Source organism: Rhipicephalus microplus, chromosome 6 (assembly GCF_043290135.1).
Source record: "Rhipicephalus microplus isolate Deutch F79 chromosome 6, USDA_Rmic, whole genome shotgun sequence".
NCBI lineage: Eukaryota > Metazoa > Arthropoda > Arachnida > Ixodida > Ixodidae > Rhipicephalus > Rhipicephalus microplus.
Window position 1 is genome coordinate 136838567 of NC_134705.1, and position 144179 is coordinate 136982745.

The window sequence follows — 144179 nt, forward strand, 5'->3', positions numbered from 1 at the left end:
GGTTAAACCACAACGTTTCCATGAAACGTTAGCCCATTAAATCATTAGAAAGATGTAAGACTCTGTGTATACTAAACAAATCAGTTTTATTTTGTTCTTGTTCGGTTGTTAATTTGTTTCCTCGTTTGATCTGGATTGTGAGGTCCTCTCGTTATACGGCTTTATCGTCCATGAAATGAAGCGAGAGAGGCACTAAAACTGTGCATGTCCATCGGATTGGGGTAGGTTGCACATGGAAACATCAGTTATCGCGTATTTGGAAAGCATGTGTTGCACGATGCAGTCATTGGCAATGAGGCCCATCCATCCTTGCATCCGTCCATGCATTCATCTGTTCGTGCATTCGTGCGTACGCCAGTTCATTCATGCGTTTGTGCACCCGTCTGTCTATGCGTCTATATATCTGTCTGTCTGCCTATCTCACTGCCTGTGTGTGCTTGTCTGTCTGTCTGTTAGTCCATTTGTCTGTTTGTCTGTCTGTCTATTGGTCCGTTCGTCTGTCGATCAATCACACTACCGCCACCTGCTGAGTGAGTCATACAACTAAGGGTTACGAACCAGTCGCAAGGAGACTTTTATGGACAGACCCACGGCTTTAAGAGCTTCACTCCTAATACTTTGGTTATAACTTATTGGGCATGAACTTTAGCATATCGTTCGTTTTTAAATATTGTCTATTACTAAATGAAAATTCAGCTAAATAAAAGAATGAGGTATTTGAACCATAAAAGTTCTGCCTTTATACAGTAGCAATATTGTCAACGCCACTTTTAACTGAGAAAATTCTGTCTCTGTCACGGTTTACGTATATACAGAGAATTCCAGCTGACAGTTGGACGGTCCATAAATATTACACTGAGTTTGAATTACCTTCCGCCGAGCTTGTCGCTATATCATAAAGCCTTCTATCAAATGTGTTGGTCGGTCATATTTACAGTTATAAAAGCACACCGGGAACTCATTTATTCAAACGCTAAATACATTTAGCTCATTCACCACTTCATTCCTAATAGTTTGACATAACCTTCTTTGTATATCATCTCCTGTGTTTTAACAGCAAAGCCTAAACAAACCGTTTCTTCAGAGTAGATTGCCGAAAGGTATGATTTTAAGAAGGAAGTGAAATAGGAAGGGGCTTAGCTCCGCTACTCACCACTGCTTCACTAAAATTGAAAACGGAAGACAACAGTTCCGTTAGCCCACCAAACTGCTGCGAAGCGATGGTGGTGAGCCGAAGACGACAAGTACGTAAAACGTGAGAATACTAAAAGAACCGGAAAGTCAAACAAATGGCAGCGTTGAGAAGACCCCGAAGAGAAAAAAAGCCTTTTCTTTTTTAAACAGAAATATGAGATTTGGTCTCTATTTAGGTGATTGTCTTTATTGCTCTCAGGCTAATATTAAAAATATTTCAATTTAGTTTTCTTATGATTGGGAGCGTTGCGCATGGGTGTCAATTTATAGAAGCGTACGTAGGAAAATAACTGAGTTTATTTCTTGGCAGAAAAATAATGTTGCGAATACAAAAACTATTGTGATAAGAACTCATTTAGCAAGTAATCTTAAGCAGAAATGGCTGCCTTGAGAAGGATCCTCTTGGCTGACTTTGTAGTTGTTTTTTAGTGTGAAGTGAGTCGAGGTAACAGCGAAAACATTGCCCTGGTCCTCATTCTCAATATTGATGAACTTTTTCTGAAAGGAAGGTTCTATTGCTAGGGGAACCACTGTGAAGTCAGGTTCTGTAAAAAACACATAGTTGAAAACACGATTTGTGCTTGCTGAAGACGCCCTACGACAATTTCGAGAATTCAGAGCATCGCGCGCGCATAAAATAAAGCAAAACATCTTGATCACAGTAACTTAGCAGCAGAAAACTCGTATTATGATGTCTTGAGGGTGTTACGTTTCACTTTGATGTGGGAGCTATTTTGAGTATCAATCACAAAACATCGCAAATAGCATAACATACCTGTGGTTCGGGAAATGATTGTGGTGAGAAAATATACTCAGAATAATAAAACTCTGTGTGATCAAACGTGACCACCTCAGACTAGTGACCACAATAGTCTTATTGTGCTGCATATCGACTGCGGGTTAGTTGAAACATTTTTTCTCCGCAAATTCACGAATAATATGTCAAGAAATGCGAAGCTGCTAAGTAACAGTGATTCAAAGACTAGAAAAAAACGCTAGAGCTGGTGGTTTTCCACACCCCCTCCTCTTTTCGCCACCTTCGCCTCTCATTCTCACCTGTTTTTCTACCATTATGGTTGAAAATATTGTGACCTCGCATGAAATTGATTGATTGATTGATTGATTGATTGATTGATTTGTGGGGTTTAACGTCCTAAGACCACCACTCAATTATGAGAGACGCCGTAGTGAAGGACTCCGGAAATTTTGACCACCTGGGGTTCGTTAACGTGCACCCAAATCTGAGTACACGGGCCTACAACATTTCCGCCTCCATCGGAAATGCAGCCGCCGCAGCCGGGAATCGAACCCGCGACCTGCGGGTCAGCAGCCAAATACCTTAGCCACTAGACCACCGCGGCGGGGCACCTCACATGAAATGCCACATAAAAGTTTCTTTTGAGGTAAACATAAAGCCTGAGCACTTGGGTCAAAAAAAGAAGTAGGAGTATCAATCAAAAGTAGAACTGCATTTCTCATGCCAGAACAATGGCGTCAGGTCACTGCAGCCAGTTTTACGCAGCTTTACGAGAAGGGCAGTGAAATGTAAGCAGGCTTTTTGATAGCCCCGCTTTCAGTCTTGGCACCACTTCTGCCTCATCAAAAATACTTTCTCAAAACACTGCCTGCTACAATGCAACTTAATCCAATTCGATTTTTATTTAGAGGCGTAAAGTACAGGAACCCCTCTCCAGGCTATAAGTTTGTTGATGTGGAACACCCGTTCCTTCTTGTCTCATCCTTTATGGTAAATAAATAAATAAACAAATTAATTATAAATATATAAACTTTTTCGCAAGTCCTGTGAAGTTTCCTGCTCTTCTATTTATTTCTTTTAATTTGATTCTTCTACGTAAATGTCACGCTATGTACGTTTAACAACGTGAAAGTATTTATAGCAGAAAGACAGTATAGGAGCGACTAAAGTGAGCTGGATGCATTTGGAGCATCGTAACCTCCTAGAAAGAAAAACATCATCGTTCGTTTGCTTAGTTATACTCAAGAAGTTCGATTTTCATAGGCGTTTTAAAACGTGTTGCAAAGGACTCTTTAAGAATAGATTCGAAGTTTGACACTCTTGATAATACAGAGCCTTCATTAACTAATTCGAATAAAACTATGCATGCGAAGGCCACTAAGCTTATATCAGACATTTAAAAATACCATATGAAAGCTTACGGCTCAATAACGAGAAATAAACATCTTACCTGGAGGGTGGACGATCATTGCGTCAAAGGTACCTCTAGCGAAAACGCTCACTGATATAAAAGTTCCTTCCAAGGTCTTGTTAACCCTAGGAGTGTTTTAATAGTGTCAGCGCAGCATGATGAGTGCTTGATTGCACACGACAATGTCTTACCATTTCTCCCCTTTGCAGTAACTTCTCTTGAAGAAAACGGAACTGTCAGTTTGATTAGCAACCTCGTCGACTTTGCATGTCAAAGTCCGTTTTGTTGTCCGCAAGGTATATATTGTCGCATTTTCAGTGTAGAACTGTAATACACAGAACATTCATGTTCAAATCATAATAATTTATCTGCGTTATCATTCGAAGAGCAGGTACGATAGTTACTTAGCATAAAAAATTAAAAGAACCGGATTGATCATGAAACAGTGTTCTGCCATCTGTGTCTTGACTTCTCAAAAAAGTGCACATTTCACCTTTTACTTGCAGTTTCTCTTTTCACCTTGCTGGGTACACATGTATTTTATGTTTCAATGTGAGTAAATATGTTTTCATCGCCATATTACTAAGGAAGCAGAAGAACACTATTTGCTTACTAATAAAATATAATCGTATTAGCTGGGCTGTCCTGAGGGTCTTTTCTTATTCGCGTTCTGTTTCATCGGGCCCAAATAAGATGTTATACTACTGCAGTCATACATCCCTGCGAGATCGCTTATAAATCATTCGAAACATGCAATAAATAAACAGAATATGGTTTATACCATTCCCGATTCACATTCTTCTTCTACCTATGGTGGTTAGCATAGTGGTATCCCTGCCATGATAGCGTTGTGGGGAAAGTTAACGATGCAAATAAAGCTTTACTGTAGCAATGAACATCCAACCCATCAACAGGCTATTTCAAACGTTATTGCTGTTTTGTTCTAATGTGAGCCCCACTGCAGTGGTGTAAGGGCTAAGGTATTAGGCTGATGACCCGCAGGTCGCGGGATCAAATTCCGGCTGCAGCGGCTGCATGTTCAACGGAGGCAAGACTGCTGTGAACCCAAGTGCTCAGATTTGGGTGCACGTTAAAGAAACCTAGGTGGCCGAATTTCCGCATCCATCTACTTGGTGTCTCTTATAATCATATGGTGGTTTTGGGATGTTAAACTCCACATATCTATCTATCTTTGTTTTCATGTGAATGCAGAAGTCAAGACCACAACCATTTGCCATCATACTGGCAGATTAGGCAGCTTCAACACTTTGTTAAAATTGCCCTTTTACCAATTTATTACAGGACACATCACAGTTACAATGTTTCATTAAGTAGCACCATATTTCTGGTATACACACGCTATAAATTTTACTTACGGTGTGCCAAATCAGTATTGCTATTGTGATTATAGAGTTAAAGCAGGTAGTCCTGTGACTGAGTTACGCATAATCCACAGCAGGAAAAAACTTGCGTAGCAGGCAATAAAAACAATTCGGCGGATCCCACGCACTTGGCAATCGACGTTATGTGAAGCATGCGGAAGCGTGTTGCATTTTTTTATTGAGCGACACGTCATGAAATGATGCTAAATGCATTTACAAGCTTTGCACGCAGTGACATACGTTGAAGATTTGCAGATGTTTATAAAACCAGTTGTTTGCACTTGCGCAAAGATGCCTACTGAAACAATTCGTATAGGCTACACCAAAAACTGATATGAAGCGCTGATGCTCTCGAGGATGCTGGCCCAGGACGCTGCTACATAAATCAACTTCCGCGCATAACAACTAACCACAATTGATGTTAACCCGGCGTGACGGCTGTGTCAAAGAAGTGCAAATGTAATGTTTATAAAATTGAGCCGGCAGCACTAGAACAACTTTTGACGTTTCCCGAACATTAGCGCCTATTTGAAAAGAAGTAACGAGACCTCGCATTACTCTTTGGTAAAGTGCTTCATTGCCACGCGCAATGCTTTTGTTCAATTCCAGCTGGGACCATGACATCTATTTTTCGAAATCGTCTGGCTGACGCTGGCGATGTCGGATATCTCTTAATGTTTCTGCGTTTACATTGCCCATGTGTGTTCTCATCGTTCCTGGGTAGACACAAAGTCCCAATCACCTGTGACAGATACCCGCGTACAAGTGGCACATACCTACCCGTAGAAGGTCCCCGTCTGGATTTTAATACTTATATGCATGCCTGGCGGGAAGTGTTTAACGACGTACGCGATGAGATTGTGACGTTATTCATTTCTTCACCAGCGCGTCATATTTGTCAAATCATCTTACGTTCCATGCAAAGTTTGGTTCACGCCAAGTTAAGGGGTTGACCACGAGAACACCCAAACGTAAGCTGTTAGATAGATAGATACGCTCAAACTCGTCGAAGTTCGCTAGGAAAAACTTCGCTTCAAGAAGTTGAACGCAATAGGGGGATCGTGTTCCTAGTGCGTACTTCCAACACTTAATGCACTAAACCTTTTCGAATTTGCTATGCACCCACTACGTTGCCTTAAGGAAATAGGCGCAGTAGCGTGTGGGCCTTTTTTAGTATGGTAGTGGCTTTTAACCACGGAGCCATTAGGATAAACAAATATTCTGACGCCTATTGGCAATGGACGCTTCTACCACGCATAATTGGTGCAATATTTCATGTTGCAATGTGAAGCTTGTGCACAAGACGCGTGTGTTTGGAAAGCATAGAAACTACTTTCGCTGCATTTCCTAGCAGAGGAAGGTGTTTTTACTGTTTTCACAAGCAGAGGCGTGGCCGTGTGGTACAACATCCGCTGGCCACGCAAACGACGGGGGTTCTATCCGCACTTGGACCGAAACAACCCTAGTTCGGTTCCTACTCTGCCAACACCGGATTTTTTGAAAACGAACTTTTTGACGCTATCACGTTTATACATTAATATAGTCTGCAGTGCGGAAACACATGAAGAAATGTTGTTTAGAGAATACGGACGAAGGCTGAGTTGCTACTGACATTTATTCACCCCGAGATCTTTGAATCGCTTTCACTCTCTTGTGACGTTCAATGCGGAACCGGTGAGCTGCTCTTCACCCTCTTTTCTGCTGCGAGTGGCTGCTTGACGCTAACAGTCTTTCCTGCTAGATTTATTAAATAGTCAGTGGAAAAGCCAATAACTACATTTTTTTGACAATGTTGATGCAATATTCCCCACGAAAATTTCAAGATTTTGCATTCAAAGCACGTGCAGTGCCCATGTCTCCTGGTGTCGTCTGATAACATGAATGTTTACGTTTGAATGTAGGGCGAGGACGTTTTTTATGACTGTAATCTTGCCTTTCTGTGACTCAAAATGACTAGATGGTCTGTTTGGTTTCCATGTGTGCGCTGCAGAGCCATAGATGAATACAAGTGGCTGCGTGCATTCGTTTGTGAAGCCTGGTTGCTTGGTTGAATAACGTTGATCAGACCTTAAAGCGTGTCACATATGGCGTGTCACGTCATACAAATAATTTCATTTATCATTCCAGACAAGAACCTTCATTATATCGAAGTTTTAAGCAGAGACTCTGTATGCGCGTGATCAATGCCTAAATCTTAAACGGGAAAAGCCTGAGACTACCAGGAGAAAGTGAGCGCACGATGGTGATTTGACATATTATGGTAGGCAGTGCCAAGCTCTTTTATGCAACTTACTTTTGCAACTTTAAAAATTCGGCACATCCCACGCAGCCTGAGCACCGATGTCATTTGAAGCATGCGAATTCAAGGTCAATGTGTTTTAACGTTTATTAAGCAAGACTTTAAGTGGCGCTTATTATATGTACAACTCCACGCCCCGACATACGTTAAACAGCCACGTATGTTTCATATTAGCAGTTGTTTAGAGTTGCATAACGATGTCAACAGCAACATGAATATTAGCAACACTAGAAGCGGTAATCCAATAAGAAACGGTGGTGTTTGTGCTGGGGATCACAAGCATGGTAGGCCTCACCACTGCTACACAAATCAACATTAGCGGATGACATCTAACTACAGTTCACGTTAACTTAACATGACAGCTGTATCATAGGAGTATATCTGTAATGTTTATAAAATTTGATAGCCAGATTTGACCACATTTGAAATTTCACAACATTAGCGTCTATTTGCAAAGTATGTTCATGACCTTGCGTTCCTCTGTCATCGATTACTTGGTTGCCATGCAGGATGCTGGGGTTCAATTTCTGCTGTGACACTGACATTTATTATTTTCATTCATCTGGCCAATGCGATGTCAGCTTTTTACTGACGCCATTTTTGTGCCACATAGCCGCCTGTGCCACATAGAAGCATACCAGTCGCAGATACCCACCCCCGTCTATGTGCCACTGTTTCTTGGAAATTCCTTAATGACCTACGCGAAGAGATTGTGACAGCATTCATGTTATGACCAATGCGTCATATTCGTCAAGCCATGTTACGCTTCCACAGTAATTTAGGTGTATTCCATGTTAAGGGTGTGATCATAAGAGCACGCAGACATAAGCGGACGGATGGACGGCTGGGCAGACAGACATATGGACGGACGGACGGGTGGACAGACAGACAGACAGACAGACAGACAGAATATAGATAGATAGATAGATAGATAGATAGATAGATAGATAGATAGATAGATAGATAGATAGATAGATAGATAGATAGATAGATAGATAGATAGATAGATAGATAGATAGATAGATAGATAGATAGATGCCGAAAATGCTCGCAGTACACAAAAACATTCTTCGCAATAATAAATAGCCATTTTTCTTGTTCATGGTTCTCTAATACCGGCGTCAACCGGGCACTTTTAATCGCGATCAGGGCAATTCGGATTTGTTTTCTTGATCGTGATGAAGTTTATGACCGCTGCTATACGGTCAAAGGTAATCCTGTTCGAGCTTGGGTCAGATGAAATACAGCAGGTGGCGCTTGCGAGTCGCAAAACAAGGTTATCCAAGATAAGGCAAGATATAAGTGCTCAGTTAGAGCGAGTGAGTGCATCCCAATAGGAAGCAAACTTGCAAGGAGAATAAACAAAAGGAGGTACGCGAATGAGTACAAGTACGCGGGTATTATGGGCCATCGGTCAGCACAAGACCGTGTATGTTGACGGATTATGAGAGAGGCTTTCGGCCAGCTCTGGGTGTAAGCAGGCTGATAATGCTGACTACCAGATTCAAATGACAAACGCAAAGTGGAGCTCGTTGCGCAAGTGTTCGGAACTACACAGAGTGCGCCAACCTGCCATCATCACTGACAAGCTCGAACTCCCTATCCGGCAGCTCTGCGCCATAAAAAGCACAAATGTTACTCAGGAGCGACGAAACGCATGATCTTATTTATCTTTACTCATGGCCTAATCACGCATTCCCCTAACAACTATTTATATAATTAGATGTATAACGAAACTAAATAGAAGTATTGTAAACTCGACGCGTCACTTTTCAAAGCGTGTAACGTTCGAAGTAACCTATTTACAATGCATTGTTCTTTTTATTTAGCAAATTATTAGGTAAGTTTATTCTGTGATCCCAGTTTCATTACGATTATATTAGCTGCTCTTGATTCATTATAATGAGTGAACATTTCCTAGGGAGAGAGAAGAAATGTAGAAAACGTAAGGAGGTAAACTAGTCTATGCGCCCAGCTTGCTACCCTACACATGGGGAGGGCGACAGGGGAGGAAAAAAAGAGAGAAGGGTAGACACATGCATGCAACATCACACACAAAATGCCGAGTTTCACAGGCGGTTCCTCAATGAAGTTGCTGTGAAGTATCTCAGGAGGTCTCGTGTGGCTTTCTGGGCTGATGTGCTGCGCTACCAGGCTCCTAAGATCTTTGCTTCATTATATGGCCGGTCATCGAGTCTATTCAAGGCACACTGGAGAGTCCGGCGATCTTCATCAAATTGGGCACCATGGCAGAAGAGACGTTCAATAGTCTTTATACAGTTGCAGTTTTCAACATGGATGAATCTGCCGTGCCAATGCGGTGGTTGAATGACTTAGTAAACGCTACCCCAGTCCACAGCTGGCACAGTATTGTAGCGTCACGTCAAGAAATCTTGAATGGCAGTTGTTTCTGGAGTAATGACTAAATGTTCTTAAGGCGATGATTGGAGTTAAGTACAGAATTCCAGTGCGCAAGTGTGGCATTATGCGCGATGTGACGAAGTTCTCTAGTTGCGTCTACTCTTGACAAGGGTATTAACAGTGTGGGCGCTCCATCGTGGGCACATCGGGCAGCGTCGTCGGCGAGGTGGTTACCACTGATGCCACAGTGGCCCGCCAACCATTGTAAAACAATATCGTGTCCTTGATCAGCGGCGCGATGACAAATTTCATTCATACGATACAACATCTGGTAGTAGTTTCCACGTCGTAGACTTCGCACGCATTGAAGGACTGCCTTGGAGTCGCAGAATATGGCCCGTCTACTAGGGGATTCTTGCGTAACAATCTCCACAGCGGCTCGAAAAGTGGCAAGCTCGGATTCCGTAGATGTCGTGACGTGTGATGTCTCAAGTTTGACGGTGATTGATCGCGATGGTATGACAGAGGCACCTGTCGAACTTCCCGAGACCGAACCGTCCGTGTAAACATGAATTCGGTCAGCATACGACAAATGCAAAAGGTACAGTGAGATCTGCTTGAGGGCTGAATATGACAGGCTTGCCTTTTTAGATATCCCCGGCACTGCAGTGTGTGTTTTTATGCACCACTCTGGAGGTAGTGGTATGGTTGTGGGCGAGAATCTCCACGAGATGGAGTTCTGGTTAGCCGCAATAACTTTGGAAAACGCTGCCTTTGGTCTTTCTAGGGCAATCTAGCAAGGTAGTGGTTAGGCACTCTGGATATGTGACGGATATGTGTCCGGAGTGTGCCGACAGTTATATATGTCGTTATCGGATGGTCTTTTAAAATACCAATTGTTGCTAACGAATTAGCGCACCGAGGTAGCCCCAAGCATGTGTGGAGGACTTGGCCTTGAATGCTTTGCAGGAACCTGATGTTATTTTTGCCGGCGTTGGAAAGCACGGGCGTGCTATACCGCAAATATCCCAAGGAGAGCGCTCTGTACAGCTGAAGCATAGATGACACTGATGTGCCCCACGTTTTACCAGCGAGAAGTTTTACCACGTGTGTGATAGAGCTAAGCCTCTTCTTCAAGTGCGAGATGTAAGTACTCCACGAGAGATCTCTGTCGATAATGACGCCCAGGAATTGGCGACGTCTCGTATACGAAAGGTTCACGTTGTCGATAGAAACAGGATAATAGATCATGGGCTTTCGAGTAAAAGGGACGAAGGTGCACTTCTCGGTGGAAATTGTGAGGCCTCGAGCATGGAGGTACGTCGACGTTATTCTCGCTGCTTTTTGTAGCCGTGTCCGTACCTGGGGTTGTGTCACTGCTGAAGCCCAGATACATATATCATCAGCGTATGTAGATAGATTGACTGATCGAGGTAGACTTTGTACAAGGCCAATGATCATGAGGTTATATAGCGTAGACCTGAGAACACCGTCTTGTGGAACGCCACGAGCAGTGTAATGATCAACGGTACGGCCTTCCGCAGTAAACACGAAGAAGGATCTCCTCTGTAGGTAGCTCCGAATCCATCGAAACATTTCTCCACCGATTCCAATGTTCGCCAAGGCATCTACGATGGCATCGTGCGTTACGTTGTCGTATGCACCTTTCACATCTAGGAACATTGCAACCGAGATGCGCTTTAGGTATTTCTGTTGGTACACAGAGGTTAATTTTGACATAACAGCGTGGTGCTACTACAAACGTTATCTATAAAATGACTACGACCCATACTTGTCGAGAACAGAATGACAGGCTCAGACGTGCTTCATACAGCCACTATATAAGTCATGGCTTAATATATAACGCTTCCATATGTGAACTTTCCTTCTCTGAATAATATGCGGGGCTGTGACGCTGACATCAGTATACAACATGACTATATATGAGTTAAGACAGGAGGACACTGCAAATGTGCAAATGGTTATTTTCGCATGTTTACGTATTGCCATCTTCAGGAATTTGATGTCCAGTGAATGCGCCGACAGAATCCCAATGTGCGAGACCGCGAGGCAGAAGCGCTCTGTGAAGCTGCGCGACGCCGCCGCCAAGATCCCAGCGTTCGAGAACGAGAGGCCCAAGCGTCACGGCAATGGCGCGAGGACCCTGCCGTACATATACAGACACAGTGTTTCTCACGTCTTTCTTGATGATGTCATGGGCGAACGTTCACTGAACAGTCACGGTTTTACTGATTATTTCCCCTCAGGAGCTTCTTCCATTCATCATCATTCACCCCGTGGATATGCTGTGAATTTTTTTGTACAACGAATGTATGCCTCATCGATAATGAAATACCAATTTATACATTTTTCATGTAGTAATATCGATTTATTCAAACTACATAAAAATTTTTGCAAACATGAAAAGAAAGATTTCTTATCGTTCTTATATTCGTGCGAGCCTGGTGGCACACATGTCAACACCCAGTTATAAAAGGGGGGCTCACAGCATACCATATGTTGTTCTACATACCACTTAAGTTAAGGAATACGAGCTCATTTACTTGAGTAGATGTATTTGTTTTGGTAGAGATAGGTGACAAAAGTGTTCATGCAGTCCCGGTAAAAAAACCTAACACGCCGTAAAGAGGCATCAGCATACATTCTACGTGAATGCCTCTGCTAAATTCGGCACAGGTTGCTTCACGTATTCTATATAAAGATATCAGTACAGAATTCCCTGCTGAAGATCAAGGCGCGTCGCGTTGATGAGAAATGACAGCTCACCTTTGTGATATCAGGCACCATCTTAGGAAAATCAGGAAAATAACTAGATCCGGCGCATTTTACCGATACAGTAAAGGCAACAATAGTCAAGACAGCTAAAATGCATTGATTTAACATGTCTAAGACATCAAACTTAACGTGTTGCTTGCTTCGCGAGTTCTTCAGTAAAATTTCTCCGCGCTCATAGCGCTGTTCATATATCTTCATGTTATATTTATCCCTATAACAACAGTATATCATGACGATAGACCACCTGGACAATGTGTGGCCGAGTCTCTTTCTTGGATTTTTATGCATGAATTTAAGAACAATGAATACAAAAATGGTGCTAGGATACTTTATAGAAGAATACTTGTAACAATGCCCACGCAATCGGAATTACGCTGTGACGGTTTCATAACAATAAAATAACACAGAAAACATGTAAAACGTGCGTTGTGAATGCATACAAGGGCGCGTGAGTGTATTTGTTTTCGTCCACGTTTTCCGTGCACTTCCACCTGCCTTCTACATATATTGAATACAAGCTCAACTTCTGAACTGTTTGAGAAACGTTGCGTTTCGTTTTGCTTCATGAAGTTAAGCGTTTTCCATTGACTCATGCTATAAAGGGCACGTAGTGCACGTATCCTCAGAACTTCTGACACGTCAGAATACCTGACGCGAGCCTATAATCCACATAACACAGGTTATAAGTATCTTTCACTCGACTAAAAGTTACGTTCCGTTGGATGAACACTGCAAATGACCGTGTGTGGTGCATTATGAACTTGCGTTAAAGATTTCGTTGTGGCAAAAAAGCTAAAATTATGTTGAATTGCTGTTTTATTGAATGTGGCTATAACCACTTGAGGCACCGCGCCTACCATATGCAATGTTTTGTCATGAAATTAAAAATAAAGACAAAAACAAAAATAGCCATGCCTAACAGGGTTCATGTGTCGCTTTCTGTTGGCGTTGTGCTGAAGTTATTGGATTGTGGCATCGAATTGCGTTGCTTCATCGAGGGCAAAAGTTTGCTGGCTGCCGCTCAACTCAATCTCATCGGCATAATTGATTTTACTGGTTAAACAGCGCAAATAGCTGCGTTGTGTGGGCAAACATAGAGCCTTCGCGGCGGACCGCATTAGGTTTACTTCATGTTGGAGAAACTGTCCAGCTAGCCCCAGGTTGAAGAAAGTAACTACACATGTTTAGCAGTCCTTTCTAAAAGCAGCCAGCTTTTGTGCAGTGCGTGGCTTCAATGCTACAGGCAAGACCTCAATAGTTTTCAAGGTAGCTTTGCGCTGCGAGTCTGCGACTTTTGTCGCCGGTTGCATGTATCCCATGGAGTTCCACTGGCCCGTCAAAAGGTTAATGCGCACGCCTTTCACTTGAATACAGAACGGAGCTATGGGGGGGGGGGGGTCAGTATATCGTTGAGATAAGGTGAATCTTAGTTCGGCATGTAATAGGATGGCTTCTCTCTTTTTTTCGCATATCCGTGTTATTAAAATTTAATAAATATGTTTTTGTAATTCCGAATATTTCCTTTAGGATTGACAATATTTTGTTTGAAACATACAGGCACACTACGGGCGCTATGCACGCGCCAACAGGTAGAGTGTGGTTGAACTCCTTCCTACCCCTAAGGAAATGTCAGCCTTGTGACCCTGGTGAAATTATAAATATTAAACTCTTACAAATATACAACAAATTAATTTTTAACTACTCAGGTAGCTTGTTGGATGTAAACGATCAATTATACAGTGAAATGTTTATAAATGTATTACTCGAAAGCAAGCCTGTTCGAACATAAGATGCGCAGCACTGTGTCGGAAAAGAACTGAAAAGAACTATGCCATGGACCCGCAAGTCGAACGCTCCGAAAATTGGAACAAGGCTTTTTCCAGCTCCTCCTAAATTTCTGGTAAGTCGAAGAACGTTATATGTCTGCGAGAACACAGCACCCTTTGTAGGCATCGCAGAGCATGTTGTGACAAGGACTGTGCACTTGCTCATTTTAAATAAATTTCAGGTTTCACTACTACCGTTCACACCAAAAAACTCATTCCCAGTTATATGCAACAGATACCCACCGGAGCATCCTGGTTAAATTCCAGTATAGCACTACAAACCACATGGATTCCAAGTGTGTATAATATTTTTCAATAAAGCCCATCAGGTTTTCGATAGGCGGTCTTTGAATTGTGCTGCGAAGCCAGACGTGCTGTAGTGCAATGCGGCGACCTTACAACGATCTTCCGCTGTGTCTCTGCTGCATATAAGAGGGAATAGCTTTTGATGAAGTGTGTTATTGTGTGTGTGCACAACGCTGCTGCTTCGCACTTCAATATGATTCATTTAAGGAAGAAGTTATTATTTGTTGCACAGCTATCACAGTGAAACACACAATTTCTTACCAGCATGTTCGCCATGTTCTGCTGATCTTAAAACAGCGAAGCTGTGAATTATGCCACAAAATGGCACGCGTTAGGTTTACTTGAAGCTTCCCCAAAGGTTGACATGAATCAACAGGGTTTGTTGCCGATCTAGTTGCTTCATACTTAAGGAAGAAATGGAGCCGGCACGGTGCACACAAGGACTATATGAAGCCTGAACTGAAACACAACAGTGCTGTTGTCTCTCTCTTTGTTTCTTCACTTCATTCGCGTAATCTTTGCGCCCTGTCACTTTTTTTCTTTCGGTTGACAGGACACTGAGCAAGCTTCTAAGCTATTTATCAAAACACAAGAAGAGTGTACATAAGATATACATTTTCAAAAGATGCTACAAGTATAATAAAAACTTTTTCAGGCGTGCATGTTCATGTGAGCAAGATAGTGTTACAAAAATATTTCCATTCATTATCATTTCGCCCAATGGACACTCTAATGCATGTAAATCTTCGTGATTGCGGGAATTCATCCTGGTAAGGTCACGCACATGTCGCAATCCCTTCGGGTTTTGAGAAGCTTACAGAAGTAAATACGATAATGCTGAAACAGTGAAACATTGAAAATGTTGGATGTCAATGATCCCGTTATTAGGGAGAAGATTGCCGGGTCAGTCCCAAGGGCTGACGTATTGGCTCCCCTTAACGCCCCATAAAAGCGCGAACAATTTAAAGAAGGTCCCTTTGGTGCATCAGCGGATGCCGGTCGTGGTTCGTAGACCGAGTCAGAGCCATGACTTGATAACAAATCCCAAATATATTGTCAAATTAGACGGTACAGACAACGCACAAACTCCACACCTGGCAGCTACCAAGTACATTACAACACATAAAATGTGATCAAAATAACGGGCGCAAACAGCAACTCGCGCTACAATGTAGTATCATGCAAAAACTCGAAAGTTCCTCCAAAGTAATGATTCCAAAATTCTTGGAAATAATATTGAATGCTGCTCTTCCAGGAAACGTCCACACAAAATCCAGCATAGAAAACTCATCGCCCCCTTGAAAAACAGTAGACCTGCGTTTCAACTATATCTCTTCGTTTTATGTAAAACAGTAAGAAAATACCGCAGGATATTTGTATAGTAAGCAGCTCTTCGGTAATAAATGGCACAAAATTTACGCCTAATATGTTGATTACAACTTACTGAACAACTAAGTCATGAAGAGTGGCAGTACTGTCATCTGTAAGAGTTTTTTTTATATGCTGAAAATCAGTCGTGTAAAGGAACACGTCGCTCATAGGATAACAGTAAATGTGTCCTAAGTTCACGCCAGGATGATTGAGTAACCGCTCGCACGTACTCGCCGTTGTTTCGCTTGGACCGTTTCTTAGTAGCTCTCATTGATCTCCAGGATATTATTCACATACAAATGTTTCAGGTGATGCCCAGTATTTCCGAGCTGAAAATATAGGCTTGGTAACTTACAAATGTGAGCAGCTTACCTTGAGGAGCAACTCTAATAGCAGCATACGTGGCGTTAGTGAAAATGCTGATAGTTACGAAAATACCCTGCAAAGTTGTATTGAACCTACAGGTGTTCGTAGAGTGTCAGCGTAGAAGAATCAATTCCTTATGATAGATAGTAATGTCTTACCATTCATGCCCAAAGCGATATTCCCTCTCACGGAAAACCGAACTATATGTTGCTTTTCAAGAGATCAACTTTGCAGGGTACTTTTTCTTTACGTTATTCGCATAGTCCATATAGTCCTATTTGGTGTGTAGAACTGCAAAACGAAAAAAAAACGTTATTGTTAAGAACGAAACAGTAAGTAGAAACATTCAGCGTTAACAAAAATACATTTTGAACCATGCAAAACGTGCAGAGACGAGTTTATGTCGTTATACATAATCACTTTCTTATTGCTGTCCAATATAAAATATTTGGGGGAACGCTTGATTTCATAGCAAGAAAAAGCGTCATAACCGCATAATGATGTAAAACAGCTGATTTATTGGTCGACTGAGGAGATAAAAGACATATAGATAAGACAATATAGTTGAAATAAGTTTCTTCCTGGACCTAAAAAACTTGCTATTCACACAGCGCTCTTGCAGTTGAACTAAGGATATACAGAGCCGAGTTCACCTTGATGGATCTTTCAATTTAGCAACAATGTGACTCTCGAAACGCAGTCATTTCGTGCCGAATTCCTAGTTCTTTTTTTTGCTAGGAATATGCATGCATATAGGTTGCAATTGTGAAACAGAAAAAAAGACACTTTGTCGATAATAGGCAAAGGTTTGTTCACTCACGTACCCGTTTTTCACATGATATACTGCTGGTGCAGGTGAGAAATATAATTTTTAGTCTTACATACGGCCAGGTTGACCACAACATTGAGGTATTTATCGCTTTTACGGAATTAAATCTACGAAATTAGTTCAGCCTATCAGACGCAGAAGAGCACATTCCCAATGATTTCGAACACACGCTTTGGCCGATCTCCCAGCGTCGATGTGTGCCAAAGTTTCCAGGCTCTTCCTTCCTTCCTTCCTTGTAAGACAAGGGTAGTTCAACCTCCATCCATGTTGCACAGTGCATGAGCTACCAGCTTTTCGCCTCCGTCTAGGCAAACTGCTAGAAGTCTTCCATCAATATGAACAAATGCACTGACACTTTGTCATTCATTGTAGTCATGATTGTGTGCTTTTTGGTATTTCTAAGGTCAGTGTAGCATGAAAACTTCACGACAAAAAGTAGCACACAACACTAGACAGGCCTTAATAGCAAGTCACGATTTGAAACTAGGTACGTATTGAAAGCATCAATATGTTGCTTGTGTCACCTCATATGATTAGGATTCCAAAGTGCCCAGCATTGCCAGACAAGTATAAATGCAGTACTTCAAAGGTAAACAGTTTATCGTAACCTGTTCACAGGCTTGCTAGATGTACTGCTCTGGACCTGCAGAAGGGACTCGGTAATACTACCATGGTCATTGAAAAAGAGTGCGAATTGAATTCGCTTTTCATGTGTTAGTTCAAGGCTCTTTCAACAATGCTCTTATCTGGCATCTGAATGCAGTGCTAAAATATCTGCCGCGTGCGCTTCGTTCTGAGAAGGCACTGCGTGTGTGAATGTGTTAAAGCTATTCAAAAATATTCTGAAAAGAATTGGCGACTTTAGGGACAATTGTAAAAGCGGAGATTGCACTAACTTTCGCATAGCTTGGGCACAACAGAGAGAGTGGGCTACTAGCCTATTTTGGATTGGATATACTTCTACGTTCAGACCTACGTCTTGCCCATTACTACCTGTATTATAGAATAAATGGCTAGGCTTCTACTATTTTTAAATCGTTTTTGGGTCTCTTTCTTTCTGCCTGTTTTTCTGTACCGTTGTGTATCTGCATTTGCGTCTCTTTGGAAAAGCGGGGGAGATTATTTTCACTGTTTATTGTTATGAATGCTGGCTATAAAGGTTAACAATAACTGCACAGCCGTAGATGCAGGGGCATTGTGTAAATGCCCTTTATGCTGAAACGTCTAGAGTCGACAAAAGAGTGTCTAATAAACTATGATCAGCATGAGATTTACGAAAAGTTTATTTGTGAAACAGTTTCTTTTTCGCACCTCAGCTTTGTTCCGTAGGCAATAACGAATAACAGCCTTTAATACTTAAGTAATCATGCTTATAGTTACTAAAAATCTTGAAGGCTCAGGTTGCTACTGCGTTTGAGAAACATTTCCGCTATTTGTACCTGTTACAAGGAACGGTAATGTTACTTCGTTGAAGTGATTGATTATCGCATTCAAATGAATCGCTAAGCTGACGAACGGATGTTTTGGAAAGGTATTTCTCAATATTGAAAATCAATTTGAAGTATACTCGAGATTTACGGGTGTTCGATTCGGTTTAGAAATCCACTGTTCGCACAGCCATAGGTTTTTTTATATACACTAATCAGTCGCAACGTTGTCAGTGCCGTAAAAGGTGCACATATCGCGCAACTGAACCAATAAGACTGACTGTGCTGAAAGTGTGGTTCAACCAGCAATTTCGTCAGTTGATGTAGAGTGGACCATGACACCTGTACAGTCACTAATTTCTTTTAAATATTGTTGAAGGTATGAAAGATATGAGCAGAATAAAAAGTATGAGAGGTACGGCAGACACATCGTAAGATTGTACTAATGCTTGTTCCTAAACGTTTCGTTGTCCTAGTACCAGTTTCGGCAAGCTGGGGCCCAAAGATTACGTCGCTTTCACAAAGGTCGCTAACTCCGTCAGTGTTATGAAAGTGCCGATGCGTGGAAGATATTTGGCTAACACTGACAAAAGACCACAAGCGTGCGCACTGGCCGGGGGGGGGGGGGGGGGAGGGATTGGGAGGAGCGAAAAGGGAGCGCAAAGCCTGCTAAATACTTTTACATTAATAAAATGGGGTGCTGCGATGAACCTTCATCCCCTTTGAAAGGAAACTGTGCGCACGGCTAGGCCAAAGACAATCTCAGCAATGCCTTGGTGTGCTACCACTTAATGAACTGGCACAATTGAGTAAACAAGCTGTTGTCGTTGCAACGCACCACCACGTTTTGAAGTCCCTTTAGTTAAGAAGTGAAAGAACGAGTAATTAACCTAGCGCGGAGAATTGATGATGATGATGATGATGATGATGATGAGGGTGATGGTGATGATGGTAGATTTTAGTGGCGCAAGGGCAAGAATTGAAAAAGCCTATGAAAAAAAAAAAACACGGTCCTCAGCTATTGAATAGGCCGTTTGCGCTAAAACCTCGAGACAACCACATAATGTGTGCGGTGTTCGAGCTCCGGTGATATGTCGATATTGACTAATGTCAATAAGATTTTCATCTTATGTTTTCTGCGGTACCCTAATGCCATGTGCCAAATGATAGGACCCTGAATATTTTAGTTTTTTTTTGCGAGGCAAATTCATAATATGATATCTAACTGCGGAATCATGCCTTTTAATTCGAGCAAGCGTGTTGGCGTCAAACACCGTTTCCATTTCTTTTTCAACCCACCTTTCTTCTTTTTGTCGCGGTGCAATGGTGCGAGGCCATCGATGCGGAGCGCGTCAGCTGCTTCACGCGCCGGTGCATTGAAACCAAAGGGCGACACTACCATGCTCAGATAGCACTGACAGTTAAGCTAAGCGAATCGGTGTGAGGTCATAGCTCCGAACGACGAGCCAATTTGTGTGAGAGTTCTTTCAGGGCCTCGCAAACTGCAACGAATATGCGCGCGCAAAAGCAAAAAAGTAAAAGAAAAAAATGACAAGAGATGGCAGGATGCGGCGTCAGCAGCTATTCCAAAGCTGTTGACTGCGCCACGGGGTTATGTCAATGCCGCCTAGAATAATATTTTCAGGCCTGCTCACTGCCGCCGTGACGTCACTCGTATTGCCCGAGCGTGCGCGCTTACGGAAGGCTGTGAATTCAATGCCACTATCGTTTCGCGTCATAGGAGACGGGGTTCTTGTCAAGTTTTATAAGCTTAACAGCTTTATTCTGCCTTTCGCGTAAAAAAAGGTGCTCATTTATGTAATGTACTGCTCTTGAAAGTGTTTGCAGAGTCACCTGTGAGCCATTTCCACAAAAAGGTGAAAGACTGCGCGCCATTAAACGTATGGTCGGTCTGTAGGAGCCAAATTTTATGGAGCAACAGAGTAACAAAATAAATGAGCAACGTTTTATTCATTGTTCACTTAGTTACACGCATACACGCACGCCCTATCTAGAGCATGCAGAGAAACTTCCTACTCACTTGCAAAGTTTCTGCAGTTTTATTTGTACTCTTTCACACAGCTCTCTTCAAAAAGACGTAGTTATTGAGGAGAGTGTGTTCCGAGGCCACAAGTGTGTTATTCAGTACAATATCAGTGTGATTATCATCGCGAGAGAAAACGAACTCTTTCGTTTCACAAAAATTTCTCACAAAGAGCGGCATATTCTCTTTTGCTCTGGCCCCTCTCACACTGGTGCGTAGTCGGTCATATAACTTAGGGACTGGGAAAAATGTTAGTACTGGGTCTCTATTGACCCAAGATGATTATACTGCACTGCGTGTTCTTGCATCGGTATATTTTTTGGTAGTGGTTCTTAAAAAATCTTGCTTGTTGTAGAGCTCATATACTTAAAAAAGAATTAAAGTGCTTTATTGCAAGTGCCTACACGCAGCTAAATTTCAAGGAAACATATAATACAAACGCGCTGACGAGACTGGCGTGAAATTATATTACCGCAAGAAAGTAGTAAGAACACCGACAAGAAAATATTATCCACAAAACCGATGCTCTAAGCAATGCAACAACATTTATTCCATTTTTATCAACCAAGTGAACAGGCGTAACAAGTCCACGGCGGTGATTGCCAACAGCAAAATATTTATTGACTCTGAAGAAAACATGCATGTTTTGAAAATGCACTGCCGTGCGCGCTTATTATTTTAATGCCACGGCTTAAGCCACGGAGTCGGAAGCACACAGGGTGGCTTTATTTTAGAGCGAAAACGGAACATGGGGAAGATGGGGCCATCAGAACGATTTAGAAGTATGTAGTATGGGCACACGTACGTACCTTCGTGTCACGAAGAAAACGCATGGCGACATCAGCTTGACGAACGACATGCTCGCATTTCGTTCTTCGGTTCTTAGAAGATCTTAAAAAACGAAAACACTCGAAACTTAGGTCACTTTGCCTTCACAATTTGCCACGCAGCATCGCCCAGCCGTTCGGATTTACAGCCGTATAGATTACGAATATGCAGTGCACAAAGCGCATCACATATCCACGCTGCAGTTTACGAACACAGAAATACACGGTCTCCTCGAGTCGCCTCTCAATACACCAGCACGCCACGAAATTGTTCCTCGGCTTAGCAAGACATGTCTGTCGAGCGACGAAGGCAAGAGTAGGCAGGTCTGTGGAGCGAAACACGCCAATCTAAGCGGAGTGACGTCAGATCCCGTGGCAGAAGCAGTGAACAGGCCTCACATTATCTAGGTTGCATTGGTTGTGTTCAGGCTTCCTTTTTCTTGTGACGCTATATACATTGGACAAAACCGGTACTTGCATCAATCTGAGATTGAGGGAACACGGTGCCAATTGTAGCACCGACACTTTTTCAAATATAGGTGCGCATTGCAGAAAGTATGGGCGCGTCCTTCGATTTGCGTAAACTAGCATCATGTTCAGGGTTAACAATCAGGCACCTCAGGAGATAATGAATACTTTGCACATCTTAACACTAACTTATGTATCAGCGTTTCGTCTATCGCCCTGCAGCAAAAAGAGATATCTTATTAGAATAGAAATCTGTTGGTCCCTACGTGAGAGGCCCGCTACGAGTTAAGCGCGTCCTGCAGCACTAAAATAATGTTTTTCATTCCATGCCATTCGTGACAAATTTTTGCATGTTGTTTCACCTAGGTTTTGTGGCCATGTGCCGCTATACATGTGTGCCTTGACGTGAATAACCATTTGTTGCGTGTCCAGCGTCCGTCCTTGTGTTCTCATTATTTTGTGTTTCATGTTTTTTGCTCATATAGACGCTGTCATGGCTGAACTTATCGCTGGTAACATTGGACGAGCTGGTACGGCTTGTTTCAGCGTCGAAAAATATCGTCTGTATAGCTTTCGTGTGATAAAATGATCAGTTTTTGCTATGATGGCGTGAAATTTACTTGATGACCTCAATTTCTTCACTAAATGAAGCAAGTCGCTGTTGTGGAATTGGTTTCTACACTTCATTTATTGTGTATTGGAAATTAATCACCAGTCCCTCGGCTAAATGAACCGCCCTTGCTGTTGCAGGACTGTTCATACTATTCGAAAATTGCATTGTTTCAATTTGGTCAAGTATACCCCCCCCTTCTCATTGGGGGGTAGAAACGTGGCACCTGCACCAATGTGGATGACTTCTTAAAAGAAGTAATATATGCAAGGCAGACACGTTGTGCCAAAATTAGTGCTAAAACTCACGAAAGACAACTAACAACAACAAAGACGGTTTTCGGTAAGCATGTGCATCATAAGTAAAATTGTCAGCCAGTGATAATGGAAGACTGAATAGGCTCGAGAAAGCGAGGAGGCACAAATACTGCTCAACACATATATTGAAGTTAACCATGCACGTTATGCTTGGAATAATCATGAATCCCTTATGATAATTACCTTTGTGATATCTGGTGCCTGAAGTCCAGGAAGGCGAAGAACGCCATGGCATTTTACAAAAATAGATAAAGCTGTAACTGTAAAAGACGCTAGAATATTGTGCCTTAGCATACCCGTGGTGCATTGAATCATAAATTTTTACACGCTTCCGCAGCTGATTCGCAAGGTGAAACCCGTTGTAAGAGTTTTTTTTTTTTACATATCGTAATATAATAATTTTTTCCGTAGCACATACTCAGGGCACAGAATGCGCATTCAGTATACAAAGCTCAACTTATTCGTTTGCCTTCTGGTCGATTTATTAATTCGGTGAAATGAGATGATAAATTCATGCTAGGCGAAATGTTAACTGCGCGTATTTGCAATGCACACAGAATGTTGTGCCGCTTAGCGGAATTCAGGAGTGTCGTCTCGGAAAGGATCAGTAGGCAGACGCTCCCTTTTTCCGCTGTGTAGCCTCAGTATTGAAGCGTTAGCAAGAATCGAACACAAACCACTTTGTATGTTTCGCGAATCTGTGAATATACCGGCCCGTCCGTGGTGCGATATATCGGATTGGTTCTTGCGAGACGCGAAACTTTCGCGAAAACACCCGTCAACTCGCACACTAGATTATAACCCGTTGAATACACAGATTAGCTTGGCGAGATTTTCCGCAGCCACGTTGGATAGTTCAGTTTCATCTCCCGACTTTTCAGTTGCAACTCAATTGTTTTATGCGCGTATAGCCTTCGCCAGTGTTTTTGTAGTGCATGAATCCTAAAACACTCATTGTACGCGGAGAGTAGTGCAAGCTCGCGATTTGCTCTTTCAAACATTGATCAACGGTGCGCCGCTTGATTTTTAGATTCAATGATAGATGGCAGCACACTGCTAGTGATTCACTTTTTTTGGGTGTCAAAGCGAATTATTCTCCGCGCCCAGATAAAACTGGTGATTGTTGCCATGTTGGTGTTGTGCGTTGTGAGTGACGCATTGTTGGTGTTATCGAAGTAGTTCGGAAGAGAGAACTCCTCAGATTACCTTCAGCAGTCGAACAAGTCATCTTGACAGCGAGGATTTTTCACTGGACGTAAACGCAACGCGCGTGACAGCGACGATCAATAATCAGCAGCTAACTCATGAGCAGCGTGTGGCAATTCACGTTTCCTCATGCGTTAATGCTTTTTCAAGATTGTAAGTCACTTTGATTGTATTTATTGCATATTATTCTTCTGCGATCCTAAAATAAAAGCATCGTTTTTTTTTGTGCAATGCATGTAGCACAATCGCAGTGGAATCACGGCGTGATGCACGCTGCCAAGACACTCGAACTCAACCAGCGAAGCAAAATGATTACAGCAGTGAAACGCGCTGTTTTGACTACAGTCCGCACCTCTCTGCTAACTTCTCCTGCACTCCACCGGTACCGGCTGAAAAACATTGTTCTTCGACGAATTTTTCACTATTTACACGTTGCGGAAAGCGCACGCGTGTATTCGTTTCGATATGCTTGTTGCCATCGCACTGATGGAACGAGCAACATGCGAGTGCAGTGAATTACGAACTGTTAGTGTCTGAATCACGGCTGTGACGCAAGCGCTCCTCAATGCGAAGTCATATTCTTGTAATCCGTTGACTAAGCAACTCTATGGCGCTCACTGTGCAAGTAATCACGATGAAGTAATATGTTTCCAAACCATCGCTATATACGTTAAACATTTGGTTCCTGTGCAGCCGTGACAGCATGCTACTCGCTAGTGGCCCACTACTGCGGCAGAACTTTGAGGCAGGCTCGGCACGAATTATCTCTGGGTGCCGTTCAGTTCTTACGTTAGCGCATTGTTTTCTCCTCTATCTGATGCTCTGTCTCTCAGCACTGAATATGTCGTCCACTTACGTCAAGGTCGCGCAGATTTCTCTGGCACGTGCACGATTACGGCATCTTTGATACACGGTATGATACCACCACCCTGCGCACTGAGGCAAGAAATGAGGAAGCGAACACTTAGCGCACTAACATTTGGGAAAGTACTTTAGTTCGATATACATTTATTCGACGATCAAGAATTCATCTGGTGAAAGCGACATGGGGCGTACGTTCGTGCGTCCTATCTTTTCCAATGCGCGTTCACCGGTTGATCATCCTCCCGCAGCACTCTTGGATTACACGGCCTACCACCTATGTCCCGTGGACATTCCAAATACTACTTCAAATATTGTAGTGGTGATGGTGATGACGTTACATAGAGGTTTGGCTTAGTTGGGTAAATGTCGCTAATCCCCTGGAAGTTGATCTGGCTATACGAGATGCAGTAGTGGAACGCTTCGAATATTTTCGAAGACCAGCTTTCTTGAAAATATGCCGGATGGTGAACATGACCGTACTGACAACTCATCATAATGTAATACTGTGCTCCTTTCAGGAGGATTACTATAAAGTGAGTGATGGTGAGATAATGTTTCAATATTGGCCAACGAGCATCACGAGCTGCGTGGACGTTGGCTTATCAGTTGACGCCATGCAGGTATTGGAAAGTTGGCCTATGGCGGCCAATGTTCTATTATAAAAGTGTTTCATGGGTGCTGAAAACAAGGGCGAGATATCAAAAACAAATGAAGAGCCATTGTGTTCACCAGGTAAGTATAGACTACTTTCTTTCATTTACCTTTCCAAAGTAACTATTTTGTTTCCACTTAGGCCCAAGCGTACAGTTGCAAACCTGTGGTACAGTGTTATTAGCTTAATCGGCGGCATATATCCAGAACTAGTTGCAGTAAATAAACTGTATGCTAGGGTATTGAAATTAAGTGTCATGAACATGCCACGTGAAGTTCCAGCTGACATTTCTTCAGTAGAACGGGAGCGTACTCACACTCAGGCCTATCATCCACAAATAAGACGGAAAGAATCAGCTGCTGGCCTAACTACTGTCACCATGGAATAACACTGCTGAGAAGAACCGAGCGTCGGGAGAGTTATTACACCGAGGATGCGACTTGCGCAAAAAAGCACGAAGAAGGAAGAGAGCACTAACAAGTGCCTTCTAACCACTGAAGTTTATTTTCAGAAACTCACGCATATAAACAAACAGCGAGGACACGCGGATATAACAACAGGTTGGCAGTTAGATACTCAATATCGAGTTTTTACAGGTTTGCTGATGGCCACACCAGGCATACGTGACCGGACCAAGTATGAAAAAAGGTCTCAATTATCTCTCGCGTAGCCTAACCTTTAAGACTCGACAACACTTTTGTTTCAATTACTAAGGATAAATTTATATTCTTCGCAATGAAGGTAGAGATGTGACGAAGTTTGACCTTTTAAAGAATTACTTCGCTAAAACTGCTGCTTGGGCGAGTTGGTTCAACCACACACAAAGTGCTGTGTGTGTTTTTTTTCTCTAAAAGCTCCGTCTTTTTTGCGATGATGATTCTGTCTAAAGATTACTGTAGTAAATTGATCGCTTATATACACAGCGTGCGGTTTGACCGAGGCAATACTTTCTACACGACAGTGAAATGAGATAGACTACCCCGTTTTCGCACTCAACCAATATGCCCCGGTCTTTACGTTCACACTCATTTCATTTCTTCTTGCCACCCTCAAGTACTTTCTATTCAAATCGCTGCGCAGATTTGACCCATAGCTGGTTCTTGGCGGAAAATAATACGTCAATACCAAAACAACTTCCCACACAATTTAAGCTGTGAGGAGGAGCTGCACATATGGAATACTAACGACAGTCCGATTGATAGCGTGAGCATCCCTCACAGGTTCACTCCTTCCTTAACTTTTTAACTTTTTTATTAGTCGTTCACTGAAATTGATCATTGTTTTTGAGGGTTAGTCGGATTGTTCTAGTTGATTTAGTTGAACGGCAAAAGCATTCGACGTAGGCAAGACTTAGGCAAGGAGTACACCAGTCAAGACGGGGTGATCTCCTCCTTGCCAACTTAGAGTGGTGGAACGTTAATTGAAAAATCGGCTTCCCAGTCCTTCGAAGATACACCCAGGAGCTATGCTCCCGCTTCATCGTAACTATTAGGTCGAGGCACTGGATACATCCCTTCCTAGGAACCTCGAAAGTTAAGCCCAAACCGCAAGCATTCTACTCAAAGATATTGAGCTCCTTGTTCCTAGTAATGGTGCTACCACTCTCCTACACCAAGACAAGATAATAATTCACATACCACATAACCTTAAACCCAAGACCGTCCAGAGCTACTGCAAGGTGGCAATGTATTTGGTCTGTGTTAGTATTAGAAGAATGGTACACACATATATAGCGCACTGTCTTGAAGCATTTGATCATCATTATCATCTTGTTGATCATTAACATTCACACGCAAATTTCAGTAGACTAGCATGTTCCATAGAATAACATAAGTGCACTACGACAACTGAAAACATGCATGATGTAAAATTCTGCCCGCCAGGAACTGGATCACCTCATCAGAGTTATCCACACGGGAGGGGTCTTTGATGTATAGGGATCACAAATGCTTCTACAAGTAACCAGACACTAAGTATTGCCAGATGCCACGTTCCGAAATAACTCTACGAAAGAGGTCACTTTCCCTATGTTTTTTCACTCAGAGGAACACCGTCAAAGCTTCCCCATTTTTACTCCAGGCAGAAGCGTAAAACCATTCAACTTTCTTCTGACAGAATAAAATAACAGTCTTTTTCTTCAAGCCTACTGGCTTGTCAATGACATGCGTTATGTTCTTAGTGGCTTGCATCCACATTTTCGAAAACGTCCCATTGTGCATCCCGACGAAATGCCTCTCTTTATCTCAGATCACATCTTGACCACTCACAATCAGCAGCTCTGTCCACCACAGAGCGCGCCAAGCCCAACATATTTGCAGAACCTGCGTTTGGCTCGAGGCCGAACTTGGATCCTAAAAATGTGGCCTTCTACTATGTTGCTTGCGACGAGGCTTCACCAAGCAAAATTACTTCGCAAGGTGGTGCTTGAGCTTTTTTCTTAGAAATCGTAAGCCAGGTAGAATCGCAGAGAAACCCAGTTATGCGGAATCTACTTTAGTTACTTGGAAGGGTGTTATTTAGAAGCAGAGGTCGGGTGTGCGCATAGGTTATCGGGTTGCGCCCATACCTGTGAAAATTTTCCTGAGCTAGGTAGACCACGACCTTGCAATAGCTCAGAATGGTCTTGTATTGAAGTTTATGCGGTATGCGAATTATTGTCTTGTTTTGTTGAGAAGAGTGGTAGCACCCATTCCAGGGACAAGGTGCTCAATATCTTCAAGAAAAAGAGTTGTGGTCTGAGCTTGATTTCTGGGGTTCCTAGAAAAAGATGCATTCAGATCTTCGATTGAGCCTAATTACTAAGCCTGATCATATCTGCTGCATGCATTTTTCGATGTCCACGAAGCCAACTTTGGACTTAAGGTTCTACCGCTCTAAGTTGGTCAAGGATGGAATCGCCGCTTGTTGTCTGGTGCAATGATCCCTTCAAAACAATGGCCGTCCTCAGTGAACGAGTATTGAGGTAGTTCAAAAGTGAAGTAAGGTGTGACGCTATGAGGAAAGTTCACGGTAAAGATAGGCTGGCCGTTAATATTTCACGTGCGCATGCTTTTTCTGACCGCATAAAAAAGTGGAAAGTTGTTTCGTTACTGACGTAGTATTCTCCGCCACGAACAAGCTAGGCCGCATTTACGCAGTGGTTTAAAGGAAAGTTCAGTGTGACAGAAAAAAGTGGAATCAGTGTGAAGGTAAACGCTAGGTACAAATTGGTTGAGCGTGAAAAGAGGGCAGTCTATCACACTCTACTATAGGGCGGGAAGTGTTACAGTGATAAAACTGGGCGCAATGTAGATAACTCATTAGTGCACCACAGGAGTTTTTTGTAAGGGCAGCTTTCGTCTACTCTCAGCATGTATTACAAAGAATGTAAATATCGTCCTTTACTAAACGAAACAAAAGTGTTGTCGACGCTGAAGTATAAGACTGCGCGAGTGACCGTTGAGGCCTTCTTCTTACAAATGTCCGGTTACGTATGTATAGCGAGACCATCGGTGAACCTGCATAACCTCCAATATTATAATCATATTAGGGCTTAACGTCCCGAAATTACTATACGCTTAAAAAACACGCTGTGGTGGAGGGCTCCGGATATTACGCCATCTGTAGTTCTTCAACGTTCACCTAAATTGAAGCACACTTGCCTCGGGCATTTTCGCCTCCACCTAAATTACGGCTGCTGTGGCCGAGATTCAAAACCGCAACCTGCAGGTCAGCGTCCGTGTTCCTTAACTAGACCACCTTGGTGAGTTACTTGCATAAACTCTAGATTGAGCATCTAACCGACCAGCCGCTATCACAACCACGAACGTGTGCTTACTATTCTATTATGGGTGGGATTTTTCTGAAAATAAACTTTCTCTAGGCTGTTCGTTCGAACGTATTAGTTCAACCGTGAAACAGGATATCTTGTGGATTATAAATGCTATGAAATTTACATATGTTAGGCAAAATCGGTAATGTTTTTTTGCGGTCGCAGTGTTATAGTGGGTAGCGTAGCAATTTATGTACGCCTGATCCAGAAGACGAAACAACGTGCATAATAGACTGTAATATATTTTCACAACGCACTTCACATAAAAACAAGAAAACAATGTCAAGCGCTGACATGCAATTGCCATTCGACGAAGAGCAATACAGCATAAAAGATAAGTGACACCGTGAGGAAATAAAATAACAAATGTAATTTAGTGTACGTATGCCTCTCCTGTGCAATTCTTTGAATATGCACGGGCTATTTTTACTACTGGCAAGTTGGAATCTACCCTAAGCTGCAAGGAGTATTATATGAAGCCAGTGGGTATTTGTTTATGCAAAGTAATACTGCAAAATGTGTTCTGTGTTTAGGTACTAGAAACATCATATGCTGGAATGCGCACTGTTTCTGTGTGTACCTAGCATATTGCAAGAAAAAATCAGGTAGTGACACTGGCCGCTCCACGTAAGAAGAGGGCGTGGGCAGATTATGTTCAACGATGGCCTTGAGTTGCGAGTAGTTTCCGCCACAGGAGTAAAAATGGCACTACTCTTTGGCGTGCCAGGTATTCGCGCGCAAAAGAACATCCTCCCGAAAGCTTTGTGTGCATAGGATTTTGTAATTTAGAAACACATTGCCCTGTGCCTGTGAATAACGCTAGTGCATTTTGTTTGCTCAATCGCTCTTCGCGATTCATTGCACGCATACCTCTACGCTGCATACAACTCTTCGTACGCGTGAGAGGCCTTGTCGTTGGTTCCGCCTCGAAATGGGAAAGTGCGCCTTGTCTTGTCCCCAATCAAAATTCCGGCTATCAGAAGCTTCTGCAGAGCGTGTGTCGCTTTTAAAGGCTTATAGCGCTCGCATAAGTGGTGACGGGCGATTCGGAAATCAAGCAGAGCCTTCGGCTGGAGTTGGGAGGCATTGTAAAGGCGTGGCCGGGCACGTAGCGCCTAGGTGGTATAAGCACTGGTCAGTAAGAGTAACTGGTTAGATTCCCAAAGAAGGCAAGCGGGTTAGAGGAAGACAGATGTTCAGGTGAGCAGATGACATTGAAAAGTTCGCAGGGATAACGAGGCAATGGAAAGCACAAGGCCGGGTCGACTGGTGGATCATGAAGAAGTTTTTGCCCTGCAGTGGGCGTAGTCGGGCTAATGATGATGATGATGATGATGATGATGATGATGATTAATTTTGCAAGTAAAAGTGGTATGAGTGTTTAGGGACTGCTCTTAAAAACCTACATATGCCGTAAAGAGGTGTCAGAAGACATTTTGTGTGAATAATTGTGCACAATTTTTTGTGTGTTGCCTTACAGGATGTTCTGAGTAGGACAAATTTTACTAAAAATAATAGCGCATCACATTTATTCAAAATGCCAGGTTAGCTTTGTGATATCCGGTGTCTTTTCCGTAAACATAGAAAATCTACAATTTTAACTACATTATACATATATACAAACAACTCTAATGGAGATGGCAGCAAAAATATTCTCGGTTAACTGGTCGGAGGTTTCAAATTTGTAGCACGTTTCCCAAGTTTTTCAGTAAAATGTCACACATTCTCAGAGTGCTATTTTATGTCTTCAATTTATAGACATATTTTCAGTATTGGACTCTACATTATGATAATACATTATACATTATACATTACATTAATAATACACTGTACATTATGATAATACATTATGATAAGTAGTCTATGCAATGTGCGTCTGATTATTTTCCTAGTTTTGCAAAGGTATTCCACTATCAGCGTCCACAGCATATTTTATGCAAGGTAAAACTTGAAACTTCATAGGAAGACTTCTTCAAACAATGCTCCTACTATCGCAATTGGGATCACGAAGCTACAATTGAGCAGAACTGAAAACACACAGAAAACGTGAATAAAAAGTCACAGACACAGACACGCAAGAACCTACCTGTGCGTCTGTATATGTGCCTTCTTTTGTTCATGTTTTCTGCGCGCTTTCAGCAATATAAGTAAATTCTTCAGCTGGAAGAGTGGCTTTTTTAGCACCTTTTTTAAGCACTCTTAGAGCATAATACTTGCCCGCTTGCATTATCCGCACTACGGCATAAGTCATAATGTTAGTGCTGTACGGAACCGTACATTATACCTATATTTATCACTCTTTTGAAAAGCGTGGTGCCCAGTGCACACTCTTAAGACAATATATGCGCCTTCTTGATGCGTTGGCTCACGACAATGTTAAGGTATGCCTGAGGTTTTTTTAAAAGGTTGGAGTATGCAACGACCATTTCGTTGCGCAATCCGCATAGTGTGACCCCTGGTTGTTAATTCAACGCAATAAAACGCATTATTATCCATTTAAGCACAATTAAAACCCAATATACAGCTTGGATAGGGTCATTAGCAGTGTACGTGAAAGCGCCGGTGCAGCCCAGTGCTCGCATTCACTCGTGTGCTACGCAGAGGGCCCTGATTTGAGACCGAATGTGTCTTCGGTATTTTTATTTATTTTGATTTTCTCTAATTTCGCATTATAGTAATTACGGAAACCGGCGGTGGCCGTAACCGTTTTGCAGTGAACTACAGCGCCGAAATCGGCCCTTTTTGTGATTTCATCACAGCATGCGTTGTAAAATGGTTAATAGTGTGCTTTGGAGTTATAAAGCGAGATAATCACTTTTTGTTTTTGTAATTTGTGCTCGTATTTATTTGTTCTTAGGAAGGAAACGAAAAAATATTATTATACAATTGAGTCGTAAGGTTCTAATAAATGGGAGATGCCCAAAAGAGTATTGTACAATCGCTTATTAGAAAAAAGTAGACTTCCGAACATATGTTTTAGGGGACCACTGTTAGGGAACAAAATGTATTGTTCTGACAAAATACAATTATTGGGGATCAACGTATGCAGGTTCGTTGTTTTCTAAGTGTTCTTGTGAGTTAAAACGTACCATAGCTTCAAAGTAGAAAAGGGAACCGTTGTGCTCAACACCTGTATAAGCGCTTGGAAGGAAACTGCTTTGTGGCTCTTTCCAAATACATATAAATATTCTTTGGAATCACGAATGCTACTGAGGTCACAGATTCTGTTCTTTGTCGCACACATAATCAGCATTATGACGACGAGAGGACCTACGAGACACACCAATGGTTTCGTTTTACTTGCCCCAATACTATTGTTAAAATGCCAATGTTTCCTCACTTTACCACCTCCGGAAACTCCAGACATCACTAAGGCAAGTTCATTATATTTTCAAGAAGCTCACAACGGCAAATGACGTGCAGAAATACGCCAAATAACGTTGTATCAAAGGTAGCCTGCTCTCTGTAATCAGTGTATCTCGCGATCTGGTGCTCAATCTCCCGATGTGCTTTCAATAGGGCTATCGGGTGCAAGCATCCACATGATTGTGTAATAAAACACATTGCTATATGCATTCGCTTTAAATTACCAGGATTCCCACATTGCGTAGCAGCACTCTCAGAGACTCCACGAACCGCTTAGATCTGAATCTCGTGCCTGTCACGTTTCCCTGTTTCAGGTATGTTTTTTTATTATTTTTCAGAGCAGCTTTGTGCACTGAGCCATACTAGCTACAATTTCTGTCAGGTATCTTGAGTGTGGATGTAGAAAACTATGGACATTGTCTGGAATACACTACTGTCAAAGAATCAGGACGAACCTAACGCCTCTTTTACACATGTTTTCGTAACTCTGTCTTACAAGTGTTCCCGATAAATTTAATTGCACTCGTTGGTCTTCTTCTTTCTGGTTTGCCAGAGGTTGCCGCTCATGACCCTTGATGGCGGGCACTAGGAGGAAATGTAACATGCAGTCTGTACCAGCAGTAGACTGGTTTGTGGCACTTCTTCGGCGTGGACAAAGAAGAAAGTACTAATTTGCTAAAGTGAAAGTGTGCTAGAGGGTGTCATGAAGTGTCATTTTGTTCATGTTTGCATACGTATAGAATGCTGATGATAAGTTCTTGCACAAGAATATACATACAAAACGCAATGAGCAAGGGCATTGAAGCAATGTTCTACCAGTCACCTGTTAAAGAGATGCGTGCCAAACAAGGCATAGAAATACTCTAAGATTTCCACTAAGCACTTTCCTGCCACTACTTTGATGAACCGCAGAGAAATTGAACAAGGGTAAGTTATAGCGCGAATTTCGGAGTACTTCTCGCATACGAAAGTTTCGTTTGTTAAGGTACGCTAGGAGCTAAGCTGGTGAAGGCGTGGCATTGAAACTGATTGCAGCCATAACAAGGTAAAAAACTACTACCATATCCACAAAGTGACGGATGTTAGAAGAGCTTGCTCGATGATGATCAGAATCATCCGTACGTATACCTACCTTGATATTATGAAGTCTTGGTAGTCTTGGCTGCGACAGCGTTTATTTGAGGAAAGACCTCGCAAAACAAACGGGCAGAGCCAGTACACAGATGGTGACGATGGTGATGACCCATAGTGGCAATAAGGACAAAGAGACAAGCTAATGATGGTGATTGTGATCATGCAGGGATGATAACGATGTAAGTAACAATTGCCCACACTAATTCCCCCCCCCCCCCCCCTTGGAAGCGGACACCCTGGCCGCCGTAAGTCAAAGTGACGGGGAACGTCGCGTGAAAGGTTTCATGCGACCAAAGTGGACAATCTCGGTGCTGCGCTAGCGGTGGTCTGTTGGGGCGACGAGTGGTGTGACACGATAATTAACTGGCGAAGTCTGTTTTAAAACAATGCATGGCCGGAGGAAGCGTGGTTGGAATTTGTTACAAAGACCAGGAGTGTGAATAGGCGTCAAAAGCAGCACCTCGTCACCAGGTTGGAAAGACACAACGCGGTGGGATTCATCATAGATGATCTGCCGCTCATGCTGTCTCGCTTCTGTATTGATGCGAGCCTGATGGCGAGACTGGGCCAGGCGGGAATCGTATTCTTCGCTAGAAGACTGACATGAATTCCCATGACTGTTAAAGAAGGAGACGTCGAGAAAGGTAGTCGGGGTGCGTCCGTACACGAGGTAAAACGGTGAGTAGCAAGTTGTTCGCTGAACGGCGGTGTTGTAAGCGAATGTCAGGAATGGTAAAAGAGTATCCCAGTTTTTGTGGTCGGGTTGGACGTAAACGGCTACCATGTCAGCAAGGGTTCGGTGAAATCTTTCTGTGAGACCATTTGTCTGAGGGTGGTAGTAGCTTGAAGCTGTCTTGTGAGTAGTTCCAGAAGCGCGCAGTACTTCATTTACCATTTGTGACAGGAACACTTTGCCGCGGTCACTAAGCAGTACACGAGGAGCCCCATGACGCAGTATTATTGCGTGAAGAATAAAGTCGGTAACTTCCACAGCTGAGCCTGTAATAACAGAGGAAGTCTCAGCGTAGCGTGTTAGGTGGTCCACGGCAGTCACTATCCATCGTTTGCCAGCAGATGTGACGGGGAGAGGCCCGTAAAGGTCAACACCTACAACCTCGAACGGCATTAAAGGGCACGGAAGTGGCTGTAGAGGTCCAGCAGGTGCCAACGTGGAGAGTTTACGACGCTGGCATGAGTAGCAGGAGCCGACGTACCGCGCTACACTAGAAGAAAGGCCAGGTCAGTAATAACGACATCGAACGCGGTCAAGAGTTTTTTTAAAGCCAAGATGACCAGCAGTCAAGTCGTCGTGAAAGGCTTCGAGCACTCGAAGTCGAAGAGAGCGTAGCAGTACAGGAACCCAGCGCTGACCGTCAGGGTGATAGACATGGCGGTAGAGAACCCCATCGTCCAGCTTAAAGTGCAGGAGTTGACGACGGAGTCGCGCGTTGGGTGGATGAGAAACTCCCGAAAGGTGGTCCATCATGCGTCTGCAGTATGAATCGGACCGCTGGTGGGAGATAAATGTTGGCTCGTCGTCCGAAGATGGTTGCCTTATTGATGCGAGCGTATGAACTTTGGTAGATGTGGTGGTTGAGTTCTCACCAACGCTGATATGGGTAGTTGGAAGCAGGCAACGAGATAAAGCGTCGGCGTCTTGATGTTTTCTGCCTGACTTGTAAGTTATGTCAAAGTCGTACTCCTGCAAGCGTAGTATCCACCGACCCAAGCGTCCGGACAAGTTCTTCAGTGTAGAAAGCCAGCATAAGGCATAGTGGTTCGTAACAATTGTGAAGTGGCGAAGTGGCGGCCGTAAAGATAGGGACGAAACTTCTGGACCAACCAAACCACAGCCAAACACTCGTGCTCAGTTATAGTGTAGTTCTTTTCGGCATGGGTGAGTACGCGACTGGCATATGCAACAACTTTCTCTAGGGAAGACTTGTCGCGTTGTAGAAGAACGGCTCCTATACCAAGGCCGCTAGCGTCGGTATGGAGGATAGTCGGTGCGGCTTCGTCAAAGTGGCAGAGCAGAGGTTCAGACGTGAGTGCCCGCTTCAACAGGTCGAATGCCGTTTGACATTCTTGAGACCACAGAAAGGGGACGTTGGAAGCAAGTAGTTGTTGTAATGGAGCAGCAATAGAAACGAAGTTCTGGATAAACCGGCGAAACTAGGAGGCGAGGCCTAGGAAACTGCGAAGCTCCTTTGGTTTTTCGGGGCACGGAAAGTGAAGGACTGCAGAAATCTTGTGAGGGTCGGGCCGGATGCCATCTTTGCTAACGACGTGTCCTAAGACCTTGATAGATTTGCTAGCGAAAGAGCATTTCTTAGTGTTTATTTGAAGCCCGGCGCTGGAAAGGCACGTCAAAACTTGATCCAATCGTTCTAGGTGCTCAGGAAACGTTGACGAAAAGATAATAATGTCGTCCAGGTAGCAAAGGCACTTTACCATTTTAGGCCGCGCAGCACGGTATCTATCATGTGCTCAAAAGTCGCGGGTGCGTTGCAGAGCCCGAAAGGCATCACGTTGAATTCATAGAGCCCGTCGGGGGTTGCGAGTGCCGTTTTCAAATCCTTATCTTGTTCATGCATGGGGATCTGCCAGTACCCAGAACGCAAGTCGATGCTTGAAAAGAATTCCGCGCCTTGTAGGGAATCAAGGGCGTCGTCAATGCGTGGCATAGGGTACATGTCCTTGCGTGTGATCTTATTGAGCGCCCGGTAGTCCACGCAAAACCGCACAGAGCCAACCTTTTTATGGACGAAAACAATAGGAGATGACCAAGGGCTAGATGAGGGACGGATGACTTCCCGTTTAAGCATGCCCGCAACGTTTTCTTCTATAATTTTTTTTTCAGTTAGAGACACGCGGTAGGGTCGGCGGTGTCCAATAAATGTCCCAACAGTTTGAATTCGATGTGCTGTAGTATTAGTGCGGCCCAGCTTAGACGAGCAAATATTGAAAGAATTTGCATGTTTCTGTAACAATGCGAGCACCTGCTGCCTCTGTGAATATGTCAATTCGCTGCTGATAGCGGTGGTAAAGGCGGAGGAAGAAACATGCTCAACGAGGCAAGGTTGTTTGGATGCGATGGCCTGAAGTGGCGTGACAAATAGAGGCTCGAAGTCGGCAACACGGGCCACAGTAGTGCCCTGTGGCAGTAAGATCTTCTCCGGTGTAGAGTTGACAGCGGTGACAAGTGCCGAGCCATTGCAAAAACGAACGACACCGGCTGGTAGAACTATACTTTTACGAACGCAAAGTGGTGACGGTGAGACCAATACATCACCGTGATAAACGTCGTTGGACGTAATGCTGACAATTTGCTCTTGTAAAGGCGGGAGTTCAATGTCTTTCGCAGCGACCAGACGAAGTGGCGTCTGATTGTCGTCGTCAAGCATGTGGTCGGTGTTAGCGAGGTGAATGACGCGTTGTCCACAACAAATCGCCGCGGAAGCAGATGATAGAAAATCCCACCCTAAAATTAGTCGGTGGGAGCAGCGGGACAGGACAGCAAACTGGACATGATGGCGGATGCCGTCGATGAAAACACGCACAGTACGAAACGCGGAAGGGTGAATGACGTTCCCCTGGGCAGCAACTAACGTGGGGCCATCGTAAGGCGTCATTACTTTCCTTAAATGTTCACACAAATCGGCACGTATCACAGACAATGTCGCACCTGTGTCCACCAAAGCATCGACTCGCACTCCTTCAACTTCCACAGAAACCGTGTTACACGGGCCTATTGGAGGAATTTCAGTTCTAACTGCGAATGCAGTTTTTCCTCCACAGACTACATCACTTAGTTTTCCGAATGAATATCAGAGGTGAATGAGGCGGGCCGAAGTGGAGAAGTGGAACGGCGGAAGGGCGAAGGCGAGCGGCGTCTCGTGTTTCGGCTGTTTCGTGGTGCAGTCGATGCAGGAGGAGATGGAGACCGGTGCGAAGGAGACGAATAACGCCGACCTTGATAAGACGCCCCGGTGTACAAATTCCGTTCACGCACATCGTTTCGACGCTCATCTTGCTGGCGCTTTCAGCAGAAACGAGATATGTGGCCGCGATAGCCACAGTAGTAGCATACAGGGCGAGACGAGCGCCACGGTGGGGAATAGAAAGCATTCAGGGCACCTAGAGATAGCGCGGTCAGGTGGGCCGAAGGGTCAGGGGGCATGGAATGGTAGTTCACCGGGGGAGTGGCAGGAACTGACGCGTAAGATGGACGTGGCAATGTCGCGTGGGCGTCGCTGGGAAGCACGGCAGCAACTTGAGGGTACGTGGCTATAGGGTGGGAAGCAGGTGGCTGTACGGGCGCAGAGCCAGTCATGGATGTAAGTTCCTACCTGATGATGTCATGTAAGGGCATTCCCGAAGGCTGTGTAGTTCGCGGTGTAGGAGGTGTGAAGCCCATGGACCGCAATTCTTCGCGTATAATGTCCCGGATGAGGTCACGCAGATGGCCATCTGACGTGGAGTGGTGGTCACCGATGTCTGGTTGAAGGTGAACAGAGTCCAGCGCATCAAGGCACTGGCATGTCGCCATGACATCAGCGGTGGTAGCTGGGTTTAGCACAGCGAGGCTTTTCAATGCCTTTCAATATGTGGCGCACTTTGTCCGATTCCGGCATGGATTGATTGACACGTCGACAGAGTGCGAGGACATCCTCGATGTATGAAGTATACGATTCACCGGGATGTTGTTGGCGAGTATCGAGTGTCCTCTTCGCGATGGCGGATCGAATGTCTGGTGTCCCAAAGACGTGTCGCAGCTGCTGCTGGAAGGTAGCCCAATCGAGTAAGTGAACGACGTGGTTAAAATACCATGTCTTCGCGACTCCGACCAGATAAAAAGGCACGTAACGCAGTTTGGCGGCCTCGTTCCACCTATTAGCGGCACTTACGCGGTCGTAGTCATCAAGCCAGTCTTCTACGTCTTCTCCTCGAAGACCAGCGAAGAGCGGGGGTTCCCGCTGACGTCCGTGTATGTAAGTAGGAGGGGCAGCTTGCGGCGGTGCGTGGTTGAGGCTCGGTCTGGGACATGCTGCCTGACTGTGGGCGCAAGCGGCGGCCAGAACGAAGCTCCAGGGGGTATAGCGGGCTGCGGGAGGTCAGAGGACCAAAAATCCACCTCCACCACGTATGAAGTCTTGGTAGACTTGGCTGCGACAGCGTTTATTTGAGGAAAGACCTCGCAAAACGAACGGGCAGAAACAGTACACAGACGATGACGATGATGATTACCCAGAGTGGCAATGAGGACAAAGAGACAAGCTGATAATGGTGATTGTGATCATGCAGGGATGATGACGATGTAAGTAACAAATGCCCACAATATATACGCGTGACGGTACTTATACATACGTTATATGCACAATGTTAGGAACAATGCTAATGAGAACCAACAGAAAATAATGTCAGGTAAATTATAGCGTAGCTCCCCCACAGTCGCCTAGTGGCCAAAGTACTCGGCTGCCGACCTGCAGGTCACGGGCTCGAATTCCGCCTGCGGTGGCTTTATTCTCTGTGGTAGCGAAAATCCTGTAGGCCCGCGTGCTCAAATTTGGGTGCACGCTAAAAAAACCGCCGGTGGTCGAAATTTCCGGAGCCCTCTTCTGCGGCGTCTCTCATAATCATATGGTGGTTTAGGGACGTCATACTCTACATATATCAATCGATCAATAAACCGAAAGAACAGGGCAAGTTGTAAGGAATAATTGTTGCGCGAATGTGAAGAAATCAAAGTGGACGAAAAGATAACTTGGCCCCGAGAAAATCCGAACCTGTGAAGTTTGAATAACGCGTCCGATGTTCTACCATTGAGCTACGATACTGGTTGTTCCCCATTTCACCTTATAGGGTATATATGTGCATTTGAACTTAAAAGCGTCAGTCAGTGCCTCTTGTTTCCATGGCGGCGAGTGTAAAACGCTATTTTTGCCTGTTTCACGTAGTGCGTCGTCATATTACAAGATGGCAGCTGACCAAACATCTTTCGCATATCACCCCAAGGCAACAAATCTGTCAGATCGATACCCTCGCTCTGTTATGAAGAAAGTGTAAGCTTAAGAGCTCGTTCCTTTTGTAGCGCACAACACAGATAAGTACTAGCAGACAATACTGCCAAGGAAGTACAGGGGATGTTGTAAGAAGTAATTGTAATATACAAGTGAAGAAGAAAAAGTGAGTGAAACGAGAACTTGCACCGGCTGCATCCGAACCTGCGACCTTTGAACAACGCGTCCGACGCTCTACCACAGAGCTACGGTGACAGTTATCACCCAGTCCACATTAGAGTGTATAATGTGCATTTCAAAAGTGTGCGTAAGTATAAGGGCAACTTGTTGCCATGGGGCCGAGTGTGGAACACTCTTCTCGCTTTTATGGCGTCATGTAGTACGTGATCTTATTACAAGATATCAGCTGGTCGATAATTCCTCACATATCACTTCAAGGCAAGAAGTCCGATGGAACGAGATCGTCGCTATGAAATCATATCTCGTGAAATACAACCACCCTATTCCTTCCCATGGGTTATTCTCACTATACCTCTAGTATTTCATGGTCAGCACATCTGAACGAATGGTGATGTTTTAATATTATTTAAGTGTAAAGGTCTTATTATTGCAATGACGACATAACATCATTTTAAGCTAAGGAAAGTATAGTTATAGAAGACTAGGTGGTTTAGCCAATATTCTGGAGTGGTCGGTAATATGAAGAGAACAAAAATATTTGGTTCATGACCTATTTGCGCAACACGCTCACGCACATGAAAGATATAGACGCCACGTGTGCAAACTGACAATTGTTTTTTTTTGAAACAAGAAAATGTTACATCGCTTTCAAAATTTTTAGGCGGCCCTAGAGATGCACCAGTATACCTACGTGACAAAACTAAGTACACATATTCAGCAACCTTACGTTATCAAAACAATAGGAAATATAAAAGAAACAACAAACAAGCTCACACCTGCAGCATGATTAACCCTTGCTTTTGAAGTAGTCAGATTCTTTATCGGACATCGTGCGGGAATCTTGGCTTACCCACTTACTTCATGTTTCTAATAGTCTTTCTGGAACGATCCACTCTAACAGGCCATTCAAAGCACTCCCTTTGAAACAAAGGAAAGATTTGCAAACCCTTAAGAATGATTTCCCAGATGTATACACATCTGAAAGACCAGCGGCAGTGGCGATACCTCTGCCACCTCAATTATTCGACACGATGAATACGTGATTCACTTTTCGAAAGCTGGATATTGCGCTTAGCAAATTAAAAGGCTGTTCAGTGGCTACCGATGTGATGAGCTATGAGATGCTTAACCACTTCTGGAACACGGGAGAGATCCTATTTGTATAGAAGACAGCATGAATTGTACCAGTCCTGAAGCCCGGAAAGGATCCAGCAAGCATCGCCTCATATTGGCCCATATCGACTGGCGTCGCCAATCTAGTGTGTATCTATGTTGATAAAACGATTAATATGCACAAGATAAACTTGGTACCTTGGGCAAAGAAGAAGATGAACAGCATTTATTATGGGACTTTGTCCACGTTTGAGCACCTATAGCAGTGTTTTGGGCCTATTGGTCACATAGAGCACCACCGTGTCAGCAGCCTCTCGACACTTGCTGTCTTCATGGATATTGCCAAAACATCGCCAATAGACTTCAAGCCATGGGCATTTCGCAAAATGCCCTTCATTTCGTGCATGAATTTCTCGGGGGCCAACGTGTCCAGGTGAATTTGGAAATGTAATGAGCAATGAGCCAAGTGTTTTTCTCGGCGTCCGAAAGGAAAATGTTTCATCTACCTTGATTTTTAACGGTTCTTGGCTAGCCTTCCTCGTGCTGTGAAAGCAGCTCTAAAGGCAGTAAAAATATTCATCTACGCTGATGACATCTCTATATGGATTTCAAAGTACCAGCAGAAATGCTTAGCCCAGATAGCACAGGGTGCCATTTCAATCATGAAACGTCACTTGCCGATACTTGGGTTGTCTCTATGAGGGCAGAAATCTGTCTTAATGCTCTCCTCGACGGTACGGCGAAAGTCAACACGCCTGTCGCTGAATATCAGAGGCCCTTCAATTGGTTGTGCAGCAAGTGTTCATTTCCGGGGCGTTACCATCGACTACAGGCCGCTATGGTGATGGGCGGTTAATGATATTGCCTCTTCCACCGTACTTAAAATCAAAACTCTTCGAAGCATGACAGGTGTGCGCTGAGGCAACGATCATAAGTCGATGCTTAGGCTGAATACGGCTCTCACAACAAGGAGCATTCTTTAGCAACTTGTCAAAAAGATTGATTGAGCGAGTTGGTTATTCATTTTGATTTTAAATACGAAAGCGATACGTAGACAAGACAGGGACAAGATAGACATGGGCAAGCGCTTACTACCTACTGCTGGAAAGTTTTATCTGTCAGTATAGGTTTCTAGCTTTTCGATTGAACTTTTAGTTGGTAGTAAGCGCTTGTCCGTGTCTTTCCGGTCCATTTCTACGTATCGCACTCGTATGTAAAACCATCTTTACCTGCTGTCACTGATATCACTGTCACCGAGTCGGTTCGAACGCTTACGGGCAGTTCACAGAAAAGACCGTCACTTGGCGATGGAGCCCCTCAGATGGCGCCAAACAAGAAATTTAGTAATGAGCCGAAATTCTGCCGTTCCCCCTTCCGTTATCTCAAGCTTTTCTCACGCAGTTGTCAAGACTAGGAGAGTCCTCCGCAGGCGCGGCCCTGCTTTGGTGGCTAACAGGAAGAACTAACATTTCTACGCCACACTAAACATATTTCGATATTGAGGCTTGAAATCACCTGAATGGAACCTCACGTTCCTGCCATCGTCGTTGCCTGTAACTTCAGGGTTCCTAAACTACCGACAAAACTTATTCCAGCTGCGGAAGCAAAATGTTTTGTGTTAGATCATTTGAGCACGTGTACCATGGTCACATACACGTATTGACATACCAACAATCTGGTGTGCACGTAGATAGCTAACTGCCCAGCAGTTTTTTCATACCCTCCCTAAGTATGGTCATGATTGATCTGCCTGGACCATGTTCTGTCATTTGCAACAGTAGAAATCGCCACAGTCACCGTGACTTACCGAACGTTGCGATCCGTTTCTACAGAAGATGTAGTAGTGGTGGCGCATTCACAGTCACCATTGTAGTGACTACATCCAGGCCCTTTTCCGGGGAAGTGCACAAGGCAATCTCTGGCGCTCATCAAGCACCTACTCGGCAATAGCTTTAGTGTGAAATTTCAATTGGTCCCATCACACATTGCAATTGTAGGCAATTGAAAAGCTGATGCCCTTGCGCGTCAAGCTCGAACTTGTCTTCCAAAAATTAGAGCTCACTAAGCTCACCAGAACAACAAGGATCTTATACGCGGTCACTTCAGGGTGATCCATATGTTTCCACATCAGCCAGGCGCACGGAAAAATGCAAGACCGAGGACCGACAAATGAAATATGACGAGCAGATGCAAGACGGCTTGCAGACGAGCGAGTAGATGTGGCGGCATGTCTCCTCGCAACTTTTGGTAAACGTACAAGTTTACAAATGGGCCAATTACAATCAATATCAAGATAACACTAATTCCTGATTATGGATAGGACTCTGCAGACTGCGAACACGATATTTGTGAGTTGAAATTTCCTTTACCAAAAGACTTGCTTTTATCTCCATTTGATTGCCTTCCGTCGTTAATATACATTGTTTAAAAAGCAGAAATATTCTATGTTTATTTTATTTAGCTTAATTATCTGTTTTATTGACTTGGTTGGACTATTGAAGGAAATAGTACTCGCAGTGAATTCTCATTCTGTCGTTGCTTTACAGCGGAGATAATATGATATCACAAGGGTCGCGTGCGCCGTAGTTTTTCGCCGCCACCGGCGTCTGTAACCACTATCGCACTAAATAAGCAAAAAAACATTTGGAAAAAGTACTAAAAGCACAATAACATTAAGAAAGTTTCTTGCATAACTTTTTCTAAGTGAACAGTGAGTACCACGCTTTTGCGAAGAAAGGTGAAGGGTGACATAGTGGATGCCTGCTTACTACGCAGTGAATAATAGCGTAGTGGGTACCAGTAAAACTCTGGAAGTGTGCTTGCAGCCGCTACCCAAAGAGTGCTACAGAAATTCTGCAATGCTGCTGCTTCACCGTTTGCTGTGACAGTGCTCCACTATGCTCGCAGACCTGGTGGGCATTTTCAAGAGTATTTGACGATCTGGCTTTCTTGCAGTTTTACGCGGAAAATGAAACAATATGGACAGTAAACACGACTATGAAGACATCTAAGTATTGCCAAGTTGATTTTGTAAATAAAACAACAACTAATGATACATATTTTGAGAGAATCTATTTCTGGATGAGTAATCTGTAAGTGGAACCAAGCTTCCAAATATTGTCTGCTTAGCTCTTGTGCATTTATACTGATAAGAGTAATTTAAATAGGACAACAGAATACTTGCACGGAAAGTTCATGAAGGTTGAAATTGAAAGGAAGAATGCTGAAATATATAATGCAATGATGATACAAGCCCAAAATGGTAAGTTACTGTTATCAAATTATTTGTTAATATTTTGTAGAATTAGTAGACTTGTTTGTATAACAGTGTAAGCATGCTTATTTTTATATCACAATTAGTCACATAGGACGCGCTGCTGGGGCTGTGTTCGTGAGGTAATATTTAATTTAGGTTTGAGTGAACATATTCAGGAACATTCTGTTATGGATTAAACTTTTTATTGGTGCCCTTATATTATAGTACAATTATAAGGGAAGAGTGAAATTGTTGCTATCAAATCTACACAAGGAGAGTACGTAATACTGCTTTGAACTCCTGAAAAACTGACAGTATTACAGAACTGGTTCTCTTTATTGTACATTTTAATCAAGAACTATAAAGCGCGGAATGAGTATGCACAATGAACAATCTGTGCGCCTATCACACGCCTGTACTTCAAAAGCTGCACAATTTCGAGCTTGTGCACCATCTAATGACGAGGTTGTGCACCATCGAATGACATCCGGTAAAAGTGACGCACAGGTACGCGCGAAGAAAACTACCAGAGGCTCGTTCAAAGGGTTAACTTATGACAAGGAAATTCGTATCGCACGTGGCCACGCATTGGTGTTTTGTATCTCGTCGTAAATAATGACTGAATGTAGAAGTTTTCGATTCGTTGTTCACCTATACAAGACAAAAAATAAAGGTGGCGAATAAACCCGAAATATACGCATGGAACGTGATATTACTTTTTGTTCTCGGGCTGTCACCAACTATATATGGAACTAAACCATGTTCTATATCATTTATCGCTCCTTTTTTGGAAGCAACATCATACTGCATGAGTGTCCGCCACGCTAGAGTGGCACAGTTTGTCTTGTCTGCCGCGGTTGAGCAGTGATCATGGTGCTTCACTGCTGGCTCGAAGGACGTGGGTTTCATCCAGGCCGCGGCAGTCATATTTTCGTGGAGGCGAAAAGCCACAGTCCCGTGTACTGTGCGATGTCAAAGCACAAGTGATCAAAACCTCCGGAGCCTTCTACTATGCCATTTTTTTGTAATCACATTGTGGTTTAGGGAAATGAAACTCCAGATATAGATGAAAAGATTGCAGCCACCCCTCCTGCAAAGAGGAGCGGCTTTTCGAAAAATTAATATTGATGGCAAGGTTGTGCTTGTCATGTGGGTCAGCGACGAACACTCTTGCTACAACATGCAACATGCTAACGCGGTTGCTTGGGCGAGTTGGTACATGATTCACATAAAAACAGCGCCAATAACGAGGGACAAGAGAAAGAAGGAGACAGACAGCAGCACTGACTTACAACAAGATTTATTCGCTAGAACCGCACAATACATACTTGGGCAGTATCTGACAAAGAAAGAGAAAAATACAAAACAAAGAAAACGGAATCCACCTAACAACTACGTAATCATCGCCACAACGCACCATGAACAACACGTGTACTAACGTTCTGAAGAAAATCTATTTCTTGAGGAGTCGAAGTCCGCAGCTATTTCTTGAGGAGTCGAAGTCCGCAGGGACACGGACTTCGACTTCTCAAGATCCTTAGTTTTGAGTGGCACCGACAAGCTCGTTTCTACAAGCAGCGCTTGTTTCTCTCGCTCCAAGGAACTATGAACAACAATGGAGGCAAGAAGTGGCTCGATCACCGTGACCTAGCTAATGCGGCGGCAGAATTTCGTTGGCGGCAGATGCTGACAGAACTACGAGCTTCGCTGCCAAAAAAGCACTCCACCAGCAAGGAAGGACTGCATTCTCTGGCGAATGTGTCTTTGCCTAAGAACATACGCAGTGTGCTTAGCCGCGGCCCCTAGTATGCAGTTGAACCAAGAAGGTCAAGGGCGGAAATTCTGGGCGTGGTCCGCAGCATTTCTAGAAAGGTACCTGCTGATTGTGCCGAGTGGTGTGTTTCTGAGGGTTGTGACATTCTTTGTAACCATAAAGCAGGCTTGAAGAGGGTTTCTGTAAAGAAAGTAAAATCCTTCCTGAAAGATAAGTGATTGTCCTTGGTAGCAGCAGATAAGGAGGGAGGGTTTGTGATTATTCCGAATGAACTCTATAGGAAAAAAGCTGGTGAAGCGCTTTTGTTTTTTTTAGCCTCGAGCTAATGTGCCACTTCCGAAGGTTAAAACCTATGCAAAAGGTCTCTGTAAAAGGCTGAATCCTAATGGTATGGTAAAAAAGATGGATGGCGAGAAAAACCTTAGCGTGGAAGTTATTTTTAATGCGAAAACGCACAGAGTTAACTGTGCTTTCCGCGTTATAGTATCAGAGGCGAACTCGTGGCAAAAATTGCTGGCACAATTTTTTCAGGGTAAACTGATGTTATTAAGCATAGACGATCCATTCCTAGCTAAAAGTTCCGATGATGTGCTTTCCGTGCTGAAAGATAACAAATTTTATGGCTACCAGGCATGCTCAATAGATATTAAAGATCTGTACTACTCATTGCCACACAGTGAGCTTTTAGCTTGCATTCGCGGGTGCATCGACAGTTTTGGCGCAGTGAATTATGAGAATGCAGTAGGCATATCTGTTGAAGGTTTTATGGAACTGCTAGAGTATTACCTAAGCTCGACATTTGCAGAGTGGGACGATCATATTTACTTGCAACGTCAAGGGGTGTGCATAGGATCATGCCTCGCGCCCATTTTGAGTGATTTATTTTTAGCCAGTCTTGATCGTGCCATTCAGAATTGCTTGGAATCCACAACTGTTAAGAGAGTATTCTGCTATGTTGACGACTTCCTCGTGTTGTTTCAAGCTGGAACCTCGTCGGACGATTCGCCTTTGACTAGTATTTTAGAAATTTTCAGTAAGTGCCTTTCTCCGCTTGTTATTACATATGAAGTTCCGGACAGAGGAGCCATCTGGTTCTTAGATTTGATGTTGACATTGAGTCCTTCCCACGTGTGTGGGGCCTATGAGCCACGTGCTAATAAGCCGGCCCTCCCTTTAGGTTAAGCACATTCAAAAGTTGTGAAGCGCGCTATTGCTAAGACTTGCTACACAAATGCTCTGCGAAGGTCCTGCCATCACACGATTGAGTCCAGCTTTAATCAGCAAACTGACCGCCTTACTGAAGCGGGTTTCCCGATGTACGTTTTGACCGCCGTTGCTGAGTGTCTACTCTGAGAAATCAGAACGAGCCCAGAGAGTAATGCTCGATCCCGTACAAAAGATAAGGGACGGGAGAAACGAAACTTCGTCGTTATTTCCTATATCCACGGCGTCACCCACAGCCTCAAAAAAGTGGCCAGCAGGTGCGACGTAGACCTGGTTTTTTCTGCTTCAGAAAAACTGGCTAGGTTGTGCACGGCCGTGAATCCTGGTTCCAGGGGTGAGCGAGGCTGCAAAATCAAGCATCGGAAGAAGCACGTTCCATGCATTGAAGGGGTGGTGTACTCTCTACCCCTGTCCTGCGGCAAGTGGTACATCGGCCAAGCAGGCACGTGTTTATATGAGCGACTGAAAGAGCACGTTCACAACGTCTCTTCTACAGTTTCGGGCCACTTCGGCATTCATTGCCGAGACTGCGGTTGTGTCCCCAATTTTCAGCTTTATACCGTCATTAAGCCTCATCGGGACCAGATGATACATGAAATTTATGAGGCTGCAGAGATAGAAAGGCTGAGCAATGCATGTGTCAGCAGGCCTTCGATTGCGCTATCATAAAAAGAAATAGATTTTCTTCAGAACGTTAGCACACGTGTTGTTCATGGTGCGTTGTGGCGATGATTACGTACTTGTTAGGTGGATTCTGTTTTCTTTGTTTTGTATTTTTCTCTTTCTTTGTCAGATACTTCCCAAGTATATATTGTGCGGTTCTAGCAAATAAATCTTTTGTAAGTAAGTGCCGCTGTCTGTCTCCTTCTTTCTCTTGTTGCTCGTTATTGGTGCAGTTTTTTATGTGAACCATGCAACATACATTTCACAACTGCAAACTTTAGCAGATTTATAAAAATATATGCACCATATAAATAGTGGATTCTGCGATTACGGGGGAATGTAGTAGCACACAATGTATGTTGGTTCATGATGAGTGCAGGATTATAACGAAGAGCGAAACTGCTCTGGAGCGTCAGAACTGTCATGCCGAGCAGCCACAGAAAAACAATTGCATAATTCGCCATCCAAAAAGAATCAGTTAAAAACGTTTCAGAACGTCGCTAAAGTCGCTTACCAGCACTTACGGCATGCTGCGGAACTGCGATCCTTCCCGCTAGTCGTTTAACGTACTGCACGACGTAGTACGACAAAAACAATGAGAAGCAACAATCAGGAACTAAACTAGAACTTGCCGTCACGTGTCGTTCCTTTCTATACGTCAGCATCTCTTGGCATCACTTTAGTATGGCCCAGACCCACTACGTACCGGCCAGCTCCGCTTGAGTGAGCAGTGTCCGGTGTACGCTCAGATTTTTCAAGCACGCGAGAAAGAAGTTAAATTTAGTGGCTGGCTGCCATATAATTTCAGCGTGTGCCAGTTAGCTTTCACAATATTGAACGTAACCATTCATCTGTCGACGATTGTTTAAGCCTTAGTTGTCAACTTTAAGTTTTCAGCGCCGTTACGCGGATACGAGACGTTCCCAGAAAGTTCAGCAGCCTCTTCAGTCGTGCCAATTTAGTCGGATACCTCATGAGCGATAATAGTTCATGGGACACCGTAGCTAAATATCCAATGTGCAATTATTGCGCGGGTGATGATTTCAATACAGATATATAAGGTCGTCTGATGACATGATGAGGCAGTGCACATACAAGGGTGGTAGATTACCACAGCTCTTGTTTAGCGTATGCCCAGTGGTTTGAACAAACGAAGATTGTAGATAAAGTCGGGGAAAATGTTTCTTTTCTGTGGTGATGACGATAGCAGCATCCCCGTCGATCACATAGATTATGCATACGTGTTAATGAAGGCTTCTCACGTCTACCTTTTTATTTTTTATGACCTTACAGTGCTTGTCCAAGCTTCTCTTGCTATTATCGGTGTCACCAATATAAACATGTGCGCAACCTTTGCGTGCAGTTCTGTAGACGACAACTGGAAACTTCGGCAACTGTAACTTGTTTTGGCGTTTCTCAGCCTGTTTCCAAGTTTTCGCGTAGGTATATGGTAGACCTTTACTTCGTAGGAGCGCAGAGTGTTGGCAAATAAAAAATTACCTGGTTTAACCGGCCGTCATAGTCGACAATTTACTAACTTGATGAATAAGGACATGAAACCACATGCGGTCAGTTCCCGATTCACGTTCTCCACGTCTCTTTTTGCGTCTTGCTTCGCTCGACCAAGTCCGCAGGCCGTCGTAACAGTGTCGAGACGACTGAGCGTTAGTAGTATGAGAGATTGAAAAATCTGAAATTCAGGTAGCGGCCAGTATGCGGAATCATCCTGTTGACTAAAGGCTGGTGCACACCGGTGACTAGCAGTAGTCGCGCGAACATTTGTGACTGGTGGCGAATGGTCGCTAAGCGACTGCTTTGGCTAGTCGCCTCTTGACCCATTTTTCAGTCACGCGACTGCACGATGATAGTTATAGCGTGAGAACAAAACGACGACATTCCATACCAACTAGCCCAAGCTTCCACGCGACTGCAGTCACAAAACTGCTGGAACCAATCAGCGATGCCTATTTTTAGTTTTTTTTCAATGCCGTGCGAGAACGGACGAAAGCAATAAATGTGGCGCGCTCGGTTCACTCCGTTCTCTCAGCTGGCGACGATCAGCTGATCGGCGCCGGTTTCCAGAGTTCTCACTGAAAACAGTATCCATACGTAACTCTCCAGTTTTGCGACTTCCGGTCGTTCGCAGGCAGCCTCGGCCGGTGTGAACATCAGTCGCTTTTCAGTCACCAGTCGCGCGACCGCGGCAAGTCACCGGTGTACACCAACTTTAAGACCTTCAAGCGCCTCTGTTCTCACTTCACGAGGATGTGGAGGAGAGGAAGGCAGTAATGTAATGTTTCTTGCAACGTGAATAGTATCGAGTCTTCCATTGAGTTAAACAAAACTGTAAACACTCGCAAGATCTCGCATTGCAAAACGCAAGAACAGTAGTTTACATGCCATCGCTGTGTTTTCTTCGTTCAAGTCAACCCACGGCCAGCCACGCTTTTGCCAAACTCGTGACTTCTTCGCACACTTTTCGCGAACATATTGCTCAAGGTAAAAAAAAAACGGTAATTTAGGCATTATCCGACTGAATATAAACAGCGATGGTCACATAGGCACTTGGTGGAAATCTAGGTGCCCGACTTGTCGAATGAGTGGTTCTGTAGTTCTCAATTATTGGCTTGCTGAACTAGCCTACGGTGATGATGGTTATAGCGCGAGAACAGAACGACGAGAAAGAGACAAGAAGGATACGAGCGCTCTTTGTCGTCGTTCTGTTCTTGCGCTATGTTCATCCTCATGTCATACGAACTGACCCAAACTGCCACACTACTAGCCTACGGGTTTGAAGGAGAAAGGCTTAAATTGATATGTACCGATATGAAGCTCAAACGACATGTTTTAAGAAAAATGGGAACTCAAGTCATGAATAGTCATGGCACGTCCTTAATCTTTCATAACATAATCAAGAAAAAAACGTGGTACTTCAAACTTTGTGTGGATGTCACCATCACATAGTTACAATGGTAGTTACCTGAATGGACTTGCCTGCACAACATGCGATGATCTGATCACTTCGCTTGTATAAACTTGAGTCACATCACTTCTCTACAAGTCAATACAATGCGGCGTCTGTATCTTCTCACTGAAGACATCGTAAAACACCAGTGCCTGAATAATTGATAGCTGTGTTCCAAAAGAACAGCACAATTTTTTTTTTCACCAAAAATACTGCTGCGTGGTACACTGAATGCCACGCGTCACGCTTCTCTATAGCATCTCAACGTGGACTCCCACTGGCTTTCGCCAATAAGTCGAAATTACAAAGTATAGGCATGTAACGTATACCTAAAGATGATAATGCATTGCATTGTAGCACGTCATTTTTCATGCATAGTCTATACGGCATAATACAGTGCCTCGCAACTACAACGCAGCACAGTTTAAACAACAGATATGGTGTAACACACATCAGGTGGAGTTAATATTGTTCACTGTACACTGAAGCAACATCTGGTATATTTTAGGCAATTGGGCTTATTTACTTAGGAATAGTTATACTTCTAAGTCGATATATATGTGGGGTTTAACGTCCCAAATCTACCATAAAATTATGACAGACGCCGTAGTGTAGGGCTCCGAAAATTTTGATCGCCTGCAGTTCTTTAACGTGCACCAAAATCAAAGCACACGGGCCTACAAAATTTTTGCCTAATTCGAAAATGTGTTATACTTGTCGGTTGAAAAGTATTCACCTAAATATGGAAGTATCAATGACGCACGTGTAAGCTTGATTAGATTAAAAGTGAAACTGCTATTTTCGAACAGCGTACTAAACACACCCTTATTTTTTCTGGCGGATAAATACAGCGTGCGAAATATTAAAAAGTGAGTCGTTTACAGACTGTTGTGGGCGGTGGATCAGAAAGCTGTGCCCTCAAACAGCCCTCACTGTGAGGCAGCCAATATAATCAGAAAGAAAGGTAGATCACCCTGCCTGTCAATCCCAGGCCTAAGTAACGTGCCATTGTCGTCGCAGAGTGTTAGCCCATCATCAGGACGGCGCAGCTGCTTGCCGTGTTATCAATGAGCAGGTTCACCTTGAGATGAGAATAGTGACAGTGGGGTACGCACCAATGGATGGAATCCTGCAAGATTAGGACGGATGTTGCCACCCTACCAGTAGCCTTGCCAAAGCATGAAACGCTGTATCTTGCAACTGACAACAGAAGTTGTTGCGTGCAGTAAGCTTACCTATATGCTCTGATTTTTAAATGCATTTCTCGGTCAGTGCATATCAGACGTCTGTCGGTGTCCTAGAGGCGGCAGGTGTTATCTCTTCGCTCTCACAACCTCTCTCATAGCAACAGGTGCGGACACGCTCGTTTATCCTCGATCATGGAATCAGGAGTAGTTGGTGCATGCCGAGTAGCAGGGAGTAAGTAGAGAGGAGGAATGGGCTCTGGCGCCGAGCTCCCACTTGTGTGAAGAGAGTGTAGAAAGAGCAGGTGCAGTGCTTCGCCGCTCATTCTCTCGCCGTTTGCTCTCTCTGCCCCCTGCGCCCTATCTATCGTCCGCCCGCTCGTACATATTGTTACGTAAATTGACCATTTGCGGAAAAACCACTGCGCATGAGCAGTAACCGCACAGGTAGCGTTCCTGTACAGGCGTTTTGGTTTTGGTTGGAAAACATCAGCCTGGCGTTCCATCAATATGACCCGTACTAACGGCGAACACTGCCGTTTTCACGCAAACACCGTACCTCACAGACGGTGCACAAGCCGTCCTCACTGAAACTATAGTTAATCGACAGACATTTCAAGGTTCAACTTCAAGTGTATAACATAATGTTCTTCTTAAAAGAGCAGGCGTAATGAGCCTGGCGAACCGTCGAGGTAGCGGAGTGCAGGTATCACCTCACTTGGTTATTTCTCAGGCTGAAACGCGAGAAATTCTTGTTTTACACCGTGTATACAAACGTCAACAGAATGTTTTTCTCCTTTACCTTCTTGTTTCAGTAACGGGCATGCGTTTTTGGTCCTAAAGCAACAAAACAAGCGCATTTAAACCGCTAAACACTGCATTGAGCCTGATAGTTGACGAAGATGTTTTCCAACCAAAAGCGAAGCTTTCCTGTTTACACGACAGGGAGCGCTCACTTTTCCGCAAATGGTCAATTGAGACGGGACCTGACTATTTGCTAGTGTATTTGCCAGATAAAATCAGAGCGCCGCACACAAAGCGAGCAAACCAGTCCTCTTTGTCGTCTTCTGTCCACAGAATGGTTCACCCTTCATGCGATAGCTGCGTAGCAATATATATAAATGGAATGAAGTGCGCGCCTCTCTCTCGACCTTTCTCTGGCTGATCAATATAAAAATCAACTGTGACGGTACAAATCCTGGTATCATTATTGATCTATGCCGATAAAATTTCTGAGTGGCATCCTCTCGTCGCAAGAAATACATTCGCATTTCCTCATGATTCTCTTCGGGGAGGTGGAAGAATTTTTTTGCGAGTGGCAGCGTAGTCATGAGTTATTTCTTTTTTTCAAGCATTTTATCACCCAGAGAAATCAGAACTCTATCAGTGCGCACCACTTACATCTTATTTGAGCACGCTTCGTATATATTTTGATAAATGTGCGAGTGCTTGTCATGTTTTTATTACAATCAGTACAAATTAGATAATATTTATTACGGAAAAAAATTAGGCACATCCTGCGTACCTCAAGAAGCAGAGATGGCGTAGTGGTTAGAGCATCCGCCTCGCATGCAAAAGGTCCGTGGTTCAAATCCCGGTGCCGCGCAGTTCCCAACCGGATAAAAAAAATCCGCGTGGTGATGGAACTGCATTACGAGGCATGGGGTGCGGCCTCACCGGTAACCACCGCCGGGAACGCACTGCCTCACCAGAGAAGGATTGGCCACCCTGGTGCAGTATCTGGCCACAACCTCCCACATGCATACGTCAAATAACTCACGGCTCTCAGTCCACAGCAGCTGCGAAACAACTGACCACGGCGGCGGTCAGATCTGCAACGCAGCAGAGGGTGCTAAGAATCTCTCGATCCGGACAGGCTGCCATTAGAACCTGAACTTGGCAACGTTTAACGCTAGAACCTTATCTAGTGAGGGAAGTCTAGCTGTACTATTCCAGGAGCTAGAGGGTGTTAAATGGGATATAATAGGGCTCAGTGTGGTTAGGAGGACAGATGAGGCCTATACGGTGCTACAGAATAGGCACGTCCTTTGCTATCGGGGCTTGGCTGACAGAAGAGAACTGGGAGTGGGGTTCCTAATTCACAGAAATATAGCTGGCAACAAAGAGGAATACTATATCAATAATGAAAGGGTGGTAGGTATCGTAATTAAACTGAATAGGAGATACAAGATGAAGGTGGTACAGGCATACGCGCCTACATCCAGCCATGATGACGCTTCAGTTGAAAGCTTCTATGAAGACGTGGAATCGGCAATGAGTAAGGTAAAAACACAGTATACTATAGTGATGGGCGACTTTAATGCAAAGGTAGGGAAGAAGCAGGCTGGAGGCCAGGCAGTAGGAGATTATGGCATCGGTACTAGAAATGCCAGAGGAGAGCTACTAGTAGAATTCACAGAACGCAATAATTTACAGATTTTGAATACCTTCTACCGAAAACGAGGAAACCGCAAGTGGACATGGAGGAGCCCTAATGGCGAAAATAAGAACTAAATAGACTTTATAATGAGTGCACACGCAGGCATCGTGCAGGATGTGGAAGTGGTTGGCAAGGTACGATGCAGTGACCATAGACTGGTACGGTCTCGAATTCGCCTAGACATGAGAAAGGAACGACAGAAACTGATACGCAAGAAGCCAATCAATGAGCTAGCACTGAGAGAGAAAGTACTGGAATTCAGATTCTCGCTTCAGAACAGGTACTCGGCCCTTAGTGAGGAAACCAACCTTAGCATAGATACAATGAATGATAATCCGACGAGTATCAATTCGGAGTGTGCAGTAGAAGTTGGAGGCAGGGTAGTTAGACAGGACGCTGACAAGCTTTCCCAGGAAACTAAGAATCTCATCAAGAAGCGTCAAATTATGAAAGTCTCAAGTACAACAGACAAAATAGAACTGGCAGAGCTTTCGAAGTTGATTAATTGGCGTAAAATATGCGATGTAAGAAGGTATAACATGGAGGGAATCGAAAACGCCCTGAAAAACGGAGGAAGCGTCAAAGCAGTGAAGAGGAAACTTGGGATAGGCAAAAATCGGATGTATGCACTAAGGGACAAAGAAGGCAAAATAACTAGCACTATACATAGGATAGTTAAAATAGCAGAGGAGTTTTACAGAGATCTGTACAGTAGCCGGGACAACCACGACTTTAATACTATAAGAACTAGCAGTAACCCAGATGACACACCACCAGTAATTATAGAAGAAGTCAGAAAAGCTTTGGAGAGCATGCAAAGAGGCAAAGCTGCTGGTGAGGATCAGGTAACATCAGATCTGCTAAAAGATGGAGGACAGATTGTGTTGGAAAAACTAGCCACCCTGTTTACGAGGTGTCTCCTGACGGGAAGAGTACCAGAGTCTTGGAAGAACGCTAACATAATCTTAATACATAAGAAAGGAGATGACAAGGACTTGAAGAATTACAGGCCGATTAGCTTGCTCTCTGTAGTATACAAGCTATTTACAAAAGTGATTGCTAACAGAGTAAAGAAAATATTAGAATTCATTCAACCAAAGGAACAAGCAAGATTTCAAACAGGCTACTCAGCAATCGACCATATTCATACTATCAATCAGGTAATAGAGAAATGCTCAGAATATAACCAACCACTATACATAGCCTTCATAAATTACGAGAAGACGTTTGATTCAGTAGAAATATCAGCCGTCATGCAGACAATGCGGAATCAGGGCGTCGATGAAGTATATATTAACATCCTGGAAGAAATCTAAAGGGGGTCAACTCCTACCATAGTGCTTCATAAAGAAAGCAACAGAATACCAATCAAGAAGGGTGTATGGCAGGGGGAATTAATCTCCCCAATGCTACATACCGCATGCTTACAGGAGTTTTTCAGAAGCCTAGAGTGGGAACAGTTATGGGATAAGAGTTAATGGAGAGTACCTTAGTAACCTGCGCTTCGCCGATGACATTGCATTTCTGAGTAACTCAGGGGACGAATTGCAACTCATGATTACGAAGTTATACAGGGAGAGCAGAGAAGTAGGTCTTAAACTGATTCTGCCGAAAACGAAAGTAATGTACAACAACCTCGGAAAAGAGCAGCGCTTCGAGATAGGTAATAGTGCACTTCAAGTTGTAAAAGATCATGTCTACTCGGGGCAGGTAATAACCGCGGAGCTGAACCACGAGATTGAAGTAACTAGAAGAATAAGAATGGGGTGGAACACATTTGTCAAGCACTCTCAACTTATGACAGGTAGATTGCCACTATCCCTCAAGAGAAATGTATATAACAGCTGTATCTTGCCGGTATTTAGCTACGAAGCAGAAACCTGGAGACTTACAAAGAGGGTTCAGCTTAAATTGAGAACGACGCAGCCAGCAATGGAAAGAAAAATGGTAGGTGTAACCTTAAGAGACAAGAAGAGAGCAGAGTGGATTAGGGAATAAAAGGGGGTTAAGGATATTATAGCTGAAATCAAGAAGAAGAAATGGACATGGGCCGGGCATGTAGCGCGTAGACAGGATAACCGCTGGTCTTTAAGGGTAACTAACTGAATTCCCACAGAAGGAAAGCAGGCTAGGAGGAGACAGAAGGTTAGGGGGGCAGATGAGATTAAAAAGTTTGCGGGTATAAATTGACAGCAGCAAGCACAGGACTGGGTTAACTGGCGGAACATGGGAGAGGCCTTTGTCCTTCAGCGGACGTAGTCAGGCTGATGATGATGATGATGATGACGTACCTCAAGAATTACAGTGTCGAAGCACGTGGAGGCTTGGTGATTGTTTCGTGACTGTTATTGAACGAAACATAAAAAATGAGGCTAGATATGTGAAATGTACGCTAAGCCTTATGTTGCACATTTGAACATGTTTATATAAACAATTATTTACAGCCGCGATACCATGCCGCCCGCAACATGGGTGTTAAGAACACCGAAAGACGTAAGGTGATGTGTAACATTTGTGCGTGTGTGTATAATCACCGTTCACGCTTCTACATACATCACATCAGTGGATGGCACCTAACTACAATTGACGTTAACCCAACGCGACGGATGCATTATAGGAGTACATATATTTGGTCTATAAAATTACATAGCCAGCGCAGCAACCACTATTTACCTTTCAGGAATAATATGGCCTTATAAAAACATTACTTACATTTCCGGAATATTACGGTCATATAAAATATTATTATCGAATAATGTGGTTCAAAAGCAGTTCCAAGATCTGGCTTGGCTTTGTGCCTTAACACTCAATTGCCCCGCAGAATGATTGCATTCATTACCTGCTGTGACCCTGATATCTATTCTTTGCATTTGTCTTTCAATTGCTGCCATTGTCAGTTGTTTTTTAACACTCCCATGGTAACATTACTATTGTCTGTTCATACCCACATTCCGTGGTCCGCGGTATGCGAGTATGCGACATACTAGGCGAATTCGTGATAGTGTTGTGACGTTATATTCTTTTACAAATTATACCGCCTCATACTCATTTTCGTATACCCTAAGTAAAGGGCGTGCTAACGAGATCATCCAGACGTAGTAGGATAGATAGATAGATAGATAGATAGATAGATAGATAGATATATAGATAGATAGATAGATAGATAGATAGATAGATAGATAGATAGATAGATAGATAGATAGATAGATAGATAGATAGAGACACTCCAACTAAACCTCCAGTACGTAAAAGAGCGCTTCACATTAATAACTTGTTGTGGATACCCCAGTGTACAGGAATTAAATTTATAGCAGATTGCGTGATAGCTGAGACGCCTTATGTATCTTGCGCGAATACTGTGTTCCAATCCGCCTGTTCGTTTTTCGGGATAGATGGACGCCGTTGCCCCTTGACGATTGTTCACTAGTAGTATTTGTAACTTTAATGAAGCACTGACATCATATTTCAAGATTGAAATGTGCCCACCATTCCATTGCTTGGTATGCATAGGCCTTCTCGGACAAGTTTTAATGGCATCCGTTGCGTGGAAGTTATTTTAATATGATGTCAAACAGCGTAAAAATGCTAAGGAGAAAAAACAAAAAAATAGACTGCCCTGCGACATCGACACCCTAGTGCTACGTGTTCGGTGTGATACATTCCACAAATACCATCCCGAGTGACGATACGCTAGTAACAATGACATCGACGACCTGAGTGTGTTTGGAGCCGAATACCGGCCATGCTCTCACTAAGGGCTCTCTTTGCTGTGTTGAAGCCTGTGTGTGATTCATCGTATCTCATTGGCTGATATGGAGTGTGCTTTACAGAGTGAGTACTATCATTGAGAGTGACAATACCTGCCAGAATGCGTGGCGTTTCATGCCTTTTAAAGTCACAAACCTCAACCCAGCCAGTGGGTTGACTTCGTCCGCGCCGATGAGTAGAGGTAATGGACGCCCAAAAAGAGCAATCACGTTTGCTCGTTTTACTTTGCATGCGCCGAGCTCCTCCAGGGTAAATCCTGTGTTAGCGAACGAGGTGGGTTTCACTGGCATTACGTGGCCCCTTCTCGAGGCTGGGGCTAACGGGAGAGGGCAAGTACGAGTTGGCGCTTCTTAACCTCTCTGGCGAAAAACGCATGAGGGGGATTTAGTCTACATCATCAGAGACACAGCTGGACTGACTGCACGTGCACTCCTAGCAGACGAAAGGACACTGTACATGACGTCATGGTTTTTTGTGAAAGCAGCATGAGCTGTGCAATGGCCTTAGCATGTCCGCGAGTTGGCGCTGTCAGCCTTACAATTTGGCGGGTTTTCACCTCATTTTGAACCAGGTTCGATAGCGGATATACAAGCCAATACTACAGATACTCATTCGTACCTCAGATGCGTTTTGGGTTCTGAATCGCTACTAGGAGGTCGATAGCTACTCATTGACGCAAAATTGCGAACGCGAGTAAATTTGATGTCAGTGCTTCTTTAAAATTAAACGCTGCCTAACAACTAGACCCTAGGAAATTTCGAAACAAAACAGCACTAGCCTGAAAAAAAATGCACTTGACAATTTAAAACACAAACAGCAACTACGCTACTGCAAGAAAGAATGAGTGGGTTTGCCGCCACGGTGGTCTAGTGGCTAGGGTACTCAGCTGCTGACCAGCAGGTCGCGGGATCAAATCCCGGCTCTGGCGTCTGCATGTATGATGCAGGCGAAAATGTTGTAGGCCTGTGTACTCAGTTTTGGGCGCGCCTTAAAGAACCCCAGGAGGTCGAAATTTTCAGAGCCTTCCTCTACGGAGTCTTTCTTAATTATATGGTGGTTTGGGACGTTAAACCCTACAAATTAATCATCAAGAATGAGTGGGTTAGCATGTTTGCAACGCGTGCAGAAAACTAACCACCTTGACACAGAGTGTAAAGCAATAATAACATGCGGCGCGAAGTGGAAGCGTACATTCGTTGAAGCTTTTATCATTCTTTTCAAAACAGGCACCTTTTATTTATCTGTTGAGCAACTATTGTACGAGTTCGCAAACTATACCTCTGGAATCTTCGCGGTGTCATTCATGCCGCATCTTCAAGGTAGGTGACCTTGATATTGCACTCAAACAAAACATGCATGAAAAACAAAACAATTTAAGGGTTTGAAAAGTTCGAAGTGCAAGTATTTGTGAAAGGACGATCTGTTAGGAAATGGGTGCTTGTGTGGAAAACATACAAATGTTTGGAACAGCGTTAGATAAGAAGTCTTAATATGTGAGGTTTTATATCTCGTGACAGTCAGCAGGAACTGTGAGAAAGCATTCTATGGGTCTGGTAATTCATTCCTGATTACATTGGCTTTCGCTTGATTGTGTCAACCCTCTCCATTAGTTTTTTGTGGTGCAATTGCCCTATGCTTGCTTTGAGATACGCTTAACGCTGGCTTTACATCAAAATTGAGGAGCCACGAACTCCGACAAAACATGATGAGATTTTCGCTAGGTGGCAGTGACGTGTTCGAGGCGGGCACGCTGGCGCCACAACTAAGCACCGCGGAATGCGGTGGCTGTTACTCGAAGCGGAAGAGTCGACGCTCTTACTGGAAGCGGATGGGTCGGCTTAATACAACTGAGTAATCATGCCCTTCGAGGCGAGGAGGAGTCGGGCTCCATGTTGACGATTCACACCCCTTAATCTGCCCTCTTGCTACAAGCCGCCCCTGCCTTTCTTCAAGTGGACCGAGGTGGCGAGGGAAAGAGACAAAGGCTGGAGCGACAGAGGTAAAAAGGACGAAGGAGACGATAGGGCCCGAGAAAGCCAAGATGGCGGGCGCCGGAACAACGAGGATTAGTAAACGTTATCTCTAAGTGTGAATAAGTCACGTTTTTCAAGTTTCCTCACTGGAAGTTGTGACTTCATCACCCGCCTGATCTTGGTCAACTTCCCGCACCCTCCATCTACCCCCCATCGCTACAAACTGGTAGCAGCGGTGGGATCAAGAAAAGGCATGCGGAAAACTGCAGAAGGAAGATCGAGTATGTGTATCCGGAATTGGCAGAGCGAGACTTCATGGCTTCGGGAGGCACAACCGTCACAGTAACGGCGTGAAGTTAGGACAACTCCAAGAAACTAAGGCCGAGGAGCAGAAGGCAGACCGAATGACTTGGGATCGGCGGACCTGTGAACGTGGCTGCGGGAGACTCGACCTTTCCTGGCTCGAGGTTGGGTGAGTGCTTGAGCGATCACGTTTTGCCGGACGATAAGAACAGGGTTCCATCGGGAAATTGGCTCTAAATTTACCGCTGCGGGTGTGCGGTTAATATTGCAGAAGTACTGGTTGGCTCTTGTGAAGGTATGGATATTGGAGGGTTGAAGGAAGAAGAGGTGTTGCTCTTTGCAGCAGAGCTCGGCTTGGATAACAGTAGCAGGTGAAGGAAGCCCGAAATTCGTTGTGCGATAAGGGAAGTGGATTTCAAGGAGGACGAGCTCAACGAGGCCTGGGAAAAGATGTGTTGAGAAGAAAGAAAGGGAGGAAGAGAAGAGAGAAAAAGAGGATGAGAAGGATTGGCAGGAAAGGAGAGAACAAAGACAGGCAGAGCTCGAGAAAATAAAGCTGGAGTGTGGGAGATTAGTAGATTAGCGCGCAGTGCCGCTAACAGAGAGCGTGAAAATGACGAGTTCGCTTCAGCCGTACAAAACGGGCAATCACATTGGCCTCGACCTGGTTATTTTAGAACGTATCTGTGAGAAACAATCATTTCACGAGAACACAAGACCAGAAGGGTTGCTTGCGTTGTTACCGGGAGAGGCCTCACCGGTAATGGCCAGACTGAGAGCAGCCGAGGCAGGCGTGTACGCTCAGTGAAGTTGACATTACTCGCGAAATACCGGCTCTTCATAGAGGAATTTCGGATGATATTTAGACTGGAAAGAAAGAAGCCCAGCGAAAGTTTTTTTTTTGAGTTTGCGTGTAGCCTGAGTGATAACTTTTCCGAGTGAATGAAAGTTGCAGGTTCAAATAACATAAACAAACTCGGGGATCTAGTTTGCTTGGAGCAGTTTTATGGCACCCTGCCGAATAACGTACGCCTGTGGGTCAAGGATAGGGTGTCTGTGAGGGGTAGAGCTCAGCTTGCCGACGAGGACGTGGCCGATCGAAGCTTCAGGACACCGACCAACAGCGCGCAGCACTATCAAAGGTGCACCACGGCCCCAAGCTTACACTCGAGGACCGCAAAACACAACAAAAGAGTTAGACGAAACCAGTCGGAATTTCGTGTGTGCTGAAGGCAGGCCAAAAGAGCCGGAAAAGAAAAGAAATCAGGGTAGAAAGCCTTCGGAAAAGTTATAGTCGTGAGCTAGGACTTTATGTTTGAAGTGCAACGTGTGGTGACCTCGCTACTCACTGTAGCGGATGATCACCACGGCTTCACGCTTAGCGAGCCACAGTGCCGTGACTCCTTCACCTACTCGCGTGTAGCGCACCGCTCCGCGCGCGCTCAACTAACAAGGCGTTTAGCGCGGCACGGCAAAACAGACGGCGTTCGAATAAGAGAAATAACCGCGAAACTGTATTGCCATTGACGGCACCCCGAGCAACAGCACAACGTCCGCTGCCGGGACGTGCAGAGCAAAGGCTCCCGCACGCGAACTTTCACGATAAGGGGAAACCGCGTGCACGTTGCAGTTGGCAATGCTGAGCTTTGACACGCCGGTTGGAAAAAAGGTCCCTTGCGGCTATGCTGCGCACTCTCACGATGACCACTGGGCATGGTCACGAGAGTCAGGGTAAACCTCGTACGCGTAGGCCTACGTTAAGTGCGGCATGGTGTGGTACGACCACTTCAAGCACTAGGCCACGCTGTTGGCTCAGCGTATGGTACCGAATCTAGCACTCAAGTAAACACGCCTGCCGGGATGCCAAGGCCCTCGGTCAGCGTACAGTCCGGCAATTTTCAAAGGGGACGCGGACGAAGGGAACACATGCCTACCCGGTCCCGACCAATGCAGAAGAGACCTTTTTTGGCGCCCACGTGACTCGGCCACCCAATTCGCACCATCCCCGAGAACACGTGCCGCGCCCGCGCGTGGTGCCATCTCTCACCACGCGCCGTTACCAGAGCACGAAAAGAGAAAGGGAGCGGCCGTACGGCGGAATTCCCGCGAAATGGTCGCTGGCGCGACTCAGATCTCCACATCCTCCTTCTCTCATTTCACTCTATATAACGGTCTGCGTAGGCAGCCGGTCGTCGACCATGCATGCAAAGACGTCATCTCATGGGCAACAGCTAGCCTCAGCCTAGCCCTGTAACTGCTTCCGAAAAAAAATGGAACACACAACAATACACTTGAGAAATATCATGGTACCGCGGAAGAGGGGTAACGGGAGTTCGTAATGCTCACGCAAGAGCATGTCCACGGCTTGGAGGGAAAGCGTCACGTAATGATTAGGTTGGGTGACTGGGTGGATGCGAGAGTGCAAAGCGAGAGGACTGGTTGACGCCCTCATGCGAAGAACGGGCTCACCTTCGTCTCGTCAATATTGACGACGGGCTCATGAGTCCGACGAATGCCGCCTCGGTTGAGGTTTGCATAGACCTCGCTGCGACAGCCGGCCCTTCTGCTGGAGTCATGGTCGCCAAATCAACTGGCTGCGAGGCGTCCTGGAGTTGGTCGAGTCATGCACAGCATCTGCGACAGCTGGCCTCGTGCAGGAGCAGTGGTGCAAAAGCCAGCAGAGCTTCTCAGCGACGGCCGGAAGCAGGGCACAACTGGGCTGCCTAACGACCGTAGGTCTTCAAACACCTCCAGAGTTGAAGGTGGTGTAGGGGTTGGTGACTTCCTAAGTTGTCGTCGCCACCACGCACAGAAGCACCACGCACGTACACACGCACACACACCTCCGATGATTGGGTCTCTCCAAATGCGCCCGCAAAGGAAGTCCCACAGTGTCCTTTGTCCCTCTTCCCACGCTGAAGCACCAATTTACGATCCCCTCCTCCAGCGAGAAGAAAAAAGAAAACACGAAAAAAATTAAACAAACAAGAACACTCCAATGAAAATCAGCAGCAGCAACAGTGTGAAGCCGACTTCTCTGCAAGCACTGGCTGTAAAGAAGTTAGCTAACTGAAACTAGACAGTAAAAATGAGGGCCTTGCGTTGCGGAAATAAGCTTGCCGTTCAGCACAAAATCACTCAGGTGACCGCTTCCTCAGATTATACCAGTGCGTGGTCCGAATGCGGTCCGCCGCGCCGGGTGTGCGCCGTCGCCTGCGCGAAGAGCCACTGGGCGCTGGCGCAGGCTCGTCAGACCTCGACGCAAAGGCTTTAAGGTCTGCGATGTCGGCACGGTTGAGTTTTCCCGAAAACGGGTCTTTCAGCAAGTACGCGAGTGGAGTCCAAGCTTTTTCCACTCGGTACGAACCCAGCCACTTAGGAGCGAGCGAAGCTGAGAAACCCTTGCTCGCGTCGCTCAGAGCGTGGTGGCGCTTTAGGACAAGGTCACCTGCCTTAAACGAACAGTTGCGATGTTTTCGGACGTACTGGGCTTTTCGCTCGGCCCTGGCCGATGCCAAACCCTGCCTCGCTCTACTGACCCCTCAACAAAGCCTGTGCCGAAGGGTTGAAGCGTAAGCAGAACAGTGTGCCGGCTCTTCTTCGTCCCCGAGCTGGCATTGCATGACACTAGTCATCGGAGTTGCCAACTCCCTTTCGAAGTGAAGGAAAACGGGAAAAAAACCAGTAGAGCGACTCTCGGAGGTTCGTATTGAAAACGAGAGTTCACTCAAAAAGTCTGCCCACTCCTTTTGACTTTCGGCAAAGGCCGCCAACATAGGTTTAAGCGTACGGTTGGTTCGCACCGTTAAATTGACTGGGGATGGTAGGGCGAAGTGGTGCAGTGATCTATTCCTAGGAAACGGAACGCATCACCAAACACCCGAGCGGTGAAGTACGACGAGTTGCCCGTGATCAATCTTTTCGGAAAGCCGAACCGACACAGCACTTCCTGTAGCCTCTCTAGCACCACTCGTGCTGTCACTTTCCGTAGCGGAAACAACTCCAATAATACGGAAAGACGGGCTAGTTGGTACTGCTGCATAATTGAAGTTTTTGCGCACACACACAAGGACACAGAAGAAGGGAACACAAGGACCAGCGCAGACTAACAACTGATTTTTATTCAGTAAGAAAACAGAATATATACGCTTACTTGCACCCCATGATCACCGCGCATGAGCAAAAACGGCATCGTACAATCTTAAAAACCAAATATCACATGTTGTTCAGCAATTCAATTTCTTTTTCACTAAGCGATATCGACGGATGGCTGACGCACATATCTTTAAGTCTAGAGATGTGCCACGCTTCTACTATTTCTCTTGTTGTCTGATTTGGGTGTACATACACCACCTCAGTTTGATCAAACAACGGCTTACATGCACTAAAAGAACAACGCGCACAGTGCAGTGCTAAATGTGTTTCCGGCCTCCCTTTCAAGTTGGTCATGTGCTCCTTCAATCTCACATTTAAGCATCGGCCAGTCTGACCGACATAAAAGTTCCCACAACTGAAGGGGGTCTTATAAACTACCTTTCTTTTGCACTCCACCACCTGATGACCTGCACGCTTGGAACAATTGCCTCCGATATCCCTCGTCCTTTCCTCGTACAGATTATTTACAGCCGGACACACGCCCCCTAGTTTGTTCTTTGCCGAGAATACAACTTTGACACCATATTTAGCTGCCACCTTCTTAAGTTTATGGGAGAAACCATGCTCGTAGGGGATTACCGAAATTTTCTTTGTATCTTGGCTTCTTTCCTCTTTCTCCCCGGATTTCATTTTCTTCATTAATCTTTCGCTTGCAGTTAGAAGAAACGAGTTAGGGTATCCTGCCTTTTCCAGCTTTACCTTCTGTTCAAGGAAAGATTCTTTTAACTTGTGCTTACATGTGTCCTTGTGTGTGTGCGCAAAACTTCAATTATGAAGGAAACAACTCCACCCACTTCGAAAAATGATCAACGACTACCTTCAGATGTGTACACCCCTGCTTACTTCTGGGGAATGGCCCCATTAGATCGCAGGTGGCTACTTGCCACGGATGCTCACTGACAATCAGTTTCATCAAGCCGGGTGGCCTGCCGCTCCTTGATTTCACCGCTTGACAGACGGGGCAGGAACGGCAATAGCGAAAAATGTCACGCTTCATGCCAAACCAACTCACAACCTTGCTCAGTTTCGCAAAAACTTCGGAGCCACTCAGGTGACTGGTCATGGGCTCGTCGTGAGAAGCTCCCAACAGTGCGCCTCTCAGACTTTTGGGCACAACTACGTTAAACGGGTCCACGGACTCCTCGTCGGTTGCTATGTATTTCAGCAGGAGTCCATCATTGTCCAGCAAGTATGTATCCGCGGGGGACCCAGCGACACACGCCTGTTTCCGTCACCCTGCGCCCGCCGCACTACCAGCAGCGTCTCGGCGTTCCATCTCCCTGAGACCTTCACTCAACTCGCGATAAAACGGATCAACTCGCTGGGCCTTCAGTAACTCTTGTCTGCTGAAAGCGATTCCCATTCTTCCAAAGGGGAGTCTGGTATCATTCTCACTCAAGACTGCACCCATCGCATCCGCTCGCGTTGGCGTCATGGGTTCGCTCTCTTTCGCTCTCCCTCTCGCCCGCTTCGTGGTGCGTTGCTTGCCTGGCGCGCGGAAAGGGTTAGCTAGTCGGCGCACTCACCCTTCTCTCGACTCGACGGCCTCATCGCCGTTTCGCCTGCGTCGCTCGCTTGCGCAAATTGACCGCTAGCGGTTATCGAACCGGGATACAGGCTGCTGGCAGACACTGGGGCACGAGATAGCGCGTCAGCTACCACGTTAGTGCTCCCCTTCCTATACTGCACTGAAAAGTTATAGTGCTATATTAGAAGAGCCTAGCGCGCTAGCCTGCCTGCAGGCTCACAGAGCCACATCAGCCAGCTAAGCGCGCTGTGGTCTGTTTGCACCACAAATTTTGTGTCATCAAGGTAGACAACAAACTTCTGCAGTGCAAACACGATGGCAAGAAACTCCCTATTGGTCATGAAATAACTTTTTCAGCGGGTATCAACGCGCGGCTGGCAAAGGCGAACGGCTGCAACACCCTATCATATTCTTGTAGAAGAACTGCTCGTAATCCCAGATCGCTTGCGTCAGTCTGAACAACAAACGGTCTGGTCAGGTCGGGGAGCTTGAGCGGCGCCGTTTCAAACATTCACGCTAGACAGACGGCAAAATGCCTCTTGCTGTTCAGGTATTCATCGCCACACAGCTGACTTACCCAAGAACTTGGTAAAGGACGCCTGCACTCGGGCATAGGACGGAATGAACGGTCGGTGAAAATTCGCCATTCCGAGAAAGCGGCGCCGGCCACGTACCTTCTTGGACGCGGGAAAATCGAGGATTGCTCGAAGTTTCTCCCGGTCTGGCTCAATGGAGCCTTCGCTCAGCGTAAAACAAAGTAACTGAACTCGGGTTTGGGCTAGTTAGGCTTTTGGGGGATTTAACGTCATCCCAGTGGCTCTCACCCTCTCGAGCACATCGGCAACGTGGGCCAAGTGCTCTTCGAAAGTTCGTTAATAAATCCAATGTGGTCGAGGTAGCACATGCAGTAAGACCACTTTGCTTCCTCGAGGACATGGTCCATTAGTCTCTGAAAAGTTGCAGGAGCATTGCAAAGATCAAAGGGCATACGAGTCAACTCAAGTAACCCTCTGTTAGACGTGAACGTGGTCATGCACCGGTCACGCTCAGCCATCCGGACTTATAGGTAACCTTTGGGGGAATCTCATGTGGTAAAATACCACGCAGTGTCGAGGTTTACTACGATGGAGCTAATCGTGTGGAGCGGATAGGCATCCTTACGAGTCACTCCGTTGAGACGGTGGTAGTCTATGCACAGACAATAACGGCCATCTTTCTTAAGCACCACACAATTAGAGACGCCCAGGCGCTGGACGAACGGTGAACAATAACAGCTGTTACGAAGCGCACCTCCAACGATGGTGCAAAAGGCGCCACGAAATTTCACCGTTGCCACCACTGTTACGAAAAACGGCGACGCCAACACGGCCCCGAAGGCGCCACTGCTTTGAACTCCGCCGGGAAGCTCACCAGCAGTTTGGTAGCGTAGGTTGCTCAGCTCGCGACTGCTTGCGCGCAGAGCTGATAGACGAGCGGACGCGACGACGGTGAGTCAAACATGAGTGATTGATATGTGGGGTTTAACGTCCCAAAACCACCATATGATTATGAGAGACGCCGTAGTGGAGGGCTCCGGAAATTTCGACCACCTGGGGTTCTTTAACGTGCACCCAAATATGAACACACGGGCCTACATTTCCGCCTCCATCGGAAATGCAGCCGCTGCAACCGAGGTTCGATCCCGCGACCTGCAGGTCAGAAGCCGAGTACCTTAGCCACTAGAACACCGCGGCGGGGCTCAGTGAGTTAAACAAGGTTTATGTACAGCATATATACAGAGGCGTTACAAATTCGTCACTGGGGCCGACAGTTTAGAGACTCGAAGAGCCGAGCTCTCTTCTCTGACACATAGGTCAACTGCTCGCGACGCGCCGCATGGCTTTTTTATATGCACCGGGTGGATTCTTTCAGTAATCAAATGTCCAACCAGGCGCGCCGCTGGTTGTGAGGTGAGAATCCTCCAATGGGGTCGCCGCTGGACCGCGTGATTCTCTTCAAATACGGAGCCGCTGCACGTGGCTGCACCCAAGGACGAGTGACATCGCCACGCATTGCGTAAGACTCGCCAGACAGGAAGGCGCCTATTGCTGCAACAGGGTCGTTGGCTGAGGTGGCTCGCTGTGCGTCGTGCGACAGAAAGGCGCCGCCACGGGATGATGCCGTTGAGTTGTTCGCGTCAGGCGGGCTCACGTGCTGGCCTTACACAGATTGCCTTTTTCAGAGGCATGGACGTTCGATGTGGACTCGCAGGCATAACAGCAACCCCGCCGCCAGACGATGCGCCGGAAAGACGAGCTGCTTCCACGTGGCTCGGATTCCAGGTGCGCTCGTTCGCCAGGTCCCTCCAGCTTCGACTCCAGGGCCATGGGGAGAATGCAGCTCCAGACTCCGTTCCGGGAACACATCCCATTCTTCAGGCTGCATCCCAGCTCCACTGGCTTGTCGCCACAACTTCTCGGCCAGCTTCGCTTGTCTGTTCTGATGATCTTTGGTCTCAGCACTTGTCGACGTTCAACAACTTGTCAAGAATGGTTTGACAACAGACAACACACGACACAAGCAAGTGCCCTTGGTCACCCGACAAAACACCAGAAAAAGTATAACACAACATATGCCTAGCTATGTATCTATCAGATTTTCGTTCCCTCTACATCAAGGGGCACATGTGGGAGACAAGACTCTTAAAATGAGAACTGATATTTTTACACGTACAACAACGTAACGAAATAGAATAGAACATAGAGTTGGCTCCTCGAGCTCACTCTGGACGAGAGCGCTCAGCTAAGGCCGTGATAAGAACAAAATTTTGCCCCGAATCGCCAGCGAGAAACCAAAAGGTGGAAAAGGTATTAACTAAACGTACTGCTCAATGCGTGTGCATTAGCCTTTAGCTTTCCTTTTTTGTAGCGAACGTCAAAGTTGTGCTGTTGGAGTATGATGCTCCACCTCAGTAACCGGACACTTTCAGGCGACATGTTATTTAACCAGGTTAGAGGACAGCGGTTCGTTTCGACCACAAACCTCGAACCGGAGACATAAGCTAGCTTTTGAACGGCCCACACGAGGCAAGCGCATTCCTTTTCAGAGGTACTGTACGCTTCTTCCCAGCCGCTGAGGTTTCGACTTAAATACAAAACTGGCCTTTCGTTACCAGCACTGTCTTCCAAGCACAATATAGGTTCCATTGGCGATCACTCGCGTCGCATTAAATCAGAAATCTCTTGGAGAAATCGGATGCCATAAGAACGGGCTTTTCACTTAGAACCTGTTTTAGCTGGCAAAAGGCGTTCTCCTTTTTTGAGTCCCATAGTACTTTAACCGGCTCGGATTTTCGAAGTGCGTAAATTAGAGGGCTGGCAATGCTAGAGTAGTTTTGCACGTAATGCTGATAGTATCCAGCCAGGCCCAAGAATGCCCTTATATCAGATTTTGTGGTTGGTCGTGGATAGTTCACGACAATGGCTACCTTAATTTCTGAAGGTCTACGCCAGCCACGCCCCAAGATGTGTCCCAGCTAAGACACCTCGCCGCACCATAGGTGATATTTTGTAGATTTCACGGTAATAGCAGCTTTTTTCAACCTGTTCAGCACGACGCGTAAATGCTCGTAATGTTCTTCCTAGTTGTTTGAGGAGATGGCGACATCGTCGAGATATGGCAGAGCGAACTCAGAGAGGCCTTTCAAAAAGCGGTCCATTAAGCCTGAAAAACAAAAGGGCGCATTTTTCAATCCAGACCTAAGCCTAAGTGGGCGATAAGTTTCAAATGGAGAAACAAATGCGGCATAGCGGCTACCACGCTCCATAAGGGGGCCCTATCAATATCCTCGAACAATGTCTAACGTGAAAATATAGCTTGTCTGTGACACAGTTTCCACCCTCTCTTGTAGGTTTGGTATCGGGTAAATTTGTTCTGGAGTAATGACGTTAAGACGCCGATAATCGATGCATGCCCTCAGATCTTTTACTGGCACTTGAACCAATATTAGAGGGGATGTATAGTCACTATCGCCCGGTACTATGACTCCCAACTCCAGCATTTTATCGATCCCCTCTTTCATGATCTGCCTTTGCACAGGGGAACAACAATACGTCTTGCTACGGATTGGCTCCTCGCAAGTTAGCTCGATATCGTGTTCGATGAACGTCGTGTTTCTGGGACGGTCCAAAAACACGTCTTCAAACTCGGAAACAATCCTTCTCAGGTCCTCTTTCTGGACTTCACTTAACCTAGGCTCTAGGTTCGACTGCTCCAAGATTACCTCCGATCCCCTTTCGATTACATCACTAGAACTCAAAATTTCTGCTCCCTCTTCCTCTGGAGCATTCAAAGCAGATTTACGACCGCTTGACGTTGAACATATGGTTTCATCGTGTTACTGTGGTAAGTTTTGTTCGGCTGCCTTCCTAATTTCACTTCATATTTAGTATCAGAAAGCTTCAAGGGTGCCTTTCACTTGTCCGTGGATTTACCGCTCTCTGATAAGTGTGGCAAGAGCGTACAAAGTCTTCGATATCCTTCCAGCATTTTGGCCAATAAACCTCAAGGAAAACTCTAGCCTTGGTGTTTTTTATGCCATGATGCCCTGCCTATGCGTTTTCATGCGCCAGTTCTAATATTTGGCGGCGATACTTTTGTGGCACCAAGAGCTGCTCATACTTGCGACCTTGCGCATTTGTGTAGCTCCGATACAGGAGCCTTGCTTTCTCAAAAAAAGAAACATTCTTTTTTTTCTTTTTTCCCAAGTTTACGCTTTCCATTAGCGCTTTAATCGAGAGGTCCTCACGCTGCTCTCGAATGAGCGTCTCTCGATAAACCCTCGACAGCTTACTCCAACTTTCCGCTACAGGCGAGAGCGTTGCACCCTCTCGTTCTGACTCAATGGCGCCATGTCGTCTTCCCCTGCTACGGAAACCGCGCAAGCCACTTTGGCGACGGGCCGCTCGAGTGACTGATCACATGAATCACACGGAAAATTTCCTCTCTGAGGTTCCGTCGATTCGCCGCCAAGGTCACTTGATGGTTCATCACATTAAACAAGATCAAGCTCCTGCGAAAGCTTCCGCGCTTGCGATCGCGTGAGGGCTACGTACGCTAAGTTGGGGAAGAACGATTTATTCTGCTCTTTGAGAAGCTGCTGTGAGTTGTTAGAGAAAAGATAAGAAAAACGATCGGGAAGCGCGGCAGACACAGCCGCTTCGGTGCGAAGCTTACTGAATGGGCCTTCAATGATAACCATAGCAATTGGTAAGCAAGCACTCTGCTCCTCGGCGACTCGCCTGATGCACGCGCATTCTCCTGTAAAGTCATTTGGAGACACCAATGAAGGATGGACAACGTCCATGGTTGCCGCTGAGTCTCGAAGTGCTCAACACGTTTTCCCATTCGCACAAATTTTTTGGAGATATGGCTCTAACAACGGCATGTTCTTTTCCGATTCTCGGATTGTTGCAAAAGCAAACTTTTGCTTACAGTCTATCGCGATGTGCCTTTCCTTTTTGCAGTTGTAGCAGATTAGCGGCTTCCGTGATTCAAACGCCCGTATGGTATCAGTGCGTTGTTTAGCAACCTCACTCAATTTCTCCGCTTCCGTTTGCCCTTCCCCTACAGTGTCCTTCGTAAGAGACGGGTCCTTCTTGAAATTACGGTGTGGAGCAGGTTTTCGTTGATCAGGTTTCTTTGAAAAGCCCTGTTTCCTTTTATTCTTTTCAACGCGCACTGCCCTGCTATGCAACTTTCGGCGAGTATAATACTCCTCAGCTAAGTCTGCTGCCTTGTTTAGATGTACTTCATTAAGTTTGTCCTGCAGCCAAAGCTTTACATCTTCCTCGATACCGCGGTAGAGTCGCTCCAATGCAATGCGTACTACCACTTTATCGCGATCGTCATAAACACCTTCGCCTTTGAGCCATTCAATTAAATCGGCTTTAAGACGAAACGCGAAGTCAACGTGTGACTCATTCCCCTTTTTAGCATACCGGACCATTTGCCTGAAAGCCTCGGGTGATAAATTATAACGTCTCCAGAGCACTTCCTTAACCTCGTCATAGCTCTCAAACGCTTTCCTCAACAAGCTAGTTATTGCGTCGGACACATCGCCGGGAAGAAGAGCTAACAGGTTCTGCACCCAGAGAGATCACTCCAAAGTATTTTGCTCACACACGTGTTCAAACTTTACGAGATACTTCGCCCTGTCCTCGCCTACTACGAACAGTGGCAGTTGGTCGCGAATTCTCTGACCGCTGACCTGAACTGTCGCAAGAGCTACGCTAGGCACCTGCAAACACTGTATTATTGTGAATTCTATTCGTTTCAACTCAAAGTGCTCCTGTCTCTCGGCCTCGTCAAGACGTTCTCGCCTTTCAGCTTCTTCCCGTTCGCGAACATCTCGCCTTTCAGCTTCTTCACGTTCGCGAGCTTCTACTTTTCGCCTTTCGGCCTCCTCGCAGCGTGCTTTGATATCCGCCCAGGCCTCATCAACTTCCTCAGCCGAGACTCCTTCATCCTTCATGATCTCAAGGATCGCTTGCTTCCGTTTCGCATGACCCAAAGTAATGCCAAGTTCCTCACAAATTTCGATGAGTTCCTTCACTTTAAAGTTCACACTAGCCTCTTGCTGTTTGCCCCTGTTAAGAATCTACTTGCCAGACCCACTATAAGTCTACTAGCAAGACGCGCAAGCAATTTTTAACACTCCCGTGTTTACACCCTCTGCATTAACTTTGGTTTCAAAGCGCTCTGACTTGGCTTGAAACGATCAAAGCTCGCTCACCAATGCTTCACACAGCCCTTCTCTAAAGCTACTATAACCTGAGCTAGAGTAGTCGTCTAGTGAACTGAGGGAAAAACATCACGCACTCACCGCGTCGATGTGGCGGACTCCGCCCGATCCCGCAGCTGCCAACCCCTGTTACGAAGCGCGCCTCCGACGACGTTACGAAGGGCGCCACGAAATTTCACCGTTGCCACCACTGTTACGAAAGACGGCGACGCCAACACGGTCCCGAAGGCGCCCCTGCTTCGAACTCCGCCGGGAAGGTCACCAGCCATTTGGTAGCTTAGGTTTCTCAGCTCGCGACTGCTTCTGCGCAGAGCTGATAGATGAGCGGACGAGACGACGATGAGTTAAACAAGGTTTATGTACAGCATATATACAGAGGCGTTAATAATTCGGCACTGGGGCCGACAGCTTAGAGACTCGAAGAGCCGAGCTCTCTTCTCTGGCACATAGATCAATTGCTCGCGACGCGCCGCAGGCCTTTCTTTTGTATGCACAGGGTGGATTCTTTGAGTAACCAAATGTCAACCCAGAAGCGCCGCTGATCGTCAGGTCAGAATCCTCCAATGGGGTCGCCGCTGGGCCGCGTCATTTTCATCAAATACGGAGCCGCTGCACGTGGCTGCGCCCAAGGACGGTTGACGTCGCCACGCTTTGCGTAAGACTCGCCAGACAGGAAAGCGCCTTTTGCTGCAACGGGGTCGTTGGCTGAGGTGGCTCGCTGTGCGTCGTGCGACAGAAAGGCACCACCGCGTGATGACGCCGTTGAGTTGTTCACGTCGGGCTCGCGTGCTGGCCTTGACGCAGAATGCCTTTTTGAGAGGCATGGACGTTCAATGTGGACTCACAGCTGAGAGCATTTCGTCCAGCAAGCCGTCAATTACCTGCCTCTTGGCCTGGCTGACGGGCCTGGGATTACACTTCAAAGGAAGCGCATCACCAGTTTTGATCGAATGCCTCAACAAATTGGTACAGCCTGCTTGATCGGTGAAGAGCTCATCGTATTCGCATAACACTGCCGACAGACGAGCCTTCTGTGTATCATCCGATTGGGTCGCACAGGCGATCAAAGGATGCGGAGCCTCTTCGTGTCCTGCCGCTTGATCCCGATGGCGATTTAGAGCTGACGAGTGCATAGCGCAGGGGCCTGCCCCCGAAGTTTGCACGTGACACGGTTTGGACGCCTCTACTGCACAGGCAATAGAAAACGCCGGTGGGCTGATGAACGGCTTTAGCTCGGAAAAAGGTCCGTCGCGATAGCCTTTATTCGCATTGTCCACTACGATGCTGGTTTTTAGGAGAAAGCCCCGACCGAGAATAACAAAAACACTGAGCCCTGGAAGCTGCACGAAAGGCGCGCGTCTCATGCGGCATCCACATTTTACAACCAACCTCGTGGCGCCCACCGACTGGGCCACCCCCTTTGCGAGGCTGAATGTCATTCGGCTGTCCCGCAAGCACACCGAGTGCTTCAGCAAGTGGAACAACACCTGTTCGACAAAAACCTATGCACTTGCGCCCGTGTCCATCAACGCCGGGAACTTGCGACCGGCAATGGTGACCGAAATAAACGGCGCGTGCGCACCAGCAAGAGTGCTTGCCCGGTACGCAGAGGGGAGAAGCGAGGGTTCAGCCAATCGTTTCTTCACAAACGGCCCGCGCTATCGTTTCCCTGTCTTAAAGGAGGCACAAACGCGGACCACACCCTCGCTATGTGCCCTCGTTGACGGCAGCAGAAGCATCGCACTCTATCGCGGTCCCTTTCCCGAGACGGAGCTGCTTTGAGCTGCAGGGGTCATGTGGCAGCTTGGACTATTTGGTGTGGCATGACGGTAGTTATATCTCGAGAACAAAACAACGACACAGAGACAAAAAGGACACGAAGGGCAGGAGCACTCGTGTCCTTCTTGTGTCTGTGTCATCGTTTTGTTCTCGCACTATAACTATCCTCATGCAGGGGTAGGTTTACCGCGTGATGAAAGTCACCACCGGTGGTGCGCTGGGTCGGATTTCAACACTGCTCGCGCGCGTCGAGTTGTGATGCAGCAGAGGCTGCGCGCCTCCCATACGTGTAGGGATCTAAAGCCCGACCGCTTATCTCCCATGTGGGCCCACCTGTAGCGGTAGCCGCAAAGGCCACTCCAGCAGGCTGTTGCTGCTGGGGAAGGGTCATGGCCCCTCGCCACGCGCCGCGCGGTTCGAGGGCCTTGCTGGCTGGCGGCGGCGGGCAATAGGCACTTGCGGCGAGAATGTCGCCTTGAATGCTCTTTGCCTTGACGGCCAACTCCTCCTAGTCACGGAAGCGACTCCCGCGCAGGTACGCCGAAAAAAGTCGGGTGTGCCTGCCTGATCACACCCATTCGACGTGCTCCTGGTTCGAGGCTCTGGGCTCAGTAATTCAAAAAGGTCTTCCATCGCGTGTACGCACTGGTGAAGCGACTCATCAGGAGCTTGTGTGCGGAGCTCGAGCTCGCGCCACATCCTACTCTCGTAGACAGCGGGCATGAATTCGCGCAGGAAGGCCGCGCGGAACTCCTCGAGGGTTGCTGCTGGGTGGCCGGAAAGACGATGCCGCCGTGTCAGTCCGTGCAGCCGGGATGAAGTGTCCGAGCACTTCCTGGTCGTCCAGACCCATGGCTCTTTGGTAACGTGTGAGCGAGTTCGGGTAATACCTTGAACTTTGCAGATCCCCATAACCGCTTTAGGTAGGAATGGCCAACATGACAGCTGGATGAGGGCATTTCGGAACGGCCGAAAGCATTTCTACTGCCCCCGTGAGTGCCTGAATCATTTGGACGGCATTTTACAGCAGCGTCTGTGCGCCCACTTCAAAGGAAACTGTCGATGCATTACCGGTGCGGGCGAGCGACATGGAACTGTCTCCGAGCTCGATAAGTGGCGCGGTTTCAAAACGGAAACAGACCGTCGTGACAATTGGGAGCGCCTGTTGTTGACAGCTGCCTCATGGGGCATCTTCACAGGAAATTCTTAGGCCTCTTGCGGCTAGCGGTACAGGCGCATGCTCGAAATGAGCCTGGCTGCTTGGTTGCGTAGAAGCCAGCGGGCAAAATTCGGCAACGGCTGAGGCCACGTTGCCGATCTGCACCCCGAAAGCTCCATTGAGAGCCATTTCGGAGCGCTGTGACATGGAACTGCCACGCATTCCAAAGGGAGCAGTAGTAGTCCAATCTGCCCGTGTGCACTGTTCCGGTCGGGCTAAGGCCCCGGACCTAAAACACGCTACTTCCCCAGCGGGAGCTGTTGCGTAGCGCCTTGTGTCATCCCGACTGGGGCTTGTGACAAGTGAGGGTGCGCGATTGAGATGCTCAAGGGGGGCACTGGGACTGTCCTCTAGCAGTGTAGTATCTGCTAAAACTGTCAGCGGACAAAACTCACGCGGAGCAGACATAACGAGGGTAAACAGCGAGCCTGAGCCACAGCGAGCCACAGGACCGCGACTCCATCACCTACTTGCGTGTTGCGCACCACTTCGCGCGCGCTCAACTAACAAGGCGTTTAGCGCGGCGCGGCAAAACAGACAGTGTTCGAATAACAGACATACACCAACACTTTATTGCCTTTGGCAGCAGCCCGAGCAACAGTACAACATCCGCTCCCGGGACGCGGAGAGAGAAGGCTCCCGCACGCGGACGTGCACCATGAGGGGAAACCGCGAGACCATCGCATCTGGCAATGGCGAGATCTGACGCGCCGGTCAGGAAAAGGTTCCTTGCGGCTATGCTGCGCACTCTCACGATGACCACTAGGCCTGATCGCGAGAGTTAAGGCAAACCTCGCACGCGTAGGCCTACGGCAAGCGCGGCTTAGTGTGGTGCGACCACTTCAAGCACTAGGCACCGCTGTTGGCTTAGCGTACGGCACCGAAGCTAGCACTCAAGTAAACACGCCTGCCGGTGTACAAAGGCCCCAGGGCAGGCTACAGTCCGGCTATTCCCAAAGGGGACGCGGACGAGAGAAACACGTGCTTACCCGGCGCCGACCAACAGAAAAGAGACTCCTTTCGGCGCGCACGTGACTCGGTCACCTGATTCTCGCCACGCCCGCGCGTGGCGTCGCCTATTGCCACGCGCCGTCACCAGAGCAACGAGAAGGAAAGGGAGTGGCCGTGCGGAAGAATGCCCGCAAAATGGTCAAGGGCGCGCCTCAGATCCCCACAAACGAAGCAGGTCACTTTGCCCGAAACTGTTCATAAGGTGCCAATACTTTCTTGCATAAGCGATCACCCGAGTAACCTAAATCCTTTGAAGTCTTACATAGAGAGATTGAATGATGCATGAATGACAAAGAGTGAAAGGTGCTCAGGGCCCTTACGGCCACCATGGACGTAGTTCAGCGGATTTAGGTAAAAAGTGAGGACTACTTATCCGAATGCGATGGATAAAACAGGCTGTCATCGAATGTTCAGTGCGTTTATCTATGGCAAAGGTACAGATTCGGGGACCTTTCAGAGCGATCAAGACAATGGCAGCAATCTCCTGGAGGCTTCCCGAGGGCTACCCGTACCTTTTCTCGAACAGCTTAAAGTCACTACTCAACGACAGGGAAGCACATTTGCTTATCTCAGGTAATGGCTTTCACAAGCTCGAAAGCACGCTTATTGGCTCAACAGCTGCGATACAGCGAAGGGGAAAGTGCCAAAGCGAAGCATGTAACGACTGAACCCGAAGAAGTTGAGCTGGAGGAGGACATGATTTCTTTTCATCCTATCGAAAATCTGAAAATGGGTCAGACTAACAAGCCGCCAGTTGAGAACAGAAAGAAACGTTCGAAGAGAAAAGATCAGAGTTTGCAGGGGTCCGTGCTAGTACCGATTTCACACAGCCACGAGTGCCTGATTGGGGTCGACGGGAAAGCGTTACGGCTGTCTCAGAAAAATGACTCTAGTAAAGCGGTTATGAACAATTGAAACAGTGAAGGTGCATAGTCAAGAAACATCTCTTTCTAAGTGAGAAACAATAGCCTGTATTGTAAATACCGAGATAGGTGAGGGCGATATTATGGTCAGTTGGTGGTGCCGTCACCATATCGCAAGGACTTACTCAGTCTTTGTCACGATCACTCATGAGCGGGACACCAGGGAATAAGTTAAACCAAGAAAAGATTGCTGCAGGAATTTTATTGGCTGGACTGTTTATGGGAAGTGAAGAATTTCGTGAAGACTCGTGACGCTTGCCAGAGAGCCAGTCAGCCTAACGATAAACGGAAGACACCGATTGCAAAAGTGCAAATTATTTTTGAGCCCTTCCGCAGAGTTGTAGATTTGGTGAGGCCGTTACCAAAAACAAGTGCTGGAAACAAATACACTCTCACACTATCGTGTCCTGCAACGAAGTTCCCCGTGGCAGTAGTCTACAGGAGGCAACTTCAATCGAGGGAGTCGATGCTTTACTTTCTATTTTTTTTTCGCTTCGGTTTCTCTGCCGAAATACAATCAGATCAGGGAACAGCGTTAACGAGCGCTCTCAAGACGGTGTTTCTGGAGAAGTGTGGCGCTAAAGTTCTGCATAGCTCGGTTTACCACCCACAATGCCACAGTGTGGAAAGATGACATGCTACCCTCAAAAAGGTATTGTGAGTGGTTTGCTATGAAATGAAGGGTGACTGGGATTGCTGCTGTTTTTTTTTTATTACTAAGGTGTTCCTATCACGCTTGAGGTCACAGCATTTGAAATTTTCTTTTCAAGAGCTGACCACAAAAAAAAGAGAGAAGGGGCTAGCATTGGGTAAAATCATGGTAGTTTTAGCGTCCAGTGGGCGTTTGCTCGGGCACGCTGATTAAAACGTGTGTGTTTGTGTTGTGTATCTTAGGGACAGGACCACTGGTGACGCGAGTGCCGAGACCCCTAGAGGCCGAGTCTCTTCACATATCGTCTCGACGCTTCGGGTGACCTGACAGTTAGCCACCCTCGAGTCGAGTCCTCCGGCGGCGGAGGAGTATGTTGTGTTACGCAGCCAGTGACCTGTTCTAGACGGGTGTGCTGGCGCCACAATTACGCTCCACGGAATGTGGCGGCTGTTACTGGAAGCGGAAAAGTCGATACTGTTACTGGAAGTGGATGAATCTACTTAACAGAACTGAGCAATCGTGGCCTTCAAGCCGAGGAGGAGTCGGGCTTCATATGGTTGATTCACACCCCTTGATCCTCCCTTTTACTGCAAGCCACCCTTGACTTTCGTAAAATAGACTGAGGTGCCGAGGGAGAGGTTCAGCTTTCAGAAAAGAAAAAGACGCAACTTCTGCAGCCCTAATTGGGAGCAAGGCTCAGAGGGAGAATGGCGAGAACGACGGGGGTAAAAAGGGTGAGGGAGACGAGAGGCGAGAGGAGCCTCAGAAAGCCAATATGGCAGGCGCCGGAAAAATGAGGACGAGTAAACGTTATCTCTAAATGTGAATAAATCACTTTTTCCATATCTACTCACTGGAAGGCATGGCTTCATCACCGGCCTGATGAGTCATTCCACCCAATCTACCCCATAATGCTACATCTATATACGCACCTACCGTCTAATGAATTACACAGGGTAATACAGCAGACTGTTGTCAATAAAAGTGTTCGATAGGACCGATGATTCGCGCATGCGGAACCACAGCTTAGACAGCTACGACACTGTTAATACAAAAAAATACTGTCCTAAAACACTGACTTCCATTCTTCAAGAACGTCCACATAACTGTTGAGAGTCGCTAGCGTGGCAATAAGTCACACATAGCATTTTTATTCGAGTGTATATGAATAAAACATGATGGATCATCTTCCCGAAGAGAACTCCGATAGGATGCGAAGCAACAGCGGTGCGCACAGCGTTGACCCGGTAGAAATGGGCGTCGACGCGGCTACTGGAAGAACGGTTTCAAGCGAAGCTCGGTGTAGCGTTTACTGGAGTAAACGTTTGTTTGAAACGCAAAGACACGGGAGGCGGGTTGTGTTTCATGTGAGATTCATCGCGGATAAACAAGCTGAAAGAGTGTTTCCACTCGACGTGCGGTCGAGTGTTGCGGGCGGTGGAGAGAGTGAAGCAGGTGAGAAGTGTCTTGCAAGCGAGTGGAGGAGCCGGCAGCTGCAGGCGCCACCTAAAACCCCTCTATTCAGGAAAGTAGCGAAACTCATTGATCTACACCGTATCATTCTCGCCGCGCCGCTGACCTCTTTTTAGGGGTGAAGCTTCTCACGCCGTGGGTCGTAGATCCCGTGTTTGTAGTAACCACCTCTCGTTTAGTCCTTAGAATGTCCGCTGGATGGCGGTATTTGTATATGTTGAATATATGATAAAAAGATGCGAGATGGTGGTATTTAGAGTGTTCTTCAGATGGACATATGGCGAGACGGACGCTCGGACGGACGGATGGACGGGAAGACAGACAGACAGACAAACAGACAGACAGACAGACAGACAGACAGGCAGGCAGACAAGCAGACAGACAGACGAAAGGATGCACGAACGCAGCGATGGACACACGGATAGATGGACGCACGGACGAACGAATGGATGAATGCATGGACGAACGCTTCACCCCAGTCATCCTCATTATCAATTCACTCCGTGCATATGCAGTAATTTTTCCAGCCTCTTTCTCATGGAGCTGGCGCATCCGCAGCTCTGAATGGATGGAACGCGCGCGATCATCTAGTCAGGTGACCCTGACGTCACGTAGAGCTTCGCGTACATCTAATTCACCGCACATGCCATGAATCCTCAAGGCTCGCTGCTCTGAACGTTCTTCAGAGCTTCGCCCTTCATGCCTACGCCTGGTTGCTGTGCGTTTCAGTGGAGCATCAGGTCTGAGAAAGAAGTAAACTTATTTGATAATTCCAGAGGCAAAAAAAGCCGGTCGTGAGAAGCAGTGCATTCAAAACATCGCAAAAAAAAAACTTCGTCCCTCCCAAGCAAGTCACACTTTGCGAGGTAATTGTTAGCAGTATTCCTATACATCGATATCTCGATGAAGTTGTATGGAGACTGTAATGCTGATTGCATAACCAGACTGTCCGTTAAGTGCTATAACGAGCACATATAAATGTTGATTTAGCTTTTTCTGAGTGAGCTACTATGCTTTTATGTTTTCTCTGTGCCTTGATAACGCCTTGTTGGGTTCGCGAGCTTGTTGCTCTTTTTTAAATATTCACTTTTTAAGCTCACGTGCGCATTTCCTAACTTCTAGTTGTGAGTGCATCTATTTGTGTGCGCGTGTGCGCGTGAGTGCATGTTTATGTGTGTGTACGTGTGAACCAGCGTGAGCGTGCGCTTGTGTGTGCACGTGTGCGACTGCGTTTGCTTGCGATTGAGTTAACAGTATTTGCGGCTTTGTTTGTGCGTGTGGCAGCCTATGTGTATCTTGATGCGAGTGCGTACCACGTTTGATATGCCTGTATTCACGCCTGCGGCGTGTGCGCTCGCTCGTATGTCTGCGTATGTGTATGCCTGGGCGCGCTTGTGCATGTATTAGCGCGCTAGCTTGCGCGCAAATGTGCGTGCGTATTTTTTTGGTTGTATTTATGAGCCAGCGCGCGCGTGCGTTTTTGTATGTCTAAACTGTAACTATAAAGAGCCGTAGTATTAAAATCTTTTGCTTGTGCAGTCAGCTTCTTGTAGGGTCGAAGTAAGGCTCCTTAGGCTGTAGGTCGTTCCCTCCTTTCTTTGTACGCATGAATGCATGCAGCCACCTCTAGTCTATGACTTGCTCAATAGATGTCTTTGATCATTTCGCGGGTTCGGACTGTCACGGTGGATGCACGTGTTTTTTGAGCGCTCCCGATCGACTGCGCAGATCAGTGTTTTTGCATGTTTTGAGCTTCTCTTTATAATTATAAGGCAGCAGTTGCAATCTTCGTGGCACTTATTTTACGGTACATCTTTTTCGGGGGCCAGTAACCAGGTATTCATTAGTGCGTGTGTGTGTGTGTTTGAATTTTTTGTTGTTGTTTTTTTTCTTCGCCACCCTATGGGGGAGGTGCGCATACATTGAACACGCAAATTTTTGTAGTAGAGCTTCGACTTTCTTTTTTTTTCGTACTGCAGGGCTCGAGTTTAGTAATTATTCAGTATAGAGACAATTGGTGTCAGAAAGACATGGTTAAAAAAAACTGCAAAGTGTGCAGGATGTGAAGTCGGTTTGAAAGTAGACCCAAGTGTAGAACCGGATGGAGAAGAGGCTGACGCGAAGTGTTAGCAATGGGAGGTCGAGGAAAAAAATGGAGAAAATGATGGTTGCCCAGACTGAACTGCTGATGAGAACCACTGAGCTCGAAACTACGTTGGCGACAGAGCAAGAGAAAACGAGAGGCAATGTGAGAAAGGCTGAAGCCCCCGAGGAAGCACTAGCGAAGCTCAACAAAAGAGCGGCCTACGGAGAGAATAGTAGGGAACCGTTAACCAGAACGACGGAGAAGAAAGAGCAAGCAAGTTTGGAAAGAACAGGTTCAGCCGGTTCAATTGTCGCAAGGCCCAGCTTCAGCGAGGTAGTGGTGGGGCTGGGAGGGGACAAAGCAGTTGACGTCACAGGTACAAGTATCCCCCAGGTGCAGGACGCTCCAGTTGAAAAGTCACAGCATGTGATAATCGCCGGTGCTCGAATTTAAATCGATGCACAGAAGCCATCAAAGAGAGGGTAAGAGGTGACAAGAGGGTTGCAGTAGGGGCTTTCCCAGGACGCAAGCTGGAAGCAGTCATGAGGCATGCGAGCACAAAACTCAAAACTACAGCTGATAGACGAAACCTCGTGATAATTTCAGGCGCTTTAACTGATGTCCTAAATGAAGATACAGCAGGACTAGCAACCACACTGGCGAAAGACGTCGATGACATGCGCGCCACTTCTCCTCAGGTACAGGTAGGGATATGCACGATACCGGAGGTACCGGTGCGTGATAGCAACCTGCAAAGAGCGGCTGTCAACGCAAACCAAAAGATATGGCGGAAGAGTCGAGAGAAAGGCTTTGAGGTGGTGGAAATAAACAACGAGGTGCATAGGTGGGGTGGTTTTCAACGAGACAAAACTCACTTCGATGGGCGGCTAGGTCATGAGGTGGGTTGGCGACTTGCAGGACGCGCAGTAGCTTTTTTGGGGGGCAAGCGAGCCCTTCGGGGTGCAGGATAGCTAGTAACGAGGAAAACAACCAGAGAGACTCTTCGACAGGTGGTATGGAAAGATACGATTCCAAAGTGGCACCAATATCTAAGATAGGTAGGGTCCGGAACATAAATAGACGTAGCCACGAGCGCCGAGCTCATTCAGACAAAGGGTATATTAACATGCAGGGTGGTAGGAACAGGCTGAAGTGGGAAGAGATAGAAGAACAGCTAAGGGAAGAGAGGCCGATGGTATACGGTTTTGTAGAAACACATCTCAGGGACATGGAACAACCTCCGAAAAATCCGGACTACGCGTGGGAATATTGTAATAGAACAGAAGGCATTAGAAAGGGGGGTGGTATTGAACATTCATTCATAAAAGTACAGACTGGCAAAGGGTCAAGCAGGAGTGCAAGGAACATTTATGGCTAAAAGGGAAAGTGGCAGGTGAAATGACACTCCTTGGTTTCATGTGAGCAAAGGCGAGTTAGGAAAACCAGGCAATGGTGGAGTGTATATCAAAGGACATTCAGGAGTTAGGACGAGAGTGCGAGATAAGTTTACAAGGAGATATGAATGCGCCCATAGGCAAAATGGTCATGGATATGTGTGAAAGGCTTGATTTGATCATTAGCAACAGTACCGAAAAGTGTGAAGGGCAAATAACATGGGAGGTAGGAAGGCTGCAGTTGCCGATAGAATATGCACTGATGTCACATAGAAAGTATGATAAGCTAAGGGTAATGCACATAGATGAAGGTGGCTCCAGAAATGTGGGTAGTGATCACAAACGTATCAAGCTAAATTTTGGAAGAGCAGTGAAAGTGGGAAGGAGACAAGACTAGCAACTACAGGAAAATTTTTATCCAGAAAGGCAAACTGAAATAGCCACCAAACAAATTGAGAAATAATCACGGAGGATAATAAAACAGTGTGGACATACACAAAACTAATTAGACTGTTTGAGCTAGAAGTTGCTAAGACGCGTGACAAGTCACCCCGGAAAAGAAGACACAAACCCAAAAGTTGGTGGGATGAAGAAGTTAGGAGAGCCTTAGCAAAACGTCGGAAAGCCTCTAGGGAACACAGACATGCTAACCAGCCGGGTGAACGGACAGATGATGCAAGAAAATAGGAAACCTTTTTAAGCTGTAGAAGGGATGCATTCCTTCTGATCAATGAAAAGATAAGAAGAAAGGGATCTCAGTGGCTGGCAGAAGTACATAAAAAGATAGAAAGGAAGCTGCGAAATTTTGGAACCATTTAAACTTCCTAAGAAATGAGACGAGCCTAGAGCAGAGGTTTATAACAACAGCCCAAGGTGCTAGGCTAGAAGAGGACGAAGCTATTGAGTATATAGGAACAAGGGTGACAGAAAAATTTCAACAAAGAAGTGCTTTATGCACCACAATAGACAAGGATGAATCAAGTGGTGCAATGGTTCCATTTTCACAACGAGAGTGGGAAAGGGCTGGGAAAAGTGTTCCTAGTAGTACATCAACTGACCCAGAGGGCATTCCAATTATGCTGATGAAGACATTAGGTCCGAAGTCTTAATAGGCTTTGAGAGAGGCAGTGAGCAATTTAATAATCGATGGTGAAGTTCCCGATGGATGGAAACTTAGAACGATGATCATGATCTATAAAGGAAAGGGGGACAAAGCTGACATGAACAACTACCGTCCTATAACAGTGACGTCAGTGGTCTACAGGCTGGTGATGCAGATTATAAAGGAAAGACTGCAGACATGGATAGAGGATGAAGGGGTGCTGGGGGAACTGCCGAATGGGTTTCGGAAACACAGGAGGTTGGAAAACAATCTGTTCTCACTGTAGCAGTGCATCGAAATAGCAGAAAAGGAACAGAGGCCCCCGTGGCTAGCATTTTTGGATATCAAGGGAGTCAACGATAACGTGGTTCAAGAGGAATTGTGGGGAATACTAGACACACTAGGCGTGGAACATGTAGTCACTAATCTTTTAAAGGAAATGTATAAAAGTAACAAGGTAGTTATAATGTGGGAGAAACATGTATCCAAGCCCGCAGAGGTGAAACGGGGACTTGGCAGGGGTGTCCACTGTCACCCTTAATATTCATGATGGACCTTCAAGGATTAGAGGCCAAATTAAAGGAAAGTGGACTGGGCTTCAACCTCTCTTTAGCCAAACAAGGAAAACTCATTGATCAGGCACTACCAGCATTAATCTATACAGATGATATAGTGCTAATGGCCGACAAGAAGGAAGATTTGCAGAGATTGATGGACATCTGCGGTAAGGAGGGATATAGGTAAGACTTTAGATTCAGTAAGGAAAAATCAGCAGTCATGATTTTCATTGTTAACGAAGGTAGTGAGCTTAGAACACAGGATTTCATGCTAGAGTTAACAGAAAAATACAAATATCTGGGCATATGGATAAGCAATGGGACCGAGCACCTAAGGAAACACGAAATATACGTGACGACTAAAGGTAACAGGAATGCAGCAGTCATGAAAAATAGGGCACTGTGGAATTACAATAGGTAAGATGTTGTGAGAGGAATATGGAAAGGAGTCATGGCTCCTGGGCTTACGTTCAGCAATGCGTTGTTGTGCATGAAATCAGAAGTTCAAGCAATATTAGAAATTAAGCAGCGTGAAATAGGTAGGCTTGCTTTAGGAGCTCACGGGAATACACCAAATCAGGGAGTACTAGGTACTTGGGATGGACATCATTTGAGGGCAGGGAAGCTAGCAGCAAGACAAAATTTGAGAAGCGATTGAGAGAAATGGGGGAGGAGCGTTAGGCTAGGAAGGTTTTCAGCTAGTTGTACATGAATAATGTCGATACAAAATGGAGGAAGCGATCCAGGAAATTGACTGGTGAATACTTAGAAAACAGCATGTGGCCAAACCAAAAGAACTATCGGTTAAGAAGAAAGTGAAGGAAACCGAGACTGACATGGGGAGAATTGGCATGATTAAGAAGACCGCAATAGAGATCTATCGAACATTTAAGCAGGAAATCGCCAAGGAAAGGATCTATGATAATACTCGGGGTAGTTCTCTACTGTTTGAGGTCAGGACGGGAGTATTGCGAACCAAGACATATCGGGCCAAATACGAAGGGGTAGACACAGTATGCAGTGCGTGTGGAGAGGAAGAAGAAACTGCCGAACACTTGATAATGTTCTGTAAAGGGCTTCACCCCATAGTTCAGGATGATGGCGCAGAGTTTTTCAAAGCACTGGGGTTTAGGGACAGAGAGGGCAAAATAGACTTTAAGCGGGTAGACTTAACTAGATGGAGGTTATCTGATTGGTGGCTAAAGTCATGGCACGAGTGAAAATTAAACCCTTCACTGTAAAGTACGAATCCTCAACCTCACTATTTAAAGGGAAAAAAGAGATATATAATGGTTAGTTCACTAAGTAGTACGGCTAGGTGGCGTTAGCCGCCGCCCGATCTAAAGGGTGCAGCCCCATCCATCCATCCATCCATCCATCCATCCATCCATCCATCCATCCATCCATCCATCCATCCATCCATCCATCCATCCATCCATCCATCCATCCATCCATCCATCCATCCATTTATTCATTTGAGAATAATATAGCTAAATGGTGTTAGTGGTTTCAACAGCATATTCACGGAGTGAATGATGATGAATAGAACGAATTGTCAGTCAGTTCGTTCATGCTTCCATCCGCGCGACCATCTGTGCTTCTGCCAAACCGTCCGTCCATGCGTTTTTCTCTCCGTCCTTTTGTCCATCCATCCGAACGCAAGAATGGAAAGACGGATGGACGCTTCACCGCAATCACTATAACTGACTCCGTGGATATATTGTGATGTTTTTTTTTCTTTTTGCGAGACTGAGGTAAGTCGCAGAGGTAGTAAAATACATTATCTTGTCGTTTCATCAGAACGCAATACAGGCACGCACACTCATTTCACTCAGGATTCACGTGAAAAATTCATGTCATCTTGAAAATACACGAAATGAATTTTTCGCGGCACTGTTAATTATTGTATCCTGGACGGAAATAACAAAGTGTGGCGAACGAGTCTGATGAATGGAAATCGTCTGTGGTGAAGCCATCTTTAAAGTCTGGTCCCCATGCACAACTCCTGAAGTCTTATCGGCCAATATCACTAACTTCTAATATTATGAAGCTGATGAAACGTATGGTGCTGTTTCGTCTGGACGCCAGATTACAGAAGCTCACTTGCTTACCTGATGTCATGAGCGGATTTCGTCTACTCCGTTTAGACCTCGATTGCATAGCAGATATTGTATCATCGCTTGAATCAGCTCGAGCCAACAGACATTCAGGGCGATTGATGTCGCCCTGAATGTCTGTACGTACCTAAGGGCGATTGATGTCACCCTTAAGTACGTACAAGAAGGGTTACCAGAATCGAAGGTTGTCATCATTTACGACTCTCGTGGTGCCCTTAGCATATTCACCATCAAAAAGGCCGACAGTCCTATTCTGAGCAGCATCATGGAATCCATTAGCAATATTCTGTCCCGTGGGGTATGCCTAGCTCCACAGTGGGTACCTCCCCACGTGGGCATTGCGGGCATTGAAGAAGTAGATCGCTTTGCTTCTTCATGTAACCATCCTGGCTGTGACAGTCCAATAATTCATGTATGATAGACAACGCTCTTCTGCTTATACGCCAACACCTCCTAAAGCAGCACCCAGACCAGCATCTGCCGAATGGATCGTTCCCTCGTCGTGTTCGTGGCCGTGGCTAGCCTCGTAGTTCCCGAGCGCTGTTGTACAAACTAAGAGTGGGCTCTGTGCTAGTGCGTGAACGATTACACCGTCAAGGGCGTGTGGATAGTCCGTTGTGCGCAGCTTGTGGCTCCTGCGAAACACTTAAGTGCGCGACTTAAGTGCGCGACTCTAGACGACTACCTTTTTTCCATTGGTAGTGCTTCCCGACGTGACCAGGCCCACCGAGCTCTCTTTACATTTATGAACCAAACGGACCTGGCCACCCTTTTATAGATAATATTTCTTTCTTTTCTAAAAATTTTTATTATTATTTTTCTACTCACACACGTCGAAGTCTTTGTCATTTTTTCCTTCTTCATCTTCTTTCCTCTTTCTCCTCTCCAATCTTTCTTTCCTCTGTTTCTTCCCTCCTCCCGAAAGACTGAGCAGGCGTTGTGCCCCTCCAGTTGGCAGTGCGAGCTTGCTCTCTCCCTCTTTCCTCTGTGCTCTTGTGTGTCTGTGTATGCAAATTAAATATAATAATAATAATAATAATAATAATAATAATAATAATAATAATAATAATAATAATAATATACAAAAGGGCGTTGGGTCCACCGTTGAATTTATTAGGTAAAGCGCCACACTCTCTTCGGGGCACTTTTTTTAGCTCTTCAGTAGAACAACATATGATAAATACAAATTGAGTGTAAACCTTGTGGCCTTGCATTACAGAATTAATCACTTCTCCACGTTACAAACAGCAGAAGCGTAGACGTGGTAAACCGCGTAGCCAGTAGTTGGTACACATTTTATTAAGTGATTTCGCTTGTATTATTCTAAGCAAATCAAAAATATATAAGCCGCTGTGTTCTACCACAATTCTACTTTCGTCCAGGTGTTTTTTTTCAAGTGGCACCACCTCATGTAATGCATTAAAAAGCTGAATAAACAAGCGCACCCATTGATTTTAATGCGACTACGGCGAGCATTAAAATTAACCTGCCACCCGGTCCTCGACTGATCCCCCTTTGTGGATGTGTGCCAGTATTACTAGGATAATCATCATCATCATCGTCACCACCATCGGACTCGGCTAGGGTGCGGCTTTATATTATTATTATAATAATAATAATATAAAGTTTATATTACTATATAATTATATTATTATTATTATTATTATTATTATTATTATTATTATTATTATTATTATTATTATTATTATTATTATTATTATTATTATTATTATTATTCCTCCTTGCATTCTTCTATCTCAGGGTATCTCTTTCTTCTGGTTTCCCATTTTCATTTTTTCCCCCTCCGTAATTAATTATGGCCTATTATTCAATCACTGTTTTCTCCTTTCTTTTTCTCTATGTTTTATGTGTTTTTTATCTGATTGTTTCTTTCTGTCTTTCATCGCTTTTTTCACTTGATTTCTCTCACTTGCTTTTTATGCTACCTAACTCTCTCCCCTCTCCCATTACTCTACTTTTGAGACAACCCCTCAACCTCACTTGCACTGCCATACAAGAGTGTGCTAAAACTCTGCTAGCACGCTCCGTAGCTAAGGGGTTAAGAACCTCGGCTTTGGTCATATGCAGAAGGGGCCTATTCCCACCTCATCAGGAAAATTTTGTATTCTTTTAATCTTTTATGTATCCATCTGCATACCCCTTCACTTGGTCATACGAGTTAGTGCATTCTCGCCGGACAAATTGACGAACATGCTTGTGGAGTGCGAAGATGAAGAAGAGGGCCGATGTTGGTGATGCTTCCTTCAGGCCACAAGACCTGAACGGAAAAGTAGCAGCTCCGTTCATAAAACTCGCGCTTCTCGTCCAGAACAGTGATTCACCTGCCATTAACTTGTTTAAATAGACTCGTTCGAGCTAGTTTCTCTACGACCAGAAATACCTTTTCTCGGCAGTCGTAGATACGACCCATATATAATGAACACTAAAGAGCCAAAATTTTTTTCATGTATCAGCAAAGTGCAATTTTTCGAACGTGCAAACACATCCTTATCGAGACACGACGCTTGGTAGTGAGAGAAAACCCCATAGGAAAATATAGATGAAGAAGCCACTTCCAGATTCCCACACAAAACAACGTGACATCATAAAGTTTGAAAGCAGTTACTGGGAAAGAACGAAAGAAGGAGGGAACGCAAATAACTTTATGTATTAACTACGTGAGACAGAGCCGAGTGCTTAACCAAGTCGCGTTTCGCAAGACCAAATAAAGGCATAACTGATATGCACTCCCTCGTGTCATCCGCATGTGGAACAGCCTTCCAGATAAAATCGTAGGTGAAAGCAATCGGGAAAAATTCCGGCACCTTCTACTCACCAATTTCCAGGATTAACTGACCGTTTTATTCATATCAAAATTGGCACCTACGCGTTTATTCACTACAAGTATCTCGAATTTTTTTCTCTTTTACTTTAAACTTATTATTTTATGGTTTGAATACTAACATGCCATTCAGTTCTGTTGTGTGTTATTCAGTGATGTTTTTTTAGATGCGGAAGCATCTTATACTCGCGCCTTGTAGTGCGCCGTCCGCGCCGTCCGCACCGCTTCTCGAACATTCGACAGCTGACGCGCGCGCATGCGCCGTCGCGCCGTCGCCCACCATCTGTGCCGCGCGCGCTTCTCCTTCGAGAACATTCGACAGCTGACAGCGCATGCGCCGTCGCGCTGTATATATACTCAAGGTTGGCGCTCGCTCGCTCAGTTGCCGCTCGTCGGTTGGTTTGTACGGCGCGTCGACGTCCAAGGTTGCGGTGAAATGAATTCCAACGAATCCACAAACACAATGATCGACGTCCCTTCGACCAGCGCCGCCCTTTCGCATACGTGTGTACGTGTTCACTCATTTAACACCCCCTCCTACAACCACGTTAACCAATTTAGCCATCGACCCAAGTAAGTCGCAATTTAACACCCCCTCCTACAACCACGTTAACCAATTTAGCCATCGACCCAAGTAAGTCGCACTTTAACACCCCGTTAACCAATTATATGCTCCGCATCCTCCTCAGTGTTCCCCCGAGAAAGGCTGCGGGCAATTTTTTTTAATAATCGAAAGGCTTCTCACAATTTGTGCTTATTTTACGTCATTATCTCACGCGTATACTCATCTGATTTTCATTGCCGTTCTATTCCTATTAAAATTATTATTAACATTTTCTCATTGTTATTCCTGTTAGTACTTGCATAATAATTGACAAGTTGTTCATGTTGTTGTTTGTATAGAAATTGTACCAATTCTTGTATGTATTCCTTTTGTGCTCCCGTTACACAGTGCCCTGTTCGGTCTGTAAGGTATTTTGAATGAATAAATATACGGGGTCTCAGGTAGCTTCTCATAGATAACTATAACGTACATTGCCACCTGTGCGTGCACTTAGCATACGAAGTTTCAGAAACTGTCATCGAGGCAATGTCACGAAAATACGTAAAATACATTTTCAAAATTCTGATCTCACGCGTGGAGATTTCGAGGAGAGATTGAAAATTAAACTTAAACCTTTAACTTCTCTGCTAATAAGGAACTTGTGACACGGAAATATCGCATTCTAGGACTCGAAGTGAATCTCATTGATCTAAACCAGTTTAATGTTTTTCTTTAGTGTCCCCTCCAAAATAAAATGTACGCGTTACCACCTGAACTCTCTGTGTAATTTTCAGGGATTTGAAACTGTCCTGCAAAACATACTTCGCCACGAAACCTTTCGAGCTCAGTGACATAATCCTGTGTCATCACCAACAACCTAACGACGTAAAACGCCTGAACTGTGCTTAATGTCAAGAATATATATAGGCAACACTGGTAAGCTAATGGTAGGCAAGACTTGGCCAATGTTACCTCTGGGCAAGTTTTGCCTACCAGTTTCGAAATATAACGTACGTTATGCTCATATATACTCAACTTGAGCCTTCAGAACCTTTTCAGCACACTACGCTTTACAATGCGCCTGAAAACAGAGCAGTCCAAAAATACTTCAGGGTAAACTGGTGTGCGCTAATAAGAAAGCCACACAGAAAGAAGGAACAGGGACAATGTAAAATGAATGAAGTATGACTGAACTTGCCCAGCTACAAGCTTATGGTGAGAATAAGAAAAAGTGCTGGCCATATTCACTTAACGCCATGCAGACGTATGCTGGCACTGATATTGGTAGCGACTTCATCGCATTAAGAATTATTATAGAAGAAAGAATAATAATTATGAAAGACAGAAGACGGGAAGAAAGATCGTTTGGGTACTTTCATTAGAGCAGCGTTCACTCGCAGTTCAAGAAACAAAAAAAGGCACTCATCAAGGTCATGTTTGGCATGTACCTAACGGCAAAAAAAAACAGTCATAATGCAGTTAAGAACCATTGTATAACAGCGATGGCGAGAAATCCGGATGTGAAGAACTACCAGAAGCGTAAAGACTGAATATTGAGGGCTACATTTGCGTACAATTGAAGGGTAAGTGCTTGTTTGCTTGTAGACTGCTCTATCTGCCTTGCGGAGCGTATACACTAGGAATGACCAAAGAAGAGAAATACTCATGAACGGGGAAACCGGAAATAACAAAGCATTTCTATATAAATGTGTTGTAGCGCAATGTTAGCAGAAGAAAAAAAAGAAAACCTAGGCAAATCTACGATAAGGCGCTATACTTGGCAGGGAACCTATAAGGTTTATTGTATACAGAGAATGTGTCTTCGGCTGGGCCAAATTAAGCTATGTACAATACCACTAATCCTAGCACTACTTGTGCGGCTACTACCACTACAAATAATGATAATAATAGTAACACAATAATAATAATAAAATATTATTATTACAAAATTTATTATTATTATATGTATCATTACGAAAAAGAAGAAAAACAATGTAGAGAAGGAGAAAATGAAAATTTTAAACCTGATGGACTGCTAGTCAGCACTTTGTTATAAAATGTACACGCTCCCATCCGTGAAGTAGCTGTATAACAAAAAAAATTTGCAGCATATTCACGGAGTGAATGGAGAGTGGGGCGAAGCATTAGTCCGTCTATTCGTTTTTGCTTCCGTCTGTCCGTGCGTTCGCCTGTGTGACCGTCCATGCGTCCATCCGCCCATCCGTGCGTCCGTCCTTGCGTTCGTCCATGCATCCGCCCCTGCGTCCGTTCATGCATCCATCCATGCATCTGTCTGTGTGTCCGTTCGTCCATCTATTCAACACTTCAAGTAGCACCAACTAGCATCTTTTCATCATATATTCCTTATATAGAAGCACCGCCATCTAGCGGACATTCCAAGGACTAAACGAGAGATGGCACACGCACACTTTCTAACGGCTTGTGCTTCGGGTCTACTTCCCACCTTTAACCACCTCGAATTCATGGTATATACTAGTTCACTGTATTCATGGCATGGCATCCGACGCTCGTTACACCTTTCTAAAACCAAGGAGGTTACGCCCAGCGAGTATAACGTAGGAACCTTTTTTTTCTGTCAGATAGTGCTCAATGTACATGCCAATGGCTGCTAATGAAAAATGAGAGACAGGAGAATTCGGCGTTCACTTTCTTACGGCTTGCGCTTCGTATCTACTTCCCACCTGTAACCACCTCGAGTTCACTCACGGTATATACTAGTTCATTTAATTCATGGCACTGCGGCTCAACGCTCGCTAAACCTTTCTAAAACCTAGGAGGTTACGCCCAGTGAGTATAACGTAGCAACACTTTCTGATTTGTTGAACAATAAAAAATTCGCAGCGTGCGCGTTAACTAAAAGCCGAATTTTTCTGTCTCTCATTCCCCCTTAGCAGCCATTGGCTTATACATTGAGCACTATTTTTTATTGTTCAACAACGCACAGAAGAAATCTCTCACCGGCCCCACTTTGTAGGTCAAAATATTATACTTGTTATAAACTACAACGGCTACGAGGGGCGAATAGGTGCCGCTATAAGAAGCTTCGCCCCCCCCCCCCCCCCGAAAAAAAACCCTGGTTTCTCGTAATACATTCACCTGAGATCATTGAAAGGCAAGAACTCTTTCATTTTCCTTTCTAACTATTGTATACTGACATACCCGGTCTTGAAATGTTTGTCGACTTAGTGCAGTATTGAACGACCCGTCGTATCGGTCGCATTGCAAGCTTTCCGGATCTCACGTGCCTCGGGTGTCGGCTCCCATGAGCACGGTACGACAACATAATTTGCATTAAATTACGATGTCACATTGACATCACAAGGGCTTAGGGATGTGTCTACAAAGTCTGGCGAGATCAGACGTCACGAGTGCCTAATGAAGCGACACTGTTTTACAATTACTTTTTTTGCGTCACTCGTATTCTTATTTTTCAGTGACGTGGCCTGTTCGATGACGCATTATCGGTTTTTCGCCTTGAAAGGGCTTGAGAATCGGTGTGCCAAGGCGCTAAAGGCCAAGGAAATATGCGAGTGGCCCGGGCGCATGCGAAAAATCCAAGACGGTAATGGGCTTTTGTGTTCGCGTTGTCCCAATACCCGAAATCGGAAACTACCGTGGGTCCCTAAAGCGACTTCAACCAGCAGCAAAACGAGGAAGATGCAACGTTGCTAACGACGAAGTGTTAGCCTCGGATGAATGGATGGATTGGCATGGCTGTACCCTTTAGATCGAGCAGTGGCTAACGCCACCGAACCGTAATACTTAGTGAAGCAAGAATTAGATTTAATTTTTTTCGCTTTATATAGGAAGGTTCAGGACTCATACTTTGCAGTGTAAGGTTTAATTTTCACTTGTGCCTTGACTTCAGACACCAATCAGATAACCTCCTTTTAGTTAATTCTATCAACTTAACGTCTATTTCGCCCTTCCTGTCCCTAAACTCTGCGCTATCATCCTGAACTATAGGGTGAACCCCTTTACAGAAAATTATCAAGTGTTCGACAGTTTCCTCCCCTTCTCCGCTCACACTGCATACCATGTCTACCCCTTCGTATTTTGCCCGATATGTCTTGGTTCACAATACTCCCGTCCGAGCGTCAAACAGTTGAGAACTACCCCGAGTATTATCATAGATCGTTTCCTTGGCAATTTCCTGCTTAAACGATTGATAGTTCTCCTGCGTGGACTTTTCAATCATGCCAATTCTCCACATATTGGTCTCAGCTTTCTTCACCTTCTTATTAACTGATAATTATTTTTGGTTTGGCCCCATTCTGTTTTCTAAGTATTTACCATTCAATTTTCTGGTTCGCTTTGTTCATTTTATATCGACATTCTTCATGCACAAGTAGCCGGATACCTTCATAGCCCAACGCTCCTCCCCCATTTCTCTCAATCGTTTTTCAAATTTTATCTTGCAGCTAGCTTCTCTGCCCTGTAATGATCTCCATCCCATATCACCTTGTACTCCCTGTTTTGGTGTATTCCTGTACGCTCCTAAGGCAAGCCTACCCATTCGAAGTTGCTTAATTTCTATCTTTGCTCGAACTTCTGATCTCATGCACAAGACCGCATTGCCGAACGTCAGACCAGGAACCATGACCCCCTTCCATATTCCTCTCACAACATCATACCTAATGTAATTCCACAGTGCCCTGTTTTTCATCACTGCTGCATTCCTGTTACCTTTAGTCGTCACGTATATTTCGTGTTCCCTTGGGTACTCGGTCCCATTGCTCATCCATACGCCCAGAAGTTTGTATTTATCTGTTAGCATGACCTCCTGTGTTCTAACCTCACTACCTCCATTATCATTACAAATCACGACTGCTGAATTTTTCTTACTGAATTTGAAATTTAACCTATCCCTCTCATTACTACAGATGTCCATAAATTTCTGCAAATCTTCCTTGTTGTCGACCATTAGCACTATATCAACTGCGTACATCAATGCTGGTAGTGCCTGTTCAATGAGTTTTCCTTGTTTGGCGAAGGAGAGGTTGAAGCCAAGTCCACTTCCCTTTACTTGTCCTCTAGTTCTTGTAGGTACATCATGAATGACAAGGGTGACAGAGCAAACCCCCGCCTAAGCCCTCGTTATTACATCTGCGGGCTTGGATAACCGTTTTTCCCATTTTATAACTGAGTTGTTACCTTTATAGATATAGTTTAAAAGATTAGTGATTCCATCTTTCACACCTAGTGTGTCCAGTATTCCCCACAATTCCTCCTTAACCACGCTAATGAAATGTTGAAGTAAGTGTCACCTGGGAGACCTGGAAGATGTCACGGTAAGAACTCTTGGATTCCCACCGTTGTGCGCCTCAAAACATTTGCTCACTCAGTACACTGTTCAGTTGTTTGCATTCAGTAATGGGTGTCCCAAGCTACAGCTGAATACAATAAAAAATAATTTACCTTTTTGCTTCTGCCTACGGTGACCTCACTCGGTCTTATGAAAATTTAAATCAGGTTGGCGCACCGATGCTAAGGATGGGTTTCATTGCGGCTGACGGGGATGGAAAGCAAAGACACCTCTATGCTTAGATACAGAAAACGTATTGCTGCTTATTCATGCCATGGTAAGCAACCACAGGTGATCGAGTTTTCTGGAGCCCTTCACTACGGCTTTTTTCATATACACTTGGTGTTTTTTAGACGTTAAACCTAGACATATATTATTATTATTATTCATGCCAAAGTTTCAACCCCAAGATGCCATATAGGCTTCATTAGGCTAAGCTGTTTCCAGGTCATTTTGAGAAATATGAGGGTTGCACCTGCACTGCGGTTATTTGTATCGGATCCATCTGCGTACCAGCAGACATTGTTTTTGTTGGTGGGACGGCACCAGGTATGCGAGCAGTATTGTGTCTTGAAAAATATCTCGGATGCCCTCAGCCTGGAATAACACCGCAGCTGTTGTGGCAGTTTCACTCACGTTCTTTTTCTTGCAGTGACCGTGTCCTATATTATTATCTTTTCTCGCAACAATTGTGGTACTTCTTTTTAATGAAAATATTGAGGTGAGGTGTAGTTCACGTCGGGTGTGAAGACTATTACAGCTGTGTGATCGTGCAGCATCGTAGCTGCTGTACACTCATAGGTACCTTTTCAGATAGTTGCCTCGTAAACTGGTAGCTGCCTGAGTTGATCACCCTTGAACATCAACCTGTAGGGACGTGTGAGACCTGTCGTCACCTCGGGGATCCGAAGGATGTTGAATTATAACGCAGTCGTTGCAGCAAGCTGAATGTTGCATCAAAAAAGTTCAATTTGATTTTTGCGTTTGCTGGCAAACGTTGATATTTGCGCTGCTTGCACCTCAATATTCTATTACTTTTTGCGATACGGCAGTAGATCAGACCATCATTTCACGCAAAGCTTACGACTTCATATTTTCCTGGTATTTTGCAGATTCGAACATAACTTTCAGGGCTAAAGAGAACGCATTTAATGAGTTGAAAGCGTCCTAATATCATTTTAATAGTTCAGCACACATCTGTTAACCCGGAAGCTTGTGCATATTTGTATTGATGTTTGATAAGATTGACTCATTAACTTAGCACAATTTTATAGCACCAATTTTTTGAAGTATGCAGTGACAGCGCCAAACGTCTGGCTGTTCTACATCATAATTTTCAAAGAGAGTATCCCGTTCAAACGGGAGTTTGCCTATCCTAGGTTGTATCACATATTTCTACAGCTTAAACAAGTTTCATTAGTTATGGAAGTTACCAAATATTGTAGTCAGAGATTTGCATCTTGAAATTGAGGATTATTCACCACCGAATCACTTAAGCGATGGTATACAACGGGTGCATCAAAAGGGAAAAATTGGCGGCGCAGCAGGTGAGTCCTTACCATGACGTCGCATCACTGCTGCAGTAGTGACGTCTGTGTTCGTTCTCGAGTCTAATGGTCCGTGCGTCGCATAATTTGCATTTCGCCATTTGTGGTACTCCGTGCGTTTAATCCAACACTCTCTGCGTTTGACCGAGTTCTCAAACTGCGATGCTGCTCCGTATGCAACAACAGCCTACCCAACACCATATAGTTTCCTATAAGTACACTACAGAAAAATCTGGCTCTAGTTTTTATAGGGGCTGCTACACAAAACGCTTCAGCAAGCATGAGAATGAGGAGTACCTAAATTCGCCCAATTTTCGAACTTAAGCTCGGTTGGCTTCGCGTGGCTTGAAGCTGCTTTATCATAAAACGACAAGCAGCAAATATTCCGCAGTTGTACTTCACTCCTTCAAACTTTTAGGCTCATCATTTCAAACCGGCTCACGAAGTTTATAACCGTTCGTTCTTTCATTTGAAACTAAACTAAAACGCAGCAATAAACGAATCCATACCTGTGACTGAAGCCCGCAAGCACAAAGACTAGGCAAATCTGTGTAATACCCATCGTTCCCATGGTTATCGAATGGTCGCAGCGCCAGAGTGCATTCTTGTTAGTTTTAGAAAAATCTATGCCCAACGCAGATTGGACACCCACTGCATTTGGCCCCCATTTCGAAACTCTCTAATAACAGTAATTGAGTGCCATCATAAAATTTAGGAGCTCCATTGCAACGAAAGAACGAGAGATAACAAAGAGATACGAAAAAATCTACACCTGAACAAGCAGCAATGGCAGCACAGGAATGTGTGATCCATCATTTTAAGTTCTGTTTTTTGCATGTGACTTAAAATAGGTGAGCGTAATTTTTTTTAAAAGGAAGCATCGATTATCAGATTTTATAGATTATGTAACGCTCGCGTATGACGCGTGGAATATCTATGCTTTTCGCTGATTGATGACGAAATATGGAAATTACCTTAAACCGTAAATAAATAATACTACTGCCTACTACCAATAAACTCTCCAATAAATTCTACAAGCAACTTCCAGAAAGGGCAATTGCCCGTGAAAACATAGCTATGTGGGTGAAGTTTACTTGAGCTTGGAAGCCACTATAGTTCACAAACAATGAATTAGCAATGTGCCTATCGAGTAAGTGATAGCATCAAATTGTTTGGACCTGCTTTTACGTGATTTTGCTAAAGCAACATTTTGCATGGTACTTATTTCTGTGATCTATCGTTATGTTTAAGGGCAAAAGTACAGGATTCACTGAAAGTTTATCAAATTACGTCACTAGACACACTGGTAAAAGAGCGCTCTTTCTGCAATCACACAAAGCAGTTTCAACTGCACAGTCTATTTCAAAGATAGGCGTTATTTCTTTGGCCCCAGAAATGATATAGACATCATGCAAGGTTGGTATAATACTATGGACTTCCAGAACTGTAACTTTTTCAATTCAAATAAACTATCAATCTTAAGCCCTAGTATTGCCCTAAAATATAGAGTCATACTGTATGAGAAATATATTAGCATAACATTATGAGGCACACTCATGATTAGAGTCACGGTATTAAGCTGAACGTTAATATAAACGAAGCAACATAATTGACGTAATCTGCACCGATGCTTCATTCAGTGCACTGCAGCAAAATCGAATGCCTCATAAGCACTGTTTATTTTATTATTGCAGGTTCTGACGATATTTTTCTTTTACAGAAAAATACTATGACGTTCGGGTGAAGCAATCTGCAATAACAAATCCTGATTTAGGTTGTGTTAAAAAATTCAAAGAGGTTGCGATGCGATCGGTAATTACAGCAATATATAACAGTTCTTGCCAGAGCACACGCTAGATTGCAGAAGAAAGAAATGCTGATTGATACAGTAACTCCTTGGCTCTGAAACGAAAGAGATGTAATGCGACAAGTCGATGATTCAGAAATGAAATGTATTGCCGGATTTCTGATGGAACTTGGAGGAGAAAGGACAACGTAAAATAAAATAAAATAAAAACCTTGAAGTTTTTGAACAAGTGATAAAAAGTTTATTCAAAGCTCAAGCTTCAGATGGACCAACTGGAGTTTTTCGCCCACCCCGTCAGAAAGCAAGATATAGTCTGACTCACTCTTAATAATATTCAGCAACATTCATCTCATCTCGTCGTCGATGTGTGTACTGGTGTTTTTTAAACTCTGACTAAATATAGCCCAAGAACCGGTATAATATTTGTCAAAGATTTATCCTTGCTTCACGCAAGCTTTGTTTATCCTAGAATTCTAGGAAGCGGGATTATTTTAAGTGTGAAGAAAAATTAGGTTAGATATACCTTCCCAGGTGAAAGAAGACCCCTTTATATAATGATTCATATTATTCTAAGCTTGGCAAGCCAGCAATGACATCGTCGTACTCGAGGCCATCCTTTGTTAGGTCTTATCTGCGCATAGTTTAGTTCAGTGCTAACAGTCAAGTGCATAAGCTCGTAGGGTCGGATTTTGTCCCACTCTTTTCAAGGCCAGTCGCAGCGTCGTTGAAGACCCTTAGCATCAAGGCAAAGAAGCAAGTGCTCGTGGAAAGCGACAGGCGGAGGCTTCAAACTCATCCTAATGTTTACATGATCTCGCACGGCCTGAGGAGAGGGGGAACGAAACTTGACAAGAATGCTCCCTTTTCTGCGCCATATAAATTGTTTCCTCTCTGCTCACAAAGAAACAACAACAAATCTTTCAAGACATTGTAGTGGAATCGCTCACAACTGTGTATCTGTCCTGCAAAACTGATGATGTCCACGATAGCCCATTTAGCTGTGGTTCAGTGTATGTCACCCACGCAAGACTGTGCATTATCTACAGGAGCGACGCTATGCTTTCCCTCAACACGGTGGAATGCACCTGCCTAGACGTGGCCACTTTTGCAAAACAACAGCGAGAAGAAAAATGAATGCGCAATTGAGCCAGCCCAATAATACCGGCCCTGCAAATTACAGAAAAACATGAATAATAATAGAATTCTTGCATATTATATGATATGAACCTGATCTATGTGTTAGTGAAGTTAGTGAAGCTCTTTACATCTGTAGAAGATGGAAGTTAAATTTCTGATTTGCTCAATTGCTATCCACATTGTACAGATGTGTTTGGTAGTACGCATGCGCTTCGCTGTTGTGATTAAGAGGCGTCAGCCAGATAATCAAGTTGATAGTCTGCGCTTGTCCTGTCCACTACTTTCGTCGTGTGTGCTATATCTATAGTCTATACTTATGAATAAGGCAAGCACAGAATATACTTGACTTCACCAAGCCACATCTCGTGAATTGGCCGCCAATGTCCATGTCGCGCTACACAGAAGTTACGCTTACCGGATAAAGGATCGGACGTCGACAAACTACACATTCACAGCTTTTATCTGAAGGTGGTCCACCTCTATGCGATAAGTGAGGTGAACCGCTCACCGTCCTTCATGTTTTCACAAAGTGCAAGGGATTGGACACACTTAAAACAACACTTTACGTTTTCTTTCCGCCATGAAATGACCTTACACCCATCGATGTAGTAAGTAGGGAGCAGCTTTTTAGTTATGAATCATTGTTCGTGCTTTCAACGGGTGTAAATAGTTTTGACGTCAAATTTTCAGGCATCCCAGTAGCATCCCCTCTTCCAGTAGAGGTTGCTGCTGCTTGGGAACATTTACATAGCACCTGCCTCGCGATTCTTGAACACAAGGGTTTTTGGTGCCACGTAACAGCCGCATAGTTCGCATCTACAACATGACACCGCAAACCACCCATCATCGCTATTGTATTGTAAATTTTTCTGGTGCTCTTCGGCCACGTATGGCCCTTGCGCCAATAAAAAACCACATGTCATCATTAAAAAATTGCGTATCAGATTCCTTTACACGCCATAGATTTTACGAAGGTAAGACAAGGTATTTGTGCTAGCAATAGGATAGTTGAGTGTGTCAAGAATGTACTAAAACGTACACAAGATGGTTGGTTAGCCATACACTGTAGTTCATACAGTCCGTAGCTTTTTTTTTTGAGAAGTGTAGTGTAGTCAGTAAAATGTGATTGTTGAAATGTATAAAATTACTATGTTGGGTCAAAGCTGTGTCAGCAGCCCAATAAACGCATGCTCGCTCGAGAAAATGAAGTATTTACCGAAGTGATTTTCGCAATTTATTTTGGTTAGGATGTTGGTGGCCTATCTGCGCTGTTTACAGTGACGCAGTACTATGAGAGTAGGTTTTGTGTGCATTTATAAGCAATATTTTTTTCGCAAATTATGTTGCTGAGCTTCTTCACCTTTAGATAAAACACACAGGTATAGTTTATATGTGCTTTAACTCGTTATCTATATTTCTCTGCCTGCAATAGTTTAGACACTCGCCTGTAGGACGCGCGGTTCTTGGTGCAAAACCGAGCGCTGGCCGTCCAAGTTCTTTGTTGCAGTTAAATTTGCGAGCGGTGATCTCATTATGTGCAGACTGTAGTGTCTATTTCGATCAGCTACCAAACGTTTGCTCACTGAAAATGTCTCAGTACTGTAGCTAGCTTCCAACAGTAGTCATGACTTCGAAAGCTGGAAATAACTGACTATTAAGCATCATCACAGATGGCCTTTAACAGCAGCTGGAGATGTGTCGTTAACAGTTACTTTCCCTCTGCTTTCGCGCAAATATATGGAGCACTCGGAAACATGCAAGACGGGTACCTATACGGCTATCTGCTGGTGATCCTGTTCTCAGCTGCCGCTTATGGCAACAAAAAAATAAGTACTCCGAAGCTGTTCTTATATCGAATATGACGACATCGATATCCATGTACGTGAAGAAAAATTCAATGACAAAGACTCCGCTACGCGCAAGAACGTTTGGGTTTCTTCGTCAAAATTGGAATGCAAGAGCCAGGTTGTCCTACTATTGGAGCTGAGGATTTTTGTGCACTCTCACTGACCTTCAACACCATTTGATATTCAAAATAAGCTGATACTAGTAAGCTGATTCTTTATTTCGCAGAAATTGCTGTCACTCTAAAAGCCTAAAATTTCTCATGCAGCCGTAGTGACGTAAGAAACTCGTCAGTGCGATGAGGCAGTGCTGAACAAGGTTTCACACTATGACCGAATTGCTCTGCACCAATATTGCGATTGTTGCCGAATGACTTCGAGCATTGACGTCAAGTGACGTAAGTGAAAGCCATGAATTGTGTTTGAGGCAAGCACTATTCATGAAGAGAAATGTTCGTCCGTTAACTTCTACCAACACTATTGTCATATTTACGGATTCCGCAAGTGGAATCCTGCAAAAAAGTATGAGTATATGGAATGCACCAACTAGTGTTGACCCTTCTTTCCTCTGCCGGTCCTTTGCGTGGACACTATCTATCTATCTATCTATCTATCTATCTATCTATCTATCTATCTATCTATCTATCTATCTATCTATCTATCTATCTATCTATCTATCTATCTATCTATCTATCTATCTATCTATCTATCTATCTATCTATCTATCTATCTATCTATGTATCTGTCTATCTATCTATCTATCTATCTATCTATCTATCTATCTATCTATCTATCTATCTATCTATCTATCTATCTATCTACCTCTTTATTCATCTATCTATTAATCTATCTATCTATATATCTATCTATTCATCTCTCTATCTGTCTATGTATCTATCTATCTATCTATCTATCTATCTAACTTTTTATCTATTTATCTATCTATCTATCTATCTCTCTATCTGTCTATCTATCCATCTATCTATTTTATTATCTATCTATCTATCTATCTATCTATCTATCTATCTATCTATCTATCTATCTATCTATCTATGGCCAGCATTGTTAAAGAACAGAATTTTCGCTTACTGAATACGCTGAACAGCACGAGGCGTGTGAATCATGTGTATTACACTGTAAAAAAATTACTACGAGGTGGGACAAAAATTTTTGCTCCAGACCTCCGGAGGAAAATATTTAGTACGGCTGGCAGGAACAATTGCATGGCACATCCGGAGGACTTATCACTGATATTTCACTCCAGCCAGCTGGAGCAATTGTGTGGCGCCGCCAGAGGATTTTTTAACGGCCTTTTGCTACGGCTTGCCGGAGTGATTACCCGGTGCCTCCGGAGCATTTTTCGCCGGTTTCTCGCTCTGTCTATCTGGAGCTTCTGCGTGGCACCTCCGGAGTGTTCTACAAATGTTCTTACTTCATCCATACGAAATTTCAGTGAGATGCATTAGCATTTTTTTAGTTTTTTTGCTCCTCTGTTTATTTATTGTATACTGATCATGTGACGCGTCGGATGAGGGAATTCTCAGATCTGATGCGATGACTGCATACTTTCTGTGTACTTTTTCCACGGAGCTCTAGCAGAAGAAGTTCGCAAAAACACTTGAGTTCATAATGTTTTATTTATTCAGAAAATGCCGCCATTTTTGTTTGATGACCCAGCATTGGGGAAAAAACCCAAAAGAAACAAACATACAAAAATCCACCAGAAACAAAACGGAAGAAGTCAGTTCACACGAAGTTCACAGCGCTCAAGTTCTAACTGCAGCGCTTTGAAATCAAGGCCAGATTGTTGCAAAAGATGCATGACAAACGAAAAAAGCGTGGCCACCAGGAACTGCTGTTCAACATTACCGAAGGATCATTCATCAGCTTCTTTGATGATACAAGGGTTCCGCAGATTGCACCCTACACAATTTAGCAAAAAATACATATATATACTCGAGAACTACAAATCACGTGAGAGGCTCAAAAACTGAGGACACGGACACTGAAGCCTCGGGTACCCAATAAATCCTATATACAGTCAGCGAGTGATTCATATAAAGGCATCAAATAAATGCGTCATAAAGTGATAGAAAAAAGGCGTCACGGCGTGTCATGCAGGATTTGAGAAATTCTCTTTTTCCCTGTCATTTTCACTGGCCAGCGTTGTTGCTTCAGGTATTCGCGTCCTGTTCATAAGACAGAGATAGAGAAGAGATTTTCAGGGCCTGGCCTGTCGCAGAGGTTACCGTAGGAATCCTGGAATAGGGACCCTCCCCGTTTCCTTTAAAGTTTCATATTATAATATTTTCATCATTACTACGGCGCTGTAACTAGCTTGTGCTTGGCCACCACAGAGTGTTCTTGTGTCCACAATGCATAGCCTCGGCAAACTTGAACTCTCACACACATTAGTTGTCGGCGCTCTTCTTGAAAATTTGTCTGTCGTTCGCAGTTTGTACGATCTGTGCACTCCCTAAGTGGTGGTTGCAAGTTCAAAGTGCTTCGCCCGAGCTAAGTGACACGGCGGCGAAGAGATGAACGATGTCACTGATGGCGCAGCAAATAGCACGCCTCCTTGAGTACGATGCAGTGAGTGGTGTTGCTAACAGCTCAACCAATGACTTGCACGCATGAATGCGACCTAGGCAACGATGTAATTGACGACGCAAATCATCGAATACTTTATCAAAACACCATCGCGCGGATCGTTTTTTAGGGGCGAAGATCCTTATGGCGATGCTTGGGCGTCCCTCGTATGTAACCACCAGTGGCACATACCCGAAATGGATATAACACTTGACCTCCAAGTTGGTGCCAGTCAGAGATTTCTTCTGTGCGTTGTTCAACAATAAAAAATAGTGCTCAATGTACATGCCAATGGCTGCTAATGGGGAATGAGAGACATGAGCATTCGGCTTTTAGTCAACGCGCACGCTGCGATCCCCATTAGCAGCCATTGGCATGTACATTGGGCACTATCGGACAAGAAAGGGATGCTACATTATACTCGCTGGGTGTAACCTCCTTAGCTTTAGAAAGGTTTAGCGAGCGTTGAGCCGCAGTGCCATGAATACAATGAACTTGTATATACCATGAATGAACTCAAGGTGGTTAAAAATGAGAAGTAGATACGAAGCGCAAGCCGTAAGAAAGTAAAAGCCGAATTCTCCTGTCTCTCATTTCTCATTAGCAGCCATTGGCATGTAAATTGAGCCCTATCTGACAGGGAAAGGTTGCTACGTTATACTCGCTGGGCGTAACCTCCTTGGTTTTCGAAAGGTTTAGCGAGCGTTTGGTCGCAGTGCCATGAATACAGTGAACTAGAATATACCATGAACTCGAGGTGGTTAAAGGTGGGAAGTGGACCCAAAGCGCAGGCCGTAAGAAAGTGTGCGTGTGCCACCTCTCGTTTAGTCCTTGGAATGTCCGCTGGATGGCGGTGCTTCTATATGGGGAATATATGATAAAAAGATGCGAGATGGTGGGACTTAGAGTGTTGAATAGATGAACGAACGGACACACAAACAGATGCATGGATGAACGCATGAACGGACGCAGGGGCGGATGCATGAAAGAACGCAGGGACGGGCGCACAAACAGACGCATGGACGGTCACACAGACGGACGCATGGACGGACGAATGCTTCGCCCCACTCTCCATCATTCACTCCGTGGATATGCTGCCATTTTTTTTTGTTTCAGCTTGTCATATCTGATTTCGCTGTTAAACAATTTTCCTACTGTGCGAGAAGGTGGTTACAGCACTTCAGAGCACGCGGTTTACGGTATCCTCCCCTTGAAGAAGTATATATACTTTTCACGCGAGTGGCTGTAATAATGGCGCTATAGCGCCATTATTATGGTTAGTCTATGTACCCACTCTTTGTACCCACGCGAGTAGCCATATAAATGGGGCTATAGCGCCCTTATTATGGATACTCACGTGGGTACAAAGCTTTATTTCAGCGGCTGTATAAAAATCAGCCAAGAAAATGGGGCAAATCCCACGTAGAGTGCTAATGAATGATACGCGAAGCACGAATGAGAAATGTTGATATGTCACTTTTAAATCAGCACAACGTTACGGGGTGAAACTAAATGATGCGCTGCATGACTTCCGTGCCATGACTATAATGTTTCGACGTGTCGTCTACCTTCGTCATCTATTCACGTCACGTGATACCAAATTTAGTCTATGTGGAGCTAGCAAAACGGCCGCGAGCACGCTATGAGCGTGGTAAGTTGTCATGTTCCTACATGACGATCGTGTCACAATTATCATGTTTGCACCAGTCATATATTTCGTCATCCACTGATGTCACGTAACACCAAATTTGGTACATATGGAGCTAGCAAAACAGCCACGAGCGCATCATAAAGGGAAAGATATACTCCATTCTAGCGTTGACGCGCGCGCACGCGGGGCGCAGCGACGCTACGTTATCAAAACGTGAGCACTTATAGTCTGACGCAAGGCGCGACCAACGTCCATCGGCGCGACCCGACGGCAACAGGCGCGCAATACGACGTACTGCATTTCGCACCAATGCGTTACACAGACAACACGGCGTCTCCCTCATTTCGTGTCGGAGGGACGCTGGACGCGATGAAACGCGCATGCGTCAAAGCAACGCAGTTTGGCGCGCGCCTGCGAGTATATGGCAGGACCGGCGAGTGGCGTGGCAACGCCGTCGTGACGCGACGAAATGAACGCTGGCGAACACGCACACCGCGTCACCGCGAAGTGTATTGGCGTCTTGGTTGTGGCATGTATTCATGGTCTCACACGACACGAATCGCATTCTTATCATATTCGCACTAGTCACATATCTTCGTCATTCATTGGCGTCGCGTACTGCCGAGTTTGGTACATGTGGAGCTAGCGAAACGGCCACGAGCGCATCATCAGTGTGGAAAGTAGGCATGTTGTTACATCACACGCATGTCATGATTTTCATGTTAGGGCCTGTTGCTTGTGTTCACCACGCGGTCATGTCATACCATACAAGTTTAGCAACACGCCTTGTAAATGAAACCACCGCGAGAGCTGCAGGACCACTAAATGTAAATTATGACATTCGTGACATGAATGTAATTTCTATATTATGCCTAGTCAAATATGTTCTTCGTATAGTCATGTGTGTCACACCAAGTTTGGTATGGATTCCATTATCAAAACGGCCAGGAGAGCTACATGTCGGTGGCGGTTAGATAGATAGATAGATAGATAGATAGATAGATAGATAGATAGATAGATAGATAGATAGATAGATAGATAGGTAGATACGCTTATAGTCGCTGAAGTTTGCAAAAAAAGGCTTCACGTTTAAAAAATTGGCTGATGCCACATACAGTGGGAATGTATGATATGCGATGCACGAATGAGAAAAGTTTACATGTCGCTTTAAATCAGCACAACGTTCCAAGGTTGAGGTAAATGATGCTGTACATGGCTTCCGTGCCATGAGTATAATGTTTCGACATGTCGTTTACTTGCGTCATCTATTCATGTCACGTGCTACCAAATTTAGTATAAGTGCAGCTAGCGAAACGGCCGCGAGCATGCGATGGGCGTGGTATGATGTCATGTTTTTACATGACACGCGTTTTAGGATTGTTATGTTTGCACCAGTCATATATCTCATCATCCATTCACGCAACGTAACAGCGAATTCGGTATATATGGAGCTAGAAAAACAGCCGCGACCGCGTCATGAAGGGCCCATTATACCCTAAGGTAGCGTTGACGCGCGCGCATGCTGGGAGCAGCGACGCTACGTTAACCAAACGCGAGCACTCTATAATCTGACGCCAGGCGCCAACAGCGTCCGTCGGCGCGGCCCGACGGCAACCGGAGCGAAATGCGACATGCTGCATTTCGCGCCGATGCGTTACCCAAACAACACTGCGTCTTCCTCTTTTTGTGACGGAGGGACGCCGGATGCGCTGAAACGCGCATGCGTCAAAGCAACGCAGCGTGGCGCGCACCTGCAAGTATATGGCAGGGCCGGTGCCTGGCGGGGCAATTACGGCGTGACACGACGAAATGAATGCCGGTGAGCACGCGCACCACGTCACGTCGAAGTGTATTGGCACCTTGACTGTGTCTTGTAGTCAAGTTCTTATATGGCACGCATCTCGTGATTATCATGTTTGCACCAGTCACATACCTTCTTCATTCATTGGCGTCACGTGATACCGAATTTGGCATATGTGAAGCTAGCGAAGCGACTGCGAGCGCATCATTAGTGTGGCTTGTAGTCATGTTGTTACGTGACACATGTTGTGATTATCAAGCTTGGATATGTCATTTACCTATGTCGTCCGTTCGGGTCACGTAATACCGAGTTTTGTACATGTGAAGCTAGCGAAACGGCCGCGAGTGCATCATGAGCGTAGCATGTAGTAATGTAGTTACTTGACACGCATCTCAGTTTGATGATTGATTTGTGGGGTTTAACATCCCAAACCCACCATATGATTATGAGAGGCACCGTAGTGGAGGGCTCCGGGACTTTCGACCACCTGGGGTTCTTTAACGTGCACTCAAATCTGAGTACACGGGCCTACATCATCTCCGCCTCCATCGGAAATGCAGCTGCCACTGCCGGGATTTGATCCCGCGACCTGTGGGTCTGCAGCCGAGTATCTTAGCCACTAGACCACCATGGTGGGGCCATCTCACGTTTATCATGTTTACACCAGCATCACACCTTCGTCATTCATTCACGTCCCGTAATACCAAATTTGGTGTAAGTTAAGCTATCGAAACAGCCGCCAGCGCATCATAAGCGTGGCATGTAGTCACGTTGTTACATGGCACGCACGTCATGAATTTCATGTTAGGGTCTGTCGCTTGTGTTCGCCATGCAATCATGCTATGCCATACAAGTTTTGCAATATGCCATGTGACCGAAACCACCGCAAGAGCTACAGGACCATGAAATGTAAATCATTACATTCATGACATGCATGTCATGATTTCGATGTTCTGACTAGTCCAGCCCCGCCGCGGTGGTCCAGTGGCTAAGGTACTCGGCTGCTGACCCGTAGGTCGCGGGTTCGAATCCCGGCTGCGGCAGCTGCATTTCCGATGGAGATGGAATTGTTGTGGGCCCGTGTGCACAGATTTGGGTGCACGTTAAAGAACCCCACGTGGTCGACATTTCCGGAGCCTTCCACTACGGCGTCTCTCATAATCTTATGGTGGTTTTGGGATGGTAAACCCCACATATCAATCAATGACTAGTCAAACATGTTCTTCATACCGTCATGTTATGCCATGCCAAGTTTGGTATCGATACCATTATCCAAACGGCCAGGAGAGCTAAATGTCGTAGGCAGCTAGATAGATAGATAGATAGATAGATAGATAGATAGATAGATAGATAGATAGATAGATAGATAGATAGATAGATACGCTCAAAGTCACGAAAGTTCGCTAAAAAATGCTACCCATATAAAACGCTTAACCATCTTCCCAAAGGTAACCCTGAAGCAATTCGAAGCAGCGGCATTGCGCACGGCGTTGATGGGCTTGAAACTGGCTTCAACGCGGATGCTGGAAGAACGATTTGAAGTGGAACTCAGTGTAGCGTTTAGTTTTGTAAATGTTTACTTCAAACGCAAAGACAAGGAAGGCGGTATGCGTTGAAGACTCTTGCGCTAGGCTTCCTTGGCTCGCGTCTCGTCGGTAGTACACGCGCACCGTGTATATTTTCGAACGCAATCGGGATTATTCACTCGTACCTCTATCGGTGCCACTGGTCGTCCACTGGCAACGCTCGCGTTCAGCTTTCCTGGCTCGCCCCTCATCAGTGTTGAGGTCGTTATAGACGGTTTCGGAGTTTGTAAACAAACTGGCTCGTGCCGAATAGCCTACCCCAGCATACTACCAGTGCGGCACCACCGGTGATGCTTTATCAATGGTGCAAGCGGTGTTTTCGTAGTGTGTTTAAATTTGGTGCATACCCTGTTATTTCTGGCACAATCCCTATGATGTGTTCGGAGCAACCTCTAGCAGCTACTTGAAGGGGCTCGAAGCGCATGGGCGGTACAGGCGCGGCGACTGTTGCAGGTACACGGCTCGCTGGCTGACGGGTGCCGCGCAAAATATACGTCGTGGCGTCCCGATGAGCGCAGCCCCCTGCTCTGTGTTACCTCTGACAGTGGCCGCGCCTATACAAACAGAAAATTCATAAACTGCAAGAGAAGTTTGTCAGATAACTTACTTGGGCCAGGTAATTCTGCATGTTGACGATGTGGATGCATTTCAAAGACGCTGACCGGGAATTGACAGCGCACACCTGTCTTCTCCTTTTCCGCGTCTTCAAAGTTCACCCACAACTTCAACATGCGGGAAAAGAGTTGCCGCATCCACAGTCAAGTTGTTCAAACAAACTTTTCGACTAGAACTGAAAACGACTTTTGTTGAACCACGAACTTATATGTGTTTTCGTCTTTGCACACAACCACGGAATTAAACGCTTATTTCTGCGCCTGTGTCACACCGGGCACTTTTTATAGAGATCAGCGGCAATAAGATTCACTCGTGATTCGTAATGTTCGTGTGATTGAGAAATTTTAAATGTACTGATTATGTGATGACTTCAACTGCGGCTGGGTCAGGCAAACTATCATGGTTTCCTCACGAGTAAACTATGCAATTATGCCCCGCCGCGGTGGTCTAGTGGCTGAGGTACTCGGCTGCTGACCTGCAGGTTGCGGGATCGAATTTCGGTTTCGGCGGCTGTGTTTACGACGGAGGCGGAAATGTTGTAAGCTCATGTGCTCAGAGTTTTGGTGCACGTTAAAAAACCCCAGGTGGTCCGAATTTCAGTAGCCCTCCACTATGCCGTCTCTCATAATCATATGGTGATTTTGGGACGTTAAACCCCCCATATCAATCAAAACTATTTAATAACAAACTTTCAAGTTGATCCCACCTTAACCTTCAGTTCATGTTCACATTAAAAAATAAATTAGCTAGAATGTGGCGATGTTCACTAACGGCAAAAAGACAGGCAATAATTTGCTCAAACAGATGAGAGCCAACTCACCGTCATCGCTTTCACAACTTGAAATCAATTGCAACGACTACGAAACGCGAACAACATGACGTACACTGTGCGGGGATCAATGATGAATGCGGCTACTTTGTGTCCAATGTTTCTTCGGACAGTACTCATCCTTGATGTTGCTTAAACTATAAATAAAACACCTCTGCGAAGAATTTTCAGAGTTAGCTTTCACGTTTGCTGCCCATGTCAGATGTCAGTACACTCATCTGCCACGGCCGGAACACGACAGCGACGATGTGTTCTCGTTAACTGGGGGCCTTCGACTAGTCTAACGTCTGAGTATAGCCCCTACGCCATAAGTCTGCGCCGAGCTTTAACATTGCATTTAAGAAAGTGGGCTGCACAAACCTACGCGCTCTTGGTGAGAATCCAGTTTTCTCGCGTGATCGCTGCAATGCATGCAGGCACTCTTTCTATCATCCTCAGTGGAAAAACAGGACGTTTTGACTAGCATATAAAACTATTTCAGGCTTACCCTGTCTTGACAAAGCTGTGCGTAAGTTGCGAGTGTTTTATCGAAATAAATTTATCCGCACAAAAAATCGGAACGCAAGCAGCTGCGGCCAGCAAAAAGGACTAAAACCACGCAGAAACAAGCTAAACAAGAAGTTTCCAGGGGTGGTTTTCATGCGAACGCACATTGTTGCCACAGACCGGCAGACTCGGGTGAAACCGTGTATACATCAGAACAGAGCGAGCTCAGTGCTCGCTGCTATATTGATGGTGGTCGTTGTGGTTAGAAGGAAGACGAAAAAGGCACCTAATTTCTGTCTGCCACAGGGCCGACACGGCGCAGTGCCTTATAGGGGTGGGGGTAAGGAGGGATAAAAAGAATAGAAGGAAATAGATGAAGAAATAGAGAGGCAAGCGACGGAAAATAGAAGGAGATAGGAAAGTGGGGATCCGGTCGAAGCAGTACAAGGACAGGGCACCACAATGCGAGAGCTGCACGGCGTCAGGAGACTGCGGAGGGCGAACCAGTCGGCGGAAGCTACGCTGGCGTCGGAGATCACGAGGGCACGTCCGTCGAGCTTGAAATCCTACGAGTGAATCCGCTATATTGAAGAGCGCATGCCGCCGTCTGTTGCAGGCGCAGCGAAGCGACACTCTCAACTGCCAGGCGAGCAGACGCTCTGCAAATCAAACGCGAAACTTCACAACTCAAGTACGGCTGAAAGCATAATTTGAGCTGTTTCTGTGCTGGAATTTTATGCTGATTTCATGTGAAACGTCGAGGAGACCTTCCTAGACAGTCCGGAATGTTTGCAGCACGTGCATTGCAGACTATAGAAGCAGCTTCATCAGGTAGGCACTACTGCGATTGGAAGAAACGCGAACAGCGGAAAGCGTTGTTTTCTACTCTGTCGAACTGTGGCGTGCCTTGGCTGTGACAAGGCAGAATTTGTGTTGTAAGCCGGCGTCAACGTAACGCCAGAATCTGGTTCTAACTTAAGCTCATGCACCGCATGTCTATCAATCGCCAATCCGGACAAGCACTCGAAACACACACGCGCTGCAAAAGTACCAGCCAGAAGAAGATTTTAAAATGCTACGGTGACGCCGGCCGAAAGCACGTGTCGATTCGCCTAGTGACAGTCAAGTCATGTCGAAGTTCGACTGAGTCAAAAGTCATGCTTTCCGCGCCGTTCAAGAATCGCGATAATAGGCTGTTGCCTACCTATATTAGGCCGATAATAGGCCGGCACACTTCCAGCGATGCGTGGTGAACTTCACAGGCAGTGCTCAGCAATCTCCCTCTTGCACTGGTTGTTGTCCCTTTAGATGACAGCGCAGTGGTACCCAGATGATATTTCATAAACGGGCACAGCGGGAACAGGCGCTTTTAAATGCGAAGAATTTCTTAGCGAACTTCTGCGACTTTGAGCGTATCTATCTATCTATCTATCTATCTATCTATCTATCTATCTATCTATCTATCTATCTATCTATCTATCTATCTATCTATCTATGTCGAGTCCCAGTACGTACCGCCGTGCCACCCTTATTTATCCGACACAAACCCGTACTGAAATATAAAAGTACCTTCAGAAGGCTACTTTAATGAAGACACATTCAAAGTGGTCGATGCTTGCCGTGACAAATATCTCAACTTGCACCAGGATCCCCGTGGTCTGCCGTACTGGTATGCAGGTTCTGAAAACACCGAGCTAGATCAACTATTCCAGCTGCGTGACCTAAAAGTGGCCCTGGCTGAAATGAAGTGAGGTACAGCACTAAACCGAGACAAGATGACGGTAAAGCTTTTAGCCAAGCTCCCATATCCCGCCTACGACACGCTACTCAATCATTTCAACACTATCTGGCTCGAAGGCAAACCCACTGCCCATCCATTGCAAAACAGCATTAGTAACTTTCATTCCATAACTGGGTAAAGTTGTCAACACTGACAACCTGCGGCCCATCTCTCTTATTTCGTGTGCGGGAAAGCTGATGAAAACAATGGTCCGCGACAGAATGTCAGAGTTTTTTTGAGCAGCGAAACAATTTTGCAGACACCAAGTACGGCTTCCGCCCACACCAGTCTACACAAGATGTTCTGCTGTAAGTTCACAAGGATATCCTGCACCCTGTCGAGCACCCCAGCAATAATAAAGTGGTTCTCGCACTTGACTTGCGAGGTGTATTCGACAATTCGACCCATGAAGTTATCCTATTCCACCTGCCGCAAACGGGCTGTGGGTGTAATACTTTCCGTTACATTGAACAATTTCTTACAAATCGCCAATCCTATATCCGGCTGCAAGACACAGCACATGTCCCGTGTCAATTAGCCACAAAAGAGACCCCACAGGGAGCCGTCCTCTCCCCACTATTATTTATTCTGGCCATGATGAAGCTTACCACCCAGTTGGCAGAGGTCAGCGGTGTGCAGAACGCTCTGTATGTAGACGACATCACCATATAGACAACACAATGCTCGGTTGGAGAGATAGAAGCCAACCTGCAACGAGCGGCAGCTATTCTGAACGAATATGCTCGTTTCTGTGGCCTTGATTGCTCCCCGAGCAAATCGGAATTCGTGCATGACCACCCCAACTCAAAGAGCACCACCGAAGTACCCTTGTCACTACATAGTGATCTAATACCCGAATGCGAGGAAACCCGTGTGCCGGTGCTTTTTATTCATCAAGGGCGCGAAATTCACACTATCATACACAAGATACGTAAGGTTGGCGATCAGGTGGGCCAGATGGTTCACTGCGTATCCAAATAAAGAGGGGACTACGATGCAAACATGCCCTGCGCCTGACTAACGCATTTCTCACCAGCCAACTTTTATATTTGGCTTCTTACCTGCACCGCCGAAAATGCGATGAGAATACATTCAATGCAGTTCTCCTCAAGCTCTACAAGAGAGCACTCGTCCACGTCATGACCACGTGTAACCGGCGTCTCCTTCATTTGTGGATAGCAGAACGGGTTCACGTCCCCAAACAGCTGCAATAACAGCTGAAAGAACGGGTTCAGTTCCCCAAGGCTTGGCGCTTCGCACGCGAGGTGTGACTCCTTCTCAACAACATGTCTAGAGACGCCGATGATGGTCGCCACCTTGCGCGGGCTGAAGCTATCTCTCAACTATAGGGTCTTAAGCCAGGTGTCTTGTACGTGGATGCTGCCAGCACCATGGGGGTTGGTACACGGCGGCTTTCATCCACCGAATCACAACAGTCCAAGGCACTACTTTCCGTGCCCCAAACATTAAATTTGCGGAAGATATCGCCATTGCATTGACAGCCGCAGACCCTCAGTCCCGGGTGAATTTAATTGATTTCAAAGGTGCCTGAATGTACCCTTGCTGAATATTCACCAAGGGTATGTTCCATACCATGCCTTCAAAATTTTCGATGGTTGCGAGTACATGAGTTATCCAACCCGTCGTACCATCGGGTGAGCTCCGGCTCATGTGGGCCTTGAGAGAAACGGGACAGCCGATGCTGCCAGCCGTGCACTTACTCACCGGGCATCGCCACATTCGCAGCCAGCTCCACAACCCTATTTGATACCGGCAATCACCTTTAGAGAAATCAGCTCTCATTATCAACGTTCTGTTGGTCTCTATTCCCCCTCTGTAAAGACCTCACCAGGGTGGAGGAGCTGGCTTCTCTGCCTCTTTACTAATGCTGCGATGTGCGCAGCAGTACTGAAGTATTTCAAATCGGTCTTCTCGAGCGCGTGGCGGCACTACACGGAGGAGTTTTGTGACACTCATCACACTGTGTGGCCATGCCCTTAAAAGCCCACGCGAGAGGACTGGGAAGCTTTCCTGCTCAGCTTCTCTGACCTCCAAGCGCACCAGTCATTCGTGGCTAGAGCCCGAGCTACCGCGGCAGCTGCACGGATACCAGACGAAGTACTCATTCATAAGTTTGTAAAAGGTGGGCCCTTTAGACATCCCTTATCCACACCTCTCACTGTTTATATATTAATAAATGTTTTTCACCACCACCACCATACGCAAATGCGATCGGCTTCGCTAACCCTCGCAATGCCGGCAACAGCAGCGAAAGGTATGCGCACACTAGCGGAAAGCATGCCGCGACGGCTTCCCACCCATCAGTGCGATCGCACTGCATGCAGAGGCGTGCTGTCCACATTGTGGACGCTACGAGATTCACGAGGTGCGCGCACCCAATGGCTCGTGATTTCTTCTGGCTGACAGAAGGAAAGAGGTAGCGTGGTTGAGATGATGCCCATGTGATGAGTGGGCTCCAGCGTTTGAGCGGTGGAGAAGGTGAAGCGAGAGACAGCTGACAAGCGGTGAGCGTGTGGCAGGCGAGGGAGAGAGACGTCACCACCCATTGCTAGGAGGACGTGAGCTACTTGGCACCACTCCGACAGCTGCGGTGAGGCGAGCGGAGCGGATAGAGGGACAGCGTTACACAGGCTGGTGAAAGAGATGCTTCACATCGATACAACGGCAATGTTCCTGACAAGGCCCATTAGGGGCGACAAGTGTGCACGAAGTTTATAAAATAAAGGAAAAGAGTATCAGCAAAAGAACAGAAAACGCGGAACGTGAAATTCAATAATCTAACTTGTGAATTTTCCGAATGCGTTTACTGAGTTAAAATTATGATTCTTCCGGGCTGCAAAGAAACAATATAAGCTAGTGAAATGCAATCTAGTTCATGAATGAATGTTATCAGTTAGTATCAATCTGTAAGGTTTCAATAAAATGCAAACGGGCGATGTGAGCGTATCTCTAGCAAGTCCTTATGTTGTGTAGAGACGTAATAAAAACGTCAGGCCTGCGTGGAAGATTCAGCATGGTCACAGTGCAGCTAGAAGAGCGACCTTTCAAAGCCTTTCAAAGTGCTCATAAGGTAAGCACTGCAAACACACTAGCTTGCTACTCGCTGGGGCATTAATAATAAATTCTTTGTGTAGTAGGCCGACATTCGCTATGCTATTTTTCGTCATTCTTCTGAGAAGCGTCGTATCCGCTAAACACTTGCAAGAAATTTTGCGCAAACTTTTCATGCAGTGGCTGACAACGATGAGGAATTATGGCTGAAGTGAGTATGCGTCTCAGTTAATAGAGGAACAAGAACAAGCTTTTGCAATCAGTTGGAGCTTTGAATGACGCCATTGACATTGTACGACGACTAGTTGTTCTTTGGCTGTTTGAAAACGCTTCATAAGTCGTAATAATGTGATTGCTTTCCCAAGCCTGCCTAAGGCAAGTTTGCGAACAAGTCACAAGCAGCGGTGTATCTCAGTGGTTGAGTACTCGGCTGGCACACAGCGTACCCGGGTTCGAGCCCCACTGTGTCAATGGTGGCAGGTTATTTTTTTCTAATTTCGCGCGATGTGGGGGGTACAGACACCGGTGGTGGCGGACAACTGCGCGTGACCCCAGTTGTGATCTTGTAACAGCTTTCCAGTAATCAATTTAGTATAGCAGATATTAACTTGAAGTCATTCACAACGGGCGCTACCACGCAAGTCACCATAGTCATGTTCACGCGCTCGGGCGTCATCACTGTACTACAACCAAAGTTCGAGCGGCGTTTCAAGTTTTTTTAAATGCCAAGCATTTCTTAGCGCACTTCGGTGACTTTGAGCGTATCTATCTATCTATCTATCTATCTATCTATCTATCTATCTATCTATCTATCTATCTATCTATCTAGCCGCTTATGTTCGGGTGCTCCCGTGGTCGCCCTCTCAACTTGGCGTCTACCAAAATTAGCATAGGAGGTAAAGATGGTTTGACGGATATGACGTGCTGGTGAAGACATGAAAAATGTCACAATCACGTGGCGCACGTCGTCAAACACTTCCCACCAGCGAGTGGCATATAATCACGTGCGGGTATGTGCCGCTGGTATACGGGTATGCTCCACAAGTAATGGAAACATAGTATCTACGCAAGATCGACGAGAACACACATGGGTAATTTTAACGCAGGAGCATTGAAAATTACCCGTCTTCGGTAACGTCGACCCGATGAATTCAAAGAATATATGTCAGGGTCTCCGCTGGAATTGAACCCAAGCATTCTGCAGGGCAATAAACATTTGACCACAGAGCTACGCCAAGTCTAGGAAGTACTTTTCAAATAGACGCTATTCTTCGTAAAACGTCAATAAATGTTGAAGTGCTGCCTACCGAATTTTATAAACATTACATATGTATTCCTTTGATACAGCCGTCACGTCGGGTTAACGTCAATTGTGGTTAGTGGCCATGCGCTGAAGTTTGTTTATGTAGCAGTGTCCAGGACCAGCATCCTCGTGAGCATCATCGCTTCATAACAGCTTCTTGTGCTGCTAATACGCATGTTCCTGCTGGTAACGTTGCGCAAGGGCGAACAGCTGATTATATAAACATCTGCAACTCTTCAACATATGTCTGTGCGTGCAACTTTTGTACATACACTTAGCGTCATTTCATAACGTGTCGCTCAATAAATAAAGTGCAACATGGTCACCTTCTCTCCACACGCTTCGTGCAACGTCGATTCTCAAGTACCTTAGATTTGCCGATTATTTTCTTCTCTGACAAAACGTCGCAGCAAGATGCGAAGACCATCAAAAATCCGATGTCACATCTTGTATTGGTGAACCTTCAAGGCTGTAGTAGCCGCCCGGCTCCGTGGCGCCGCCTGGCGGGCCGAGATTACTGAATACCCCTTGTATTGATCCAGTGGCCGGTGATGGAATGTATATTAATTGCAAAGAATTTCTTTGCACATTACAAGTAATTAAGGCGTCTATCTATCTATCTATCTATCTATCTATCTATCTATCTATCTACCTCCATCCGGTTGCTCTCGTGGTCACCCTCCTAACTTGATGTAAACCAAAGTTAGTTGTGAAGGTAAGATGGTCTGACAAATACAACTCACTGATCATGACATAAAAAGTGCCACAATCCTATCGCGTAGTTCGTCAGACTTGTCACACACTTCCCGTCAGACAGAGGCACATACTCGCGGGCGGGTATGTGGCACAGGAGATGGATAACTCTTATTTAACTAGGAACGGCGAAAGTATGCATGTGTAATTTGAACGCGTGAGCGTTGAGGAACAGCTGACACTAGCTGCGTTGACCCGACGAATGTAAAGAACAAATGTCAGGGTCCCAGAAGGAGTCGATCCTGAGTATTCTGCGGGGCAAGCAGGTGTACTACCACTGAGCCACGCCATTTGTCGCAACTGCTTCTCAAATAGACCGCAATCTTCGTGAAGTGTCATCGGAGATGCAGTGATGGCTATTCGATTGTTTTAAAAACCTTACATATCTACTACCACGATACAGCTCTAACGTCAAGTTAAAATCACCTGTACTTAAGTGCAAAGCACTGACAAAGATTGAGAGTTTAAATCAACCAAGAAACAGTGTGAACAGACATTGCATGTTGATTTTATTTTGAGAGCGTCAACAAAAATAAGCGCATCGTCACGCAGTGAATGACCACCACGAAATGAATGGCGACAAGTGTCAAAGTAATGTGTACTAAGGCACATTTTGTTTATGTTGAACTCGCCCACTAGTACGAAAGATGGACAGATTGATAGACTGACGCATGGGCAGATGGACAAGTAGACGTATGCACGGAAAATAGAAGGGAATAATGAACGGAGGAACAGATAGGCGGACGTAGAGATGGATGAACGGACGAACAGATGCATGAACATACGGACAGGGGGACAGTGCAAGTGCTCATGTATTGTACTGTTGTATAGTTGATTACACACAAGTGCGTTGTTTACACTCACATTTTAGTTTTTTTGTGCAGGTGTTCAGCTTCTGTTTGTATTTTGTGGGGCGTGATGGGCGCTAACTAGGTCGACCCTAATGAGCTTCGCCGTTAAATTGTGACATTGGTAGCGTTGACCTTATGCACCCATAGAATAAATATGGTCCCAGAAGGAATCGAACCCCATATTCTGGGCAGCAATCAAGTATTCCACAACAGAGCCACACTAGGTATCACAACTCGTATGCAAGTAGACCATATAGTTTGTGAAACGTCAATTCTGTTTGAAGTGCTGGTTATTTAATCCAATAAACAGTACACATGTACTTCTCTCATACAAGCATCACACTCGAAGTAACAACGATTGTAATGAGGCGCTATCCACTGAAACTCATTTGTCTATAGCGGTGCCCGGGGCCACCATCCTAGCTGGCACCAGTGCTACATATAGGCTTACCACTTATTATTAATGCTAATGTCTTTATTGTGAACGTTTTAAACACAGAAGCCTGCCAAGCAGAACATTGCAAATGCGGCACTTACCAAGGTCCTCACGAGGCGTCATCAAAGCAGTGCCCATATGTGAAGAAGGAGATGCAAGTGCTGAGGCAGATGGCCAGAGACGGTTCCACCCACAGGGAGGCTGCTGCCAAATTGCGACGTCGGCGTTCGCGCCATAGGAAAACTTCTAGGATATCCTCTGCCAAGGACAGGGATACACCGCTACCCCATATCACGCACTCTCCACCACAGGCATCAAGTGCCAACAACAAGCCTCCTCAGAAAGTCGCAAGAAACATTGACCCTGACGCGTGACCAGCGCTGCCGTCAGTGACACCGCCAGTAGAGCCACAGCATTGCCCGCTGAAAGCTACTTCAGAGCGAGTAAGTCATGACAGTCAAGATAACGAAATAATACCCTACTGAAAAGTTCCGTATGAAATCTTACGGAAAATATATGGACTCCGTAACATTTCCTTATGCTACATACGGAAAACTAATGGAGTTTTATGGAAATATACGGAAGTTGTATGGCATTTACGGAAAGCTTCTTATGGAATATATGGAAGGATAAGAAAATTGTATGGCGTATACGGAAAGCTTTTTATGGAGTTTACAGAAAGATAAGGAAAATGTATGGCATATATGGAATGCTTTTTATGGAGTATATGGAAGGATAAGGAAGTTTTATGGCGTGGATGGAGTGAGTTTTATGGAAAATATGGAAAGATAAGGAAACTTATGGAGCATACAGAGAGTTCATTATTGAAGATTTGGGAGGATAAGGAAAGTGTATTGAGTGTACAGACGCTTTCATAAGGAAAATACAGAATGTAAGGTCTTACGGAAATATACAAATTTTGTAAGGTGCTTACGAAAATGTGCAATAGTGTATGAAAGGAATGTGGATTGTTGCAAAAATGTGGAAAGTGTACAGTTGTTGTCACATTTTCAGCAGGAAATACGAGCTCTATAAAGTTATAAATGAATGCACAGTGACATATATAGTACAAAAGAATAACGCAGGCTAGTCTGTGTTGTCAGTCAGCGCTGTTCGCCCTTTTCCAGAATGAATAGAACTTCTGCAGATGACCAGGTGCTAAAGTCTGTCACACGGAAAATGTGTCATTCACAAGGAATGACAATAACTGTCATTTTACTTGCATGCTGTCACACGAAAACAAATCAAGCAAGCAAAGCATAACTTCAAGGGCTCGTTTTTCGGTAGAAACAATAATAATGAGAACTAAATTCAATGTGAATGAACTTGTCAATATTAATGAAACTGTTCTCATTAACATTGGCAAAGAGAAATGTCATTTTAAAATATCGACCATGAGCTTAGCTCTTTTGAGCACCGACAAAAGAAATGAAAATCTATGAAAACTAATTGCATGTAGCGTAAAAATAATTTTTTATTGATAGTATATGTGCTCCTACAATATAGATACAGCTATACACAACTTGCCACAGCTTCACGACAGAAACGAGGTAGGGGCAGAGGGAGTGGCCAGAAAAATAATTAAGTATGAGAGCACAACTGATATGTACGGACACATAATGGTGCTTATCATTGATGCACGGATGGTCGTGTATAGAGCTGGGTCGTTTTGAGATCTTCAAAAGCATTGTTTCAGACCACCATGCAGATTACGCTTCCATTGTAGTGCTACATAAGACACAACTTATGGGCCAGCTTTAATGAATAAAAAGATTATAGGTTAAACAAATGCTTTAAAATATATCATATCATGGCTGCATGGACGCATACAAGCTATGTAAAGCGCAATAAAGTGAGGACGCATGAGCTTCTCTTGATGCTTCAGTTCTACATAAATGCTTCAACTGTGCTGCAAAAAAATTTAACCAATGTCTGTGTGTGCAACATTGTCCATTTTAAACTATCTATATGTATATATAAAATTCCTACTGCGGGTTAAGCTACGTAGCACTCCATAACTCTTCCTTTTATTAAGGGCAATTTTTCAAACAATCAACATTATTCACTTTCTGTCTCATGACTTCGTGCCCGCCATTCTTGGTTTGGCTCGATCACAATTGTGCAGCCCTTATTTTGGAGGAATCAAAAAACATCAACCAAAATATATTTTGGAACTGCTCCTCGGTGATATTGCCTCCCCTCAACTGCCACAGCTTGAGATGAGTCATATAGCAAGTCTCGCGCATACCTAGGGCCTACCCTTGAGGAAACTGGTCCTGCTGTGAAATGCTCAGTTTTTTCTCAAATAAACTTTTTGGTTTGAGTTTTCTCAGTTCTCGAGTCCCTTCACAATAAAGCAGACCCAATGTTCCCCTTAGTCCTTAATTTTGTTATATTATGAAATAAATAAAAAAATTAATACTGAAAATAAAAATACTAATAACTGTTGCGCAAAAAACACAGTCCCACATACGTACTTGAACGCAATATTGCTTTTATTTTGTTTTATAACCTAAGGCATTAGAAAAAATAGCAGTACAATAAAAACGTTGAAAAAAAAAACAAAAAAAAATTAATTTTGGCGGGACTCGAACCTGCGCCACTCAGTTGTTTGTGCTCGTGCACGTAAACCGAGTGCGTTAACTAGCTAAGCTATTCGCGAAAAACAGTGAAGTAGTGTTTAAGTTATGCATATAAATTTGCTTTTCACACGCTATGTGTTGGCTTATTTATGTACGATATGCGATCGTATCTATTGTTGTGTGCATACGTTTTGTGATTGTATATACGTCAAATGCTTTTCGCATGTCTTTCAACTATAGATTGCGGCCCCGCCGCGGATGAAAACAAGTATTTTTACATCCACACACAAGCTTGAGCAGTTGAAGGTTGTTTCCCGGGGCTCTCTTGCGATTGAGTCGGCCACCACAGGGAATTAGAGTGATACGCCATTAATCCCTGCATCTAGCTGTATTCCACTTAGTAGCTCTATCGCTTGATGACAAATCGAGCGCGGGGCGCGACGTTATTGCGCACGACCATGCCTCGCGTAGTGGCGACATCAGCTGATTGCGCCGTCCCGCTTGCTTCGATTTGCTTCAGAGCAAAGAAATGTCATACCTTGAAAGATTGCGTACTGCACTATATCAAAATGTTACTGCTTTGTAGCCATCCTATTATTCATTGAGAATTGATAACTCTGACATCACTACTGTAGAGCTTTGCGTCGGCGACACGCACCGAACGTGAAACCGCTCTACGTCTGTCGTAGAAGCAGTAGGAGGCTGTCGTCTGCTAGAACAAAAACAAAAAAAACCTGCGAAAATATTCATAAGTTGTAACTTGTTTTTTGAATAACCGTTTATCACTTTTAAAATTATTTTGCCAGATAACATACATTTTTTTTAGTTTATAGCAGCGACAGATTTTTTTTTCCCTCACACAGATATCCAAGCCAAATCCATTCACAGCTAAAGCCACATGTTGTTTGTCTTTGTCTCCGTGGGTAGCTCTCTCCTGTGTTCGCGCTGCTACACACGAGAGCACGAAATGGTAAATTTACGCAAGGAAGCGCCGTTCCTCGTTCGTGTGATGTGCTAAGATTGCGCCCTATTCCCGCGGTTGTTCGAGTGTGGATCAAGTGCGAGTCGTCCAAGGAATCGGCGGGTTGGGCGGGCGCTCGAAGGACTCCGAGGTGACGGCTGACGCCTGTGGTTGCTTCCCTCAGGACAGTGTGAAAGAAACTAAAGGTAAGGGGGACAGTTTTTTATGTAGACCAAATATGCCACTCAGTGCAAGTGTGTGTTGCTGCACTCGAACGAGGCGTCGTGAAACGGCAACCTTACGCGCCTTTGCGAGTGCGGTTGCCGATTCGCTTTGACAACGCTAACGCTAGCAGAGCCATGGCGCATCGGCGCGGCCTTACTGGAGCTCATTCGAGACAACTGCGGCAACATGCATGTGTATGGTGATCGATTTTTTCATATGTGCAGTGTAGTGAGGAAGACGCACACGGCGCTTGCTACGTTGTTGATTAAACGAAGCCTGCAGTGCCATTTGATGGAAAGCAACATTTTGTTTACGTTCGCGGGCGATACAACTCGTAACTTGGCTCGATTCACCTAGCCAACCGCCTAAGTGGGTTGATTAGCATACGTTCACGGTAGAGCGTTATTATGCCCCTAAACAGGGGCGTGTGCTTGTTAAAAGATATAATGTGTGTGCCTAGTGTAGAGAGAGAGGTGTTCGTGCAATCTGCATATGTACCTGCAAGACGCTTTTGCTTGTAACTAATAATGTACCGGCCAGCACCTACATTGTACGCCTGACTTTGAAGAAAACTTGCATGCACAATGTGAGATTTTGTAATCTGCCAGAGTTGCTTTTTATAAAATAATACACTGCCAGCATGTTCAAAATATGTTTCGCTGCTGTGTGGCAGGGGTGCGGTTATCATGCTGTTGTGTAGTTGCTGATGCAAGCACTTATAGTTTTGATGCGTTATTATTTCTCATCTAACTCATCAGGTGTTTGGCTGTTTCAGCACAAACAAGGCAAAGAGAGAAGGAAGACGGGTAATGACAGGAGGAGTGCCGACTTTTGTTTGCAGGAGAATACCCATGTTGGTGTATTTATTGTGACAGCCTTTCTGTGTTGCTTTCTTGCCCAATTTATGCAACAACACAGTTGTCAGCAATATGAGAGAGAACACTGAAATTAGCTTTTAAAGATCATGGTGACTAAATGCCTAGTAATTCACAGCACAAAGTAACAACAAAAGACATCAGTATGATTATTGTGGATGAGTACAGTCTTGCATCTAAAAAATATATTGTGCAAAATGTTGCCTAAGTAAGAAACCTCTCTATGTTTGCAAATAGTGTGACGTCACTTCGAGCGCCGTGCCAGCCATTCCCTCCCTCTGTGCAAGGGCTGGTTGGCAAGGAAGTTGTTTGTGACGTTCCTGATAGACCACTGAGATGTATGCGATTCTAAACCTGTAGCCTAATATATACGTAATCTTTTGCGCAGTTACATCGCTGCATCTGACACCTACAACTTATTTGCATATTTACATTGCTCCCTTAGGACCTAACACACAAACTTGTTGTTTGCATTGTCACTTCATGAATATCGAGCGGTAAAGGTACTGAGTATATGTGAAACAAGAATCTCTGCTTATTACATGAAGACATATGAGGCCTTCGATAAAACGAGTTATACCTTTATTGGGCTTGCGTACTCGTCGGGGCGATTCATACATGCAGCTTCAGCAAATGGTATCTTCCAGCCCGGTGACCATGCAATTTTTTGTGCACATAGCGCAAACACTGAGATGTACCCACTCGCAGATGGTCGCGTCAAGTGCATATTTACCTTGACTAAAATGTCGAATCAAGTTTTTTCATCGACCGGTCCCTGCCATGAGTGCTAACGTCTTCGCAAACAAGACACATTGTTATTGACACTGCACACACCACACACAATATTCTCAGTTGAACCAATATTCTCAATACCTTTCAATGCACACTACATGCCGCAATCAACAGTGCACATTTTTGAAGACTATGCCACTGCTCCTCGCACAGGCCACCACGTGTGTTCACTTCTTCAAGATAAACAGACAGCGTGGCAAATATTTTACCACACAGCTAGATGTTTGCTGACACATACTACAGCTAATGCCGACATTGTAACGTGAAGTGTAAGCTTTGAAAAATTAAAGCTTGCCCCAAACACCGCACGACTGTACCGGGCTGAGCCACCAGCGGGAGTGTTTTTCCAGCCACACCTTTTACATGTGCCAGTGACATCATGCTGTGACGTACCTCGGTAGGGGCCTATCGCTGCATACTTTATGTGAATGAGGGTCCTGTTAGTGAAAGCAGGCATTGTTGATTTCGTAACTTGTTCATTCCCAACTGGACCTTCATTTGCACGAGTTGTCTGACTGATATTCAGGCGAACTTTTGTGCAATAAATTATACAGTTGACAGTCTGTGCTTGCTCCATACTGTTGTTACTGGTGTTTCTTGTTGTTACTTTGCACTGCTCATTACTGCTCACCTACAGAAACTAGCCTATCTTGCTGCTGTTTTGGACAAGATGCAGCTGGCAAGTGCGATAGTGTTCATAACTCGAAATTCTCAAGCAAAACTTATCGTTTCATATTCAGTTGGTTGCATTCATATCAGTACATTATAAGAAATCATTGATTAAAGATTAATCCGTGTTCCTTCACATAATGCTCACAACTTTTATATCAATTTGAATGGTGTTTATAAAAAACTTGGGTTTTAGCTAAACTTCATGCTCTTTTCTTGAACAGCTGACAAAACGCTATTGGATGCTTACTTGCCATGAATTGGACTGTGTTTGAAATACATTGCAATTCTTCACCGGACTGCCAGTACACTTCACATTGGGGGAACATTTATTAACCATGGATTGATTAATTAAGAACGAAAAGAAAGAAGCGGCAGGCCGGGATACTTGATATTGGCATCCGTTTTGCTACCCAGCGCATTATCATGCAAACTTCCTATAGAGTGGTTATGCGTCTTGCATGTGTGTCTGTAAACCAAGAACTTCGGGTAGAACTATATTTTTCTTACAAATGGTTGCAGGACTGTGGAGGCTGTAGGGCTGCTTAGGAATGGTGGAATCCCTGGACATGTGTTCAACCTTGCTGCATCAGCTCCTTGGTGTTTTCACGGCATCTTTACAGATGTGTTGGGTGAGTAAAGCAAGCAGGTTCAACACAAGAAAAAGTATAATATGGCAGCACCTTTTGTGCGTGCCTTACATCCCAAGTATATTAAATATTTATCTTGCACCTTGTGGCCTGTAATTTTTAAAGAGACACTTCTTTTTGCTTTATATTTGAGTCTTGATGCTTCGACAGCAATGTATTTGTGTTTGACAGCAAGTGTTCTTGAACAAATAACTGATCTTAATAATGACAACACACCCTTCATACTTGGTCCTTAGCATAAGCTAGCACATACCTGTAGCAGATTCAATTATTCATTTTTTGCTGGGATGATAATGGGCAAGTAGCAAAGGCAAGTTCAGATTGGAGTGGTCGGTGACGTCTGTTTAGGCTCTGCCATATTGCTTTGCAACCAGAGTTACTTGTGGCCACATATACAATGAAGCCACATGACGTGCATTCTAAATGAGATTACCATATCACATTTCGCTGCATCTCAATGTGTGCCAAACAAATGCAGATATCATTAGCTTGCCACTATAAAGGGATACTAAACCAACGCAAGGTTGAAATTTAGTCATGGTGTTGCAGCTGTGTATGACTCTACAATGGATGCATAGCCGTGATAATTTGTCTATATGTTGTCGCAATAGTAATGTTACACACATTGTACGATACAAAAGAGGTCCTCGCTTATTTCGCTTTTTTTCGCAATGCTTCTTTCTTGTCTCTTCTTGCCATGTGCTCCTCCTCACTGTACAAGGAGCAAGAGTAGTGGGCACACAAACACGTATTTAAAAAAAATGTTGTAAGGTGAGCACTGAGAAGCTGAACACTTCCGAAAGGCTCAAAGAGGTAAAGGTATTGTTTCTAGCTACTTTTTGGGCACCCACAGCTAGTTGTGCTGCTGCAGTTAAAAAATGAGTTAAATGTTAAAAATAAATTGGAGGTGGTTTGGCACCCATAATTGCAGTTACATACACAACTAGGTTTCAATGCGTAAGCAAAATCTGTTCACTCTAAATCAATCCTAATGATATCTGAAATTCAGGAAATATTCACAGAAAAGCTCAGGAAAAGGTCAAGTGGGTGCCCCTTGAACGTGAAGGAGATACCCTTCTTCTAAAAGGTCAATAGACAGTCTAGTAGTCTCGATATTACATGCGCTATAAAATATTCTGGTGTGGTGCTTTTCATGCATGTTATAATGAGAGGGGTTTTTAATAGAACTGTTGTAACTTTGCCCTGCATTGCGGAAATTTGTTCACATAGTTATAATACATGAATCACTTTATGCCTTTTGATTTTATGCAAATGGTTTGCTTACCCAGTCGGTTTAACTTGATTTGGATAAAAACATAAATGCTCTAAACTTTTTTTTATTATGCAGCAGGTTTATTTTTAAAATACGCGACCATTGATGTGAACACAGTTGGTGGCGTGCTTGATTAATCCTTCACTATCACCACTCTAACTACACCTGCTACAGTGCATAGTGTGAGAAAAGTAATGGTACTTAACATTACTGGCAGCATACACTTTTATGTCTCAAAATGTGTTAAAAAGCCTGGTAAAAATGTGTGTACGTTTTTTTTTCGCTCCAACTAAATATTCTGGTCTACTCAAAATAGCTTCCGTTCTTTTAAGGTCCTGAAACTATTAGGTGTTCAAAAGAAGTATCAATGCCATATGCTTTCTTTGTCAGCCTACTCACCACTCTAATAATGAGAATTACCCGACAACATTACCCAGTAAAATATAGGGATGTTATAAAAAGTAATGTCAATTCAATTGTCAAGAAACGTTGCCAAGTTACATTTTTGTTCACTTTTCTTTTCATAATTTTGTTAAAGTTACTTTTGATAACATCCCCTAGAACTTGTTTGGCATCATTTTCTACTAGTTCTCATTATAATGTGTTCAACAAAGACAATAAACCCTTAAATTTATAGTTCTTTCCTTTACTCATGAATCTGAGACAGTGAATCTCAGTAATCTTAGCGGTGTGTGACTTGTTTTTTTTTTTCGATTAGTTGTGCATGTGTTCAAGTACATGCATTTAGGTGGGAGGGTGAACCATTGCCACCTCCTGTGACTGGCAGATTTTCTGAGAACTGACAGATGCATAATGCTGCCAAAGAAGTATAGGGATATTGGAAGTAATCGTAACGTAATTGCAATCGTAATGTAATTGCCAGTAGGCAAAAAAAAGGTGTGCCACACTTGCCATAATGGTAACAAGCAGCGCTGACTGACTCTTCCATGTATAAATGCACATATATACCGTACAAAATGGAAGAGGGATAGCCGCCATGGTAGCTCAGTTGATAGAGCATTGGACATGTTATTCGAAGTTCGCAGGCTCGGTCCCTGTACAGGGCAGGTTATCTTTTTTCCTTCTACTTTTCTTTCTTCACAATTACAACACTTCTATTCTTCTTGAAGACTTTCTGGTGTAAAAAAGGTACCTTATAATCTGAAGAGGCAAACAGAATGTGCCAGTGCACGAGTTAGCTCTTGTAGTGGTTACAAGTAAGATATGTTTTGAAGAATAAATCATTCTGCCACTTGCCTAAAGAATGGCTACAGGACATGGCACTGGATGCACTTTGTTATTTTTGAATCAAGCTATCTTGTATTCTATTTTTATAAATTACATGGGATACACATGACGGTATCACACACTTTAATGCCACAAAGATTATGCAGCGAACAATGTTAAAAACGCGAAATTGCATAAGGATAAGGTGAAAACTGCACCCTCAACGAGAATGTACAGGGAGCACAGGGTGCAGGCGTCATTCCTTCTGCCCGTGCTTTTCAAGTGCGAGCTGTTTTCTCCTCGTTCTGACCAACTAACTAAATTGAGATGTGTTGTTATAGTGCAAGAAGATGCTCCACGGGAAACTAGGTTTGTCTCAAACTCTGTGTGTGTCTTTCAATCTATATGGTGCCCGGTTCAAGAGTTCATGCAGACCAGATCGTGTAAAACAGGACCGTGTAAAATGGACCGTGTAAATAAAATAAAATGGACCATGTAAATAAACAGGATCGTGTAAAATGTCGTTTTCGTGTGCAACTGTAGTTGTGGTTGTGCTGAATGACCTTTCTTTATATACACTACATAACAAACTTGCTCCTTTAGAGTCGAGTGCATCTTCAGATCGATTGTAAATGTTTGCATATGCGAGGCCTTAAGTTTTATAAGGAATTGCTCAGTGTGCCACGAGGAAATGTGTGTTCAGCGAAAATTTGCATATCATTATATACAACTCTTAAAGCCTCGTCTACAACTTTGTGCAGGTTGACTTTGAGCAGAAAACGAGGAGCACCAGCAGCCCCCAGAAAAGAGCAAGCACCCTCCAAGCTCCCGAAGCTCTCTTCGACAGGAACATAATGGTCACTGTGTGGCATTGAAAGCCATTGCAAGGAGTGCCTTATCAGTACACTGTGCTGCTCTTTCATCGCAGAAGACGAAGTTGACCACTTTAGAGGAACTTCATGCTGTGTATTGTGAGTGCTTCAGTGGTTTTGTTTTTGTCCAGCCAGCAGTTAAGAAATCATGTGTCAGATTCAGCCGGGATGGCTAGAGGGAGTCGGGCAGGCATGTTTGGACATTTGTCTAGCCAAGTAGTGCCAATTTTCGCACTGGTCCTGTTGGAGTTACTGCCACAATCACAGAAGCTACGTAACCTCTCTAAATGTACAGATGTGTCGGGGAAGATTAGCTGCATTAGGTTTTTCTATAACTGATAGCTGCCAACATTCTTCATTATATAGGAGTTTTGTTCCTCACTTATGGGTGTAAAGTCCCCCACAGAAAAAATGCAACACGTCTACTTCCAGAAGGCTCCAAGGCCCTACTTGTAGGTTTTTTCGGCTTGTATCATAAGCACCTCGTTTGGGTGTACATGAACATTTTATAAACATGTACAGCGAAAAATTTGGGTGGCCGGTCGTTTTGTCGTTATCATGTTCCTCGCAGTATTCTTAAGCATGTTGTGCATTACGTTGTCAATCTGGTTCATGTGCATAGAAGATATTACGAAGTTTTAGGCTACAGTATAAGAAGCCTGGAAAGCAAGCTATCAATAATTTTTTAACAGAGTTGCTTAATCTCATACATGATACATCACTAAACTTTTGTGGGTATTCATCAATGTAAGCTCGTCTTAGTGTTATCCAAAATGAAGATGTGAGTCGACAGATGGAAACATCTAGTAATCAGGGTGAACAGTGGAAGTGCCTCAGACAGGCTGGCCGATGTTGCGATAGGAGGACCTAATTTTTAGAAGTCACCTTGTCATCCTTGGCGTGTTAGTTTAAATAAGGTCAGTAATGACATCATCTTTTGCTGTAGGCGTGTGTGCCTGTTGGAAATGTTTGTCTGAGAAAAAAAAAACCTATAACGCAGAAGAGTGCAGCCCTTGCTTCTTTTCAAGTTAGGTTGCGCTGATACAAAGTGTTCTCTCCTCCAAAGGGAAGCAAAAAAAATATAAATGATAGCAAAGAAGAAAAAAGAAGAAAGAAAAGGGAAATGCAAAGTAAAAGTAGTGCTACACTGCTCCTACTTTGCATCCCCCCTTTTCTTCTTTTTTTTTCTCTTGTTTTCTTTTTTCACCTTTTTTGTTACATTTGCATTGTCCCATCTAGTGCATGAATCAATGACACATGGCTTTGCTATAGCAAAGATGCCTATGTGGTGTTGGATTGAACAGTGCATTTTAATTCATTCAGTTAATTACAGACTGATCAGTCTTGCAATAAGTGCTTCCTGTCTATCACCACACATGTTCAAATGAAAAGTTTGTGCTTGGCTCTTAGTATGCTGGTATATAGCTTGTGTCTTGGACTACTCAAAATGAATGTTGTTTTGCTGCTTTTTATGGTAATGAATTTATCCAACATAAAAATATCTTGCCTTGCGAACTTTGTCGGACCTGCCTTTCTTTTTCTTTCCTATGCAGGCATTGTATGTGAGGGAGGCAGTAACAGAGAGGTGATAGCTTGAGCTTCGGAAGAATAAATGCTGGCAGTGAAGCAATTACACATCAAACATCCCAGCCATTTTGCCAACCGTACTAAATGTGTTTTGAAAAAAAAAATATTGTGCTCGGTTACTGTATTAAAAACAGCAAAATGCTAAAGTATATGGCAGAGAACAAAATATTAGGCCACGTTGGTGCCTTCTGGACTTCCCAGGATGTCGTCTGGGTGTTGTTTGTAAAAAGTAAAAAGTCTTTCAAAAATACTGCCTCTTCTACACCAAATTCGGTCTAGGTATTAAGTAAAGGTGATTGTGTGTAGTGCATGAAGCTCAGTAATATTAGTGCAATTTTTCTGCCACATCAAAAGCAAGGAAGCAGTTCTTTTTATATGGCAAGATATATGATTACACTTTGTGTTAAAGTAGAAATGAATTTTTGAAGTTTTCTTATGAAGGCTGTTTTCTGCATTTGATATACGACAGCTTCCGTTCCGAAGTTCTCCATGGCCCTCAATAGGAGACTTCAAAAATCATTTTCCTTATTTAAACAAAAATTGTAATGATAACACTTGCCATGTAACAAGAACTGTTTATTTGCTTTCAACTTACACATAAAAGTAATCTTCAATTAGACAAACACACAGCTCAAGTTGCATCTCAATGTGGACAAAAACGATTATATAGTGATATTTGTAATCTGGACCTAACATTATTTTTTTTCGTGAAATATAACTTCTGTGTAGTGAGTATTTGTGGCTCAAATATTCATACAAAGTGCAGTATTGCCATACAAGAAATGCAAACGATAAACAGTTTGGCTGAATTCTTCAAAGCCTATGTAGCGGAAAAATTGCACTAATGTTGCTCGACTTCAAATACTTTAAGAAGCACCTCTACTTAATATGTAGATCAAATTTGATATGGCAAGAAAAAGCGGTACTTCGAAATTTTTCTCACAAATAACACCCGCACGACATTCTGCGAAATTCTGATGGTACCCACGTGACCACTACTTTTTTCTCTTCAAAACATTTCTGCAAATAGCTATTTTCAGAAGAGTAAATTACCATCATTTTTTAAACTATACATCTCTGATGGTCGCCAGGCAGTATGGTTTGTATGTTTGGTGTAGAATAGCCCAGTGCGAAAAACAACAAATGTCTGAGCATCCTTTGACGCTCGGGCAATTTCGAAAGCATTTGTTTGTTAGCAGCAATTCAGTTAAGCCCTTGTCTTTATGCTTAGGCCCAGAAACAAAACACAAGTAACCAAAGTAGTCCTAAGAGTCATGCAGTTTCGCTGTTCCTAGGCTTGTGGAGCCTAATTTAGTGCAAGCTTCACCATGTTTTAAAAATTCAGATTCAACCAACAGGTTTTGGAGGCACAGTGCATTTTCAGCTAACTTGTTTCACACCAGTTACTTTAATAAAAAGCGGGAAGTAGAGGTAAAAATACCATTTTAAAGGCATTGTAGATAATAACAAAAAGGACTGCTTTCTTTTTTTGTGTGGTGCTTTGCCTGAACGCTGTGCTTTTTGTGGTATAGTTCATTGTCTAGTGAACAGAGGCCTTAAAAACTAACATTAGCCATGTTGAGGTCAATTTCTTGGTTATAGTCATAGTAGCCATATTAAAAATATATGACTTCAAACTTGATTGTTCTTTTGAAGATGTTTTCTTGCATAATGATATTTCAGAGTCTTAGTCAATTTTGTTATAAGAAAACGTGATGTCATAATAGGGTCACTTTTTGTAGGGTCGTTCAGTTCTACCTTACTTTTTATATTCCTAATAGAGCAGTTATTTTCAATATTGGTATTTAAAATGGAATGAGCATGCTGTATGTAGTAAGGTGTAAGCACTTACAGATAGCACATGCACACAACTTTTCTGTTGGCAGTTTATTTCTGTTATTCTTGATTTATATGAGGGGTTTCACGTCCGAAAACCACGATATGATTATGAGAGACGCCGTAGTGGAGGGCACTGGAAACTTCGACCACTTGGGGTTCTTTAACGTACACCCAAATCAGCACACGTGCCTACAGCATTTCTGCCTCCATCGGAAATGGAGCCGGGATTTGATACCGCGACCTGCGGGTCAGCAGCCGAATTTCTGGTACTCTTGCTCCCCTATATGTGTGCAGTTCGGTTATAGTTACCTGGCTTGCACAGATTTTTAATGGCACCTGCCTTGTCCTGCTTGCTTTCATGGTGATTTTAACCTTCATAAATTACATAGGTTTAACTCTCAAAATTGTTCAAGATGCCAATTTTGTGCAAAAACTGTATAGTATAAAGGCAGCAGATATACATGCACACACTATTAAATGTACATTGAGAGCTTTCACTTGCAGTTTCTAAAGTTTTACTGTGCAGGAAGCATTTAAATCATAATTTCATAAGGACATAATAAGCGATTATCTCTACCATTGAAAAGCGTGACAACCTAGTTATTTTCACTGTGGTAAGCATGCTGTTTTCTTTGATGTGGCAGAACTAATTTATACCCTCATTCCTTCTATTATTCACATATGCATAACTTGAAGGATTGTGTGCCTTACATTTTCAGTTTCATTCTGTGTGTTATATTTCTTGTGCATGTGAACTAATGTGCTAACATGTGTCTCTGACATTATTTGTGCCAATTATTTTCATTTCCAGGTGCCTATGAAGGACACATAAGTTCTATGGCAGTGACCTTCCAAATTTACAGTGGTGCCGGAGCCTCAAGCAGCATTTCGCCGATCTCCACAAGGCGTTCATGATACAAACACAGCGCCTCACTTTCACAGTGCTATGATTATTATTTATGTTTAAACATTTCGTTCTAAAATTGCTGTTACATTGTGTTTTGTTCCACCATCCTGTGGCTTAGGTGGAGCTCGTGAAATTACAGTGTAGTCACCTCATTTGTGTACCATCAACACTGCAATGTCATCATTCACAGCTGGAGCATACAGACAAATAAAAAAATATAGTGATTGTAGCAGGGCTGGTGTGTATAATAATGCTTCTCTATTGATAATAATAACTTTATAAGTTCTTTAGGTCTTGCATAGAACACTGCATTAATGTGTTGCAATGTAACCACCATTTGTGATCGCTAGCATGTTAATTTAGTAGTTTTGTAAGGTATTTTATTTGAAAAGTAATTTTGCTTCCGCATCACGACAATTAGAAAGATGCCGATAATTCAATCCCTCATTAGGTAGCTTCTTAACACATTTGTTTCTTTCAAGCCTTTGTTTACTCATCAAGGCTGTTTCAGATAGCAAACATATTTCACCTTCATGCAACAGATTAATAATGAAATATTCATATATATTTCTACACAGTGCTTGCTTTTGCAAACAACGTGAATGGCCAATTGCTTTTACTCGAGATCTAGGATGTCCATTTGATCTTTGCAAGATGCAGCAGATAGCTGCATAGTTTCTGCATTATGCTAATTTCCGTAAGCTGCTTATCGGGTAATTTAGAATGATATGGCACTTTCCGTAAGCTGCGGATGTCCGCAACTTTCTGCACGATGTGGCGCTTTCCGTAAGCTGCGGATGTCCGCATCTTTTCGCATGATATGGCGCTTTCCGTAGGCTGCGGGTGTTCGTATCTTTCCGCATGATGCGGCTTTCCGTAGTCCAATAATTGCGTATGTACGGATCCGTATATGCGGAACGTTTCAGTAGGGTAGACGTGATTAAGACCCTCATGAAGACAATTCGAGGACTCCTGAGTAGTATTCAGACTCCGGCTGCCCACAGCGCTCTTCAAATATTTGACGCTTTGAATTCGGTGCTATCAAATCTAGAGAAGCACCACGGCTCTTTCTCTGCAGCCCTTCCGTAAATAAGTGAAAGAGGCATCAATTTTCCAATGGAATGTCCGGGGTCTTAAACACCGCATTTCGGATTTTCGACCATCTGTTTTCAAGAATCAGTTTCCAGTTATCGTATTTTGTGAACCACGTCTTCACAATGCTTTACGGCTTTCTAAATACGAGACTTTCAGATCTGCAACCCGTAACAAAAACAGTAAGGTCATTGTTTACATCAGGTGCGAACTCACATATATTGAGCATCCAATAACACTGGAAGACAGCAGCCAATAAGTGTGCCTGAAAGTTAAGCGTAAGAACGTTAACTTCACGCTAGTGGCAGTATATATTTTGCGATCAGGCCGCTTCGACCCAGCAAGATTAGGTGCCATTATATCAACGACACCTGGGCCATGGATTATTATCGGTGATTTTAACGCTCATCACCCACTGTGGGTAAGCCGGAAGCTGGACCATCGGGGAAGAAATGTGTCATCCTTTGCATCTGACCACCAGCTATATTGTTTAAATGACGGCACTCCCACGTTTTTACGGGGTCTGACATAGTAGCTGTCTCACCTAACTTTTGTGTGAAGTAGCCTAAATACCAAGGCTCAGTGGTTTGCGGACAATGAAACGCATCGCAGTGCCCACATCCCCACCTATATAAAGATCAAGGGGATAAGCAAGTCGCAAGTCGCGCCCGCTTCACGGATATACTGGTCGAAGTACAGATCACCCACAGAGAAGCAATATGAGAGAAACCATGGAGGCTCTCTTGAAAGCATAGAAGGTATAACGAAGGCCGCTATCCAAGAGGCAACGTTTGATTGTGGACCTTTGCCAGATTTTTGCAAATATGAGGTGGAGTTGGAGCGACTTCGAGCAATCCGTCGTCGCGCCGAACGACGTTATCCATCTACGACCATCCATCTACGAAATCCATCTACGACTTGAGAGGAGCGAGACGTCTACAAAAGAAGATGCAACGTCGAATCAATGCGCTCAAGTCGCTACGATGGAAGTCACTGTGCGAGTCACTCGATCCCCACAAACCTCTTTCGCAAATATGGAGAATAATCCCCGGCCTACGAACATTGCCACAACAGCTTCGTCCGTTCAAATGCCTTGCTCTCCACCAAAGGCGACGTGTAATCGATGTAGCAGAAGAATTCTGCGCCAGGGCTGCAAACAAGGGGTCTGAGATCAACATAAGTAACTTACGAAACGTGCCGGTGTCAAGAGACACTCGGATGGACAATATGTTTTCTCTAGAGGAGCTTCAGGCAACATTGGCAGCATGCAAGCGCTCGTCATTGCCTGGACCTGAAGGAGTCACTTATATGGCCCTTGCTAACCTAGGATAAACAGCTCGGCGTGCCCTTTTAGCTGTATACAATGACTCGTTGAGCGACGGTTTGGTTCCTCCTTCGTGGAAGTGCAGCCGCCTTGGGCCCGTGCTCAAACCAGGCAAATCGCCTCTGGGCATGGCCTCCTATTGCCCCATCGCGCTTGCCAGATGTTTTGGAAAGGTGATAGAGAAAATGGTGCTACTTCGCCTGGAGTGGTACTTGGAACATAACAATATATACTCCGATGCTTTGAGCGGCTTTCGACGTGGACGGTCTTCCATAGACAATGTTGTTGATCTTGTCACGTCTGTACAACAGCATAAAACCCTAAAAAGATTATTAGCGGCACTTTTCTTGAATATTAAGGCTGCATATGACAATGTACTTCATGAAACCATTTTGGCTGCCTTGGCAGAATTGGATTGGGAGGCCGCGTTTACCAAAAGATATACAGTTGTTTGAAGGACAGAACCTTCTTCGTTCAGACAGAAGATGGTCTAACAAAGCACCATCATACTTATCTCGGCGTATCTCAAGGTGGGATCCTAAGCCCCATGCGTTTCAACCTTGCGCTCATCGGCCTCGTTGACGTACTGCCACACTCCGTACATCTGTCGGTATACGCGGACGACATCTGCATTTGGGCATCAGGTGTCACGCGTCTACACGTACAAGCCAGGTTTCAAACAGCGGCTTCACTGACGTCAAACTACCTTCAAGGACGAGGACTGGAGCTGTCATCTGAGAAATGCTCACTGGTTGCGTTTACCCGCAAGACAATGACGCCATACCGCATCAGAATAATTAGACACACGATCAGCTATCAAAAGACCCACCGTTTCCTGGGAGTAATAATAGATCGTGACTTGTCTTGGAGCCCTCATATCGCTTACATGAAGAAGAAACTGACCATGATCCCCCACGTCGTAAAGTTTCTTGCGGGAAAATCATGGCGTGCATCGGTACGAGCCATGCTTCAACTGTATGCTGCACTTTTTCTTGGCTTCATGCGCTACAGCCTTTCTGTGCTTGGCAAGGCCCGCATAACAAACGTACGCGTCTTCCAGTCATTACAAACTCAAGCACTGAGAATATGCCTCGGGCTTCCGAGATGCGCATCCTCAGCAGCGACTGTCGCAATCGCTCATGAACACCCTGTCACAACCTACATTCATGTCGATGCTTTAATAACGCACATAAGACATGCCACCCGGATTCCATCGCATCACCTCGCCTCCCTTTCAACTTCCAGGTCACGCTCTGCGTTCTGCTTTATTATTGCCCCACATCGCATGGTGATTCCCACAAACTTCACGCACGCAGGAAGACCGTAGTTACCATTGTGGTATCTACATCCACTGGAAGCCCTGATAACCATCCCCGGAATGCAAAAGAAGAAAAATTTGTCAAATGTGGCCCTAAAACAAACAACATTACTGTTTCTGCATGAGAAACACGGTGGACGCATTCACATTTACACGGATGGGTGGTTGGTCACTTCAACAAGTTTAACAGGCGCAGTGGTAATTCTGGAGAAATTCATCACGATAAAGTTCAGGACCACGCATCTGACATCATCCACGGCGGCAGAACTCGCCGCCATTTGTGCCTCGGGAGTTCCTAGTTGAAGAACCGCAGCAGACATGGTCAATTTTCTCCGACTCTAAAGCAGCCCTCCAAGGCATTGCATTGCCATATCATCATGGACCAAACGAAGAGCTAATTGCTGAAATACGACTGCTTCATCACCGGGCTATAGAGAAACAACATGTCATAGCGTATCAATGGATACCAGGCCACTGTAGCATTGATAGAAACGACCGTGCTGATGAAGCAGCCCGATCTGCTCAAGATGATGCCCCTTGTGCAGCTATACCATTATCAAAAACGGACGCCGCTGCAAGGCTTCGATCACTTGCACGAGAACTGACACTCGCTCAATGAAATTCACCGGCATTCACCAACGTCCGCCTTCCTGATTTGGACCCACACCTACAGCTCCGTATTCCATCAGGAATAACCAGAGCTGAGGAGACACTTTTGTGCCGTCTGTGGATTGGGGTGGCCTTTACAAATGCTTATTCGTTTGGAATCGGAATGGCCAGCAGCCTTACATGTGACAACTGTGGCTGCGCAGAGACTTTCTCCCATCTTCTCTGCGAGTGTCCTCGCTTCAGCGGGCCAAGAAAACAACTGTCGAAAGCTTTAGATAGACTAGACAATTGTCAATTGTCGAAAGAAAGGGTATTAAGACACTGGCCGAGACCGCCCTCTGCACGCAAGGCATTGATAGCATTGTTGCGCTTTCTGTGGGCAAGTGGTCTTAGAGACAGACTGTAAGCAGCGTCGTGGATCGTGTGATGACCTTCTCTCTTCCTTTTTTTTACAACGTCTCTATTCTCTCATCTTTTATCCCCCTTACCCCCTTCTCCAGTATAGGGTAGCCAGCCGGTCTGAGAACTGGCCAACCTCCCTGTCCTTCCTCTTTCATTCCTCCTCCTTCTCCTTTAAACAGAACCAGACGTGGTTTACGCACTGTGTGAAAGATGTAGACAATGCCACTTAAGATCTCATGTCTGTCCACAACATGTAATGGAGATGTCAACGACCACTTCTTCGTAAGAGACATACACAATTTCAAGCAACTTATCTATACGTCATCATTCAGTGTTCATAAGACGCTCACCACCACATTAACCAACAATTATTAGACTAACAATACTTGGGCTGATGGTGCTCGCATTTCACAGTAATTTAGCCGAAGATATAGTAATGTGAACTACCCACTGTATGCTCGTTCATGACCCATCGACAAATGGATGTCACAGATACGTCACAGCTGTACATGTATTCGTGATGTGTGCGCTCGAAACCACCATGACGAGCTAATGGAGAATTTCAGACTCCCGCAGTTGACGCTGGTAGTGCATGTAGTGTGTGCAACTAACGTCTTTCCATCCCCATGCTTCGCATATCGTCGATCCCCAAGATACGTGAGATCTGCTTTATTCCAAAAGCCAGGGCGTGGAAACGCAGACACGAAAAAAAAGTCAGTAACCACAGCGTTCAGAAGCAACTAAAAATGGACCCAAGGTGAAAAATATTAAGGCACCAAGACCTATCTGCGTATGCCTGTACAAGGTCAGGTGACACTTTTTAGAGATAATTGTGGCGTTTCTGCGGTGGCTTCAGTTTAAAATGCTGTCTATGTATTTAGAGTCCACGCTCCAAAGCTCGATGGAAGGTGGTTATGTGCAAAAATCAGTGATACACATTCGTCTCATGGTTGCTACGGTTGGTGATGGTTTACACCTTGGCAACATTGATGAAGCTTTGTAACGCACTTTAGATAATTCTACTGTTAAGGCATTTTGCTGTGAGAATGACTACCTAATTTTTATAGTTAGGAGGACTCTTAAACCGTAGTAGCTTTAATCAGTAAACATTTAATGATGGAAGCAGTGTTAACCCCTGTTAGGCAGTTTTCTAAAAAAAGTAGCATAAAATTTGAAAAAAGTTCTGCTTGACACTTTGGAAGAAAAACTTATGATGACAGCATTACCCTTGATCATCAAAATACCTGTTAAACTTTTTTCTAAACATTTTATGTTGCATACTAAGTGTTCCCTAACGTTGTTGTGTGGGCACACAATGACAGCAAGTTTTTACGCACAGCTTGCGGGTTTTTTTTAATCTATGTGATCGGCCCGTTGTAGAGGCCACTATGGCCGAGGATTAGAAAAAGTTGGTTTCATTAAATCAGACCATCATTGCAGAAAGCAATATAAACAAAACGCTGTAAGTACTCCTCACAATGACCGCTAATTTCACAGGCTAAAGCAAATAGACTGCGTAGATTTGGCGATAATGTTGTTTTTATGGCAGCCAAAAACCTGAGTAAGGTTTTCGTCGCTGTGCGAAACAAATGAGCCTGTAAAAAATATTATGAACCGACACTTGTTTCTTATAACGTGCCACGTTTATGAACCGACATTCGTTTTTTAAAACAATGTCACGTTTTGACGCAAATGTGTGTTTGAAAGGTTCCTTTGATTTGCTGCTCCTTCTGCGCAGGGCAGATGGGGCCATCGCATTAACCAATGATTGTTAGGGCAAAATAGATTGCTAACTTGGGGCAAACCTTTTATTCTCTGCATTGTCGAAAGTGTAAGTACAAGCCAAAGTTAAACGTATGTGCCATTTTTTATCTGCATAAAAGTGACGAAAGACGTCTGATGACTGAGGCATGCGATATCGATAACTGTGGTAGTGAATGCGTGGACTTACCATCAATCAACATGCATGAATATGAGATCAAATACCCGAACAGTCGTATTTCACGCAGACCCAAAAGCAGACCTCATTAAAAGGTTCGCCTCTTGCATGGTTGTGAGGAGGGAAGCTCTCTTCTTTCATTTCAGCATGTGCACGCACCTTCAGTTGTCAGTCGGCGTTTGTGGTTTCTTGACTTGTTTCATGTGTCCAGGTTTTCACGTTCGCTCTATTAAAACGTATATTTACCAACTAGGTCATGCCTCTTTTATTATATACGAATTCTTGCTGAATAAAGTAACGAATGGAATGGCAATATTGCGTTTGAATAGCAATTATTAGAAGGTGTATGTTAGGAACATATTAGGAACTGCCCGTAATTGCCCGTAATGTTCGGAACTATATTAGGAACTGCCCGTAATTTTTCAGGTGTCTACTACACCTTGAACTGTGCCACTGTCTTGAGCACTGCGGCCTTCAACCAAAACAGCGAAATTCGCCAGTCAGAGCAAGCGATTTGGAAGTCGTGACGCCCTGATAAACAGTGCTCAAGAGCTTCAACAGACGTGGATAAATCACCAATGTCGCATGCTTTTATTTATTGGTGTCCTCACAATCCGCCCACAAAGACTGGTAATGCCTCATCGTGCACGCCACGTAGGAGTGTTAAAAATACCTCGAATATATCAGAGCATCCTGGTTTGAGTCATATACGACAGGTCAGGTGCAATGAGCGTCATTTCTTTAAGCGCGTTCAGCGTCACCAACAATTTGTTTCAAAGGCAGCAGCTGCATTTTATTCTGTACGATCACAACCACTTATTGAAAATGAATTCAGCAATGGCGTAGACGACTTTTTCCTGCTTGAAGAACAATTAAACATTACTGTGGTAAGTTGAAAAAAACCAATTCTACATTCAGAAGATTATAATGGACAGAAAGCAAAACACTCAAACGCTGCTAATTATTGGCTGCGAGTGTTTCGCGTTTAACTAAACGACTGTTTTGTTTTTGATAAACATGAAATGTACAAAAAATGAGCCCCACCGTGGTACTCTACTTTTTACCCACTGTCGTAAGTGATTAAGTATCATTTTTGCGTATTTCTTTGTCCTGGTTGATGGCATAACACACTGAGTTGCATTGCGAATCACACAAGCGAATTCATTGCACAAAGGGAATAGTGGTTTAAAATGAAAACAAGGCAATTTCGAACAAATGGTACACGAACTCGGAACAACGCGGTGTGTGAAGCGTCAAGAGTGCCAATGCAATAATAATAATAATAATAATAATAATAATAATAATAATAATAATAATAATAATAATAATAATAATAATAATAATAATAATAATAATAATAATAATAATAATAATAATAATAATAATAATAATAATAATATTTATTTATTTATTTATTTGCAATACTGTCGACTCCAATGTTGGAGTCACTACAGAGGGCACATTGCAGGTAGTATACATTCATGAAGAACAAACAATAACATTCCAACTGACATACGGGATTCCTTACATTATTGATTAGAAAAAAAAAGATACAAAGAATAATGAATTATCCGCATAATTAAAAACAGGAAGATAATCGCACCAAAATGTGTTATACAATGTTATAAGAATTAGTAGATATGTAGCGCATCTTTATTATCGGCACAACCATCATCACCAGCAAGCGCATCCGGCAAACCATTCCACATTTTATTTGCGCGAGGAAAAAAAATGAAACGAGAAACATCAATTTGAAACGCACCACATTTTTCGGTTCACATTATATCAGAGAGCAGGACAAATGACGGTGACCGAATCAACAATATGCGCAGTTTTCCAGCAGGAAACTCAGGAAACTGCTGACTTGCGCATACCAAGCCAGGTATTTGAGCGATGGGTTGATTAAAAAAAAACGGATACGAAAACATAAGCCTCACCCAGTACCTTCTGGTCTGCTACAGTGCACCGTGCAAAAAAGAAAAAGAAAAGAGGAAAATAGCAAAAGGCATGTGAAGCATTGAAGCACTACTGTAGATTACGCATGGTTTCTAACACTGCGGTGAATGTGGATAGTGTGTCGGCATTAGTAGCATTTGCATTCAGTTTATTCCATTCGCGTATTGTTAGTGGGAAAAACGATTTTCCAAAGACGTCACTGTTTGAGGAATATTCTTGCAGACTGTATTTGTGCTTATGACGAGTAGGGCGTGACTCTGAAAATGTGACGTACTTAGACACATCTACCTTGTAGTGGCCATGTAACAACTGGTACAAGAACCTCAGGCGTGCCTCTTTTGCCCTAGTAGCTAGTTTTTCAATGCCAGAAGAAGCCAGAAGGTTAGTGGGAGAATCTGTACGTTTGAACTTGTTGTGTACAAACCGTATGGCTTTGCGTTGTACTGCCTCTAATTTACTAATACCACTTAGCGTATAAGGAAACCAAACTACGTTGGCATATTCTAATACTGGTCTTACGAACATGGTATAAGCCAAGAGTTTTGCGGGCGCTGGTGCCCGCAAAACTATTAATATTATCACTGATGGTGCTTAACGTTGAAAAACGACGAACTCATTACTGGATATGTTGTCGTGAATTTTCAGGAAATTTCAGCCACCGAAGCTTTTTTAACGCGCACCTAAACTTAAGTACATGGGCCTCAAGCCTACTGGCCTCCACTGAAAACTGAAAAAGTGGATGCCGTGGCCGGGATTCCTTACCGAGACCTGAGTGCAAAAATATAGCCCATCGGCTACATTCCAGGCGCCCATTTTTCTCAGGAAAGTTAGTACATGGCTAACGGGATTGTTGAGGTCCAGTTTGTAAAGAACTGAAGCTATCCAATGAGCTATGGTTTCCTAGTACAGTGTTTCCACTAGAGCGCTAAGAATGCAATGTTACTACCCTAGAGTTTCTCGGAAAAGGGAGCAGCTGCTAAATTTATGAATAAATGTTCGATACATTGTCAAAAGAGT

At 44.6% G+C, this 144179-nt stretch overlaps 2 protein-coding genes across 3 annotated transcripts in view; one reads left to right on the forward strand and one right to left on the reverse strand.

Moving 5' to 3' along the window:
• Window positions 1–12432, reverse strand: part of LOC119167983 (uncharacterized) — a 22632-nt gene extending 10200 nt beyond the window's left edge. Inside the window, exons 1-3 of the mRNA XM_075866661.1 lie at window positions 12192–12432; window positions 3554–3687; window positions 3402–3487 (exon numbers count right to left, since the gene is read on the reverse strand). Of these exons, the coding sequence (XP_075722776.1) occupies window positions 3402–3487; window positions 3554–3687; window positions 12192–12431 (460 nt within the window). The 5' untranslated portion in view covers window position 12432. The remainder of the gene's footprint in view (window positions 1–3401; window positions 3488–3553; window positions 3688–12191) is intronic.
• Window positions 12433–32272: 19840 nt separating this feature from the next.
• On the forward strand, window positions 32273–99547 carry LOC142765536 (uncharacterized). 2 transcript variants are annotated; one of them, XM_075866662.1, is made up of 6 exons: window positions 32273–32498; window positions 43893–44029; window positions 44105–44199; window positions 59438–59530; window positions 91445–91586; window positions 99244–99547. In XM_075866662.1, exons 1-5 carry the CDS (start codon window positions 32328–32330, stop codon window positions 91450–91452), a joined length of 504 nt encoding a protein of 167 aa, XP_075722777.1. In that variant the 5' UTR covers window positions 32273–32327; the 3' UTR covers window positions 91453–91586; window positions 99244–99547. The 2 variants fall into 2 exon arrangements, 1 of the variants encoding a protein (XP_075722777.1); XR_012884300.1 differs by lacking the exon at window positions 91445–91586 and having other exon boundaries at window positions 32276–32498.
• The last annotated feature ends 44632 nt before the right edge of the window (window positions 99548–144179 follow it).

Bases quoted from the DNA above. Each gene is read 5' to 3' on its own strand.
- LOC142765536 (XM_075866662.1), top strand. From the start codon at position 32,328: ATGCTACTGAGGTCACAGATTCTGTTCTTTGTCGCACACATAATCAGC. The intron at 32,499-43,892 runs GCAAGTTCATTA...GCTTTCTTGCAG, and splicing joins AAACTCCAGACATCACTAAG to TTTTACGCGGAAAATGAAAC. The intron at 44,200-59,437 runs GTAAGTTACTGT...TTTTCAAAACAG, and splicing joins GATGATACAAGCCCAAAATG to GCACCTTTTATTTATCTGTT.